The sequence below is a fragment of the Chiloscyllium punctatum genome, chromosome 11, assembly GCF_047496795.1.
Source record: "Chiloscyllium punctatum isolate Juve2018m chromosome 11, sChiPun1.3, whole genome shotgun sequence".
In the NCBI taxonomy this organism is placed as follows: domain Eukaryota; kingdom Metazoa; phylum Chordata; class Chondrichthyes; order Orectolobiformes; family Hemiscylliidae; genus Chiloscyllium; species Chiloscyllium punctatum.
The window spans coordinates 17,053,991-17,177,402 of NC_092749.1; the positions used below are offsets into that span (position 1 = coordinate 17,053,991).

At 45.4% G+C, this 123,412-nt stretch overlaps 1 protein-coding gene across 1 annotated transcript; it reads right to left on the bottom strand.

Moving 5' to 3' along the window:
- Positions 1-25,521: 25,521 nt before the first annotated feature.
- Positions 25,522-97,094, bottom strand: LOC140482771 (thrombospondin-2-like). The gene is made up of 22 exons (XM_072580372.1): positions 96,815-97,094; positions 96,202-96,370; positions 95,521-96,074; positions 95,226-95,304; positions 76,577-76,773; positions 75,376-75,516; positions 66,149-66,242; positions 61,780-61,950; positions 59,302-59,478; positions 57,920-58,093; positions 57,149-57,276; positions 56,901-57,053; positions 55,104-55,322; positions 50,917-51,024; positions 50,637-50,796; positions 48,691-48,809; positions 46,600-46,834; positions 44,320-44,547; positions 42,977-43,248; positions 36,276-36,373; positions 29,237-29,376; positions 25,522-27,725 (listed from the first exon to the last, which is right to left on the bottom strand). The coding sequence occupies exons 2-22, from the start codon at positions 96,272-96,274 to the stop codon at positions 27,718-27,720; spliced, it is 3,528 nt and encodes a 1,175-aa protein (XP_072436473.1). The 5' UTR covers positions 96,275-96,370; positions 96,815-97,094; the 3' UTR covers positions 25,522-27,717.
- Between the last annotated feature and the right edge of the window lie 26,318 nt (positions 97,095-123,412).

A 123,412-nucleotide genomic window follows, 5' to 3' on the forward strand; every position in this document is an offset into this window, starting at 1 on the left:
ACAGCACCCACTACTCGTGCCTTGTAGGTGATAGACAGGCTCTGGACAGTAATAGGGCACCAATCGATCAGCTGTCCAATGTTGTGGAATAAAACAGAACACACAAGTGGAATTGGATGATGGAGTTTAAGGGTGTTTGCTTTCTGAAACTGACCAGATTCCAGGATGTTTAGCAGAAATATTCATCCACGTTTCTTTTCCAAATCCTGGTGCTTTTCCCCAGCTCTTTGTTACATTTCTCTCCTCCAGTGTTTATCTCTCAACAGCTGAAAACTAGCAACCTTTATTTCAAACCCAATGTTAAGGTTGACCCGCTGTTAGCAACATGTCATCACCAGTGCTTTAAAAGGGGTTTGAAGTTCAGAGCAAAGAAGCCAGTATCATTCCTCAACTCCGGAAGCAGCCACAGGATTGTTAATGTTTATTGGAAGCGAGGGCTTTGAAATTAAAGACAAAACCCAACTGGCTGCACAGTCCTTCCCATCGCTCATGACGAACGGGACACGGAGCAGAAACTAAAGAATGAAGCACTCCGACTAGAGGGAACAAACATTCTCGATTCATTGATAAAAATAACAAAACTGCCTCACTTCAGGAATCTGACCCTCAGAGCGATGTTGCTGTGAGACCAGCTCCTGGAATAATAGGCCAGGTGACTTGTACAGATTGATATTCCCAATCTGGATAGTTTCTAATCCATCTGATCAGAGATGTTATTACATACTGCTGGAGCAAGTGTCACCCACAGGTCAGTCCTCCCAATCTAAAGGTAGGGATACTACCACTGTGCTACAAGATGGTTTCAATCTAACCCAAAAATGGAGAAATCAAGCCTGGCTGTGCTTTCTCAGTGGAGATAAGCACACATCCAAACACGCACATTAACACTTACACCTAGAGCAGAGGAGATTTTATCAAGATATTCAACATTCTGAGGGTTGATGGTGAGTAAATAAGAAGGGATTGTTTCCACTCATACATTGGAATGGTAACCAGCAGGCGTCAATGGAAGAGACTGCTTCCTCAGAGAAACCTTGCTCTACTCCTCAATTATCCCAAAGGCCCTACACCTGTGTGTGCAAGTCCAGGAGATGCAACGTTAACTTCTCCTTTCTCACCGTCCGTGACCTCAAACACTATTTCCAATGATTTACTGGTACCTTCCCTAATTTAGTATCTTGTATCAACTGCACATGATGTGATTTCCTGTACACTGGAAAGGCCAAATATATCTGATCACATTATAACTCACTGTAGACCAGGCATAGAGATCTCAGAGGGGTTTTTGGGGGCCAGAGGAGTTTACAGAGATGGAGTGGGGGTGAACAGGGTTTCGAAGCTTGGGTTTGATTAGGACCCCTGATTTACATTGGGTGGTATGCAGAGGTCAGTAATTAGATGGAAGAAACCAATGTTGTGAATCAGAGGGAAATCCTGTGAAAGGTTAGGAATTAAGTTTCAAGTTAGCACGACATTCAAAGCAAGTTAAAGAAAAGGTAGTGAGGATTTAGTGACTACATCACACCAAGCTTCGGATAAAAGGCTATGAAAATTGTAGACGGAAAAGGCAAATTGATCTCAGAAATTGATATCTGGACAAATACCATGGGAGAGTCGGAGATAGATCATGGATGCTTGACTTCTGAGGACGAGTCACTGGACTCGAAACGTTAACTCTGGTTTCTCTCCATAGACTTGATGAATTTCTTCAGCAGCTTCGGATTTTGTTTCAGATCTGCGGTTCTTTGTTTTGTTAAAGAAAAGGTTTGGATGACATTACCTTGGGGTAGACTTCCCAGCTGGGGCTGTTGCTGTGCAAGATGGACATGTACTCATTTCATTCCTGCCTTTTCTTAACCCACTTCCAGGTGGTTTGCAACAGCACATTAATGATTGTTATTTTTGTTTTCATTCCTAATGATTATACTGAGTAGCTTGTAGGGAATGTTCCCATGTATCTACTAAATGGTAGCAATCCTACAAGAATGGTACTGACTCACTGTGGTCCTATTAGACCATCGGGCTGCTCAACCACCAGAGAGAGGGAGGTGGTCACTATGCCTCAAGGTGAGGGGAGAGTTTGAGAGAGCCCCATATGGTAACCTCAGCTGCTATGGGAATTGAACCCACACTTCCCGGCATCACTCAAAGCCATCCCAGCTAACCGACCCTTCTACCATCTTGATTATCATCGTGATTTTACCTTGAGCCCCCTGGCGACAACAGGATAGATTTGAGGTTTGGGATCGGTGTTCAATTTATACTTTCATGCTTCGTTGAAGTCAATAGCATGTAGAACCAGGCTGAGTTTAAAATGGGCCTCCAACCCAAACTTACGAGGAGGTGGATTTGCAGGAGGGATGTGGAGGGGAGAGTACTGGGTTTTCCAACATTGTAGGGTAGACGAGCTGGTCAACAAATAAGCGTTTGATTGTTTGACTGTCCCAATTTTACATTTCTCCTTTAGTTATAGACTGTGTCTCTTTTTCAAGACACACATTTCCTCATTTATTAAGAACAGAACTGAGGCAATCGAGTCACAGCTATGTTGCTGTTACTGCCATGAATATGCTTACTAAAGCCATGATTAAGTTATTTTTCTGAAAATATTATGGAAAAACTGCACATGACCACACACTGTGAACATCTGCAATTCCCTAAAAAATGAAACAACTATATCCTCTCCCAATAAGTACAATGCTGGCTGAGAGTCTTGTAAGAAGTTTATGAGTAATAATGGAATAATGTTTCCCTTAAATATTCACCTTCTTTGATCTCTCCACGCTTATATTTAAAGTTGCAGTCCTCCAAACAGGTTCCATCGGGTATAGAGTAAAGGAAAGGAAACAAACCCAGGAATGCAACAGGTTTCTCAGGGAGAATCCCTATGAAGAATCCCTTTTGGCTGGAATGTCAGTGGAAGATAAACATGTCTCCCAGAAGGATGGCTGAAAATGCTGTTCACACCTCTAGATCATGGAGTTTTAGGGGTGCCGTGGTGGCTCAGTGGTTAGCACTGCTGCCTCACAGGGACCTACCAGGCACCCAGGTTCAATTCCACCCTCAGGCAACTGTCTGTGTGGAGTCTTAATATTCTCCCTGTGTCTACGTGGGTTTCCTCTGGGTCCTTTGGTTTCCTCCCACAATCCAAAGATGTGCGGGTTAGGTGAATTGGCCACGCTAAATTGCCCACAGTGTTCACAGATAGGTGTGTTAGCTGCGCGAGGTTACAGAGATGGGGTGCTGAGAATGTGTTGCTGGAAAAGCCTGAAGAAGGGCTCATGCCCGAAACGTCGATTCTCCTGCTCCTTGGATGCTGCCTGACCTGCTGCGCTTTTCCAGCACACATTTTTCAGCTCTAATCTCCAGCATCTGCAGTCCTCACTTTCTCCTACAGAGATGGGGTGGGTTTGGTTTGGATGCTCTGTAGAGGGTTGGTGTGGACTCGATGGGCAGAATGGCCTGCTTCCATACTGTAGAGATTCTGAGTCCTACATGATAGCATGATAGCCCATTGTAGCATGCTTCATATTGAGACAATATATCATAACACCCACTCACATTATAGCAGGGACTTAAGAGGATGCCCAACAAAAATATTCACTTCCATAGGTCCCCTTGGTGTTTAGTTGATAACAGACTACAATCTTGAGTAATCATTCTTTGATTACACAATTCTGAAATTGACAGCACTTGGGGAACAATCAGGAATGTGCTAATAGCTGCACGAGTGATAAGTTTAAGATAATCAGGAAAGCTCATGAAATGATGCATCAAACTCATGTTAGAAGTTACATCTAAAGATGTGCAGTTTAGGTGGGTTGGCCACGCTAAAATGCCCATAGGGTCCAGGGATGTGCAGGTTAGGTGGTTAGCCATTGGAAATGCAGGGTTACGGGATGGGGTAGGGAGCTGGGTTTGGGTAGGATGGCCTTTGATGGACTCGATGGGCTAAATGGCTTGCTTCCACACTGTAGGGATTGTAGGGTTTATATACAGCAACCCGTGATCTGCAAATAGAAGGAACTTATTCAGGCCTTACACCGTTTTTAAATGACCCAGGAGTTTGGGAGCCTACACCATTTTTTACATGACAGTGCCTTAGCCAATCAGCTCCCTTTTCTACTGCACTATAAGCAGTTGGGATTGTTTGAAATTTGACATTCTTATACTTGCCCTGATGAGTTTCAGCAAAATATCTCTCTTTTCAGCAATAATTCCAAGCAATGGAAGGTCATCACCGAGTTAGATGATCTGGCTGAATAATATTTGAGATCCTGAGCACCACAAACACTATCCTATGCACAGTTAAAAATCACATACCACCAGGTTATAGTCCAGCAGGTTCATTTGGAAATGCTAGCTTTCGGAGCATCACTCCATCATCAGGGGGTTGTGGAGGATAAGATCATGCTCACAGAATTTATAGCCAAAGGAGTCCAGTGTCATGGAGATGTGATACAGTAAACAATCTTAGATTAAATCTTTCATCTTTTAGAATGGGATACGCTGGTTTCTGTTCTTTGATATGTAAATCCCAGAACTTCTTTCAAATTACATTCTCAAGATAGCTCAGGTTTTTAAACAGTAGGTGTGAAGTCTGTCTGTCCCAGTGCTATGTCAGACTGACAAACTCTCTGTCCAGTTTTACATGGAGTCATGCAGTTTTTGAGCAAAATAAAATGTTATTCTGCAAAATCAAATTCACCCAATAAGCTTATGTATGTGTGTGTGTGGATGTAGGAGCGACAGATTGAATGTGCATGTGTGGGTGTGAGTGTGATGGGTATGTGTGCATGTGTTTATATGTGTATGTGTGAACTTGGTTAAGTGTGTGTGTGTGTGATGGGGTATGTGTGAGACGGTGCGTGTGTTGGTGTGAGTGCATGTATGACAGAGATCTTGTGTGTGTGTAAGCTTGGTAAAAGTGTGTGAGTGTGTGTATGACAGAGATCTTGTGTGTGTGTGTGTGTAGGCTTGGTAAAAGTGTGTGTGAGTGTGTGCGTATATATATACACATACACGTGTTCATATGTATATTATATATCGTTCAGTGGGGTCATGAATGCAAGGTCCCAGGTGAGGTCATCCCCATGGGTACTGAACTTTGCTATCAGCTTCTGCTCGGCCATTCTGCATTGTTCCTGTGCACAGTGATGCTTAGCCACCAAGGCTGCTGTTTGCTGTGTGTCAGCTTTGGCTCAGTTTGGAAGGAATGCTGCATTCAGATCTGTGAAACCTGAAAGGGTGCAGAAAAACTTCACAAGGATGTTGCCAGGGTTGGAGGATTTGAGCTATAGGGAGAGGCTGAACAGGCTGGGGCTGTTTTCCCTGGAGCGTCGGAGGCTGAGGGGTGACCTTATAGAGGTTTACAAAATTATGGATAGGGTAAATAGAAAAGGTCTTTTTCGCTGGAGTGGGCAGTCCAAAACTAGAGGGCAGAGGTTTGGGGTGAGAGGGGAAAGATACAGAAGGAACCTAAGGGGTAACATTTTCACACAGAGGGTGATATGTTTATGGAGTGAGCTGCCAGAGGATGTGGTGGAAGCTGGTACAGTTACATTTAAAAAGCATCTGGATAGGTAAATGATTAAGAAGGGTTTAGAAGGATATTGGCCTAATGCTGGGAAATGAGATTAGATTAATTTAGGAACATCTGGTCGGCGTGGATGAGTTGGACTGAGGGGTCTGTTTGTGTTGCTGTTCAGCTGTATCTCTGAGGTGTAATATTTGTGGTTCAGATCTTGCTCTCGGCAAGATTCAGGGTCTCACACTCTTTTAATAGAGCCCTATTGAAGGCATCAAATGAGATGTTCAACCTTATCCCTGTTTGCTTCCTCTGGGAGTGCAAAATGTCCCAGAGCACTGTCCTGAAGGTATGCAGAAAGCTCCTTACAAACATTGTGTATCGACATTTGCCGCGTACAAACTAGCTGCTGTGTCTCCTACTTGCAACAGTGATTGTACCTCGCAAAGTACTGCGCTGGCTATGAGGTACCTTCACACCTCCGATGGTCATGAAGAAGTCTATACAGATGCAAATCAGAGTGACTATCCCGAGATAACTGCTTATTTGGTATAGAATTGGGAAATTCTAAGATAAACCTCCCACTGTGGCAATCAATCGGAACAATTCCTTCAGCAAGGAATAAGCTACTTCTAATAGCACAGATTTCAGCTCATCATTGTGAGAGGATTCAGCCTCAGCTGACTAGTGGGACTCAGAGCAACAGTTACATGTTGAATCGAATCTTGTGGAAACATTGCGACCTTAAAACGTCTCACACAGGCAACGCTGGTGTGTTACTTTGTTGCTAAAGTTTGTGAGGGTGACATGATTCTCACTAAAGATAACATTCCTTGCACATAATTAAGTTTATAAAGTCCTTGTGCAATTTAAGGTTTTCATGAAGGCATCATTCAAAAAGTTCATTCAATGCTCAAACTCACTTTCAATGCTGTGTTAATGTTTCATTTCATTTCAGACATAAACCGGTTGAAAAAAAAGTCCCCAGAGGACTGTGGATGCTGGTGATCTGAAATTGCTGGAGAACCTCAGCAAGTCTGACCCCATAACTTTAACTCTGCTTTCTATCCACTGTTGCTGCCACATCTGCTGAGTTTCTCCAGCAATTTCCATTGTTGTTATAAAATGGCAACAATACGAAATAAAGACAAATAACGTGTTATTTTTGAAAGTCCTGCAGCCCTTAAAATTGAGACTTAGCCAGAAACCACAAAGAACCAGTAGGTATCTCTGTGCAATGTGTAGAGCTCATTAAAGGTTACCTCCCTTCATTATAGAGACAGAGGCAATTGGACTTTGAAACCTTCAGGGGCATCATTCTGCCATTGGTCAAGGTGAGTAGATAGGCCTCCATAAACACCTTTGACACACAGTGCCACCATAACAGCACTAATATGAATGAAAAATATGAATTCAAGTTTGTACATAGAGTCATAGAGTCATTCAGCATGGAAACAGACCCTTCGGTCCAACTCGTCCATGCTGACCAAGTTTCCCAAACTATCATTGACAATTTTCTGTGCATCCATAGTTATCAAACTTTTAACTCCCACAGGAACATTATGTAATATATACAAGTGCTCACGTATATGTGTATATGTTTAGATAGTAAATGTTTAGATTGATATTCTTACATGTCTGTATTTAGATATAGATTTATATGTTTGCCCTTCATAGATGATATTTTAATATCTAGGGGTACAATTACAACATTGAAAAGGCATCTGGATGGGTATATGAATAGGAAGGGTAAGGAGGGATATGGGCCAAGGGCTGGCAAATGGGACTAGATTAACTTAGGGTATTTGGTCAGCATGGACGAGTTGGACTGAAGGGTCTGTTTCTGCGTTGTATATCTCTGTGACTCTATGTGGCAGTGAGGGAGCTGATGGCATCATGGGGTTATTGCTGGTCAATCAATCCAGATACCCAGATAATGTTCCAGAAATCTGGGTTCAAATCCTGCTATGGTCGATGGTGAAGTTGAATTCAGTAAAAAATCTGGAATGAAGAGTCTGATGCTGACTATAAAACTATTGCGAGGGGAAAATTTCCCAATAAGGGAAGGAAACTACTGTCCTGACCTCTTCTCAACGACATGTGACTCCAGACTCAACAACAATGTGATGGAATTTTAACTGCCCTCTGGGTAATTAGGAATGGGCAATCGATGCTGATGAGCCAGTATTGCCTACACTCTGTGAATGAATAAAAAAAAGGGCATTGATACAAGAATTGATCCTTGTTCTGAATGTTTTTTAAGCAAATCCTTTTCAGCTTTCAATTCTGAAGAAGAATCAGAAGGGTCTCAAAACATAACTCTGTATTTACCTCCTGGATGCTTCCAGAATTGCTGGGTTGCTGCTTTTATTGTAGATTTTGAGCATCTACAGTTCTTCAAGTGTCCCATTCCGCCTTACCTTGAGTGAGCTGTATCTGTTCAGCTTGAGTCAATTTTTAAAATCTGAATTCTTTCAGCAAAAGCTGAATTCTTTCTGTAGCTTGTAACTAGTGAACGTTTGTGACCTCAGTAACTCCAGCAGCCAGGGATTGTGACGTGCAGAGTTTCGTCGAGATAGCTCTCATTCACTGACACAGTGCTGACATTGTCAGGATGGAGTGAAGGGTCAGGCCTCTGCACAGGGATTGAGGTCAAACAATACAAAAAGAGGACGTAAAGCTGAGCTCTACTTTAAAGACTCGCATTTGGAAATAGAGCAGCGCACTGTTACAGGATGAAATCGAAATCCCAAACATTTCTAACTCTGCTACTTCACTGGAGATGCTCGAGTTGCAGAGAGAGATCATTCAGCACATGGAGCTCATGCAGTGCAGAAGTCCTGTCAGCCCCATTCCCACATGGTGTCCCCAGAGCCCCTGAAAATTTGCTTCCCTCAAGAGCACTTTTGAAAGCAACCAATCACTACCCTCATTAGCTGTGTGTTGCCCCAGTAAGTTCCAGTGTTTTTAGTGTCTGTATAAATTCACCAACTAAGATTAACTAACAAACCAAGAAAGGGCAAAGAGAGTTAATGCATTCTTGTCTGTTTGAAGTGTTTGGACTGTGCTGTGTGATCAGAGCTCATTAGTATCAATGTTAACTTGTGAATCTCAGCAGCAAGGCAGACTGTAATCGATGCTGGTTTTAATGTAAGCCCTGTCACAACTCCTCATCCTGTAAGGAGGTGATATCTCAATGTGAGGTCAGTCTCCAAGCTGAGACGCTCATGTGAAGCCGTTCATCAATCATTTTAAAGAGCATTGAATCTTGTGTCATTTCATGTCACGTCCAAGAATCACTTCTTACATTTTTAATGCAGCTCAGTCCTTCCAACTCATGCAAACCCACAGGGACGGGCTGACTGTCGGCTCACATTCATTTGCATCAGGGTCACTGCAGCAAAGTTGAAAATTAGGAGAGAGGTAAATGGTTCCCCCCTCCATACAGACATACACACACACACACACATAGATACACACACATACACAGATACACACATACACAGATACACACACACACAGATACACACACATACACACACACAGACACACACACAGATACACACAGACACATACACACAGACAGACACGCACATACAGATATACACACACACACATATTTGCACACACACATATTTACACACATACATACACAACATATGCACAAATACAAACATGTATACACATGTATACACATATGCATTGTCAGACACATCCATATACAGACAAATGCATACAGGTCAATGTGCATGTCTATACATATACACTGCACGCACACATTTACACATGCATACAGGCACGTATACATCCATATTTACACATGTGTATAGTCATATGTATTTACACACATAGACACACACATGTATTTGCACATACACACAAGTGTTAATACTCATGTCGCTAAGCGGCAGCCAAGCGTTGGAGATGATTACTTGGCCTTTTCTTGCTGTTTTATTCAGAAAGAGTGGACCTGTCAGAAACAGAGACTGAGCTCACCTCGCATTACCCGGCATCTAAAACGGTGCACAGAAAAACACTTTCTGTAACGACAGGGATTTATTACCAAAACACGCAAGCACACCCTAGATTTCTGCCAGAATTTAATTAAATGCAAGTCCTTTGCCTGTTTTGTAGAATAGGCTTTCAAAGAGTGTTTGATTCACTTGTTCCCAGTGCACGCATCTTGCGCAACCAATGCCGCCTCCAATATAAACATGCTCGATGAGCTGGAACTCGTCCCCAGGGAGACAGCTCCATTCTATTAGGGCTTGTCTCGATGTGGATGACAACGCAGGTTTATAACTGGCGACAAAAACTGGGAATTCAACAGATTGGATCAAGAAATGAAAGATGAACAAAGAGGAGCTCCAGCTATTGGGAACTGGCACCTCAAACAATCCAATAAACCCCACTGTAGAAACAGCTCTGATATATCGTAAAGAATGAAATGACAGCTCAGCTTTCTTATCTCATGAACAACACCAAAACCTTCCACTGCCATTGCACTGCTTTCCTCCAGCTCACAGTCACCAGCAAACCTTTCATCCTCGTCCAGGCTCCATTTCTCCAAGGATCTATTTGATAAATCATAGAGTCATAGAGATGTACAGCATGGAAACAGACCCTTCGGTCCAACCCGTCCATGCCGACCAGATATCCCAACCCAATCTAGTCCCACCTGCCAGCACCCGGCCCATATCCCTCCAAACCTTTCCTATTCATATACCCATCCAAATGCCTCTTAAATGTTGCAATTGTACCAGCCTCCACCACTTCCTCTGGCAGCTCATTCCACACACGTACCACCCTCTGCGTGAAAAAGTTGCCCCCCCAGGTCCCTTTTAAATCTTTCCCCTCTCACCCTAAGCCTATGCCCTCTAGTTCTCGACAGGAAAAAGACTTTGTCTATTTATCCTATCCATGCCTCTCATGATTTTGTAAACCTCTATAAGGTCACCCTTCAGATTCCAATGCTCCAGGGAAAACAGCCCCAACCTGTTCAACCTCTCCCTATAGCTCAAGTCCTCCAACCTTGCCAATATCCTCGTAAATGTTTTCTGAACCATTTCAAATTTCACAACAACTTTCCGATAGGAAGGAGACCAGAATTGCATGCCATATTCCAACAGTGGCCTAACCAGTGTCCTGTGAAGCCATAACATGATCTCCCAACTCCTGTACTCAATACTCTGACCAATAAAGGAAAGCATACCAAACGCCTTCTTCACTATCCTATCTACCTGCGACTCCACTTTCAAGGAGCTATGAACCTGCACTCCCAGGTCTCTTTGTTCAGCAACACTCCTGAGGACCTTACCATTAACTGTATAAGTCCTGCTAAGATTAGCTTTCCCAAAATGCTCATCACTCATTTAAAATCTCTGCTGGCCACTTACTCTCACCAACTACCTATCTATTAAGTTTATCCATTATTTCCATCTGTGTGAATCCAGAAATGGCTCTTCTAAATTTCTCCATGGCTACACCCTCCTCAACCCTGCAGCCTTTTCCATGGGATTTGAATAGTTATGTAGTTGTGCTTGACTGGTATGGACATGATGGGCCGAAGGGTCTTTGCTGTGTTATAGGTCTCTATGACTCTACACCTGTCTCACTCTGCACCCTTATGGGCTTCTTGACCACAAATGTCTTCACTTCTTCCTAGGCCCCTATCTCTGGAATCCTCTTCTAACCTCCCACTAAAACCTACCTCCTTTTGGTCCCATGTCCTGGTATCTCCTTACGATTTTTAACGTCAGATATTGCTTGCTTATTCTCCTGTGATGAGCCGTGCAATGTTTTCCTACTTGTTGTCTTAGCTATTCTTGACTATCTCAACAATTTTCCCAAATCGATCTGACTCCTTTGTTCATTTGAATGTTCTTCCAGTCTCTTGCCCTACTCTAAGTCTGAACTACCCACCACTGTCTCGTTAACATCTGCGGGGATGAATTGTTCAGAAATCCATTAGATACGGGCCGGGTGCTGGCAGGTGGGACTAGATTGGGTTGGGATGTCTGGTCGGCATGGACGGGTTGGACCGAAGGGTCTGTTTCCATGCTATACATCTCTATGACTCTATGACTCTATGTGTCTTGAATGTTGATAGCCACTGTGGTATGTTCAATCTCCGCCTAGAATAGAACAGCAATTTATATCACATGTATTTTTACAAAAAAAAAGGAGCAAAAAGCTTTATAAGTTGTTATACTACGACGTCATAGCTATTACATGTAAACTCTGGTCATTGGAAATAAATCCATGTCATGGTCTATATTATTGTTCTAATTTGCGTTGGAAAGTTTATTGTCAAATCGTGGAATCCTGTATCTGTTAGGAAGTTCATTGGATCTCACCTTTTGTGACAGTAAAGATAAAGATTGCTTGTCCCTAAGCAAGTCGTAAGATAATTTGATGATCTTGACCAGGATTGTAATGTGAAGTTGCTAGTCTGGTCTCGGATCATAACATTCTGCAATTAGCCTTTTATTGCCAAGATGATGGAATAGAAAAGGTCGGGAATTATTGCTACAATTCCGTGAGACCGCATTCCCAATCTAAAGGGGGATGTACTCACATTGGAAGCAGTTCAGAGAGGGTTCACTTGGCTGATTCCTGGGATGCAGGCATTTGTCTTATGTGGAAAGTTTGAGCAGGTTGGGTCTGTACTCATTGGAGTCTAGGTGAATGAGAGGTGACCCATTGAAAGCCAAGATATTCTGAGGGGAGTTGATGGGGTAGATGGTGAAAGGATATTTCCACACATTGTGGTGGGGTGGGGTGTTGGGGGGGGGTTAGGTGTCAGGGGATACAGCTTCAAACTAAATGGTCTCCCATTTAAGACAAAAGTGAGAATGAACTTAATTGCCTGAAGGGACCATAGTGTTCATAATTCTCTTTCCCCCAGTGAGGCTGGGACATTGGATATATTCAAGGCTGAGTTAGACAGGGTTTGATTGATGAGAGAGCTGAGTGAATGGAGCTAATTGTGTCTGTCATGATCTCATTGAGGCAGTTCAGGCTTCAAGGTCTGAAGGACCTAATCCTGCCCCATGTTCCTATTTCTCATGACCTTATTGTTATTACCACACTCTGCAATGTCAGAACTATCTTGTCTGGTCCTGGTCACTTATGAGTTTACATAAGGGCTGCCTTTCTGATGGATCTATTTCTGGCCCTTAGCCATCTCACTGGAAATTTTTTTGTCTTGAAAAAGATGCAAAATATTAGTTTACTAACTCAGCCATGACTTCTGCCTCAATGCATAGATCCTTTTATTGGTCCCAAGTGAACAGCATCTCTGCTTTTACCATCTTTCTCATTGTTTATATACCTATAGGAGACTTTGGATTTTATGTTACACTAGTAACCAGTCTCTTCTCAGACCCCGTCTTTGTTTCTCCTTCTTCCTATTCCTCTGTCACTCTGTACAGTCCACAGTCAGCCTGGCTCCCAGTGGTATTATCAGCCTTTCAGTTGTCCCCTCTGTCTGGTCCACCTTGGTGTTGACACTTTTCTCATTTCTTCTGGTTTCGTTTACATGACCTTTCCCCTTTGTGGGAATGCATTCCAGTTTCCCACAAAACTTATGGTCCCAAAGGAAAACCGATTGCTTCCTTGTTGCTCTTGACTGTGAAGAATATTTTCTTGCATCAGAATTGCTCCCCTGAGAGTACTATTAACACCTCCCCCGATCACTGAAAGTACCATTACCCCCTACCCTGATCATTGAGAGTACCCATCCCCCCTCCCCAATCATTGAGAGTACCATTACCCACTCCCCCGATCATTGAGAGTACCATCATCACCCCTCCCCGATCATTAAGAGTACCATTACCCCCTCCCCCGATCATTGAGAGCACCACCCCCTCCCCGATCACTGAGTACCCATCCCCCCTCCCTGATCATTGTGAGTACCACCCCCTCCCCGATCACTGAGAGTACCACCCCCTCCCCGATCATTGAGAGTACCACCCCCTCCCCGATCACTGAGTACCCATCCCCCCCCCGATCATTGTGAGTACCACCCCCTCCCCGATCACTGAGAGTACCATTACCCCCTCCCCCGATCATTGAGAGTACCACCCCCTCCCTGATCACTGAGAGTACCATTACCCCCTCCCCCGATCATTGAGAGTCCCACCCCCTCCCCGATCACTGAGTACCCATCCCCCCTCCACGATCATTGTGAGTACCATCCCCCTCCCCCGATCATTGAGAGTACCACCCCCTCCCCGATCACTGAGAGTACCATTACCCCCTCCCTGATCATTGAGAGTACCACCCCCTCCCCGATCAATGAGAGTACCACCCCCTCCCCTGATCACTGAGAGTACCATTACCCCCTCCCCCGATCATTGAGAGCACCACCCCCTCCCCGATCACTGAGAGTACCACCCCCTCCCCCGATCACTGAGAGTACCATTACCCCCTCCCCCGATCACTGAGAGTACCACCCCCTCCCCGATCACTGAGAGTACCATTACCCCCTCCCCGATCATTGAGAGTACCACCCCCTCCCCGATCATTGAGAGTACCACCCCCTCCCCTGATCACTGAGAGTACCATTACCCCCTCCCCTGATCATTGAGAGCACCACCCCCTCCCCGATCACTGAGAGTACCACCCCCTCCCCCGATCACTGAGAGTACCATTACCCCCTCCCCCGATCATTGAGAGCACCACCCCCTCCCCAATCACTGAGTACCCATCCCCCCTCCCCGATCATTGTGTACCATCCCCCCTCCCCCGATCATTGAGAGTACCACCCCCTCCCCATCACTGAGAGTACCATTATCCTCTCCCCCGATCATTGAGAGCACCACCCCCTTCCCAATCACTGAGAGTACCACCCCCTCCCCCGATCACTGAGAGTACCACCCCCTCCCCGATCACTGAGAGTATCACTCCCTCCCCAATCACTGAGAGTACCATCACCCTCTACCCCGGTCATTGAGAGCACCACCCCCTCCCTGCTCGCTGAGTACCCATCCCCCCCCGATCATTGAGAGTACTATCACCCCTCCACCGATCATTGAGTACTATCCCCCCTCCCTGATTATTGAGAGTACCATCATCCCCATTCCCCGATCATTGAGAGTACAGACTCCCCCCCATTACTGAGAGGACAGTCTCCCCCTGCCCCCAATCATTGAGTACAGTCTCCCCTCCCCCGATCATTGAGAGTATCATCATCCCCTCCCTCAATCACTGGGAGGGCTGGGCTATGTCACTGGGAGAACTGGGCCCATCACTGGGAGAGCTGGGCCCGTCAATGGGAGAACTGGGCCCGTCAATGGGAGAACTGGGCAATGTCACAGGGAGAACTGGGTCCTGTCACAGGGAGAACTGGGTCCTGTCACTGGGAGAGCTGGGTCCTGTCACTGGGAGAGCTGAGCCGTGTCACTGGGAGCACTGGGCCCTGTCACTGGGAGAACTTGGCCCTGTCACTGGGAGATCTGGGTCCTGTCATTGTGAGAACTGGGTCCTGTCACTGGGAGAACTGGGTCCTGTCACTGGGAGCACTGGGCCCTGTCACTGGGAGAACTGGGCTCTGTCATTGGGAGAACTGGGCCCTGTCACTGGGAGCACTGGGCCGTGTCACTGGGAGAGCTGGGCCCTTTCACTGGGAGAACTAGGCCGTGTCACTGGGAGAGCTGGGCCCTGTCACTGGGAGAACTAGGCCGTGTCACTGGGAGAGCTGGGTACTGTTACTGGGAGAAGTGGGCCCTGTCACTGGGAGAGCTGGGCCGTGTCACTGGGAGAGCTGGGCCCTTTCACTGGGAGCACTGGGCCGTGTCACTGGGAGAGCTGGGCCCTTTCACTGGGAGAACTAGGCCGTGTCACTGGGAGAACTGGGCCCTGTCACTGGGAGCACTGGGCCGTGTCACTGGGAGAGCTGGGCCCTTTCACTGGGAGAACTAGGCCGTGTCACTGGGAGCACTGGGCCGTGTCACTGGGAGAGCTGGGCCCTGTCACTGGGAGATCTGGGCCCTGTCACTTGGAGCACTGGGCCCTGTCACTGGGAGAACTAGGCCGTGTCACTGGGAGAGCTGGGCCCTGTCACTGGGAGATCTGGGCTCTGTCACTTGGAGCACTGGGCCCTGTCACTGGGAGAGCTGGGCACTGTTACTGGGAGAACTAGGCCGTGTCACTGGGAGTGCTGGGCCCTGTCACTTGGAGCACTAGGCTGTGTCACTGTGAGTGCTGGGCCTTATTATTGGGACAGTTGGAGGTGAATGGCAGATGCGTAGGTGTAAGCTTTTCATTATGTTTCTCTTTCCAATGTTTTTAAAGTTAAGTTTGAAGGTTGATGATTATAATTATATGGGGAGGTGATGGTGGACTGTTAGTGCTGCATGAAAACAACAGAAACTGCTCCTATACGACACGTCTGAGCTTTATCTCTGCATTGCCATTTGCATGCGACTGCAGTTATGTCAATGATCGATTAGTGACCACAACCTGATCTCTTTATTCCAGCAGCAACTGCAGATCAGAACACAATTGCTCTCTCACCTCCTGCTATCAGCTTCAACTACAAGTATGACAGATCCATAATTGTAAGGACTGTGCCTTTTTGTGTTTGTACTTTTTATAATTGTTGGCTGAAATGGGAAAGAATTGTTTTAAAGCCACTGCTTTTAAAAGAATTGCTGCATGTTTTCAAAAGCAATTAACCTGACCCTCGTGGCAAGCATTGGGTAAACTGTTGTTTGCAAGTGAACTGTGTACAGATGGGGCTAGATGGCAACAAGAAGTTGGTTGGTCTATGAACTAGTGACCAGTTATTGATGACTGAAGTCTTCTGCCTGCCAACAACCATGTGATTGGTTCTCAGGTAACTGAACAGCTTGAGATGGGGAATAACACAGGGACAAGGCATCTCTGTTCTCTGCAGTGAAACCATTTTAAACCTGAAGAAAACCAATTTCTCTTTCCTTCAGCAGTTGTTGTTAAGCTGTGACTTTTAACTGAGACCCCTTATAAGTGAACCAGACACCCTGTGGCTCCTGCAAACCGGTGGAAGCATCTGGAGAAAGATGACTGAAGAACTTTATCAGCAATCAGTTGAATAGAAACCACTGAACTGCCTTCCCATTTTTTCTCCATCCATGACCAAGTTTTCCTTGTTTGTCTGACTGTATGTGCATGTAAAGGGGTGTTTATAAATGGAAGAAAGTTTTAATCTGCGGCGTGATAGTTTATAATAAGCTGGAGTAGAATTACTGGTAAAAGTGATTTTTGTTTAGCACAGAAACTTGCCTTTGCTTTGTGAGTCTGAAAATCAAATAAATTGATGAAAATTGATTACTTATTTTAAAATCTTTAAATTTGTGACAATTTGTGAATAACAACACTTGATTTACAGCTTACTAGCTAGTGGGTTATGAGATATTACTCAGTGGTGTACAGTGGGTGTTAGTTGCTGACATCTTGGCCTGAATTAGTGGTGGGATGGGTTAAGCATCCATTGGCCCTCTCCCCAACCCCACAGGCTCAATGGGAGTGGACTGAGAACCCCACCTGCCTGATTAAAAGCCACCTATCTCAAAGTGGGGTGGGGAGGGCAGGCACAAGATTCACCTCCTTATGTTAGTCACGAAACAGTGGAGTCAATTTCCCTCAGTCCCCATTCATCTGACTTCCAGCAATGCTATCAAAAACAGGCTTTAACTTTGTGGGATCTTGCTATGCACAGCATATCAGCATCGCCTGACTGCATACTGACAGTAGGTGGTTTTCAAAGTCGTTTTCCAATGTCAACAGAAGGCAAGGTGCTCAATAAAACTGTTTCCCACTGAAATGTTTTATGAGTGAAAGCAAGAGGCTACTGTTCCATTTGCTGCTTTTCTTTTGCAAAAAGGGAAAATAAAATCCATACTTTCCTTTTTTTTTTTCCACATTCGGATTTCTGGCACAGGGACCCTTGAAACAAGAATAAATCTTCCAGGGAAGTAACTGCTTCCCAGTCAGAGGCATCCTTCCACAATCCCCTCAGGTATCACCCGCAAGTTTCTGAAGTAGATTTGCTGGAAATGAGCTGCCATAGGTGGATATTCAAACTGCAGAGTCTTCAGTGAGACCCCCATCGCTCACCACAGGAAGCAAGAACCATTCACGTTTTCCATCGACTTTTGAAAACTACAGAACAGTGAAGAATCTAGCCAAACCAAAGTCAGGTTCCCCATTGAATACACTCCCTGTTAGGCTTAGAAGTTGCACACCTCTGACTGTAAGATTGCAAAGTGGAAGAGATGATTTTCATCCAAAGAGGAAGTCAACCCAGCAAGGCTCAAAGAGGGAATACCTGCAGTGTTGGGTTTTTTTTTTGTCATTATCCAGGTTTAACACATGCAGAATGGAGTTGACAGAGTAGTGCTGGAAAAGCACAGCAGCTCAGGCAGCATCCGAGGACCAGGAAAATCGATGTTTCGGGCGAAAGCCCTCCATCAGGAATGGAGCCCAAAAAGTCGATTCTCCTGCTCCTCGGATGCTGCCTGAGCTGCTGTGCTTTTCCAGCACCACTGTCTCAACCCTAATCTCCAGCATCTGCAGTCCTCACTTTCACCAACGTGCAGAATGGAGTCCAGATGGATTAGAGGGTGGGTTCTTTCACAGCAAAGATCAGGAAAGGAGTACGGGGAGAAAACTATTAGCTAAATATTCCCAGTCAGCATTGTCAGTTCAACATAGGGTCAAGGGTCAAACTTGTGCCCACACCTCCGCCACCCTTCCCCCTCCCCCCCATCCTAGGCCCTAAAGGAGCCTTCCGTATCCATCAGAGATTTTGCTGCACATCCACCCACCTCATCTACTGCATCTGCTGCTCGCGATGTGATCTCCTCCACACCGGGGAGACAGGACACCAACTCACAGAGCGTTTCATGGAACATCTCTAGGACACACTAAACCATAAGACCATAAGACATAGGAGTGGAAGTAAGGCCATTCAGCCCATCAAGTCCACTCCTGCCATTTAATCACGGCTGATGGGCATTTCAACTCCACTTACCTGCACTCTCCCTGTATCCCTTAATTCCTTGTGAGATCAAGACTTTATCAATCTCGGCCTTGAAGACATTTAGTGTCCCAGCCTCCACTGCACTCCATGGCAATGAATTCCACAGGCCCACCACTCTCTGGCTGAAGAAATGTCTCCTCATTTCTGTTCTAAATTGACCCCCTCTAATTCTAAGGCTGTGCCCACTGGTCCTACTCTTCCCGCTTAACAGAAATAACTTCCAAGCATCCACCCCTTCTAAGCCATGAATTATCTTGTGAGTTTCTATTAGATCTCCCCTGAACCTTCTAAACTCTAATGAATACAATCTCAGGATCCTCAGTCGTTCATTGTATGTTAGGCCTACTATTCCAGGGATCATCCGTGTGAATCTCCGCTGGACACGCAAAGTGCCAGTATGTCCTTCCTGAGGTGTGGGGACCAAAACTGAACACAGTATTCCAAATGGGGCCTAACCAGAGCTTTATAAAGTCTCAGTAGCATATCGCTGCTTTTACATTCCCCAACCCTCTTGAGATAAATGACAACATTACATTTACTTTCTTAACCACAGACTCAACCTGCAAGTTAAACTTTAGAGAATCCTGGACTAGCACTCCCAGATCCCTTTGTATTTTGGCTTTATGAACTTTCTCACCATTGAGAAAATAGTCCAGGCCTGTATTTTTTTCCCCAAAGTGCAAGACCTCGCATTTGCTCACGTTGAATTTCATCAGCCATTTCCTGGACCACTCTCCGAAACTGTCAAATCTTTTTGTAGCCTCCCCACCTCCTCAGAACTACCTGCCTGTCCGCCTACAAATCAGGTAGCCAGAAAGTGAAGGATAGAACCGGGACCAATCTTTACACATGTTTATGCTTTTATTTACAAAGCTACACACGATTAATACACCCTCAATGCTGAAGTCTAAAGTTTCCATCTGCATCTTTATGTAGGAGCACGAGTGAATTTCCAGTTAATACCCATCACTTGATAAACTATCTCAATTATCACACAACATAAGTGCAGGTCCTCTGTCCTGTTGAAGTAGATCATGGTTAATCTTGATGGCTTTTAGCCCAGGCCTTGTCTTCATAGCTTTTGGTACCAAAGATCACCAATCTCCATTTGAAAATTAAACTTGACTTTGATTCTTCGCTGGGTTGTGAGTCCTCATTCACACATTGGCTTTAAGTCCTTGGGCCCAAGTATCTGTGTGAACCTGGGGAGAAGCACCACCAGGTGTTAGACAGCCCCTTTTGGCCTGGAGGGTCAGCTCTCCCTCACCTCAGTCACAATTCTGCAAGCATACTGATTCCAAACCCCATCCTCTCAGTGACCAGATGAATCGTACCGTATTTTTGCAAAGCAAGAGGTGGAGGTCATGTACCCCTGTTTATGCCAATTCACCCTTCAGTTCAGTCATGACTGGTCTGTGGCCTAACCCTACATCCCCTGCCATGGTCTTTCATGATCTGAATTAAATAAAAATCACAGCAATCTCAATTTGATGAGTGCCAAGGGATCTGGTATCAACAGCTGTTGATGGAAGAGAGTTCCAATCTTCCATCACCCACTGTGTGTACAAGGGTGTTCCATGTTAACTTCTTTCAGCAGTATCTTTAAGTTTTAAACAATGCCCCTGACTCATGGATTCACTAAATGACATAAGAACTAGAAGCAAGAGGAGGCCATTCAGCCCCTTGAGTCTGCTTCGCCACTTAACATGATCATGGCTGATCTCACTCAACTCCATTTTCCACTCTTTAACCCTTTAACCTGTTACTAATTAAAAATCTATCGCATTAATTTCCCAGCATCCAACACACTCTGGGGTAGTGAATTCCACAGATTCATGACTCAAGAAGGAAGTAATTCCTCCTCTTCCCTGTTTTAATTTTGCCCTCCCACCGTAAATCTCAGACCTCTTGTTTTAGATTGCACTAGAGAGAGCTCAACAGCAGAACCCATCCATCCTGAACTTTCCAGTGAGTTCCCCTTAAAACCGTGAAAACCTCAATCAAATTGCACCACTCCCCCTAACCCCCTCTATTACAAAGAATACGATCCGAGTTTTTGTAACCCTTGCTCTTAATAATGTCTGGAATCAAAAGATTAACTGATGATAAACCTCGATTGTGCTTCTTCTGAGGTCGATATTTTCTTTCTGAAATGCAGCATTCAGAATGACTTACAGTAACTCCACATAACAACCTGACCAGAGTTTGTATGGCTGAAGAATAACTCACTGCATGCTCAGGAGCTGGTTAGCTCAGTTGGCTGGAAGGCCAGTTTATGATGTAGAGGAATGAAAACAGCATGGTGTCAATTCCCATATCAGCTGAAGTCACCCTAAAGGACTCTCCTTCTCAATCTCACTCCTTGCCTGAGGTGTGGGGACCCACTGACTGAAGCACCATCAGTCATCTCTATCGAATGAGATAAACCCCCTGGCCCAATAGGACAATTTTCAAAGGGAATTCATGTCTCATGGTAATGTCACTGGACCAGGGATTTACTGCAGTACTGCAGTGACCCCAGACCCCAGTACTGCAGTGACCCCAGACCCCAGTACTGCAGTGACCCCAGACCCCAGACCCCAGTACTGCAGTGACCCCAGACCCCAGTACTGCAGTGACCCCAGGTTCCAGTACTGCAGTGACCCCAGACCCCCAGTACTGCAGTGACCCCAGACCCCAGTACTGCAGTGACCCCAGACCCCAGTACTGCAGTGACCCCAGACCCCAGTACTGCAGTGACCCCAGACCCCCAGTACTGCAGTGACCCCAGGCCCCAGTACTGCAGTGACCCCAGACCCCAGTACTGCAGTGACCCCAGACCCCAGTACTGCAGTGACCCCAGGTCCCAGTACTGCAGTGACCCCAGACCCCAGTACTGCGGTGACCCCAGACCCCAGTACTGCAGTGACCCCAGACCCCAATACTGCAGTGACCCCAGAACCCAGTACTGCAGTGACCCCAGACCCCAGTACTGCAGTGACCCCAGACCCCTGTACTACAATAACCCCAAGTCCCAGGACTACAATAAATCCAGGCCCCAGTACTGCAATAACTCCAGGCCCCAGTGCTGCATTGCCCCCAGACCCCAGTACTACAATAACTCCATGCCCCACCACTACAATAATTCCAGGCCTCAGTACTACAATAACGCCAGACCCCAATACTAGCGTGACCCCAACCCCAGTACTACAATAACTCCAGGCCCCAGTACTACAATAACTCCAGGCCCCAGTACTCCAATAACTCCAGGCCCCAGTACTACAATAACCCCAGGCCCCAATACTGCAGTGACCCTAGGCCCCAGTACTGCCGTGACTCTAGGCCCCAGTCCTGCATTGCCCCCAGACTCCAGTGCTACAGTATCTCCAGGCCCCACTACTACAATAACCCCAGGCTCCAGTACTACAGTAACGCCAGGCCCCAGTACTACAATAACTCCATGCCCCAGTACTACAATAACCCCTGGCCCCAGTACTACAATAACTCTAGGCCCCAGTACTGCCGTGACCCCAGCCCCAGTACTACAATAACTCCCTGCTCCAGTACTACAATAACTCCAGGCCCCAGTACTGCAATAACTCCAGGCCCCAGTATTGCATTGACCCCAGGCCTCAGTACTAATATAAATCCCGGCTCCAGTACTACAATAACTCCAGGCCTCAGTACAACAATAACCGAAAGCCCCAGTATTGTGGGTGGATGGCACGGTGGCTCAGTGGTTAGCACTGCTGCCTCATAGTGCCAACGACCCAGGTTCAATTCCCGCCTTGGGTGACTGTCTGTGTGGAGTTTGCACATTCTTCCTGTGTCTGCGTGGGTGTACTCTGGGTGCTCCAGTTTCCTCCCGCAATCCAAAGATGTGAAGGTGACTTGGCCACGCTAAATTGCCCATTGCGTTAGGTGCTTTTGTCAGGGTAAATATAGGGTCAGGGAATGGTCTGGGTGGGTTACTCTTCAGAGGGTCTTGTTCGGCCAAAGGGCCTGTTTCCATACTGTAGGGAATCTAATCTACTGCAGTGACTCTTGGCCTACAGACCGTAGTACTGCAGTGACTCCTGGCAATCTCACAGGCCCCCAGCAACCCTGGGCTATTCAGTATCCAAATAATAGCCTACCAGAGTATGCCTTCACTTTGCTGATCTGACTTGCTTTTAGTATTTTTAGTGAAGCTTTAACAAGTGCCTGAGACAGCAGCTTCTCGTTGAGGTGCCTCTCACTGCAGCCGAGGCCTGTTCAGTTTCAGGATCCTGGTGGTTTCCTTACATGCCCAGGGACACTGTCTCTGTGCCAACTGGAAATAGTCCCAACTCCTGCTTCCACTTCCATCAGGACAATCTGTGGAGTGTGTGCTGACTGGGCTCACGGATGTCAAAGTGTTCAGTTGTCAGATCTGTGGCTTATTTTCCATGGTTCATGTCAGGGTAGGCTGACCACACTCTTTAATGTCAAAGGCGTATCCATTTCCTTTCCTCCTCTCCTCTCGGGGGTCGAAGTCTGTGGAATTCACTTCCCTGGAACATTTTGGAAGCCGGGTCATTGAGCATGAGTTAGAAATATTCGTGATTGATGGGGAGTCAAGGAGTACTGGGGGCTAGGTGGAAAAGTGGGGTTGAGTCTCCTGGTCAGAATAGGCCATGATCTTATTGAATAGTGGGGCAGGCAAGGTGTTTGCTCCTATGGGCCAGAGCTTTGTCATTACTAAATGCTTTTCCATCAGTTCACACTTTGGGGATTGGGTACTGCCCTGTAGCACTCTGCTGCACTGACAACCTTTGGCTTAAAACCAATTCGAAGATGCAAGCCTTAACATTGCCCTTTCGTTTTTTTATTGCCTCAAGCAGAGCAGGGGGCAAAAGTGGAATTTCAAAAGGTGGCATATGTGTCATGCCTGCAGGGTCTTCCCAATGTGAGACGAGGAAGCTACGGGCCGCCATACTTCAATTTACCCACACTGCACAGCAGGAGGCAACAGGGCTCCAACAGGAACCTTGTAACAAGTCACTCTAAACGTGTCAATGTGGAAGGAAGAGCAATGTATAAAGTTACTTATGGACCCACCAGGTTTCAATTAAATGTAGGATATTTTGAGTGAGGAGATTCATGTTCTTGCCAGAACTGGGTCTTGCCCAGCTAAGGGATTGTGAAATAGAAATTGAACAAGCAGGAGAGTTGGAAGAGCATTCATTGGTTCCTCTTCACTGGGGGAATACTTCCTCATCTCGAGCTTCAGTTAACTTTAGAACCAACAAAGAAGGTCAAGGAAAGATCAAGGTTACTCATTAAAAGCAAAACTGCTGGAAATCTGAGACAAAAACAAAAAATGCTGGAGAAATTTAGCGGGTCTGGCAGCATCTGTGTTAATGGCTTGAGTCCAATATCTCTTTGGAAGTGATCGCTCTTCAAGTATGAAGAAGAGTCGTAACAGATTCTAAACATTAACTGTTTCCTCTCACCACAGATGCTGCCAGACTTGCTGAGTTTCTCCAGCCTTCTTCATTTTTATTTCAGCTGTTCATTGGTGCTCAGACAATACCTGCCCTGTCTCCTCACTCCCTAAATCACTCACTCCAGGAACAGTTTGAGGAACCATTCCTTCCTGATAAAGGCCCCTAAAGCAGTTGCTGTGACATGTCTCGAGCTTAATTTACCTAACACAGAGATGACCTCACCCCCACCATTCCAGAATGTTCTCACTCCTGAACATCCTCCTGAATGTCATACTCACCATCTTTACCCCCGGCTCACAACATTTATAACCCATCCATCATGATTCTATCCTTTGATTCTGGAAGGTTCTCTCTTGCTTTCACCTTCACATACATTCTCTGTTTTCAAAGACTCACAGAAAAGCTCACAAATCCTTACAGTGCACAAACAGGCCATCAAGAACACAGGACAGTACAGCACAATATAGGCCCTTAGCCTCTCGACGTTGTATCAGCCTTTTATCCTAATTTGTCCCATCATATCTGCGCAAGGTCTTTGTAAGAAACGGTCCAATTAAACCTATACTTTCTGTTCTTTCTCCACAGCTTGGCAACTCTCCTGTTTATCAAGGATTTCTCCAACTGCATTCTGAAAATTTCAATTCAATTCTGGCCCCCTCTCTGGCATTGCCTTCCTGATCATAACAAGCAGATGAGTAAACAAAGAAAATTTTCTTGTAGGTTGCAATTTAGTCAACATTGACAGCAAAGCTGTGAAGGCTGTTCACATCAACACAAATGTAGAATTACATTCATCGTGCAGTGTACATGGAGTCAAGAAACAATTGAATGTATTGAAGGGTTGACAGACAGGGGGAGAAGGCAGTTTGATGGACTGGCTTCTGAAAGACAAGGTTTTTCTCATTATTCTTTCAGGCGATGTGGGCATCACAGGCAAGGCACACACCCCTGCCATTGAGTGGAGTCACCACTTCACTGTCGATCAGGGGGCATGTGTAAGCCAGACTAGGTAAGGACTTCAGATTTTCTTCCTGAAGGGGTGATACACCTGGGCTCAAAGTAGGTGTGACCCCACGGCACAATTCTAAGTGTCGAATGGCTTTCATGATGTCCTGACCAATATTTGTCCTCAACCAACGTGACAAAGACAGATCACCCCGATACTGCCCACTTGCGGCTTGTTCTGTGTGCAATATGGGTTGCTGCATTCTCTTCTATGTTAGTACAGTGGTTAGAACACCACAGAGGTTTGTGGGCTTTCTAGACACTCTCTTCCTTTCTATCCAACAATCCCTGACTTCTGTGAGCTACTACAGTTTGTTGTTGTTTTCCCCTCCCCATCTATGACACACTGTTTGAACTCATGACAGAGGCATGTTGTAAGTGTGACACTTAATACCCAAGGAAGAAACCATGCAGATTGCTTCTGCTCTGCTTTATCACCTGAGCCAAATGCATTGCTGTACAGGACAGCAATCCTTTGCAAGCGAGTGCTGCAACTCTGATAAAAGAATATTGAAACGTAAAGCTGAGTATTTTTATTAAATGCTTCATTAACAAACTGCACCCTTAGCTATGTACAGTTAATGTGCTAAACTTGTGTGCGCGTTTATGCATATATTTATATACTTCCAAAGAAAAAAAAAACACAATGAACAAGTGTCAAAATCTGATGAAAGAAAACAAATCCTGCAGTACTCAACAGCTTTACAATGTGAAGGCATGCACTGATGTGGCAAGATTTTGGATCAAACAACACACGGTTATCCCGCTGCTCTAAGAGGGGGGTGGAATATCGCCGTACACTCATTGTGCAGTGTTTGAGGTAAATACCACTAGAATGGAGCAATGGAAAATGTGGGAGTTGCCTGGTGCCAGCAATAGTTGGCGAAACCGACCCTGCGATCGCTGTAGGGCACAGTTTGCGATGCCTGGTCGGAAAGTGCCCGTTTATTACTGGCAAGCTTGCCCAGTTTGAATTTGCCAGGAAGAGGTCAGGCACGGGTTTTGGGGAAGGGCCTGTTGCTTGAGTGAACATTAAGTCAGAACTGCCAAGTTCAGTTAGTACCACTCGCTTCAGGGACAGAGCAGACTAATAGAGAGGCCAATTGTGTCATGAGAGGCCTGCACAGTATCCAAGGAAAACACCAGGCCTAAGTATAGGCCTTGGTCTCGCCTGCTTTGCAGAATACCAGAGTTTATTTTTATTTTACGATTTAAACGGTTACCCAAGGTAGAGCAAATTTGACTAACAAATACTGTGTATTAACACAAATTGGTTTAACTCACAGAACACTGTTTCAGCCTTTTCGATAGTTTATTTGCCTAATATTAATCAAAAAAATATAGATTAGGGTTTGCCGGCCAAGATTCTTTTTTTCAAATTTCGATATTGCTTCAGTGTAAACAAATAAATAAATTATTTACAATCTTTGGCAAAATTCACTGCTTCCCACAAACAATTTTTTTTAAAGAAAGGGGGGAGAGAGAGAGAGAAAATAAAATCATAAATAAATTAAATAGGAAAATATGATACAATCTAAATATTCACATCTTTTGCCCCCTCACCCTCTGCAAACTGTTTTCTCTTCCTTTGAAAGGTGGTCGTGTTTTGTGTGATGGTCTGTGGAACCACTTGACGTTCCTTGTCCAACGATTCTGAGGTGTGGTGGGGGGGGGGGTTGGTTGGTGTGTGGGGTAAAATGGGATGGGGAAGGGTTGGTGGGGAGGTTGGGAAAAAGGAGGGGAGGGGAGATGCGGAAAGGTTACAAGGAGGAAAGGGTTGCTTTTCATGTCAGAAGAAGTGTTAATAGCTGTCACTAACATTGAAAGACTGCAATGTGTGTACAATAAAACAAAAATGATATGTGATATATAGAATATACATAGATGCACATCCACATATATTCAGACTAAGCCGATATATTATTGGTTGCGGCTTGCTTTGTCTATGAAGCACCCGCCCAGAATAGCTTTCACTCAGCTGAGCATGTCAGTTAAATCAATTCAGTGTTACATAAGAGAGAGAATGTCTATAGGATTTGTATGTTATGACTGCAATAGCTGTGCCTCGTGTAATACCGAATGGCTGAAAGCTTTTACATACAGACAATGAAATGTGCTAGAAAAAGTTGTAAACAAAGTGTTTTGAAAACTTTTTTTTTTGTAATTCATTCTTGTTTCCCAGAAGATGTCATTTTTAAACATTGTTAAATCAGACTTCCTTCTTTCTCTCGTTTTTTTTTGTTAAAGAAAGTAACAGTCCGAGTCTCCTTGACAACAGCCTTATCAGAAAATAGTAACGGCATGGCTTAAATTGCAGTACGATACGTTTGTTAAATGATCAGTAATCCCTCTAACTAGGTATAGTGACAGTTGCGAGACGTGTCGGAGATACAGTCAGCTTCCTGTCGGGAACATCTAGGTTTGCCGCATTCCTGCCAGGCCGTTCAGAGGGAGCTGGTGCACACAGCGGGAGGGAACAGTCACCACAGTTGGCTGAAGGTGAATGGAGTTGTGGGTGAGGGAAGGGGGAACAGGGTTGGGGAACAGTGTGGAGGGGGCCACAGGTTGAAGGTTACACTCAGAACGACAATGGAGGGGGGTGGGAGGGAACGGAAGGAGGGGTGGGCGGAAAGTCGGGACTCCCAGTCCAGTTGAGGTGACGGGGCAGCACAGGAACATCCAGGGATTCCATCTCGTGTGCCGCCAGCGGGTGCTCAGTTATCTGTGAAAACAAGATGTCGCATTGAAACTCTTTACACTCGAGGGGGGTGGGGGGGGGGGAGCCTCCCATGATTTTGCAAAATGGTATCTCATCAGGGCTTGTGCAGGAGTAGGCCATTCAGCCCCTCCAGCCTATTCCTCCATTCAATACAATACTGGGCTGATTTCATCTTGGCCTCAACTCCACTTTCCTGTCTGCTCTCCATAACCCTTCAACCCATCATCAATTTTAAAAAATCGTTTTTATCTCCTAAACTTAGTCAGTATCCTGGCATCCCTCGCACTCTGGGGTAGTGAACTCCACAGATTTATCGCTCTTTGAGAGAAACAATTTCTCCTCATCTCAGTTTTAAATCTACCATCTTTGTCCTCTCATCCCAGATTGACCGATATGAGAAAACATCCTCTCTACATCTACTGTCACTCTCCTTTCGCATCTTAGAGACCTTGATGAGATTTCCTCTCATTCTTCAAAGCTCCAGTGGGAATAGGCCTAAACTGCTCAAACTCTCCTCATAGGTGAAGCCTTTCATTTCTGGAATTAATCTAAGCCTTCGCTGAACTACATCCAATGGAATTGCATCCTTCCTCGAATAAGGGGACCAAATCTGTAGACATTACACCAGCTTCAGTCTTGCTAATACCTTGTGCAGTTGCAACAACCCTTCAGTATTTTAATGTTCCATTCTCTTTGGGGGAAAATGCCAACATTCCATGTGCCCTCCTTGATACCCGCTGTACCCTTCCCAGCTAGAAGTCTCAAGGAAGAGAGGAATACTTCCAAGACACACTGTCAGAATGTTTCTCTTTGCACTCGTCAGGACTGATGCAAGAATGCCAAATTTCAGAGGGAGCAACAATGTGTACAGCTTGAGAAAATGGTGCAGATTGGTCTTCTATTCTGGTTAGTCATGGCTTCTCCATGAAGAATGCACCAGGGAACTACTGTTGGCCCACTTTCAGGTAACACAATAAAGACACAATGCCGAGACAATAGTTCTTGATGAAGAGTCATCTGGACTCGAAACATTAGCTTGCTCTCTCTCTCTCCATGAGTGCTGCCTGACCCACTGTGATCTCCAGGTTGGAAGGGCTAAAGGAACTACTGCTGTTCCTTTGTTGATCATTATGAAAAGAATCCTTTCGGAGTCATAACTAGAACAGGACAGCTCAATGACTGAGAGGGATTTAATTACTTTGCAGTGTGACACGTTGTATTCTCACATGTACAAGTTATATTTTATTTATATAATAAGCAAAATATGATAAAATGTAACTATAATGTGTAACTCTCTACATTTCCAATGTAAAATCTAGGTCATAAAGACTGCAAATGGCCCATTCCAACTTTGTCCAGGTTGCTTCAACCAGTGGGTGGGTCTGTAATAATGAGAGGGTCCTGTGAACATCTATTTGGAGGTGGGACCACGTGAGGAGGCAACAGGGAATCTCCTGTGGTTATTATATATTCCACTATAAAACACCCAGAGAAAAACGCCAACAGTCACTTACCTCGACACTCGTATTTGAGGTCAGAGAAGTAGAGGGCCTCTTGGGAGAAGACAAACAGCCCTAGTCGTCCGCCAGCTAATGTCTTGTCATAGATTGGGCCAGAGTCAGCCATGATTTGTTTTCCTTCATACACCACCACTCTGCAGAAAACAGAAGCAGAACTGAAGATGCTTCCTAACGCACCAAGCCGTACTCGCAGGGAAAACCAAAATGCAGGAGATCGGAATCGAAAGAGGAAATGCTGGAGGAACTCAGCTGGTCTGGCAGCTTCTGTGTCCATCAGCAACAGCAGCAGGACCCTGAGTTCAACAGCAGACTCGAAAAGCTAACTCTGTTTCTCTTTCCCTCTCAACAGACGCTGCCAGACCTGCTGAGTCTCTCCAGCAATCAGTGTTTGCTGCACTTCCAGATGTTGGGTATTTGAAATCCACTTCACACACAGTGTCTGCAACCACAGAATGAAACCTGAATGCACCCACATCAGAACACATCCTATAAACAACTACTACAGCATTCACATTCAAAGTAGATGTCCCTCACTAACTTCTCTATCTCAGAGCACATCATAGGTATGGACATTCACTCTATGAAATCTGACGTACAGATCGAAGGCAGTACTTTGAGTGAAGTGCGGTCACTATTAATTTTGCATTTTGTTTAAGAGAATGGCCTGTCTTGAACACTTCTAAAGTTCACCAACAGCGTTTCCTGGAATTCTTTTGTCTGTTCCAGGAACTCCAGACTCAGGAGTCAATCGTTGGGCTGATGGCTGATGGGCATGGAGTTCCCACTGCCTATGGGGTCATGCAGCTACCTGGGGTTTGGTGTTCACTATCACTGTCAGAGACAATTTGTCTCTTCTTCACTCTTTAGAGTGAGGCGGCACGGTGGCTCAGTGGTTAGCACAGCTGCCTCACAGAGCTGGGGACATGGGAACCATTCCACCCTCGGGTTTGGAGTTTGCACATTCTCCACGTGTCTGTGAGAGTTTCCACCCACAGTCCAAAGGCGTGCAGGTTAGGTGGGTTGGCCATAGGCCATGCAGGGTTACATTGGGTGGGCCTGCATGGAGGGCTAGATGGGCTGAATGGCCTGCTTCCATGTCAGGATCTGAGACGGGCCTGCAGACTCACTTTGCTGTCAGATATTCCAGAATTTACAGTTTGAGACTGAGGATTAGACTGGGTTATCTGTGGGTGAGACTAGGCCCCTAAGTGATTACTGTCAACTTCCAAAGCATCATTTGAAAACTCACCCTCAATGTATTTGAATAACATCCCCTTTGTCACCATCAATGACTAGGTTAAAGGAAATGGCATTTAAGTCCAATAAAAGTTTACCTTTTCCTTCGGTGAGGGGATATGGGTATCGCTGTCTGCGCCATCGTTTATTCCCCATCCCTCACTGCCCATGAGAAGGTGACTGTGAGCAATGGTGCTCCTAAATCTAACTGAGTGGTCAACTGGGCTGTCTCAGAGGGCAGACAAATAAAGTACCGATGCTTTAAAGGTTAATTTCTAAATGTTGGAAGTTTGTAATTTTGCTGCAAGTCGTCAAGAAATGATCAACGAGCAGGGGCTGAACAGGCTGGGACTGTTTAACTGGAGCGTCAGAGGCTGAGGGGTGACCTTATACAGGTTTACAAAATCATGAGGGGCATGGATAAGATAAATAGGCAAAGTCTTTTCCCTGGGGTCAGTAAATCCCGAACTAGAGAGCATAGGTTTAGGGTGAGAGGGGAAAGATATAAAAGAGACCTAAGGGGCAACTTTTTCACACAGAGGGTAGTATGTGTATGGAATGAGCTGCCAGAGGAAGTGGTGGAGGTTGGTACAATTACAGTATTTAAAAGGCATCTGGATGGGTATATGAATAGGAAGGGTTTGGAGGGATATGGGCCGGGTGCTGGCAGGTGGGACTAGATTGGGTTGGGATATCTGGTCGGAATGGACGGGTTGGACCGAAGGGTCTGTTTCCGTGCTGTACATCTCTATGACTCTATGAACGCCTCTGTCTCAGCAAACCATGTTCCGTAGTGACAGATTCAGTATGTGAAGCCAACTGGGATTTAGAGAACACTTAAAATAATAAACTGTCCCCAGGGAGGTTCAGAGGAGTATTGGAAAGGAACATTTGACACCAAGCCACATCGTGAGACATTAGGGCAGTTTGCCATCAGGTTGGCGCAAGAAGCAGATTTTGAGGACAGTCGTAAAGGGAGACAGAAGAATTTCAATCAGATTTTCACTTTGTGCTTCATGTGATTCCTTCTTTATTGAATGGCTTCAGATTTCAAAACGCTTTCAAATCAGTTAGTAATAACTCAACACGCTTATTTTGTGGCCTCTGACTGAAATCTTCACCGTTCACCGTGGAAATGTTGGTGTTGAAAGGGAGCTGTGGTGTGAGGAGATTTATTGCATTCCTCAGAGATTCCTCTGTCTTCAGTTTCAATCGAGGCGTCAACTGAGTGAAGTTCAATCAGCGAACATCTCCAGGAAAATAGCAACTGAAAACCTTTGTACGACTGTCAGGGGAGGGCCGGGGTGGGGGGGGGAGGGGGGGGGGGGGGGGGGGGTAGCGTTGAGTAAAGAAGAAAGGCATATTTGTGCATGAAACACAGAATGCTATCACACAGGTACAGCAGGTAATCAGGAAGGCTAATGGAATGTCAGCCCTTACTTCAAGCGAGTTGGATTACGAGAAGTGGGAAGTCTTACTGCAACTGCACAAGGGGCTGGCGAGATCGCACCTGGGGTACTGTGAGCAGTTTTGGTCCCCTTACTGAAAGAAAGATATTATTTAATTGGAGGCAGTTTGGAGAAGGCTCATTCTGAGGATCCCTGATACAAAGAGATTGTCTTATGAGCAAAGGCTAAACAGGTTCAGACTCTACTCACTGGAGTTCAGAAGAATGAGAGATGATCCCACTAAATGATATCAGATTCTTTAAGGGGCCTGACAGGGTCAATGCTGAGACGGATGTTTCTCTTCATTGTAGTGTCTAGGATCAGACAGTGTAATCACAGAATAAAGGGGAACCAGGTTAAGACGGAGATGAGGAGGGACTTCTTGTCTCAGAGGGTTGAGAGTCCTTGGAACCCCTTGCCCCAGAGACCTGAGGGGGCTGGGTCCTTGTGTATATTTAAGGCTGAGACAGAGAGATTGCTGATCAGTCGGGGAATCGAGGGTTATGGGGAAAAGGGTGGGAAAGTGGACACTAGGAATGTTGAATCAGCCATGATCCTATTGAATGAAGGATGTTCAGTTGGAAAAATAAGTACCCACAGAGGTATACCCTGGGACCCCCATTAAAGGGGGTCACTCTATCCTCCACCAAAGGGATAGGCATGTTTCTGAAGCTTAGAACAGAGAATTGTAGTGATACAAGACAGCCTTGTACATGGAGTCACAGGTCGGTCAGATTGGGTAAGGGCTGCAGATTTCCTTCCCTCAAGGACATTGGTGAATCCAATTGATGGTAGCTGTATGGTTGCCTTTGGATTTTTTTCTGAGAAATGGAGTTCAAATGTCAGCATCTGGGATTTGAAGCAATGTCCCTGAAACATTCCCTGGATATCTTCTGTCTTGCAGACAGCCAGATAGACACAATGGCTGCAATGTCACATTCTCTGTTGTAAGCAATTTATGAGTCTGTCATAGAATCATTTTGGGTGGCACGGTGGCTCAGTGGTTAGCACTGCTGCCTCACAGTGACGGGGACTCAGGTTCGATTCCCGCCTTGGGCAACTGCCTGTGTGGAGTTTGTACATTGTCTGCATGGGTTTCCTCCGGGTGCTCTGGTTTCCTCCCACAATCCAAAAGTGTGCGGGTCAGGTGAATTGACCATGTTAGATGTGTTAGTCAGGGGTGAAAGTAGGGGAATAGGTCTGGGTGGGTTACTCTTCAGAGCATCAGTGTGGACTTGTTCAGCTGAATGGCCTGTTTCCATACTGAAGGTCATCTAATCTGTGTCTCATCTACCTTCTAACGACTCTGTCAAATTTTATCTTGTGATCTCCAAGGACAACAGACCCATCTTCTGCAGTCTCACCATGTATTGGAAGATCTTTGTCTCTGATAGCACTTTAGCACATTGTATAAATACTGTGGCTCCAAGAGGGGATCAGAGTCTAGGTGTTGCGTAGTAACTAACTCAGGCCCTGACTCCCCAAAGCCTACAAGGCACAGGTTAGGAGTGTGATGGAATACTCCCTACTTGCGCTGGATGGATTCAGCTCCAACAACACTCAAGAGGCTTGACACCATCCAGAGCAAGGTAGTCCACTTGATCAGCACCACATCCACTACCTTCAACATTCGCTCCCTTTATCACTGGCTACAGTAGCAGCAGTATGTATCGTTTTCACAATTTACTACAGAAACAGTCTTAGTCTCCTCCAACAGAACCTTCCAAATCTGCAAGCTCTACCTCCACCACCTTATAGGATGAGAGTAGCAGCTCCATGGGAACACCTGCAAGTTCCCCTCCATCCTGACATGGAAATAGATCACCATTCCTTCACTACCACTGGGTCAAAATCGCAGAGCTCTCTCCCTAATAGCTTGGTGCCCCTACACCCAACAGATTGCAACACTAAGACAGCAGCTCATCACCACTTTCTCCAGAGCAATTATAGAGTCACAGAGATGTACAGCATGAAACAGAACCTTCGGTCCAACCCGTCCATGCTGACCAGATATCCCAACCCAATCTAGTCCCACCTGCCAGCACCCGGCCCATATCCCTCCAAACCCTTCCTATTCATAGACCCATCCAAATGCCTCTTAAATGTTACAATTGTACCAACCTCCACCACTTCCTCTGGCAGCTCATTCCATACACGTACCACCCTCTGTGTGAAAAAGCTGCCCCTTAGGTCTCTTTTATATCTTTCCCCTCTCACCCTAAACTTATGCCCTCTAGTTCTGGACTCCCCGACCCCAGGGAAAAGACTTTGTCTATTTATCCTATCCATGCCCCTCATAATTTTGTAAACCTCTATAAGGTCACCCCTCAGCTTCCGATGCTCCAGGGAAAATAGCCCCAGTCTGTTCAGTCTCTCCCTGTACCTCAGATCCTCCAACCCTGCCAACATCCTTGTAAATATTTTCTGAACCCTTTCAAGTTTCACAACATCCTTCTGATAGGAAGGAGACCAGAATTGCACGCAATATTCCAACAGTGGCCTAACCAATGTCCTGTACAGCCGCAACATGACCTCACAACTCCTGTACTCAATACTCTGACCAATAAAGGAAAGCATACCAAACACCTTCTTCACTATCCTATCTACCTGCGATTCCACTTGCAAGGAGCTATGAACCTGCAATCCAAGGTCTCTTTGTTCAGGAACACTCCCTAGGACCTTACCATTAAGTGTATAAGTCCTGCTAAGATTTGCTTTCCCAAAATGCAGCACCTCGCATTTATCTGAATTAAACTCCATTTGCCACTTCTCAGCCCATTGGCCCATCTGGTCCAGATCCTGTTGTAATCTGAGGTAACCCTCTTCGCTGTCCACTACACCTGCAATTTTGGTGTCATCTGCAAACTTCCTAACTGTACCTCTTATGCTTGCATCCAAATCATTTATGTAAATGACAAAAACTAGAGGACCCAGCACCGATCCTTGTGCCACTCCACTGGTCACAGGCCTCCAGTCTGAAAAACAACCCTCCACCACCACTCTCTGGCTTCTACCTTTGAGCCAGTTCTGTATCCAAATGGCTAGTTCTCCCTGTATTCCATGAGATCTAACCTTGCTGATTAGTCTCCCATTAAGGCCATGAATTAATAATTTACATATTGAAAAAACCTCTGCATCCTCTGTGTTGCTGCCTGGCACAACTGATCAAACCAAAATGATAGGACAGACCAGGCAAAACCTCCCCCATCCCAGGGCAATGGAATTTCCACCTCGAGGCAGCCTCTGTGCTATTTATCCATGAGGAGGTTTTCTAGGTGAATGTAGGATTTGCCATGCATTAGAGAAATTTAGGAATATAGGCCATTCAGCCCCTCAAGCCTGTCCTACCATTCAATGGCTGATCTGTGGCCTAACTCCATAGACCTGTCTTTGACCCGTCTCCCTTCATATCTTTTCTTTTACAAAAAATTATCCTTCTCAGGTTTAAAACTAACAACTGATCCAGCACCCACTGCTGTTTGTGGAAGAGAGGTCTAAACCTCTCCCACCGTGTGTGTGTGGAAGTGCTTCCTAACATCTCTCCTGAATGGTCTGGCCCTAATTCTCAGACTATGTCTCTAGTTCTAGAATTCCAAACCAGTGGAAATAGTTTATCTTTATCTTCCCTGTCTTCTCCTGTTAACATAGAATCATACAGTCAGACTTAGACAGCACGGAAATAGACCTTTTGGTCCAACCTGTCCATGCCGACTAGATACCCTAACCTAAACTAGTTTCATTTGCCAGCACTTGGCTCATATCCCTCTAAACCCTTCCTATGCATGTACCCGTCCAGATGCCTTTTAAGTATTCTAATTGTACCAGCTTCCACCCCTTCCTCTCGCAGGTCATTCCATACACGTACCACCCTCTGCGTGAAAAAGTTACCCCTCAATTCCATTTTAAGTATTTCCCCTCTCACGTTAAATCTATGCTCCACAATTTTGGAGTCCCCTATACCTTGAAGACTTCAAACAGATCACCCCTTGACCTTCTAAATTCTAGGCAAAACAGACCTAACTTTTACCATCACTCCTTATAACTAAACCCCTGAAGTCATTCACATAAACGTGCACCGTGCTCCCTCCAAGGCCAGTACATCCTTCCTAAGGTGTGGTGTTCAGATCTGCTCACAGTACACCATGTGGGGTCTAACCAGGGTTTTGTATAACTCCAGCACAAGCTTTGTATCCTTACTCTCCAATCCTCTCGATATAAAGGGCAGCATTCCATGAGCTGACTTGATTATTTTCTGTGCCTGTCTGTGTGCCATGTTACAGATCTACGCAGCTGAACCCCAGTCTGTTTGGACACCTACTGTAGTGGAGTGGGGACACTGTGTGACGTACCTGATGAAGCCTGTTTTGGGTCGGTGAATCAAATGCCACCTGTAGGCAGTATAATCCTTCCAGCCGATGTTCTTGGGATCATGCCATAATGTTCGAACCTGAAACACAAAGAGATTCACATGCTAAAGGCAGAACTCCATAGATTTCTGGATACCAGTGACATCAGGGAACAAATAACATGAGTGCCGAGAATCAGCCATGATCCTGTTTGAATAGTTACACAAGCTCAATGGGATGAATGGCCTGCTCTTGCTCTGATTTCCTTTCTTCCTTTGACTCACAAAGTGTTTTCTGTTGGTTCAAGCTTCCCAAGAGACTGACTGTCAAAGGATCTCCACTTTGGTCCATCCTTACACACTCCCATAAATCAGTGCAGCCAGTACATTCGATCCTCATCCACTGCTTTCCTGTCTGGGGATTTCAGAACCGAGGCTCACAGTCTAAAGGTATGGGGTCAGCCATTTGGGACTGAAACGAGGAGAAACCGCTGCACCCAGCGAGCGGTGAGCCTGTGGAATTCTCTGGCACAAGAAGCAACTGAGGCCAAAACACTGAATGTTTTCAAAAAGGAGTTAGATATAGCTCTTGGAGCTAAAGGGATTGAAGTAATTGCACAAAGGCCAGAATCCTGTCACCAAGTCACCCTTCTTCAATTGTGCACAATTACTGGTTGTGGCCAGCTAGCTCAGAGCCAGCTCCCTGCTCTCAGGTGATGTTATATTCTTTTGTCCCCCTCCTCCTCAAGCCTACTGATAGTTTAAAATTACATCTCTATAGTTCTAAGACTTCAGTTGCTTTTACCTTCTGTCTTAAAAAACTGATTTCAAGCAAATGACTCTTTACAGTAGTCTAATTGTATTATACCAGACTCACATCTTGATTTTCATGAAAACATATTCAACTGCTGTGCAGTTCCAATCCTGTATGCTATGTGTTTGTTGTGGTATTTCATAATGGGTATTATAGCTCTAAACTGCATTCCAAAATTTATTCAAACTTCTGCTTGAACATCTGTATCTCCGACACCAACTCTGGTTTCGGTTACAGTTAAGTTGGTTACTCCTATGATATTACTTCCCGTGATGCTTCTCTCCCATGATGCTTATCTCCTGGCTATATTCGGTCATCCAGAGCTTTCCTGATTGGCCCACGTTAACAACCCCAATCAAGGATCTCATAATAAACAAGATCCAGCTGGTTCCAATCACCAGAGATCAAAGGCTATGGAAAGAAAGTGGGGTCAGTGGTTGAAATGGACAGTCTGCCATGGTCATATTGGCTTGAAGGACTGAATGGCCTCCTCTTGTTCCTGGTTTCTTTGGTTCCCTTTCCCCCAATATTTGTTGATATTTCAGTAAGTGATTCTATTGTCTGCTCTAATGGTGTGCCCTAACTGTCTTCGATGTTATGCACTAATTTGCCCTTTTCTCCCCAATGGGCTGCGGTGGATATATGGAATGCCCTCCTGTACTTCCCACATTTTGAATAAGCCTTTAGCTTATCGATGGTTCCATGGAAAGAATGCAGATAACACAGTCTATCACCTCAGCGTTCTTTTCCGAAGATTCAAGTTGGGTTTCTTCGATGTTAACCATTTATTAGCCAGTCTGTAGATCATGGCTCAAATGCACCTTTATTCTAGTTGCCTGCCTTGGCTCTGTATCCCTTTATAAACATCCCCAACAAAGACAGATTGCAGCCAATCCTATCCTACCCACAGCTGACACTGAATCATTGTCACAAGCTTTCTAGGGAAGCTGGTAGGAACTCTTGCCGATATGGGGTGAGGGAGGGGGGACATGACTCCAATGGAATCTAATTCAGCTCAGAGTTTGTGCTGAAGCAAAGGCTCTGGGAGTCCAATGATTACATGAACCCAGATGTCATGGCTTCAAATTTCACCTCAATGCCAATGTCTAGCACTAAGTTTAGCACATGTCGCAATTTGTGGGTTGGCACCAGATGAATGACCGAGACATCTGCTGCCTTGTCATAAAAGTCCAATTTGTTGATGGATTTGGCCCCTCCTTAGCCAGTCTGGCCTCAGTCCCACACCATCTGGTCGTCTCCCATGGCAACTCAAAATGAACACAAGAACTGGGAGCTAGGGTAGGCCATTCTGGGAGCTAGGGTAGGCCATTCTGTCCCTTCAGCATCCTTCACAATTCACTTAGACTGCAGCTGATCTGATAGTGGCCTCAACTTTCACCTCTCTGCCTGCCCCCATAAACCTTGACAGCCTCGGCTGATCAGAAATCTAACTCAGCCTTGAATAGATTTAGTGACTATCCTCCACCGTGCTCTGCCAAACAGAATTCCAAAGGAATACGACCCCCTGAGAGAACAAGTTCCTCCTCATCTGTTAAGTGGAAGACCTCTAATATTTAATTTTAGTCCCTTTCACATCTCTTTAGCGCAAACCCTGTCAAATCCCCTCACGATCTTATATACCTCAATAAAGTGACCCCTCATGGTCTTTACTCCTGTGGCTACAGACCCTACCAGTTCAACCTCTCCTCATAAGACAACCCTTTCATCCCAAGAATCAGTTCTGTGAGCCTTCTTTGAACCGTGACACCTTTAATTAATACCAAAATTCTCCAAGGTAATCCAGGTGTCCGATATTACTACAGTAACATTTCCACAACTTTTATATTCTATTCCCCTTGCAATAAATGCCACATCCCATCTGCCTTCCTAAGCAGTAGCTGTTCCTGCACACTAACGTTGTGTGATTCATGTACCAGGTAATGGTGGTAATGTCACTGGAATAGCTAAAGACACAGACTAATATTCTGGGGACATGGGTTCAAATCCCATCACAATGTGTGAATTTAATAAAAATTTGGAATTAAGAGCTAATCTATTAGCAATTGTTATAAAATCCCACCTGGCTCACTAGCGCCCTTAAGAGAAGGAAATCTGCCATCCTTATCCAGTCTGACTGATATATGACCCTTTACTGCCCAATGGGCAATAAATGCTGACCTAGCCAGTGATGGCCATGTCCAATTCTCAAATGAAACCAAAAGGTTACAGATCCCATTGTACGGCACAGGCTGCCTTGCTGGTTTCTGACACACAGTCTTGAAATAAATTGTAACAGTGGACCTCTGTCCTTGCAGTCAGACTGGCTTTACATTATAATACAGGTTAAGTCTACTCAGTGACTGGCCATGTGTTTACTCAAATAGTTACACCAACTAGCTCTGTACACAGTAAAGCCCTCCTGTCATTGGATGAACTTTCTCCATTGAAACCCTGACAGTGAAAGGCTGTTTTCCTTTCTGATAAGTTTATTTTTTAAATAGAGTCACCTTTTGAGTGTATCTACATGTGCTGAAATAACAAATAGAATAGAATTAGATTTAGAATATCCTCTATTGTCACATTTACTCAAGTACGGAAATACAGGAGTACAGTGAAAAGTTTACAATGTCACCCACCTTAGGTACAAAGTACCTAGCTACAAATCTTAGAAACAAAATACAGATATAAAGGGAAAAAGAAAGGGAAAAAAAAATTACTTTACTCAGTTGTACTTATATCTATGGAGCAACTTTAACATAGAAACTTCCTAAGGAGTGAGGCAGAATGAGTGAGAGACAGAGGGAGTGAGAGAGCAATAGAAAGAGCAAACAAGAGTAGAGAGAGTGAATAAGAGACAGCGTGAGTGTGAGAGAGAGCACGTGAGAGATAGATAAGCATGCACGCACCAAATCAAAGCCACATGAGCAATAGCATGAGTGATACAGAGAGTGTGAGAAAAAGAGAGGGATGTCAGGGAAGGGATTCCAAAGCTTGGACCTTTGGCAGGCAAAGCTAACCGAGATGATTAAAATCAGGGGAGCTAAGCTGGGCAGATCTAAGCTGCAGTGATCTCAAAGGTTTGTACAACTGGAAGAGGAGACAGAGTTAGGGAAGAGGGGAGGCCAGAGGCAAAATCAAAAACAAGGTTTAGAATGCGAAGTTTGAGGCACTACCAGACCATGGAGGAACCAAGTTAAACCAGCACCAATCAGGGGTCCGCGAGAGTGATGAGGGATTGGGGCAGGTTTCACACTCAGACAGGCTGGACCCATTCCACTCACTGCCCCCAAATCCCCTCCAGCCTTGGATTGGGTGAAGACATAATCTACTGGTGATGGTGGCACACGGGCTGGAAGACACTCACCGGGCAATATCAGCTAAAGCCCTCAGTAATCAGGGTGAATGTAAGAGGCTTCAAGATGCATCTATCGTCTGGGCAGTATCTCTTCAATCAAATAAAGAGTACCAGTCCATGGAAATTAGCCTGAGGAAAGCTACATCTGCTCCTGAAACGTACATGAACCGAGAGGAACCACTGGCCCTTGGTCTCTCTCATGTCAAGAAAGCCAGACTATAGTTGCTGCTTTTTGCCATTGAGCTCACAAGCAACTCTCCCCCAAGTCTCTATAATTGACCCGCCCTTTGATGGTGTTGCCCCCCCCCCCCATTCAGATGCTCAGCAGACCTTGTCCTTCCTTCTGCTTTTAGCTGGTGACATGGAAGGGCCTGAGGCAGCACAGATACAAGTGACAGGATGCGCAGCGTCACAGTGAAAGGTGGTTTCTCAGACTGACTACACAATGGGGTTGAAAGGAGTGGATACTGGGACCACTGCCTGTCTTAAACAAAAACTGACCAATCCAGGCTTGGCTGGACGGGGTACAATGTCAAACCTTGTAAATGATTCAGAACTTGGGCAGAGTATGAAGTTTGTGGAGGGCAGTGACAAACTCTTGAGAACATGTGGATGGGGTGGTGGATACATAGCTGGTATCATTCAACGCAGAGATGGGTAAGATGATTCAGTTTGGTAGATATCATGCAGAAAGACAAGAGTACAATTCTATTAAGGTTTCAGAAACAAAAGGACCCCGAGGTATCTGTGAACAAAGCAACGAGGTGGTAGTGCAGGTGAGGTGGTAATTAAAAAGACAGACAGCATTGGGGAGGAGGGGGGCATGTAAAAAAGTTTACAGAAAGAACTTGAGGCAAGGGGTTTCAGTTCTGTGGATAGGGCAGATGGGGTTGTTCTTGGAGAACGTCGAGAGAACTTCTGAATCACGAAGGATCAGCACAAAGCAGAGAGAAATTACTCCCCCTGGAGGAAGGATTAAGAACCAGAGGATACTGAAGGTGATAGGAAAAAGGAGCAACAGTGGTTGGAGGATGAACCTGATCACAGAGTGAGTGGTTCGAGTGTGGGAAACCACTCTTACAGCGATCGAGAGAGAAACACGTCTTTGATAAAGGGAACGGGACCAGAAACCAAAATATTAAAATGGCAGGGAGACGGGAACAGGAAGGGGAAATGGACTATCTCCTGTGGACAGCCAGCACAGACATGATGGGCAAATGACCTCCTTCTGACTTAAACAACAAATGAGTCAAGGTTCCTAGTCCATGATTGTACAAACGTGCACTGGACTTCACCCCCAAGTGTGCACACACACACACACCAACACAGACACACACATACACACACATAAACACAGATACATGCTGACAGACAGACACAAACACAGATACACATGCACACACACATACCGACACACACAGGCATAAACAGACACACAGATACATACTGACAGACAGACAGACACAGACACATATCAACAGACTGACACACATACTGACAGACACAAACACAGATACACATACACACACACATCACATACTGACAGACACACACCGACAGAAACATACACACACCAACACAAACAGACACACACATAAATACTGACAGACAGACACACACACACACACACACACACACTTAGACAAGCACACATCACATACTGACAGACACACACACCGACAGAAACACACACACACACAAACACAGACACACAGATGCACAAACACACACTGACAGACACTCATACCAGCAGACACACAGACAGACAGACACACACACGAATGAAGTACTGTAGGCTCTAAACAGGAGTTTGTACAAAGTGTAACATTGCTTCCTCTCCTTTGTATTCCTTCACTGACCCTGGCTGCCATTCACATTCCCTGAGAGTTGGATTTATGGACAAAGACCAAAACAAATAGGTGGACGATGCAAACCCTGCTCCCACATTTCCCCAGAGCTGGTGCTCACCAAAGGGAAGGCTACAGGGTGACCTGTCGGTGGGTTGCTCGGGGTAAAATGTTAGATATTTTCATTTGACTTGTGGAGAAATTTGAAATCAAGAGCCTCAAAAAATAATAAATCGAAGGAGGAATTCAGGAGAAATATTGTTGCAGATTGTAATTAAAAGGTGGAACCCACAACCACCAGGGAGAGACAGTGAGGCCAATGGTGTCTAAGTTAGTGAAGGAATGGAATAGAATGGAATGGATATGTAGACTGGATTAAATGCAGCCAGGTGAAAAGGTGCTCATGCAGTGTATAAGGACCAATGGGGACCTGTTTTTGTATTTACTCTTTCACAGGATGTTGGCATCACCAGGCCAGTATTTATTGTGCATTCCTGTGTGCCCTGTAGACAGCGATAGTGAGTCCCCTTTTTGCTGCAGTCCATATGGTGGAGGGACAGCCCCAGAGCTAGACCCAAGCGGCCTACTGACCTCCTTCTGTATATTCGATGCAAAGTAACTGCCTGCTGAGACAGAACTGGAGTGTAAAGGGAGGCCGGGGTCATCCAATGTCACTCGGTGGGTCTTACCTGTCCAGGGGTATTGCCGGTATGCCACAGGGCATTCCGCAGATGCTCTCCACGGCCAGTGGTGGAGTTCACCACCTTCAGGGAGACTCCAGCGTAACCGTGAGCTCGGGACGGCTTCTCCTCCCAGTAGGTCTGGGTGACCTGCTTCCACATCACCACGTAGAAGCGGCTGCTGGACTGGTAACCGAACACAAACCCAGCATAGTCATCATCACGGTCCGTGTTGACGTAGAAGGTGCCACTGAAGTCGATAGCGTTGAACTCATCGAAACCTGTGGATTAGCAAGAGACAGGTTTCCCCTCAGTGCATTCACAATTCAGGAGGCCACACAGATCATCTCACCTCAGCTCACTCACTCTGCTCACTCACTCTCACACTATGGTCAGTGTTTATTACCCATTCCTTGTTACCTCATGAACTGCAACATCACAGTATTGGTACTCCACAGCGTGGGCCAAAATTTAGGTTGTGGGGTGGAGTGGGGGAATTTCTACTTGGCATTATGTCAGCAACACACACACCACAGAAAAACACACACACCACAGACAAACACACACACACACACACACACACACACACACACACACACACACAACAGACAAACACACACACACAGACACAGACAAAATCACACACACACACTGACTCAAAAACACACACCACACACACAACCATAAACACCACACACCCACATGAAAACACACCCACACAAACCCTCAGGCTGGGCTGCAGTGGGAAGATAATTGATCAGAAACTATCAATCACATCTCACAACACAAGTGTAGTTCAGTGTAATGTGTTTACAGCAAAAGACAGTACCCAGGTGAATCACTGAGTTTAGGTGTCTGGGCGTTAGAGCTTCCGATAGCATGCTTACTACTCAACAGCAGGGAGTGGAGAGGGTGGGGGGGACTGGTGGTCAGTACAGTGTGAAGGTGGTGTTAGTAAATGGAACACAGCCCCAGGTCATGAAGAACGTTTCAATGGTGCTTCCTGCATAATGGGGAGAGTCTGGTAAGGGTGAAGGTGGGAGGGAGGGAAGGGTCAGGATAAAGACAGATAATGCCTCGGAAAATGCCCAGTGGGCCTTTCCTTTGGCGCTCATTGCTAATACAAACTTGGCAATTAGTGCTCAGCTCCATCAACTGCCTCATTAGAAGCATCGTTAAAAAGTGTTGCGCTCCACAGCCTTCATGTGCCTCATGTGACTGATACTACACAGAACTCCACCCACCATGTGCTCCCCAGTCACCTTGGCACATACAAAGTGAATGAGACAGGCCTCAGGCCTCACCACCATGACGGGGTGGGCACCTCAGACTGGCTCCTCAGTGCTGCTTACCAACGGCTAGGCCAGGATCAGAGTTGGCTGTCTGCAGCAGCTCCTTGCCCTGGTTACGCACCACCCAGTTCGGATCGATCTGTGTTGTCCCCTTTGGGTCAAGGTGAACCATCTGGAACTTCCTCAGGTCGGTCTGGCTAATGGCATTGTTCTCAGGACACACGTCAAAAATGTCTGGGATGTTGTCGTTGTCAAAGTCATCCTTACACGCGTCTCCTCTGCCATCACCTGCCAGGAACATTCAAAAGCGGTTAACTCCTGTAGCTCCCCCTCCAGAGCACTGTGTTCGAGAAGAGACGGAGGTACTGTTTTCACTCACAGGACACTCAGCCAAGGGGACAGATTTTGGGGAATCAGCAAAGGAGCCAGTGGTTAGCTGAAAAAACTGGGCCAGATTTTCCAAGGAGTGACGACGGTGCTCCTGACACATTACATTCAGAAGGCACTCTGAGTTTCTGACAGGAGATTCAGGTCAGGGCTCCTTCAGAGGGGTGGAGCTCGACTCTAAATCTGACAGATCGCTCACTGTGCAGAACAGTCAGGGGAAGGTAAACCATGGCCCACTGTGTCACATCACAGTACTCAGTCACCACCTTCTGTTACTGAACTCACTGAGATACGTGATTTGGGTGTGAATATAGGATGTATGGTTAGTCAGTTTGCAGATGACACCAAAATTGGAGGGGCAGTGGACAGCGAAGGTTACCTCAGAGTACAACGGGATCTTGATCAGATGGGCCAATGGGCCAAGGGAGTGGCAGATAGAGGCAATTCAGGGCAGGACTTATACACTTGATGGTAGGGTCCTGGGAAGTATTGATGAACAAAAAGACCTTGGCGTGCAGGTTCATAGCTCCTTGAAAGTGGAGTTGCAAGTAGATAGGATAGTGAAGGTGGTGTTTGGTATGCTTTCCTTTATTGGTCCGAGTAGTGAGTACAGGAGTTGGGAGGTCATGTTGCAGCTGTATAGGACACTGGTAAGACCATCTTTGAAATATTGCGTGTAATTCTGATCTCTCTGCTATAGGAAGGATGTTGTGAAACTTGAAAGGGCTCAGAAAAGATTTACAAGGATATTTGCCAGGGTTGGAGATTTTGAGCTATAGGAAGAGGCTGGATAGGCTGGGGTTGTTTTCCCTGGAGCGTCGGAGGCTGAGGGGTGACCTTATAGAGGTTTATAAAGTCATGAAGGGCATTGTAGGGTAAATAGCCAAGGTCTTTTCGCTGGGTTGAGGGAGTCCAAAAGTAGAGGGCATAGGTTAAAAGTGAAAGGGGAAAGATTTAAAAGGGACGTAAGGGGCAACTTTTTCACACAGAGGGTGGTGCGTGTATGGAACGAGCTGCCAGAGGAAGTGGTGGAGGCTGGTACAATTGCAGCATTTAAAAGGCATCTGGATGGGTATATGAATAGGAAGGGTTTGGAGGGATATGGGCCGGGTGCTGGCAGATGGGACTAGATTGGGTTGGGATATCTGGTCGGCATGGACGGGTTGGACCGAAGGGTCTGTTTCAGTGCTGGACATCTCTATGACTCTAAGTATCTAGCACCACAAACTGCCAACTTGACAGCCTCTGTGAAAGATTAAGTAAGTCAGGTAAGGGTGATGTTAGGGCACAAAGTGGGTAGGGGGCCCAAGGCACATGCCAGTGGATAAAAGGGCCAGGTGAGTGACAGACTGTTTAGCGTAGGTAGGAGTAGGCGGGAATATTATTGAAATGGTGATATACATCAACAAGTGTCGATGTATGAAGGGGTCTGGGTGTTCTTGTATGCCAGTCATTGCAAGTGGGTAGGCAGGTACAGCAAACAAGTGGTATATTGGCCTTTATTGCAAGAAACTTTGAGTTCAGAAAGTCGGGAGGTCTCACTACAGTTATACAGGACTTTGGGAAGTCTAGGACCAGGGAACATAGTCTGAGATTGCAGAGTACACCACTTAGATATGAACTGAGGAAACATCTCTTCACTCAGTGTGTAATCAGCCTGTGGAATTTGGTGCCACAAGTGGCTGTAGAGGCTGGCTCACTGTGCATGTTCAAAAAAGGAATTGTTTAATTTTTACATATTAAAGACATTAAAGGATATGGGGAGAAAGTGGGAATATGGCGTTGAGATAGAAGATCAGCCATGACCATACTGATTGGCAGAGCAGACCTAGAGGGCCAAATGGCCTATTCCTGCTCCTAGTTTCCCTGTTTCTACAGTATCAGTCTTCCACCACCACCATTCCTGAGACCATCACTGGGTTCATTAGCGGATCGATAAAGAGGAACGCTCACCATCAGCATCGAGTTGGTCAGGGTTGGGGACAAGGCGGCAGTTGTCCCTCCCATCAGGGATGCCATCGTTGTCATCGTCAGGGTCACAGGCGTCTCCTTGACCATCCTTGTCGTGGTCGGCCTGGTTGGAATTGGCGACGTATGGGCAGTTGTCCAGGTTGTTCTGGTGCCCATCTTCATCGATATCCTGATTGTCATCACACTGGTCACCCACCAGGTCAGAATCAGAGTCTTCCTGCAGGGCAAAAGCACATGGAAGATCTTTATGACGCAAACAAGAAAGACTTGCATTTGTATAGTGCCCTTGACAACTTCAGAGTTGTCCCAGAGCACATTGCTGAGGTGTGGCCCCTGTTGCAATGTGTCAAATGTTTCACAGCAAATTCCATAAACAGATTTAGGGACAAACACAGAAATTGCTGGAGAAACTCAGCAGGTCTGGCAGCATCTGCATAGAGAGAAAGCAGAGCTAACTTTTCGGGTCCGGTGACCCTTCTTCAGAACTGGTTTTAGGGATATTGGTTGAGGAATATATATTGGCCAGAGCTCCCCTGCTCTTCTCCCGTCAGATCTTTTACTCCTGCCTGAGAAGGTGGGTCAGCTTAACAACTCGTCCATCATGACAGCATCCCTGTTCTTGCAGCACCCCCTCAGATCAGCACAGGAGGCTCAGCCTATGGAGAGAGCCAGGGCCCGGGGACAGGAGAATACAGACCCCGTGACTTTCTGACTTAGACAACAGTGTGCTGTCAGCTGAATGCAAGCGAGGAAGGAATCGGAGGGAGTGAAGGACACTGGGATAGCAGTAAAGTGGATTCACTGTCTTCGAGATGGGAGCATTGTTCATACCCCCAGCATCACACCCCACCCCCAAACATACACTGTGAGCCCATCTTGAAATAGAAGACTGGAGCCAAGCGCTACATGTTAGGTGGTGGCATAGTGGTAATGTCACTGGACAAGTAATCCAGACCTGTGGGCAGGGCTCTGGTGACAGGAGTAGAACTCCCAGCATGGTAGATGGTGAAATCTGAATTAAACTCTTTTTAAAATGACAGGCTCCTGTCAATTTTACTGTCGTAAAAATCCATCTGGTTCCTCCTTTAGGGAAGGAAATCTTCCATTCTTAGCTGGTCTGGCCTACATGTGACTCCAGACCCACACCGATGTAGTTGCCACTTAACAACCCTCTGAGACAGGTAATAAATGGTGGGATTCACATGCCATGAACGACTAAGTACCCAACAGAGCACAGCCCAGCCAATCAAGTGCTTTCTCAGTGGTACCATCACTTGTGTAATGTCCGAAAAGCAGCAGCAAAATCCCGCAGACAGCAAGGACCAAGCCTCGAGACATGCTGAGGGAAAGCAGAGCGGGCACAACTCGGAATTACAGGTCAACCCTGTTAAGCACTGAAGAGAACTTAACTTGATTCCAGCCAAGTCATAGCTGATACCCATTACACTGTCCATAACCATCAGACTGCCAACAGACAACACCCTGCCAATGGACACTCCCCTGCCATCACCACCTCCCTACCAACGGACACCCATTGTCATCAGACACCCCTGCCAATGGATACCCTCCTGCCAATGGACACCCCACTGCCAACGGACACCCCCCACCAACGGACATCCCCCTGCCAATGGACACACCCCTGCTTACGGACACCACCCGCCAACTGACATCCCACTGCCAACGGACATTCCCCTACCAATGGACATCCCACTGCCAATGGACATCCCACTGCCAATGGACACCCACCTACCAACGGGCATCCACTGCCAATGGACACCCCACTGCTAGTGGACACGCCCCTGTCAATGGACACCCCACTGCCAATGGACATCCCACTGCCAATGGACATCCCACTGCCAATGGACACCCACCTACCAACGGGCATCCACTGCCAATGGACACCCCACTGCTAGTGGACACCCCACTGCTAGTGGACACCTCATTGACAATGGACACCCCACTGCCAATGGACACGCTCCTGCCAACGGTCATCCCACTGACAATGGACACCCCACTACCAACGGACAGCCCCCTGCTAAGCTAGGCACAACAGCGGCATCTGTTACTTCTTACCTGGTCGGGGTTATGCATAAGCGGACAATTATCACACATATCTCCAACCCCATCCTGATCAGTGTCCCTCTGATCAGTGTTGTAAACAGAAGGGCAGTTGTCATTATCATTCAGGATATCTGTTGATATTGGAACAAAATAATTATAAGATAGCAATGATGGAACACGTCAACGTAATGATTAAATCAGCTTTAGGTTTTAATGTAACTTGATGCTCCAAATTTCTCGAATCTTCCCTTTGGTCTAAAATCCCTCATTCCTGGAGCCATTCCTGTAAATCTCCTTTGAATTCTCTCCTGGACTTTTACATAAACAGTTGCCCTGAAGCGAACACACTACCCCAAGTGATGTCTGACCACTGATTTGTAGCAATATAGCATTATTTCCTAAGAAACCAAGAAAGTTCTAACTGGGTTAGATTGAGTGGTGATTTTTTTTTAGATTAGATTCCCTACAGTGTGGAAACAGGCCCTTTGGCCCAACAAGTCCACACCGACCCTCCGAAGAGTAACCCTCCCAGTCCCATTTCCCTCTGACTAATGCACCTAACACTATGGGCAACTTAGCATGGCGAATTCACCCTGACCTGCACATCTTTGGACTGTGGGAGGAAACTGGAGCACTGACAGGGAGAATGTGCAAACTCCACACTGACAGTCGCCCAAGGCTGGAATCGAACCTGAGACCCTGGTGCTGTGAGGCAACAGTGTTACCAACTGAGCCACCATGCTGCCCCATTGTATTGAGGTATTCAAAATTATGAACTATTTTGACAGGGTAAAGAAGGATGTTATGTCCTCACTAGTTGGTATGTCAGTAACTAAGGGTCATAATTTCAAAACTGTCAGCAATAGAGCTGGAGTGAGATGGGGAGTAACTACTTTACTCAGAGAATTGTTAGGATTTGACCACGTTGCACGGGAGAGTGGTGGAGGTTGAGGTTTCAAAAGAGAGCTGGCTATACATTTGAAAGGTGATGGGGGTTACGGAGACAGGGCTGGAGAATGGGAGGAGCTGGGGCTGCTCTTTCAGGAGCTGTTACAGACACAATGAGCCAATTGGCTCTTACTATGAAAACTCTACGATTCTATGTGATCCCCTCTCACAGCAGATCCCACACCAAACTTCCCATGCTCCCGGTGCTCAGCATTCAACAGAATCACACAGCACAGGCACAGGCTATTCAGCCCAGTTCATCCTGACCCTGTGAGTATGCTGCACACAAGCTGTCTGCCAACCTACTTCAAGCACCTCTCCAAGTATTCCCTTCCAATCCTCTCTCCCTCACGCACGTATTCCCACTTCCCCTTAAATGCATCGCTGTAATTTGCCTCAGCTACTCCTCAGCTCAAATCACCCTCGTCTCTGGGTAAAGGAGGAGCTTCTGAATTCTCCCTTTTTGAACACTTTATTGGAAGGCAAAATAACATAAAATTATACATAGCAAGCACAGTCTACAGCAGTGATCAGTGGAGGCTGGGATGTTAAATGTCTTCAAGGCAGAGATTGATAAATTGTTATTCTCACAAGGAATTAAGGGCTACGGTGAGAGTGCGGGTAAATGGTGTTGAAATGCCCATCAGCCAGGATTGAATGGCGAGTGGACTCGATGGGCCGAATGGCCTTACTTCCACTCCGATGTCTTATGTTTCTTAATACTAGAGACTGATATGCATTGACTCCAGCTTTAATCTCCTACAAACATGGGAAAATGTACTTTCTGTTCACCTGATCAACTTCGGAGGCCAGTTCAAACAGGCTGGCGTTTTCCTTTCTCTAACAGACATTGTGGATGGTAATAATCCCTCAATTACTTGGACCCATTCTCACCACAATCCCCCCCCCACCTCCCCCGCCAAGGGCTGAATTACAAAGTGGAATTGAGAACCCTCTGACGGTCACTCCTGCTGGGCAGGTGAACTGGCCCATCTCTTAGCACAACTCACCGTCTCCGTCAATGTCAACTGAACAGGCATCACCTTCCCCATCCCCGTCAGTGTCGATCTGCGCTGGGTTGTGGTCGTAAGGACAATTGTCGCAACGATCACCCACATCGTCCTTATCATAATCAAACTGCTGTGGGTTATAGAGGAGAGGGCAATTGTCCTACAAAAAAAATAAGGAAAACCATCAAAGGATTACCTGTGCGGATTCAAGTCACGCAGGTGGATAGGTTATGACAGACTTTATTGGTGGGTGAAGCAAAAAGCAGCTTCCGGAACTCACCCTCTCGTCATTTCTGCCATCGTTATCGTCATCTTTGTCGCAAGCATCGCCCACTCCATCCCTGTCAAAGTCCTCTTGTCCAGAGTTGGGCAGGTGAGGGCAGTTATCCTGTTTGGGAGATTAAAACAAAGCGGAAGTTACAGGAGTGTCAGGGGCGGAGGTTGTATTCACAGACAGAACCCTTATCGCGAAGGGTGTGATTCCTTTTCAAACGCAGTTGGGGAATTGCCCACACCATGTCTTGTTTTGAGTTATCCAAGTCCTGAAGTTCTGCAGGGCTGATTTCCAATTTGCCCAAACTGTTCCAGAAAGTTCTGCGAGAAATACTGCTTTTAAAAAAAAACAGTGCCTTAGCAACTATTTATTGCAAGAGTTTTCTTTATCTGTCTGGCCTACTCTGATAAGTTTTCCAGCACTGACGACATCTGAATGGATGACTATTACTGCTATTATCTGCAATGATTTGACTGGAGGGGGCTCTGGTACAAGACACAGCTACAGTTCATCTGTCAGAAAGCATGACAGAGATCCCTCCTTCCTCAGACAAAAGATCCAATGGCAAAGCCATTTCTCATTCTCAAGGAAATGGGTCAACTGTGTTAATTTTCTATGGATTACCACAACAGTGAATCCTTTCCTTCCAACTCCTTCTTCCACAGCTGATGTCTGTCTGACTGCAGTAACCTTAAAGTTCAGAGATTAATGCTGTTTCGTAACAACAAATTAGCATCAGGCAGTCAGCGATGGCACCAGCAAACTCGTTTTACTTTTAAATTCTCTGTCGGCAACATTACCTTCGCTGGCAAAATTAGCATTTCTTACCCATCCCTAGTAGCCCTGGATACCACTGAGTTGCAGGTCAATCACCTCCTGGAGCCACAGATAAATCTAGAGAGGGTGAGCCTGGGCAGATTCACTTCACTGATGGGTGTCAAAGAAACCCGGTTCAATTTTTAACAGCAGTCTAACATCTCCATGATCCCAGCTTTTCGTTTCCAGTTTTTAATACTTAAGCTGGAAGAAACTATGCTCAGGGCAGAGTTCATAGAAATCGAACACTCGGGGGAGGTCAGTGCTCTGAGGCTGGAATTGGAGTTGGAACTGGAAAAAGTCTGCTCTAATCTCCCTCATACTCACTCGCATCATCACAGACAGAATTCATATGTGAGAACATCAAAGTCTAAGGTCACCGCAGTGCACCATGTGCATTAAAATGGAAAGAATTAAGAGACACAGGAATTCATTATCACAGACTCTCTATAATGCAGAAAGAGGCCATTCAGCCAATCAAGTCTGTACTGACCCTGCAAAAACTATCCCACTCCATCCCTATAATCTTAGACTGTGGGAGGAAGCCCGAGCAGACAATGTGCAGACCCCATGCAGACAGTTGCCCAAGGCCATGGGTCCCGAGCACTGTGAGGTAGCAGTGCTAACCATTATGCCACACTGCCATTCTCTCATTTTGCTGGTAACACTGTCAGCATTAACTTCACATTCTACTACTAAACTAGAGACGTTAAACATGCTTGAATAAATCCCATGCTTGCAAGAGAAAAGGTGAGAGGTGGATAGAGAAGGAGTCAGTGGGAGGCATGCAGTGACTCAGAGCACAAGAGAGACAGCTACAGTGACAATAACGGATCAGTGAGAGACAGACAGAGGGGGCAAAGGAGACAGAAACAAAAACAGAGGTATTGACAAACACAGCTGACAGAGAGAGACAGTGCTAAAAAAGGAGGGAGAGTAAGAGTGATAAAGTAGGGGAGAGGGCAGATGAGAGATAAACGAACAGAGTGAGAGACACAGAGGAAGAAAGAAAGAGAGACAGTCATAATCACTAACAGGTGAAAGATCGAGTGGGGAATATTTTCCTTCCAAACATGCTTGTGTATCAGTTTTGCTTTTCCTGACGTAATTGTTGGGTGGAAGATTTCTGCCTGGAGGAAGCTGGCTGGAAGATTCTCCAGCGACATGACTGGCGTCAAACCTCTCCATTCAAAATGTGGAACATATCTGGAGCCTATTCTCACCCACATGATAGCTCCAGGATGGTGGATTCTCTTTCTAGTTTTCCAGCTCTGGACTCATTTCTTTTTCCCTCTGGAAACAAGATTGTCGGACGATTTGTTTAAAATAAAAAAGATAAATGATCTTTTTTGGAATTGTCCCACGTGAAGCTGGATCAGGGTCACAGGCTGTGTGCACGTCATGGGTCAGTAAAAAATGTTCACTGTCAAATCAGCGTGTCTCAATGTCTGACCCCGAGATTAACCTGCGATTCCAAAATACACACCAAGTGTCTCACTGATTCAAACACTGACCACGTGATGTATCACTGGCCACTTGAGCCTTGGTGTCACTTTGTTTGAATAGTTGTACCATATCAGATTGCTGTGTGTGTAATTCTGCCATTCTGATGGATTGGTGCAAAACTGTACAGTACAAGAGGAGGACATTCTGCCCAACAGGTCTTTCCTGGTGTTTCTGCTCCAAACAAGCTTCTCCCAGACCCGTCTTCATCGAAACCCATCAATACATCCTTCTATTCCTTTCTCCTTCAATCCTTTATTTAACTTTACCTTGCATGCATCTATCCTACATGAGCAGGTCAGGGGCTGGACCCCTGTAGTGAGTAACTTCCTGGCTTCCGAAAAGCTGTCTATCATCTACAAGGCCCAAGTCAGGAGTGTGATGGAATACTCCCCACTTGCCTGGATGGGTGCAGCTCCAACAACACTCAAGAGGCTTCACACCACCCAGGACAAAGCAGCCCGCCTGATTGGCACCACATCCACAAACATCCACACCCTCCACCTGTTACTGATGCTCAGTAGAGTAATGTGTACCATCTACAAGACGCACCACAGAATCTTCTAAGCTCACGACCACTTCCATCTAGAAGGACAAGGGCAACAGATACATAGGAATACCAACCCTTGCAAGTTCACCTCTCAGCCACTCACCGTCCTGACCTCAGAATATATCGCCATTCTGGGTGAAAATCCTGGAATTCCCTCCCTGACGGCATTGTGGCTTCCGTACCGCAGTAGTTCATGAAGACAGCTCACATTCTCATTAGCAGTTAGGAATGGACAATAAGTGGTGGGCCAGCCAGTGATGTCCATATCCCATCATTAAATAATCAAAAAAATACCAATCCACTCAACTGCTCCTTGTAATGGCTTGCCTCACATTCTAACCACTCTGAGTATTCTCCAGAATTCCTTATAGGATTTACAAATTCGTAATGGGATTTATGAGTGACTATTGTGTCTATAATCACAAACTCTGATTCCCCCACCACATGGAGACATCTTCTCTATTCTTACCCTATCAAGCTCCTTCAGAATTTAAACACCTCCCTGAGATCAACTTCCTTGCAGGGAAATTAGCTGTAGCCTGTTCACTTTCTCCTGACTTTTATAACCATTCAGTTCTGCGATCAAAATTGGAAACCAGCTTTGCACTTTCTCCAGGTGCTCTATGCCCTTCTTGTCCAATGGAGGTTCAGCATTCCACATGCAGTCGAACCAGAATTAGATACAACTCCAAAGTAACTTCACTTTTCAATTCTATCTCTCTCTAGAAATGAACTCAAGAGTTTTGTTTGCACTTTTTTTAATGGTCCTTCCTACCATGTCTTTGGAAACAATCATTTGTATATCTATATCCCCAGATCTTTTCTTCCTCTATCAGTTGCTTCCCATTGGCCAATAACCAGGGGGCATTGATTTAAAGGAAGGTTAACAGGAGAGTTGAAGAGAATTTTCTTTCACCCTGAAGGTGGAGGTAGAGTCAGAGTCACTGCCTGAAAAAGACGGTTGAGTCACAAACCCTCATAGTTAGTCAGCAGTGTTTAGTCGTTCACTCATGTTGTCAGAACCTCAGGGCTATGGGCTAAGAGCTGGGGAAAAGAAGCTGAAAAATGGGATTAGTACAGTCAGACCTTTGTTAATTGGCATGGATATGATGGGCCAAATGACCTACTTCTGTGCTGTAAACATTGATGTGTCTACACTATTAGATTCTTATCATCCTTCAGAGGTGACGACCTCAATCTTCCTTTCAAAGGAAGTAAACCACTGCACACTGAAGGATATCAAAATTCACAGGAGCTCCACTCTGCATGTTTATTGACACCTACCTCTCGTATTCTGAATGCCCTGTGTTACCCATGTCCTTACCTTCTTACAGTGGTACGTAGCATTGGCTGTGCAAGCCAGCTCCTCATTGGGCCAGCCATCCAAGTCAGAATCTTCTCCACAAACAATGCCATCTCCAGCATACCCGATCCGACAACTGCACTTGTACAGGGGGTCACTGAAGAGACCCAGGTAGATACACCTGGCATATTTGTGGCAGTTATGGGACTTATCCTTGCATGGGTTATGGGGCTCACAGACCTGCGGGAACAAACACACCAGGGTCACAGTAACAGCCACAACCTGAACCGAGATATTGAGCGAGTACAATGTCCCTCAGTGAGAAAGTGAGGACTGCAGATGCTGGAGATCAGAGTCAAAAAGTGTGGTGCTGGAAAAGCACAGCTGGTCAGGAATGATGAAGGAATCATGCTCAAAACGTCGACTCTCCTGCTCCTCAGATGCTGCCTGGCCGGCTGTGCTTTTCCAGCACCACAATTTTTGACAATGTCCCTCAGGCACTTCACAGGAGCAATAACAGACAAAATCCAACACTGATCCACACAAGGAACATATTAGGTCAAGGGTATCAGCCAATTGATGAAAGGTAAGATTTGTGGAGCTTCTAAGACTCAGAATGAGGGTGTGAAGTGGATAGGTTCATAGAGAGGACTCCAGTGCTCACTGCCTGAAGTTACCATTTTCACCCAATAGGTAGATCTAGCAAACCTACACCATCCTGCAGCCATACTATTCCTAACGCTTATGTACAATGCTAGAGGCAGATGGAGGGAACACACTATCCTCAGAAATTAATTTCTTTTTGGCATGAAATACATCAGTTGAGTAAAGACTGAAAGAAAGAAGTTGCGTTTGTGTAGCACCTCCCCTCAGTTCAGCACTACCTGAGGATTTCACAGTCAGTGAGGTACTTTTTGAAGATGTTGTAATGTGATGCATGTGGTAGCCGTCTTTCACCCAGCAAACTCCCACAAACAGCAATGTGAATATGAGCAGCTAATCTGCTTTTGAAATACTGGTTGAGAGATAAATACTCATCCCTGTTCTTCTTGGAAGTGGAGACGAAAAGGTCTTTTAAGTTCACCTCAGAAGCCTCAATTTTAATATCCCATCTGAAAGACAGCCATTCCGATTGTACAGCAGTCACACGCATCGGACATAACTATAGAGTGTCGGTATGGGTCACATGTTCACATCTCCATGGTGAGACTTGAGACTATAACCTTCAGCCCGAGAACTGCAACCATCGAACCAAGGCTAACACATTGAGGGAGAGTTCCTGTTTGTGCTGCCAATAGTGCATTGGTCAATTAACCATGAATCTGTCTGTCTGCTTTTCATTCTCATTTTAAGTTGTTCGTACTTATTTTATCCATATCGTGATCAAGGCTCAGTAAATTCGGGCTTGAGTTTTGAATCCAAAAGCATTTGATCTGACATTCAGTCTGAGCTCCAAACATTGTGACCACCTCAGGGAACTAACTGATGATGTCAGAAATATGGAGCCAGGGATACACGTGTGCTTCGGCGCTGGGGGAGGGTAGGCCTTATCACTCAGATGAAGCACCCTAGGGGAGGTGGCCTTGGGGGTTAAGCCCAGTGGTTTGCCCAGCGTGTTTGTACATGCTGTAAAAGGTGGGAGACCCACAACCTGCTGGAAACACAAACGCACATCCTGCCCTCCATTTTGTGGACTTACTCGGCCACCTGCAGCCTGAAAATCCAATCCAATCCAATTTCTAGGGCATATTAATCTACACGGCTGTAATACTGAAGGCTTATTTCATCCCTAACGATCCCACTTTGTGCCCTCCTTACTTGCTTGTTGGTCTTGGCCACTTCGATTCCCAAGCCGAAGGGTTGGTTCCCTCGGTAACGCGGTGGGCAGGGCAGACAGTGAAACCCGGGCTCCGTATTGACACATCGCTGAACTCCATTCACTTGGTGGCAAACATCAGAGACTTCTTCACACTGCAACAGAGAGGCAAATAAAGATCAGCAGGGTTCCGAGGGATCTCTGGCCCGCCATGTTTTGAATCCCAACTGCCTCCCTGATGTCCCCGTACCTCATTGATGTCCTCGCAGAATGTCCCGTTGCCCCGGTAACCAGGAGGACATGGCCCACAATCCCAAGAGCCATCTGGGGAACTGCTGCACTCCACCCCAGCAAAGCACGGATTGGAGAGGCATCCGTCTGTCAATAGATAGTGTTGGAGAATTGAGTGGACTCAACCCGACAACAAATGGCTTATGGACTTCAGAGAAACTGGAGAGTGAGACAGACCTCCCAGTTCCTCCACCATAATCAGAGGAGAACTGCATTGTGTAATTACTTTTATATTGAAACCTTCACAACATTTTAACATTTCGCACATGATCTCTAACTTAATGATCATCTCATGACAACGTTATAAATTACGATTGCTGGCTTTCTATGAGCTTTCAATAAACAATGTGTAAAGGAAGAGAAAGTGAGAAGCTCTCGTGACCGTAGAGAGCCACAGTATCAAAACCATCTCAGTGATTTCGTCCACTGGATCGGATTGTTAGAAAACCTGAACAGGTTTACCAACCTAGTCTGGGGAGAAAGAAAGGCCCAATCATGACTCCAGGCCCAATCATGACTCCAGGCCCAATCATGACTCCAGGCCCAATCATGACTCCAGGCCCAATCATGACTCCAGGCCAGTGTGATTGACTCATCTCAAAAGTGACTGAGCAAGTGAATCAAAGGCAATAAGCATTCGGAGAATGAACATCTTTCAATAAATACAGTTAAAGGAAACAGCCATGCGCCTTCCAAAAACAAAAATCACTTCCCACGTGCTTCCACCTACCGATTGGGCAGACGTTGTTGTTACATATTTTACTGTCCTTGGCATCTCCCAGGCACTTCTTGCCTCCGTACTTGGGCACTGGATTATTGCAGGTGCGTTTGCGCTCGTGCAATCCCCCGCCACATGTGGCTGTGCAGACAGACCATGGGGACCAGGGGCTCCAGTGACCGTCAACTGTGAAGGAATAAGGCAGGCAGTCAGTCAGTGAGCCGGTGATCTGAGGAGGAAGCTGGTGAAGTCTTTCACAAGGCAGCCTGATGCGTGGGGACAGCAAGTGCGACACAGACAGACAAACCAAGAAAACTGACCCCCCAATGATTTTTCTAGTGCCCGTCAATAGCAGAGGAACAAAGTAGGGGGAAGGAACCTGCTGTTCTTCTCAGTTGACACAATCGGCTCAAATAGACCCATTCCTGATCTCCGAACTCTAAATGAATGAAAATGTAAACCCAAAATCTGAAGTCAAAAGGGGGACAAACAACTGAAACAATCTTTCTGGCAGCACAGAAGACTTTGGAAGCTTCAGACCATACATATTCTGGATGCAATGTGAGAAGAGATGAGGGATATGGTCTTGGCCCTGTCTGGGATTGTGCCCTCATTCTGTCCTTTCGTATCAACATAGAAACCTGCACAACATTTTAATCTGGTCTTTCCTCAGATGTTGACAGAACTGCCATCACGCTTTCCCACCATTTTCTGACACAGAAATATAGAACCTTCCAGAAGAGGAACAGGCCATTCAGCCTCATCGTGCTAGTACAGGGCTGGCTCTCAGAGGGGTTTTCCATTCAGTTTCACTCCCCTGCTTGTTCCCCCACAGCGCTACAACGTTTCCCCTTTAATTATGAATCCAATTCCCTACTGAATGTCATCCATTAGCCTTTCAGAAAATCTATTCCAGATCACAATAACTTGCTGCATGAAAACAAAACTCAAATCCCACCTGCATCTTTCACTGTTTACCTTAAACTGTGCCTTGATTCTGACCCTCTGGGTTGGACTGATTTTCCCTATTGTAGGAAAAGCTTCCAGGATTTTGAATGAGTCTGTCAAATCTCCACTTAACCTTCCCTGTTTGAAGGACACCACTTTTTCATTTTCTTGCCTCTCTACAGAACTTGGCTCCCTCAGTGTGGATACCAGGTTGATACATCTCTTCTGCACTCTCTGCCCACTTGCCTACAGTGTGCCACCAGGAACTTGCCAGTGTCTGCTTTTTCAGACCCTGTTGATTGTAGCTAAGAGCAACTTAATAATACAGTCGTGACACATCGAGGATTAACTGCTAGGCCATAGCTGAAACCATAAGCCAAAACCGAACATTAGCTCAAAGCAGACACAGAGAAGTAGCAGCCAAACAGCGACAGGAGCGGACTTACTGGGGCATGGAGCTTTTATGCATTGTTTTGTCTCCCGTCCGTTCCCCTGGCAATCCTGGCCATCCAGCTGTGGCACCGGTGAGTTACAGAGTCGGATGCGGGTGGTAATGCCTTCATCACAGGTGACCGAACACGGTGACCAGGGAGACCAGTGGCTCCAACCACCATCCTGACGAACTAAAGACACAAACCTTCACATCAGCAACAGGGAACGAGACGGTGACATATACACCGCTGCCCAAATTAACAACAGATCAACTGATGCATTGAATTGAAGATAATCAAACTCCCCCAAACATTTATTTTATACATATAGTGGCACGGTATCTCATGTGGTTAGCACTGCTACCTCACAGCACCAGGGTTCGATTCCAGCCTCAGGTGACTGTCTGTGTGGAGTTTGCACATTCTCCCCGTGTCTGCGTGGGTTTCCTCCCACAGTCCAAACATGTGCAAGTTAGATGAATTGGCCAAGCCTAAATTGCCCATAGTGTTCAGAGATGTATAGGTTAGACGCATTAGTCGGGGAAAAGGAGAGGGCTGGGTTACTCTTCAGAGGGTCAGTGTGGACTTGTTGGGCCAAAGGGCCTTTTCCCACACTGTTGGGATTCTGTAGGCATTCTATGGCATGGCAGTAAGAAGCAGACTGAGACAGCCACATGACCTATCAAAGGCAGGGATACTGAATATAACCATAGCTTAATGGGGACAAGGCAGGAAGGTGGAGTTGAGTCAGCCATGATCACACTGAATGGCAGAACAGACTCAACATGCCAATGGCCTACTTCTGGTCACATGGTCTTCTCAACAACATTGACATGGCCTGTACCACTGATCCTTCATCATCACTGAGTAAGGATCCTGGAACTTCTCCCACAGCACAACTGTCTCATTTTCACCAGGCTGTAGAAACTGTCACCTTCTCAACGGCTGTTAGGGATGGCGTTAAACTCTTCACCAATTTACTCAAGTTCTTTGATGGAGTAAAATGTGCTGTGGCTGTAGGGAGAGGGCCCTGTAGATGTACTGTGTTGAGATTTCCAGAAGGAATTTGAGAAGGTGCCGCATCATAGCTTCTCTGTTCCCATGGAAATGGGAGCCAATGAGGCATCAGGTGCAGTTTCTGTGGGAGCAGAACTTTCTAATCACTGCTCCCAATGGAATTGACTTGTTGGGCGGATTGTACTTGGGTGAAGGGTGACTACATTCCAACCCATCTCCTTCTTCCTCACCACACCCACCGTCACATATCCCAAAACAAAAACTGCAATCGGATATTTACAGGTGAAATCTGACATTAGGATTGGGATGGGGACTCTAGTCTGAGCCTGGTGCTGCTGTAGGCCTGAGTCCCTGCCATTTACATGAACACAGGGAGCTCAGAGGACCCTGGTTATTGGACCCTGATGTACTACCCACCCCATCCCTCTGCTGTTCTGGCCTCAGTTTTTGCTGGGTCTGTCCTAGAGGGGAACTGGGTGTTCAACCTCCACCTGCTGGTTACATTGGAGACATCACACTGATGTACCACAAGGCTTTGACTTTCCCAGTCAAAGCCCTCACCTGGGCTTCTCAGTTGTAACTGGTGTCTGATATATTTCAGGAAAGGGCCAGGGGAGAATCTAGGGTAGTAGTAATGTCACTAGGCCAACATTCCAGAGCCCTAGGCTAATGTCCTGAGGACCTGGGTTCAAATCCCAGCCATGGAAGATGGTGGAATCTGAAATTAATAACAATCTGAAATCTAAATTTACAGTAAACACTGTTGATTGGTGTCAATGTCCTTTAAAGAAGGATATCTAACTAATCTGGCCTATGTGTGACTGCTGGCTCTGCAGCTACAGCAATATGACTCTTGGGGATATAAGTGCTGGCCTAGCCAGCGAAGGTATTTAACAACGGCTGAGAAAGAGTGACCCAGCAGAATGGTGTGTGCCAGCTCATTGGCCACCACAGCCAGACTGATTGTGTGGTTCCCAAGTAATCCCCAACTACTCCCCGAACACACACACACGCACACACAGCCACACACAGCCACATACACACACACACACACACGGCCACATACAGCCACACACACGCACACGCATGCGCACGCACACACACATGCATGCAGCCACATGCGCGCACACACACACACAGCCACACACGCACACACGCAGCTACATGCGCACGCACACACGCAGACACACACACAGCCATACACGCACACGCATGCGCACACACACACACAGCCACATGCGCACGCACACACACATGCATGCAGCCACATGTGCGCACACACGCAGCTACATGCGCACGCACACACGCAGACACACACACACAGCCATACACGCACACGCACACACACACAGCCATACACGCACACGCATGCGCACACACACACAGCCACACATGCACACACGCACACGCACAGCCACACACACAGTCACACATGCACACGCACACACACACACACACACAGCGAGTGAGACTTACTCCGATTGTCACATTCCACTGACTGGCAGGATTTTGTCTGGATGGAGGGGCCCTCACAGCGGCTGCTGGTGGGATCACATGACCGTCCCCGTTGCTGAGTCCCAGTGCCACAAGAGACAGAACATTCCGTCCACTCTGACCAAGGTGACCATCCGTCTTCACTGTCCTTAACTGGGGAGAGAACACAGGAGGAAAAAGAACACCCCGTTGCTGTTTGTTTGAAGAAGAAACGAATTGAGAAGCTCAGTTGAAAGGTCAGAGGTCACAGTGCAAGAGCTCTTCTGAGCTGATCAAAGCAAAAGTGGGAAATTGGGGGGGGGAGGGGCAGGCAATGATCAGGTTGAAGATCGTCCCGGGTTGGGGGGGAATGGGTGTGCAGGTTGTGGAAGACAGAGGTTGGTTGGCTGCCTCCAGTGGGAGTCCATGCACTGAAACTTCTGGGTAACATCTCAAAAATCAGTCATTGAGGCAACACAGTACAAGAGGTGAAACAGAAAGCAAAAAAAAGATTTATACAGGCAGAGAATGTGCCAGATCATTCACAACGATTAGTACATGGGTTATGCATGTTATAGTGGATCTACTACACAAATAGGCCATTTGGCCCAAAAATCCATGTTAGCATCGATGAGCCTCCTCCCACCTTTCCTCAACTGAATCCACCAACTTAAACCTCGATTCCCTTTGCCCTCAAATATTTGTCTCGGTCTCCGGTAAACGTACTGATGCGGTTTTCTCCAGTCACTCCATGTAGTAGGGAGTTCTACATCCTCATCACTCTCAGAATAAAGAAAGTCTGTTCTGATATCCTGACTGGATTCCTGGGTGACGGTCCCATCCTGATGGCTCCTCATTCTGCTCTTCCCCGCAATCGGAGACACTCTCGGTGGCCACTCAACCAAAACCGCTCAGAATCTCTAAGATGTTTACTCGGTCCCCCTCTCAGCCTTTTCAGTTTACCAGCTCGCAGACCTGGCCTGTTCGGATTGACCTGAAACTATCAGCGAGTTTGCCTCTCGCATGAAGGCAACACTTGCAATCCTTCCTTCTCTGAAGAAACTCTGCAATTTGGCATGGGCCTCTAACAATACTCGCTCTTTCAAGTCAGCAGCTTCTAAGGTTCAAAACTGCTTTCTAATCTGAGACAATAATTAATAATCGCCAGTCTGTCCAATCAGGACTTGAGATAGGCATCAAACTATGCGCTAATGGCCTCAATCTTACAATCACAGATTTATTTCCAAAATGTTGCAGCTGAAACAGCCATGCACCCGTCACGCAAAAAGTGATTAATTCCATGTTTTGACAGGACTTAGGCTCTCTATGTGTTACAAGCGTCAATATATTTGTTATTAACAATCTGCGGGTTTCATTAATAACAGGCGTTGTTCACACCGCCAAGTCCTTTGGAAGGTTTTGATATCCCTTACTCTGAATCCAATTATGGTCATAATCATGACCCAAAACTGAGCCTGCAGTGACTGAGATCGATGTACATTCATCAGCGCAGTACTGAAGGAGAGCTGCTCTGTCACGGCCGCCTCCTTTTGTGTGAGACATTAAACGCTGACCTCTTTTGCCCCTCTCCAGTTGAATGCCAATGACCTCAGGGTTCCCAAGAATGGTACAAAACATTCTCCCTGGCTCTGGTCAGAATTTCTCTCTCAGCTGACATGATCAAAGCAGCTTGCCAGTCATGATCTCATTACTCTTGGTGGGAGGCTTGCTGCTGTCTTTCTGACATTTGAAGACTTTAAAAGCACCCCATTGACTGCAAAAGGTCAGCCCGAGTTGGAGATTGGTGCTGTGTAAATTCCAATGTGGTGAAGACATTGTGGAGGCTGCCTATCTTTTTGTTTGCTTGTAACCTTCTAACTTCCAAACAAGATTAATTCTTCCACCTCCCCTCCTGACAGACCCCAGACCAAACAACAAATGTATTCTTTGATTCTTCCTCTGGACTTATTGCCCTGGACAAGAAGGTGAAGAGCTGATGCAGTAGGAAGACCTGGAAAGCTGTAAGGGAGGGAGTTCTGGGATTTGGACCCAGTGGTACCGAAGGGATGTATTTCCAAGTCAGGACGGTGAATGTGTTGGAGGGGAACTTGCAGGGTGCCCTTGCCCTTCTAGATGGAAGTGGTCATGGGTTTGGAAGGTGTTGTTGGAAGAGTCCTGGTGAGTTGCTGCACTGCATCTTGTATAAACTGTGCATCAGTGACGGAGGAAGGGAATTTTTGAAGGTGCTGGATGTGGTGCCAGTCAAGTGGGCTGCTTTGTCCTGGAAGGTGTTGAGCGTCTTGAGTGTTTTTGGGGCTGCACCCATCCAGGTAAGTGGGGAGTATTTGTGCCTTGCAGGTGATGGACAGGCTTTGGGGAGTCAGGAGAAGTGTTACTCACCACAGTTATCAGGGCCTCTGGCCTGCTCTTGACATCACTATTTGTGATGAATCCACTTGAGTTTCTGGTCAATGGTAACCCCCAGGGTGTTGATAGTGAGAGATTCAGTGATGGTAACACCATTGACTGTCAAGGGATGGTGGTTAGATTGTCTCTGATTGGTGATAGCAAGGCAACCACTCCAACAAGCAACCACTCCCTCCATGCTCAATAACAGCAATGTGTACTATCTACAAGATGTAGTGCAGAAATTCATGAAAAGTACTTAGACGGCCCCTTCCGAAACCATGACCAACTCCGTCTAGAAGGACAAGGCTTTGGAGTTTAGAGGCTGGATTTGGTCCTTAGAGACTCCCTGCTTTGCAAATTACTGAACAGACTGTCCACTCCAGTCCAGTATTCTAACCTCTGAATGCCAATGCCCAGCCTTCCAGAATCTCAGAGGTGTTTCTGAGGCCGCTCAGTCCATCGTGTCTGCACTAGCTCTTTGCATGAGCATCATTACCTCGTGCCAGTTCCTTGCTTTCTCCCCATACCCTTGCAGATTAGTTCTACTCAAAACAATCAGCTATTTCTCTCAGTAGTGCTTTCCATCCTCTAACTACTTGCTGAGTGAATAGGTATTTCTCCCTGCACTCCACACTTGATCCTTTTGCAAATCAATTGACACCTGGGCTTTCTGCTTCTTGATCTTTTTGCAAGTAGGAACAATGTCTCCTGATTCACTCTGTCCAGCCCCTTCCAGATTTTGAAAGATTTTTCAGCCTTGTTCTCTCCAAGGAGAACAGTCCCAACCTCTTCAATATATCCTCATCGCTGAAATTCCTTATCTCCGGAACGATTCTTGCAAACATGAGGCTCAGTGATTGGCTGTCAGTGTGGAGTCCCAATTGCAGGCTGAAAAGGTAACCAGGAGGACCAGGTTGGCCAATGGGGGGTGTCATCGACTGCTTTGCAGCTTGTTCTCAACTTGCTGTTGAGCAGAAGTTACAGCTTTGGTCATTCATCCAGATCATTCCTCGTTCGAATGCTTCTCTTGTTTTCCTCTCAGTTGTTTCCTGTCTGAAGCTCTGTGGTTATCAGGTTGACAAAACACACAGAATTCTCGCAGCGTATCCAGCTTTCTGTGGCTTCCCCAGGCTAGCTTCACCCGTGGCTCAGAAACAAAATCCTTTCAAAATTTACAACCTTCAAATACTGCCTGCACAGCAATACCATCCCCCGCCCCCCAAGACCCATCGCGATGACCCACTCTGACCTCCTTCCTTATTGTCACCGTGAAAATGAATCCTTATAAATAAAAACTCCACATTAAAAACGACAGCATTCTCAAAGAAGAAAGCCTTTCCCAAAATGTAAGAGTTAATTGCTACAGGATATGGAATCTCTATTGAAAATCATAAATGCTGGAGCCCACTGTGGGTCAGACAGCATCCATGGAGAGACAGTAACATTGTCTGACCCACTGTGAGCTCCAGCACTTGTTGTTTTAAGCACAGCCTTTCTCATGTCACCCTTGTGGAAGGTTTGTTCCTTATGGAGTAAGTGAAACCTCCAGCAGCCTCACTGAGAACGGGCAGGAGAGATGTCCAATGAGAGGATCTTTTGCATTGTTGCTGACTGAGGGATAAACACTGGTTGGGACACTAGGAGATAATCACTGTGACATCCACCTGAGGGTGCAGGGGATTCACAACCTGATCTTGCTGGGTAGCTCAGTTGGTTGCATGGGTGGTTTGCAATGCACAGTACCACCAACAACACAGGTTTGATTCCCACACCAGCTGAGATCACTGTGGTAAGTCTTACCTTCAGGTTAAACTCACCACTAGTCATCTCTCTATCTGAGAGAGCAGGAACTTTACCGTGAACTGGCATGTCACCCCATACCAGGAGGTGGGGGGGTTAAATCCCAATTCTGGAATGGCAACACAACTAAAAAAACTCTCCGTATTTCAAGAAATATACTTACGGAGACAGGAAGGGCAACACTCTCCTTCAATGAAAGACGGATTGGCACAGGACACTGGCGGGCACGTGATCCTCCGGCAGATGATGCTGAAGTCCTGCAGTGATGGAAAGAAAGGTCAGCCTTTTGAATTCCTGAGAAACCCTTCTCTACTCTGTGTTCATTTGAAAGTAGCACCCCCGTTCTCAGTCTGGGTAACTGTCGCACAGCCCTGCATTCTGGGTCAGGTGACCAGAACAGAATGACACCAACGCCGTGGGGTCACTGCCCATGTTGGGCAAGGTCGCTCCTTCCGATTCCATCACCCTCCTCACCTGAGCCACGGTGACCCTCAGGTTAAACCACCCCCAGTACCACGCCCCCACCCCCCCCCCCCCCCCACCCCACTCTCTCTCTCTTATGAGAGGATGGGGCTATGGTGAGATTATTTTATTCTGAGATGTCACCTCACCCATCATTCTCACTTTCTGGGGTCCTGCATCCTAACTCCTCGCACTATTTCTCCACCTCCCCTTCCCTGCACTCTCTGCGTGTGCCAACCTAATGCTGGCCTCAATGTTAGCTGCCTTGAGTAGTTTTTAAAAATTATTTCCAGACCTCCCCACAGTCTCACATCTCCCATCCACCAGCCTCCCTCCTCCATCCCGATAACAATCGCCCCTCATCCTACCCCAGAAATAACTGCATTTCTCAGACTCCTGTCTCTTTTACATCCCCAATTACATTCTCCCAAGACTTCAGACCCTTCCCTCTGGTATTTCATCCTCATGCTCTGTACCTTTTCTTTGATCTCTGCTCTTATACAGTTTACAAAGTGCGTCCTGTGGCCTAACACCCCTGAGGGCCTTACAACTGCTCCTTCCAAACCCACACCTCGCCCACTCAGAAGGAGGTAACCTGCAGGCCTATAGCAACTCCAACCCTCCAACCCTCACACCCTCCTGATGTGACTTGCTCCTTCAGTGTCACACTGGCCGAAGGGCCCTAGCTCTCCCTGTCTAACAGCACTGTTGGTGCCCCTCCACCCCAGTGACGGTAGTGGTTCAAGAAGGCAGCTGAGTACCACCTTCTACAGTGGGATTAATAAATGCTACTCTATATCCATGGGCGGGACAGTGGCTCAGTGGTTAGTATTGCTGACTCACAGCACTAGGGACCAGGGTTTGATTCCAGCTTCGGGCAACTGTCCTTGTGGAGTTTGCATGTTCTCCCTGTGTCTGTGTGAGTTCCCTTTGGGTGCTCCGTTTCCCTCCCATGATCCAAAGATGTGCAAATTAGGTGAACTGTCTGTACTAAATTGCTTGTAGTGTTCAGGGATGTGGAGGTCAGGGTAATTGAATAGTAACGAGGTGGGGTACTCTTCGGAGGATCAGTGTGGAATTGTTGGGCCGAATGGCCTGTTTCAACACTGTAGAGGATTCTATGATCCAGTGACACCCAAGTTCCAAGATCAACTCAAAGTAAGCACCGGTTTCAAACTTTCTTTGGGATGTTATACTGTATTAAATGTGCCATCTAAATGCAATTTGCCATTATTGTCAACAGACCACACGATGGCTAATTCTTCACTCCTGTGCTACAGGGCAAGTGCGGGAAAATGGAATTGGAATAGCTAGATGCACAGAGACAATGAGCCTTTTCAATGCTGTGAAATCTCTATGACTCTAACATCCAGGAGAGTGCTTGTGAGGCTGGTACAATGACCTACAACAAAAGCAAAACTGGAAATCCAAAATAAAAAGAGAGAGTGCTGGAGAAACTCAGCAGGTCTGGCAGATTCAATGGAGAGAGAAATAGAATGAATGACTCCTTTTCAAAACTGAAGAAATGTGATAGCTTTATGCTGTAATATAATAAGGGCAGTGGGGACAAATGGACCAAAACAATGGGACAAGGAAAGGGAAGAGGGCAAGGGAGATTAAAGATCCAAAGTGCTATGGAGCAGGAATAGTCCTGCAAAGGCTTGGTGTTGGGGCAAGATGGTGTGAGCTACAGCCTGTGTCCATGCTGGTGAGACCACACCTGGAGTAGTGTGTGCAGTTTTAGTCTCCTTATTTGAGGAAGGATGTTCTGGCGATGGAGGGAGGGTGATGAAGGTTTATCAGAATGATTCCTGGGATGGTAGGGGTGACGCAGGAGGAGAGACTTGATTGGTTAGGATCACCAAAGAATGAGGGAGGTTCGTATAGAAACCTGTATAAGGCTGTAACAGACTGGACAGGGTAAACACGGGAAAGATATTCGTAATGGCCAGGGAGTCCAGAACCAGGGCTCACAGTTTAATGATATGGGGATGGCCATTTAGGATTGAGACAAGGAGAAATGTCTCCATCCAGAGAGTGGGGAGCCTGTAGAATTCTCTGCCACAGGAAGCAGTTGAAGCCAAAATACTGATTGTTTTCAAGGAGCTAGATATAGTTCTCAGAGTTAAAGGGATAAAAGGGTATGGGGGTGAAAGTGGGAACAGGGGACAGAGGTGGATGAACAGCCAATATCCTTCTGAACAACAGAATGTCGGTATTTTCTGTACTTCTACTCCTCAGGTGGCAATGCTGAAATGGGATGAACTTCATGTCTGAGTATGTTGTTTCAAAAAAAAATGGTCTTTTTAAAAAAAAATTGTATTTTTCAATTACCAGCAGGATCTGAATTCCTTGCATAGCTCAGTATGGGGTAGCCTCAGACTACAAATCAAACATGCAGCTTAAAAAATATCGTGGGATCTGAGAGTGGTTTATGCAGGTATGATGCTTCCAAAACTAAACCGCCTGTCAGGGCAGTCCCAGTAACTCCACCTCCCCCCCCCCCCTCCCCGTGTGTAATTCCTTTGACCATATAACTGCCCCCATCCTGAAGGTCAGAACCTCATGAGCTGGCTTCTTGCAGATGCACACGCTCAGAGTCTCTCCTCAGATGACCACCAGATTTCCGAGCACAATAGGAAACAAGATCAGTTTCCCGATGTTTCATCGCAATTACTTGAGGGCTTCACTCCTCTCAGACGCAGGGATCTGCTCTGTATTATCTCTTTCATTGAAAGAGATTTTAAAGTGCCAATATGAGTCGCATTAAAAATGGAATTGCTTCCCTGAATTTTAAACACATGGTGCCAAATATGCATGACTGACAATTGAAGGAATTGAACCTTTTAACTTGTGCACCCAAATAAGAAAGAGAGCCTCCAGGTTCAGCACTTCCCTTGGATTCCAAGTATTTAAATTGATTTATTCCCATCTTTATGTTCCAGCTAATGAGATTTGCAATGCAGGCTGGGAATGGTCCATCCTGCAGGGTGCAGCCATTGCATTTGGCCTGAAGGTTGGGACCTGCACTAACTGCCATTAAGACAGAGGTATCTCGGAGAATAAAAGAGCTGAACCCAAATGACTGAAAGTCTGCTGCAAAAGGGCAATCTGCTGTTGAAGGTTTCTATCTTGCAATTGTCTGGATATGAGCAAGAATGCCAAATTTGTGACCATGTGTTTGATATTCTTGCCTTATGTCCTGCTGAGAGCGAGTCAAAAAGCTTTGATGGTGTCTCTCTCTCTCCCACAATAATCAAGTTCTGGGTTATGACTCTTTGTCTCATAAAGAGTTTCTGGTTTTTATACTGGCTCATCCAGATGCAACGACACTGTGCGTTCAGCGGTGAAGAAGTGTGTGTAGGAGCGAGTGTGCGAGAGAGAGAGAGGGGGAGAGGGAGTTAGAGTATGTAAGTGCATGCATGAGACAGTGAGTGCGAGAATGTGTGCTCTTTTAAGACACTTATACTGAAATCAGTATAAAAAAGGCAATTTTGTTTTTAATTAGGAAATTTGCTCTGAGTGTTCAAAGAAAGTAGTGGTTAACGAAGAGGCGTTTTTTGTTAATGCAGTGGGCTGTGATCTGGAACCCGTGGTCTGATGAACAGGTTGGTGGAAATAGAGTCAACAGTAGCTACGAACAGAAATTAGGGAATTACTTTAGCAGGAAACCTATGGAGGGCTGTGGAGAAGTGCACAAGGAAATGGGATCCATTGGATTGCTCTTTCAAAAGAGCCAGACCACCTTGATGGGCCAAAAGGCTTCCTTTTGTGCTGCATCAATTTATGATCCATCGCGAGGTGTTTCACATGAACTTCCTTCCAGCTCTGGATCACATGCACAGCTGAGAAAGTATCAGCACTCCCTCAGGTTGGTGCTGAAGAACATCGCAGCAGAATAGGGGTTTTGCTGTGACCTCTAGCACAGTTTTTAATCTGGGAGGCACTGAGCAAGGAGAGTTGGTGCCTAACAATCATAAAGGGATAGGCAACCTCGTCCACACTGCAGACCAGGGCTTAATGCACAGGGAGACAGAGAGAGAGAGAGAGAGAGAGAGAGGGAGAGAGAGGGGAGAGAGAGGGGGAGAGAGAGGGGAGAGAGAGGGGGAGAGAGAGGGGGAGAGAGAGGGGGAGAGAGAGGGGGAGAGAGAGGGGAGAGAGGAGGGGAGGAGAGAGGGGGAGAGAGAGGGGAGAGAGAGGGGGAGAGAGAGGGGGAGAGAGAGGGGGAGAGAGAGGGGGAGAGAGAGGGGGAGAGAGAGGGAGAGAGAGAGGAGAGAGAGAGGAGAGAGAGAGGGAGAGAGAGAGGGAGAGAGAGAGGGAGAGAGAGAGGGAGAGAGAGAGGGAGAGAGAGAGGGAGAGAGAGAGGGAGAGAGAGAGGGAGAGAGAGAGGGAGAGAGAGAGGGAGGGGAAGAGAGAGAGAGAGAGGGAGAGAGAGAGAGAAGAAAGGGGAAGAGAGAGGGAGAGGAGAGGAAGAGAGAGAGAGGAAGGGGAAGAGAGAGGGAGAGGGAGAGAGAGAGAGAGAGAGAGAGAGAAAGGGGAAGAGAGAGGGAGAGAGAGAGGAAGGGGACAGAGAGAGGGAGAAGAGAGAGAGAGAGAGAGAGAGAGAAAGGGGAAAAGAGAGGGAGAGAGGAAGAGAGGGGAAGAGAGAGAGAGGGAAGAGAGAGAGAAAGGGGAAGAGAGAGGGAGAGAGAGAGAGGAAGAGAGAGAGAGAAAGGGAAAGAGAGGGAGAGAGAAGAGAGAGGGAAGAGAGAGAGAGAGGAAGAGAGAGAGAAGGGGAAAGAGAGGGAGAGAGGAAGAGAGAGAGAGGAAGAGAGAGGGAAAGAGAGAAGGAGAGAGGGGGAGAGACAGAGAGGGGGAGAGACAGAGAGAGAGAGGGGGGAGAGAAAGAGGGAGAGAGAGGGGGAGAATAAAACGCACTGAATTTATAACCCACCTTTCAGAACCTCAAACTGCCCCCACACCACTTTAGGTCAGGAAACATACCTTTGTAAAAGAGCAGTCATGACAATCGATCAATCAGTCTGTGCCCAGCAAGTTTCAACAAGATAAATGACCAGATTGACTGTTCCTTTGTGCTGTTGGTTGAGGGGTAAATATTGGCCAGGAGTCCAGGGAACATATGCATTGAGATCTGTGGCCCGATAATGATTAAACACACAGCCGTTGAAGGGCTGCCTCCGACATAAGAAGACTGATTGGAAACATCATGATCGAAACCTTTCGCAGACTTCAGTTACATCTGTTACAAATCTGATTTTAAAAGTCATTATTCACTCTTTGGTGTGGTTTGTGTTTCCAGGCCAGGAGCTGGCGGTGTGGTTATTACACCGACTCTCCACTGCGCCTCCCAGCCCCAGCTTTTACAGTGGATCCCAAAAACTCCAAGGAATCCGGCCGATGGTTCAGATGAAACTAATTATTGCCTATTTATTGAATTTACAGCTGAGCATTAAACATGTAGGAAATCTGGCTGAGGTATCAATAGGAGGCAAAGTCATTCGAAGAGAGAGAGAGGATCCACATGTCACCAAAGTCTACGGCACAAACAATTGGGTCACTCAACACAACGGATCCATACCAAGTTCCTGTTCTAGATCAGCCCTCTTCTAACTTCCATCTAACTCTGACAGCATGAACGAGCAATCAAATCATCATTTGGTAATACTGAACTTGAGCACTGCTGAAAAAGACACACTTTGTTAAAGCTTTTCATGTTGCATTCATCAGGACAATCCACAAAATTCTGAGGAAGGGTCACTCAACCCGAAACATTAACTCTGGTTTCTCTCCACAGATGTTGCCAGACCTGCTGAGCTTTTCCAGCAATTTCTGCTTTCGTTTCTGATTTGCAGCATCAGCCACTTGTTCAGTTTTTATTTCACAAGATCACCAATTTAATAGCAACACCAAATGATACTGTATGAGAGGAGAATGGCAATTGATTGGCAAGAGCATGCTGGAAGAGGCGATGTCATGGAGAGTGTACACAGAGTCCTCTTGCCAACCAATCAGATTCTTCTCTTTAAAATTGTTGGTTTCCCATTAAATTGGTTTTCTTGTGAAATGTCCTGATGAGTGTAAGATGACAAGCTTTGACAGAATGTGCAATTTTCCAGCAATAAACTTGTATTCCCTTCTCCCTTGAGTGCTTATCCATCTTTGCCTCGAATGCTATTCACCTCAATTCCTTACATACCGCGTTCCATATCACAACAGCATCCCTTCTTCTACTTGAGCTAACCCCCTCATTATCTGGAGGACCTGGATTAGATTACCCTTTTATTCCCTCAGAGGAAACACTCCAAAGTTTTCCTCCGCCCTCTGAAGAAAGCTCAGGGAGTCTCTCTCCCACTGCGATCCCAGGTTCACCATCACACCAACACATCCCCTAGCGCTGCACGCCTTCCTCCCTCCCTCCACATATTTCTAGGCACCTTCCCCCTCCCCAGTCCTTTCGAAGGGTTGTGGCCCGAAATGGTGACTTTCCTGCTCAGAGTCATAGAGATGTACAGCACGGAAACAGACCCTTTGGTCCAACCTGTCCATGCCGACCAGATATCCCAACCCAATCTAGTCCCACCTGCCAGCACCCAGCCCATACCCCTCCAAACCCTTTCCTATTCATATACCCATCCAAATGCCTCTTAAATGTTGCAATTGTACCAGCCTCCACCACATCCTCTGGCAGCTCATTCCATACACGTACCACCCTCTGCGTGTAAAAGTTGCCCGTAGGTCTCTTTTATATCTTTCCCCTCTCACCCTAAACCTTTGCCTATTTACCCTATCCATGTCCCTCATGATTTTGTAAACCTCTATAAGGTCACCCCTCAAGCCTCCGACGCTCCAGGGAAAACAGCCCCAGCCTGTTCAGCCTCTCCCTGTAGCTCTTCTCGGATACTGTCTGGCCCGCTCTGTGTCTCCATTTCCACATCTATTGACTCTGGCTTCAAGCTTCAGCAGTCCTCACTGCCTGCAGCCTGTTTAGTTTTTGTTTTAATGAGCGTGTCCTCACGGCTCTTCTAAATCTTTTTTTTTGTGCTTTGTCCAAAGCCTCAAAATCCTTCAGATAATACGAACAGAACTAGCCACAGTCACAAAGAAAGCTCGCTGCAAAGTTAAGTCATGCTGAAAGCAAATAGGATAAAGGGCCAGTGGGTGCTGGAACAGGACGATAGAGAGCATCAGAAAGTAGAAGAATCTGAGAGCTCGTAAGACACTGATTAATAGAAATTACAGCCCATAAGGTGCTCCCTTCTCCTCTTGAGGATGTTTTGGTGTTAGATCACAGCCAGATCTGTCTGAACTAATCCCATATCCTTCACCTTTCTGAACATCTTCACCTTCTTCCTTCACAAAGGTCTGTGCTATTCTTTGTCTCTGTTTCATTGGCCATTTGTTGGACTTGATGTTGCGACAGTTTTGCGTGGGAGAAAACACGTTATTCTGGGTTGACTCCCCTGGGGTTAAGTGGAAGCTCGGACAGGAGAAGAGGTGCACTATGGGACCGAGGAAAACACAGGAATCACACAGAGGGGAAGCCTGAATTGTGCAGAGTGGAGAGGGGACAGGTGATCACAGAGTAGGTACCGATACAGATTAATAAAGCCATTAAAACTCTGGAGCTAGTTTGTGTTGTGATGGGAGTGAAAAGCAACATAGTTATTTAAATTTGTGTAGAACCTCAGTTAGACCACATACAGATTGCCATGAATTGTTAACTGACGAAGAGGATAATGGGGAAGGTGCAGAGGAGATTGATTGGAACAATTCCAGAACTGAGATATTGTATTGATCAGGAAAGATTGAAACAATATTCTGATCATTTCTCTAAATAGGAGAAAACGGGGAAGGGGAGTGGGTGGGGTCCCAGTAGAGGTTATGCAAGGGTTTGATGGGGAAAGCAAAGATTATAGGCGTTCCCCTGAATGGTAAAACCCAGAAAATAAATATGAATTTGTCACAGCACAGAGTTCAGCACAGCACAGATTTCACACAAACAGCGGTGAAGATGGAGTTCACTACTACAAGGACTGGCTAATGCAAGAACACTTTGCAGGTACCATTGTTGGTGGAATTTGCCCTCTTTCACAGATACCTCCACTCCCTCGCACTCCCCAATGTTGAGAAACTATGGTTGACGAGAGTTTGCAGTAAACATCAGTTAACACAGACCAGAAGCTGAACAATCTCAAGCAAAGGAGCAGGACTAAATGTTTGCCTTCCCTCGAGAAACACTTTTTGAAATTAGTTACAATACCTTTGAGGTAACTTTATAACAATGCCATCAAATATCTAGTGCAACTGAACAAAATCCAAAAGAGTTGTGTTTCCTGATTACAGTATGAATTACATTTGTGATTATACTTCATAAATTTGGAAAACATTTCCACCTCACCAATTTAGGAAATTACATTTCTGAGAGATTAACTGTCTCTCGGTCATGCAGAACTTTAGCTTCTCACTGAAAAAAAAAGACGTTGCTGAAAGATTTTTATGTTTTGCACTCATTAGAACAAAAGCAAAGAATGTCAAATTTCAAACAATCCCAACAATTTATAATGGAGGGGGAACTGGTTGTCAGGTCAACTCTGATTGGTCAATGTGTTGCCAAGGTGATATTACAGGCTCCCCAGGCTCCTAGTTAATTCAATCAAAAAGGTGCAAGGTTTGAACATATTCTCCATGGCAATACGTCAGCCAATCAGAGTCAATCAGCACAGTCTTCCTGTGGAGTATACATTGACGTGCTCACTTGTGATTTGGCATTCTTGCACTTGTCCTGATGACTGCAGGATGAACACCTTCAGCCATCTCCTTTCAGCAAGAACATAAACAACTGCTGAAACAAAATAATATCTCATCGATCCGTGTGTTTGTGAGGAGGGTGTTGGAAAGCCAGGGGAAACCTGGGAAGACTGGCCTCACCTGACAGGTACATTTGGTACAGCTGTCCACTGTCCACTCTTCCTCGTTGTCAAAGAGACGCCCACTGTGCCAGCACTGTCCTGGTCGCACGTTCTTCAAAGTGTCATCGAGAATATCACGAATGATTACATTTTCCTCGGTCTGCGAAAAGAAAGGATTTCCAGGTGAAGTAAAGTTTCTGTGTCATCTAATTAAATCCTTGTTTGTCACTCCTTTTTCACTACATTGTGCCTAATTTCCTGATGCTACTCATTACATTACAGCTATGGTTAATGGTGATCATGCCCATTATAAGTTGAATGTACAGGTGCACAGTTATAATCATAGAGACATAGAGATGTACAGCACGGAAACAGACCCTTCGGTCCAACTTGTCCATGCCGACCAGATATCCCAACCCAATCTAGTCTCACCTGTGAGCACCTGGCCCATATCCCTCCAAACCCTTCCTGTTCATATACCTTTTAAATGTTGCAATTGTACCAGCCTCCACCACTTCCTCTGGCAGTTCATTCCATACCCGTACCACCCTCTGTGTGAAAACGTTGCCCCTTAGGTCTCTTTACTATCTTTCCCCTCTCACCCTAAATCTATGCCCTCTAGTTCTGGACTCACCCAGCCCAGGGAAAAGACTTTGTCTATTTATCCTATCCATGCCCCTCATAATTTTGTAAACCTCTATAAAGGTCATCCCTCAGCCTCCGACCCTCCAGGGAAAACAGCCCCAGCCTATTCAACCTCTCCCTATAGCTCCATAGCTTTCAGCCTCCTCTGGGTTTACTTCACTGAATTCACTAAAGCTCCTCAGATAGCACCTTCCAAACCCAAAAACACACGACCATCAAAATAAGAAGGGCAGCAGTTACATGGAAACATCACCACCTGCAAATTCTCCATCAAACCACTCATCGCCCTGTCTTGGAAATATATCACTGTTGCTGGGTCAAAATCCTGGAATTCCCTCCCTAAGGGCATTGGGGGTCAACCCACAGCACGTGGTGCGAGTCAGGGTTCACCCCCACCTTCTCAAGGGCAACTAGGGATGGGCAATAAATTCTTGCCCAACCAGTGACGCCCACGGCCCACGAGTGGCTGAAGGGATTTCGACAATAGCCCCATCCCTCTGCACTTTTCTGGCAGTGCCCCCAGCCTTAGAATGTGCCCTCACAGTTGGCGCTACAACAGGTGCACCGGCACATACCACTTTGACCAGTCCGTCCGCCAGGTTGCTGACAAGAACCCTCAGACCGTTCAGCTCCTTGAACATGTTTCCGATGTCACTGCAGGAGTGGTCACAGAAATCCACAACTTTGTTGGTTTTGTGCCCGATGAAATCGCTCTTGATGGCGGGGCTGACTCCAGCAAATTCTTGGTTTTCTTTGCTGTTCGCTGCCTCGGCTGTTCCAGGAAAGTAAGAACAACAGGATCAACACTTATCACGCTCGAGTGCTTTTATAAAACCCGAGTAGTCTGGTAGGAAACACAGAGGAGAATCAAGGCAGGCAATACATGGTGGCTAGCCACTGACACTCATGTGCCACGAGTGAACTAAAAAAAAACATGATAACTGGCACTCGTCGAATTAATGCTCTGGACACATGGGTTTGAATCCAGTAGCTGGGGGAATTTAAATTCAATTAAATAAACATCTGGAATAAAATGCCACTCTCATTAAGAATGATCATAAAACTGCTGGATACTTGTTAAAAACCAGTCTGGTTCACTAAGTCCTTCAGCAAAGGAAATCTGCTGTCCATATCAGGTACCAACGGACCCTGGGGATCAGTTAGCTCAGCTGGTGTGCGATGTAGAATAACAGCTGACAGCATGGGTTCCATTCCTGTTACTGACTGAGTGCACTGTGAAGGACTCTATCTCATCTATGTCTTACGGTGATCCTCAATGGTCTCTCTTTAACAAAGATTGAGCGAGAGCAGGATCCTTTGAGCCTGCTCTACCACTCAATAAGATCATGGCTGATCTTTTCAGGGACTCAGCTCCCTTAATTCCAGATTAGATTCCTTACTGTGTGAAAACAGGCCCTTCAGCCCAACAAGTCCACACCGACCCTCTGAAGAGTAACCCACCCAGACCCATTTCCCTCTGACTAATGCATCTAACACTACGGGCAACTTAGCATGGCCAATTCACCTGACCTGCACATCTTTGGACAGTGGGAGGAAGCCGGAGGAAACCCACACAGACACGGGGAGAACGTGCAAACTCCACACAGTCACCTGAGGCTGGAAACGAACCTGGGACCCTGATGCTATGAAGCAGCAGCGCTAACCACTGAGCCACCGTGCCGCTCAAAGGAATCTATCTTAGCTTTAAACACGTTTACCGAAGTAGCGTCAACGACTTCACTGGGCAAGGAATTCCAAGATAACTTTACCTTTTGTGTTATAGGCCTATCTGTGCCTCTCAAGCAGCGGTTAACCCTGACAACCACACAGCCATACCCGACTGTGACAAGGCGCAGTATGGGTGTGTGTGTCTATGCCACATGGACTGCAGGATTTGTGAAGGCACCTTACCACGACATTTTCTAGCGAAAGCTTTTTCTTTGTTCTTGTGTGGGACTTGGGCATCACTGGCAAGAGCAGCACCTTGTTGTCCTGTTCCCAGTTGCCCTTGTGCCAGTTCAGATGGCAGTCCGGAGTCATGTGTCAGCCAGACCAGGGAACTACAGCAGATTTCTGAACCAGATGGGTTTTTGACAGCACTCAATAATGCTGTGGTCATTATTAGTGGGATTAACTTTAATAATTCCAGAATTATTCATTAAATTCCAGCAGCAGACATGATGGGATTTGAACCTGCGACCCAGAGAGTTAGACTGGGTTAATGGATTACTAGTTCAGTCATCAGTCACATTAGGGCACCACCACCCCATTACCATGTTCCAAGGATGAAATTAAAAAAAAAACTCAAGATGGCCACCCAGCAACAGTTGCTAATGTTTCCCCGTGTAGTTGCCAAAGTGATTGGTTTTTATGGAACATGTTCAGGGGATGCATCAGCAGAATTGTAATGGACTCAGCACGGCGAATCTATTTCTGCAGCCCTCACTGGCAACCAAAACTGCCAACTTTACAGACAATTCTCGCATTAGGAGAAGAATCATTAGGGACCAGATTCCAGAGCCAGCGTGCATCCAAAATAAATCACTGTGGGGGAAGTGGAAAGTGTAATAATCCGGGAAAAACGATGGCAGATGCCTTTATGGAAGCTCAGCCCAGATGTGAAGACTATTGCGCTGCCAACGGTTGGAAACTCAACACACACCATCCTTTCGTCACTTCAATCTCCTTGCTAAGTCTGAAATATCGCCGCTGACGAAATATTACATTATTACTGCTAAACTCCCTCCGACAGAAGTACGACCACCAAACCGTGACGTCAACGTCCTTACAGATGCAGATTGCTCTGCTGCCGAGAATGTTATTTTTGAGTCACTTCCATTCAAGAATGAAAATGAAATCACGAGATAGAAGAAGGATCAGTGCACCCCGTCGAGAAAGGTTTCAGATCTTCCCCAGCAAGGCACTCAACTCTCTCTTACACCAATTCCAATTTCTGCTCTGCATTATCCTGACTGTGGAGTTCATTCACTCCTGCCTCGCTCCTGATGGAGTGCTACTTTACCCAAACAGCTGTTTCATGGTTGAGGTGGGTTACAGCAAGACCCTATCTGCTGTCTCAGGATTTCAGTGAAGTTTTTGGTTAAGAATAGAAGGGTTCTCCTTGCTGTCTTAGTCTAACATTTGAACCTTATCCTACAATCGCTGAGGAACAGCTAATCTAGTCATTAATGCTTTGCTGCTTCTGGGAGCTTGCTCTGTGCCCAATGGGGCTGCTGTGCTTTACGTTATAGTGACAGCACTAAACATTTTACCAGCTGTCAAGTGCTTTTGGGATGGTCAGAGTTGGAGAGAGGTGGAATATAAACACAGGTCTTGTGCTGTTACTTCCTCATGATCCTTTGAAGGTTGGTACAGAATGTTACAATACTAATGAACTCCACCACATCCTTGCTTTTCCATACAGGCTTATAGACCAAATTCCAACCAGCTAATTGGAAAAACATGTGGCGTAGTGCACATCCTGATGGTTAATGAGCCATGTATGCCAAGGTCTAAGTCAAAGGCTAAATAAAAACCGAAAGAACTGCAGATGCTGTAAATCAGAGACAAAAACAGAAATTTCTGTAAAAGCTCAGCAGATTTGGCAGCATCTGTGGAGAGAAATCAGAGTTAAGGTTTCAGGTTGAGTGACCTTTCCTCAGAACGTAGTGACCCTTTCTCAGGGTCCTGAGGATCACTTGGACTGAAACATTAACTGATTTCTCTCCACAGATGCTGCCACATCCACTGAGCATTTAGAGCAACTTCTCTTTTTGTCTGTAAATAAAAGGTTGACTTATTATTGAAGACCTGTGCTCCATCCTGGATTTGTTTGTAGACAGTGGGATTGGGTAAGAAGCCACTTTCTTATCAGTATCGAGATATCACATGCAGAACCAGGAAATTCCAGCACCAAGCTCTCGATAGAGTGTAAAAAGTCACAGACTCAAAATGCCCACTAACAATGCAGTTGCAGGTCCATGTGAGGGTCCTTGTAGATTTACATTTACCTTACAACCAGCTAAATAATTCCCAGGATTGGTGATGCAAACAGTGTACAGACACACAGCCTAAACCTGGGCTAATACTATGCGAAAGTGAGGACTGCAGATGCTGGAGATCAGAGTCAAGATTAGACTGGTGCTGGAAAAGCACAGCAGGTCAGGCAGCATCCGAGGAGCAGGAAAATCGACATTTTGGGCAAAAGCCCTTCATCATTTCTGATGAAGGGCTTTTGCCCGAAACGTCGATTTTCCTGCTCTTTGGATACTGCCTGAACTGCTTTAACTCTTGACTCTGGGCTAATACTATGTCTTGTCAGTCAGCTATGGCTCAATTGGTAGCACTCTTGCCTGGAGTCAGAACGTTGTGGGGTCAAGTCCCATTCCAGGGTTCCCAACTCTGAGCCTAGTCCACCATCCAACAAGATGGTGGGTGATCTCCTTTTGCTCTCAATTCCACTTTCTGTCTGCCCCATAACCATCAACTCCAGATTTAGAGTAGAGACTGGACCAAATATGAAAAACTGGTCATGATTTTCCTCCTCGAGAGAATCTGAATCAAATTATTCCATTACCGAATAGTTATTACTCCTCAGTAATTAGGCAGCGTCAACACTACAGGCAAGCACCGAGCCACAATTTGGCATTAATTCGTTCAACGCACACCCCACGGCACATCTGCTTTCAAAGGTCTCCTTTATCATAGGGCTTCAACTCAGAATTGATTCAGCTTCCCTACTCTTGGTCTGGTTGGTTAGCTCAGTAGGTTTGACAGCTGGTTTATAACATAGTGCGATACCAACAGCGTGGGTTCAATTCCCACACTATAGCTCCGGTTACAATGAAGGACTCTCCTTCTCAACCTCTCCCCTTAACTGAGGTGTGCTGACCCTCAGGTCAAACCACCACCAGTCATCTCTCTCTCTCAAATGAGTGAGGAGCCTTCTGGTCCGATGAGACTATGGTGACATTTGTCACTTCAGCTGATATTTCTGCCTGAGTGGGCAATAGAAACCCAGGCTACCCAATAATTTGCTAACTCCTCTCAAATTTTCCAAGGTTCGCCGAATTAGTTCTTACAGTTACGACTAGTTAAGACACGGCCTTTGAATGTGTTATCAATGAACGTTTATTTATACGGATACCCTGACATGGAACATGTATAGTTGTCATATCATCCTGAACATTCAGCAGGTACCATTTCATATTTGTTTAGCTCATGCAAAACCCAAACGATAGCTTCCACCTTTGCTCAATTTAAAGAGATTAGTCTACACTGGGGGATACTAAGGGAGGCAATGGCCTAGCATTTATATCATTGGTCTGTTAATTCAGAGATCAGTTAATGTACTCAGGACCTGGGTTCAAATTCCATCATAGGAGATGGAGGAATTTGAATTCAATTACAAAATCCTGAATTAGGAGTCTAATGATGACAAAATTATGAACAACATTATCAAAATGATATAGAGTCACAGAGATATACAGCATGGAAACAGATCCTTCAGTCCAACTCATCCATGCCAACCAGATAGTCTAGATAAATCCAGTCCCATTTGCAAGCATTTGGCCCATATCTCTCCAATCCCTTCCTACTCACATGCCCATCCAGATGCCTTTTAAATGTTGTCATTGTACCAGCCTCCATCACTTCCTCTGAAAGCTCATTCGATACACGCACCACTCTCTGTGAGAAAATGTTGCCCCTTAGGTCCCTTTTAAATCTTTCCCCTCTCACCTTAAACCTATGCCCTCTCATTTTGGACTCCACTGCTGCAGGGAAAAGACCTCGTTGATTTACCCTATCTATGCCCCTCATGATTTTATAAATCTCTATAAGGTCACACCTCAGGCTCCGATGCTCCAGGGAAAACAGCCCCAGCCTATTCAGTCTCTCCCTATAGGTCAAACCCTCCAACCCTGATAAAGTCATAGAGTCATAGAGATGTACAGCATGGAAACAGACCCTTCGGTCCAACCCGTCCATGCTGACCAGATGTCCCAACCCAATCTAGTCCCACCTGCCAGCACCCGGCCCATATCCCTCCAAACCCTTCCTATTCATATACCCATCCAAATGCCTCTTAAATGTTGTAATTGTACCAGCCTCCACTACTTTCTCTGGCAGCTCATTCCATACACGTACCACCCTCTGCATGAAAAAGTTGCCCCTTAGGTCTCTTTTATATCTTTCCCCTTTCCCCCTAAGCCTATGCCCTCTAGTTCTGGACTCCCCGATCACAGGGAAAAGACTTTGTCTATTTATCCTAGCCATGCCCCTCATAATTTTGTAAACCTCTATAAGGTCACCCCTCAGCCTCCGACGCTCCAGGGAAATAAGTCCCAGGCTGTTCAGCCTCTCCCTATAGTTCAAATCCTCCAATCCTGGCAACACCCTTGTAAATCTTTTCTGAACCCTTTCAAGTTTCACGACATCTTTCCAATAGGAAGGAGACCAGAATTGCACACAATATTCCAACAGTGGCCTAACCAATGTCCTGTACAGCCGTAACATGACCTCCCAACTCCTGTGCTCAATACTCTGACCAATAAAGGAAAGCATACCAAACGCCTTCTTCACTATCCTATCTACCTGCGACTCCACTTTCAAGGAGCTATGAACCTGCACTCCAAGTTATCTTTGTTCAGCAACACTCCCTAGGACCTTACCATTAAGTGTATAAGTCCTGCTAAGATTTGCTTTCCCAAAATGCAGCACCTTGCATTTATCTGAATTAAACTCTATCTGCCACTTCTCAACTCATTGGCCATCTGATCCAGATCCTGTTGTAATCTGAGGTAACCCTCTTCGCTGTCCACTACACCTCCAATTTTGGTGTCATCTGCAAACTTACTAACTGTACCTCTGATGCTCGCATCCAAATCATTTATGTAAATGACAAAAAGTAGAGGACCCAGCACTGATCCTTGTGGCACTCCACTGGTCACAGGCCTCCAGTCTGAAAAACAACCCTCCACCACCACTCTCTGTCTTCTACCTTTGAGACAATTCTGTATCCAAATGGCTAGTTCTCCCTGTATTCCATGAGACCTAACCATGCTAATCACTCTCCCATGGGGAACCTTGTCGAATGCCTTACTGAAGTCCATATAGATCACATCTACTGCTCTGCCCTCATCAATCTTCTTTGTTACTTCTTCAAAAAACTCAATCAAGTTTGTGAGACATGATTTCCCATGCACAAAGCCATGTTAACTATCCCTAATCAGTCCTGGTCTTTCCAAATACATGTACATCCTGTCCCTCAGGATTCCCTCCAACAACTTACCCACCACTGAGGTCAGGCTCACTGGTCTATAGTTCCCTGGCTTGTCTTTCCCGCCCTTCTTAAACAGTGGCACCATGTTTGCCACCTCCAGTCTTCCGGCACCTCATCTGTGACTATCGATGATACAAATATCTCAGCAAGACGCCCAGCAATCACTTCTCTAGCTTCCCACAGAGTTCTCGGGTACACCTGATCAGGTCCTGGGGATTTATCCACCTTTAACCGTTTCAAGACATCCAGCACTTCCTCCTCTGTAATCTGGATATTTTGCAAGATGTCACCATCTATTTCCCTACAGTCTATATCTTTCATATCCTTTTCCACAGTAAATACTGATGCAAAATACTCATTTAGTAGCTCCCCCATTTTCTGTGGCTCCACACAAAGGCTGCCTTGCTATTCTTTGAGGGGCCCTATTCTCTCCCTAGTTACCCTTTTGTCCTTAATATATTTGTAAAAACCCTTTGGATTCTCCTTAATTCTATTTGCCAAAGCTATCTCATGTCCCCTTTTTGCCCTCCTGATTTCCCTCTTAAGTATACTCCTACTTCCTTTATACTGATATCCTTGTCAATCTTTTCTAAACCCTTTGAAGCCATGTTGACTATCCCGAATCAGTCCTTGCCTTTCCTGTAGCAGGGAGACCAGAATCGCACACAGTATTCCAACGTGGCTTCACCAATCTCATAACATGTTGTTAGAATCCCATTTACAGGCAGTACCCAATCTATGCACATTCAACTTTGTCGGCCTAACGAATAACAATTGTAAGGATCCAATGTGTGAAGAATTCTTACAAACTGCCATTTTATACCATATGGTGTTCTGATGTGCGTTCAAATCGAAACTACGAACATACTCAGGAACCTGGACATAGCCTGGGGAAATGACAACAATGCTAAATCATTCCAGAGATCTGTCCATTTCCCTATGATTCTTGAGAACGTTACAATTTTAACTGTGGCAAGTGATAACAGGACAGTTAGATGGTAGTTTCTACCGGTGTGGACATGATGGGCCGAAGGGCCTTATACTGTGCTGCAGGTCTTCACAACTCCATGACAATGACAATTCTCAGAATATTAGTGCGAATTGTTAATATCAGAATGATACAGAATAGACAGACAAAATAGACACATCTCCACATAATATCTCAATGATAGCCTAGGAGATCATATTGCAATATTACTGAGGAAATTAATACATACCAGGATGATAATCTGGTGTATTATTAATGTCAGAATGATATTCACAGCATGCCAATATTGCAATGATACTTGAGGGAATGATAATGTTGCAACTGTACCTAGAATCAGCTATTTCGGACTGAGATGAAGAGAAATATCTTCCGACAAAGAATTAAGAATCGTTGGTTTTCTTCACTCAGAAGGTGGTGGGTGCCCTCTCACCCTGCCTTGTAGCTACCCTGACCAGGTCCACAGCAGTGATGTGTCTCACTGGTCGGTCTGTGCCACCTTCACATGTCCATGCGTGTACAACTGTAATACCTGTCATCCAAATACACCTCGGTCACCCCCTCATTTAACCTGTCCTTCTGTCACCCACCAGAAAAGATCTCTGTTGCTTTCCAGCTCTGGTCAAAAGGCTGAAATGCTGACATTTTCTTTTCTGGATGTTGCTTTTGAGACTCTCCAACTCTTGGAAATTCAAATAGCTCTTCAGTTTAAACCTGCCTCGGGGCATCCACATTTCTGTTTTCTCCCCATGATCTTTACTATTGTAGTCAAGGTTGCTGAGGCACACGGGACAGTGAACAGAAGGTGGCATCTTAGGAGTCTTTTACTTGTTACAAGATTGAGTTTTCTTGTCCTTAACACATCATTCACCTTCACAATCTAGCTTCTGACCCTTCCTGTGTTTTCCACTTTGTTATCTTTCTTTGGAGGATGCTCGCTCACTGAGTGTATGTTAGTCAGGGGTCAATAGAGTTTTGAACACCAAGGGAATAAAGAGATAATGGGGGTACAGTATGAAGGAGATTTAGAGGTAGCTCAGCTTGATTGATAGAGCAGACTTGAGGACTATATGGCATTCACTATTTCCTATGTTAGTTAAGAATATCACAGAAATCTTTCAGGGAATTGGTGCGATTGCAATAATACAGCCTCCATAGCTTATAGAGTCCAGGCAACCACTTATAATGACCAGAAGGGCACCAGTTTATGATCTGTGAGTATTAGTTACCACAGTTGTTACTTACAGTTTAACAGCTCCATTTATGGGCAGAAGGAGCTGTACTCCCTCATCCTCATGTCCCTCACTAATGTATGCCTTTCATCTCAATACCATGCCCATTCTTCCTATTGACCTCCTCTGCAGTGATCTGTGTGCTACCCTCAATCCTCTTGCCTGATTCACATTGCCACGGATTTTACAATGCCGTCTCATCAGGTACCACAAAGGCCACAGCTTCTTCCCCCAACAATCTTCACCGTTTCTGTTCCTTTGGCCTTTGTCAGCTTTGCTGAGATATTGAAGGAATTCTCCAATATCAGGTCTGAAAGAGTGTTTATTCGGTCTCTCGTGCTCTCCCTCACTATAACACACCAAATGCAAATTCAGATATCTTCACCATCGTCAACCAGCTGGCAGAGAAAAGCATCAGCAATGGGGCTGTACACTGTGGATTGCAAATGCCTTTAATAACAAAAAAAGGAAATATAACTTAAAGTGATAGCCTAATGGATTATAATTATTGTGCCAGAATTGTACTTGACCCCAAGTTAATGTAAAACTATTAAAGCTGGTAAATTAGTTCATAACAATACTCTAGGGCAATGTAAATACTCTAATACTTTGCTAAAGAAATACATTTATCAATATGTGTAGGTAGTAAATATTGTGTTAATGGCTGCATTGTTTCAGAAGGAGGCCAGTCTGTCCATTGCACCTGCACCAGTTTGTTAACTGAGCATCATTACCCAGTGGCAATCTCCAGTGTCTTACAATAACAGGGTGTTAATAGAACCTGTTATACTAATGCGCAACAGTTCAGAAACGTGCTTGTATTAAATTCATTTGTTCACAGGGTGTAGCTGTCGACGGTGCCCATCCAAATTTCCAGAAAATGGTGACTAACCACCTTCTTGAACGACAGATGGCCGTATAATGTAGGTCGCTCAGAAAGGAGCTCTGGGGCTTTGACCTAACAGCCATGACTAAAACCAGCTTTTAATTCCAGATTTACAAACTGAATTCAAATTCCAGCAGAGAGCATGGTGGGATTTGAACCTGTCTCACCACAGCAACAGCTTGCTCCTCTCCGTTATTAGTTCAATGGCATTCCCAGTACACCACCTCCCTCTTGTTCCAACAAGCTCCCATAGTGCTGAGCTTTCTCAATTAAGACACGGCACATCAATAATGTGTGAGTTCAGGTAAGAGTTGGTTTCGAATGACATGACGGTATCAGATTGACAGAACGGGAGGTTCCAATCCAACTGGCAGCCTTTGGAAAACCCAGCAGAGTTGTGCATTAGCAGCCTGGGTGTGATTAGCTGGGAGAAGCACCCCCCCCCCCCCCACCACATGGTTCAATCAGTTGGACTGAAACTTGATGGTATGTGAAGGGGAAAATCAGCACATGTGCATGGACTGAAACAGAAGTATCATACCTGGTCAATATTGGTCGACATACAGAACCATAGTGTTACTGTGGGTAAGTGTACTGCTGCGATGATTACCTCAATATCAAGGATTGATAAAATTTACAAGGAGGCCAAGTTTTTTTTTAAATACAACAAAAAATTTTCCTTTTGGCAGATAAAGTATTGGATTAATCAACTTAAATTCAACAAATGAGGATATCACTTGGCTTTGCGTTTACAAAATAAAGAAAATGGAGAATGCAAAGTCCAGGGCTATATGATGGAAGTCTTTACAATTTCCGAAGATTTGGACAGGGTGGTTCAAAACGCACGGTTTCCGGTTGCTGGAGGATGTAGAATGAGTGACCATAGATACGAGACTCAGAATCGAGAACTGAGAATGGGGAAGTCACTTTGAGGGTCAATGATTACACAGGCTCCACGGCAGCGCTTTCCCCTCAGAAAATCTCCTTCTACTTTTAAAAGGTTTACACAAAGGAAATTGCTCTCCCTGTTATAGAAGCATCCCATTTTTCTATTGACCATACCCTTCCCAAAAAGGGTGCGACATAGGCCAGATGATGGACAGCCTTTGAGGTTATTACCTTTGGAACAGTCTGTGCTACACCCAACCACAGCAATCAGATATCGCCATTCGCAAGGTTACTGTTCATTGAAACCAAGTGTTTTGTTAACGTTCGGTGAACAAGACGTTTCCGAGGAGTAATATTCAATACAAAGAGGATGACACTGAACAACTAGCTCAGAGGCACTGTCCTCTAGAATTGAAGTCTCACTAGGCAGGAGCAATGTTCAGAGAATCAGGCCTGCTATGATTATAATCCAATCTCACATTTTACTTCAGTCTCCAAGAGCACAGCTTTGCTGACTGGTTGCTCAGGAAGTCTCACGTCTGCACACGGCTCTATTCTCTTGGGCATCAAGACACCTAATTTGGGAATGTACTGTGTACACAAGAGTATGAGTTGCAATTCCAACATCACTGCATTGAAAACTTGGGTGTTCACAAAGCAGGTTCTGTCCACTTCATAAGATGATGAGACAAGTGCAAGTCCAAGGTATCCATCAAAAAGGTCAAAGTCCCACACAATGCCATCACCTCATCCAACTGGATTCTGACTGAATCTTTGCTGCTACAAAATTAGCTGAAGGACCTTTGTGAAGTTGTCCAGTCTCTGATGTTACAAGTTATTCCTGATGTCCAGAGTTACATTTGCCTCCATCTTTCTCAAATCCCAGATGTACTGTTTTTCTGTTGCATCCTGCAGGGGTCTGTATAACTGCCCACCTACCCTGGTACGTCAGTATATGTGAACGCAGAAGCCCTGATAAGTCGGAACTCAAACTCGGCTTTTGGAACACTGAACTCCCTCCTGAGCTTTTCCCAATATTGCCCGGATGCTTACAGAAATTACGATGATGTAAATGGTAATTGTGCTTTGGAAAACGTATTAAGATTTGAAAAGCTTTGCATCTTGAATGTGCCACATATAAACTAACTCTACCACTGTGTTGTAACAGCTCTAAATTGCCTGATCAGAATTGACCTGAATGCCTAATTCACTGCTTCCAAATCCATTTCTGACAGATTTCTTATGAAATCCCTTCAGCAGTCATGTTGCCTTCCCCAGCCCATGCGCCAACCCATCCACTGGACAGTGTTGTCGTGCACTCCTCCAGAATTCCCACACTGATCTGAAATCCAAAGGTGACTAAATGACTATGGATGGTGCTTCCATTGTCCTCAACCTTTACTTCCCTGGTATACGTTGGACATATCCCACTGAGATAACATGATCTTGCCTGCTTTGATACTGCCAGCTTAATAAAGTACAGCCTCCTTCCATTATTAGACTTCCCGATTTTCTCTGCATGACAACCTCTGCATTAATACCATTCTTGGGGGTCTGTATGGCTTCAATCAGAGAGAGCTGGAAACCAGCTAAGAAACATTTATTAGTTGGATAGGTATGGAGGGATATGGACCAAACGCAAGCAAATGTGGCTAGTTTAGTTGTGAAAACTGGGTGGCATGGTCAAGTTGACCCAAAGGGCCTGTTTCCATGCTGTAGTTCTTGTTAACTCCTTGCAAGGTGGACTGCTGCAAGGATTTTATTGCAATCTCTCTCTCTTAGGTTCCAGCTGCACGTGTATTGATATCATCAATGACGCACCTTAACAAGTAGCAGAATAGTGACCAAGCCCTTCTCTTCCAGTATTTTTTTTTAATGAGGACATGGGGATGATTCCTCAGGGAACCCTCTTCTTTACTTTCTTTTTCTTTCATGGAATGTGGGAGTCACTGGCAAGGGCCAGTATTCGTTCCCTGCCCCTAACTGCCCTTGAACAGAGCGAGTTTCTCCATCATTTCAGAGGGTAGTTAAGTGTTGACTCACACCACCCTTTGCTATGGGTTTGGAGTTGTGTGTAGGCCAGACCGGGTGTGGATGGCAGATTTCCTTCCTCAGAGAAAATCAGCGAAGCAGACAGGTCTTTATAACAAATCGATAGTTTAATGGTCCCCATTACAGAGACCAGCTTTATAATTCCAGACATAATTAATTGAATTTAAATTCCACCAGCTGTAATGGTGGGACTTTAACACACGTCCTCAGAGCATTTGCCTCTGGATTTCTGGTCCGGTGACATTTCCATTTGACTGGCAGATCCAGCACAGGATCATACTGGCCTGTTCCTGAGAGTCTTTACCCTTCCTCTGCAGCTGACCTTCCCACTGTTCACATCCTTGGGAAAGGGAGCGCAGAAATCTTAAGTTTCTGACTAATTTATTTCTTAACCGTGTTCTCTTCTGTACATTTTCTGTTCAGCTTGGTTCCCCACTGTGTGATGGATCTGAGTCAGGGAGATCACGTCAAACCAAGCTGGCTATTTTTGAGGATGTTGCTAACAGCGTGGACGGGGTGGCCTGCAGAGGCTGTCAAACTGGGTTTGCCAAAGGTCCTCTGCACAGGAGATGGCTGGGAAAAACACAAGGTTTTGAAATAATGCGATGGCATGGGTCGTTATCTGGCTGGGGGAAGGGATGCCATTGCGATAGCCACCTCCAGTTGGGGCTTTCCCTCCATGTCATGAAGGCAATTTTCCGTTTATTAACCTTTTGAACTCAGCCGGCTCACGCAGGCAGCTCCCACGTAATGACGCGGCGTGGGAGACTAACAACCCGAGCAGGCTTTTTTCTCGACCAGGCCTCAGCTCCAACAGAAGGCAGCCACTGTCTCACACTGCCACAACAAAACAGCTCCCATTTCACAGTGTGGTGAGGACACATTCCAAGCGGGAATGTAAGCAACCTCCCTCAACCGCCCCCCACCCTCCCCTCCGGGCACCAATGAGCCGAAAACCAAATTGCTGCCGATGCCCGCAGAGAATGACAGTGAGTAATCGTTGTCAGCAAGTGGTGCCTTTTTCACTGGCACGTGTGCCTGCTGGGATCCTGCCAGCCACACTCAAGACAAACTGTGTAATGACTGCCAGCAGTGGTGGTTTCAAAGCTCTGCTTCACAGTGGGTTCCAACGTCGCCACCAAGCTCAGTTGCTCAGCACATTGCTCAGCACGAACGGGAACCGTGCGACACCGAGTATGTCCTGGCGTGGAGCCGACCTCATGACCTTAGGTAAGACGTGGCCGACCGGGAGAAAGTAGAAAACGCAAGGCTGCAGGCCGGGTTAAAGCTAAGGGGCCGGACAGACCATTTCACCCGCAACATCAATCTGGTCCCCCTTAGCTAAAGGGTATAATCTTACCCAGGGGCAGTACTTTTGAGTGAAAGAAATGAGGTTTGAGTAAATCCTTTGTGGGTGGCAGGGGGAGCTGAGGCAGATAGTCCTCCAACCTTTAAACAGTGCGTAGAATGAGCACGTGGGGTGTTTGAACTGTCAAGGTTATGGGTCTCGTGTGGGGAAGTGGGACCAGTGTAGTCAGCAGTAAACCTTTGGCAGTACAGACATGATGGGCCGAAGGGCCTCTGCTATGTTGTTATGGTGCTATGTACTACCATTAACTTGCTGCCAACGCTGCTCATTCTTCAGCTTTTCTTCAGAGCCGCCTTCCAGTTGCCGATCACCTTCTGACCTTTATCTTCTCTAAGCTAGCTGAATTATTTATGTTCAATTGAAACAACAAAGGGGAGGGGTGGAGGCAGGCTCTGGCAGTGCACAGGACTCCCTCAGTATTGGATGAAAGACCTAGACATCAAGTTCCTACAGTGGTGACTGAGGCAGGGCCATTTCAATTCGTAAGACCACAAGACATGGGAGACCATTCAGTCCATCGGATCAGCTCCACTTCTCAACAAGATCATGACTGATCTGATAATCCTCAATTTCCCTTGATTCCCTTTCTGATTTAAGAACCTCTCCGTCTTGTATGCTTAATGACCTGGCCTCAACCGCTCTCTGCAAGAGAGAATCGCTCTGACTCACCCCTCCCAACATTCCTCCCCAGGTCTCTCTTCAGTAGGTCACCCCGTATTCTCAGATGATGCCCTATGGTTGTGGACATTTCCACTCAGGGTAACAACCTTTCCTGCGACGACCCTGTCAAACCTCCTAAGAATCTTGTACATTTCAATGGAGGACATGGGAAAAGGGGAAGTCACTCAAAATACAGCCACTAAGGAAAGAGCAGAGTCTGAAAATAAAAGGAAGGTAATGCCAGCAAATAAACGGGAAATCAATCTGTCAGCACCAGCTGCAGACTGATCAGACTCAGGAGGTTACTCTATCAGCAGTGAGCACACTTATTTCACTCCTTGTTACATTCAGGGATTTTCACTTAGATCGTTAAAATAGCAGAATGCTACAACATGTCTGCAATCTAGTCATTAAACTCTAGCCCTCACATTGTTTTGTTTTTATAAAGATGTGCAAATGAAGTAAAGATGATGTAAGAAAAAACTCAGTGAGCAGTTACAGTACTGCCTGGAAATATGCCAGAGGCATGTACAACTGAGGCATCGAGAGAGCACTGGATGGTTATTTGGTTGTAGTAGCATGCAGTAAGATGGGGAAAAGGCAGGAGATAAGCACTGGGTGATAAATCTATTGCAGGCATGATGGGCTGAATCGACACGATAATCATTCTGTTCTTCTGGTGAATCTACTTTGCACCTCCCCTCTGGTCACTACATCCCTCCTGAGGTACAATGCCCTGTGTACGGTATAAAGGTGCAGTAATCCCGCAGCAGCCTAACCAGAGATCTACACAACTGGAGCATAACCTCCAATCCCTTCAGACCCCAGCCACCTTGAGAAGAAGTTCTGGTAACCATGATTTGGAGATGCCGGTGTTGGACTGGGGTGTACAAAGTTACAAATCACACGACACCAGGTTATAGTCCAACTCGCTTTCAGAGTGCCACTCCTTCATGAAGAGGCAGTCCTCCGAAAGCTAGCGCTTCCAAATAAACCTGTTGGACTATAACCTGGTGTGGTGTGATTTGTAACTTCCAGTAACCATTGCATTTTTTTTTCACACTGTCGTTAGTTTTAAATCGTGTCTGCATTGGGACGGCTGTCCCTTCACAGTTCCTTACTCCCTCCCTTTAGAAAACACCTGACCTGTCTTTCTAAATACTGCAGATGCTGGAAGTCCGAAACAAAGACAAAACATTCCAGAAATGTTCAGCAGCTCATGCAGCAACTGCGGAGACAGAAGCAGAGTTCACACTTCAGCGTTCACACTTCAGCGTTCACACTTCAGCGTTCACACTTCAGCGTTCACACTTCAGAGTTCACACTTCAGAGTTCACACTTCAGAGTTCACACTTCAGTGCCATGATCCAGTGTTCTGGCAACGGGTCATCGATCTGAAACATTAATTCAGATTCTATGTTTCCCTCTCTCTTTCTCTGTGTTGCCTGCTCAAATCTTTTTTTGGACTTAGAAATGATTCATAGAATCTCTACACAGTGTAGAAAGAGGCTATCAGTCTGCATCAACCCTGCAAACAGCCTTCCCCCCCACAGTTAATCCAATTTGCCTGTACATCCCTGAACACTACAGGGCAACTTAGCCTGGCCAACCCACCTAACCCAGACATCTTTGTGCTCAGTGGGAGGAAACCCACACAGACACAGTGACAACATGCAAACTCCACAAAGACCAAAGTCACCCAATGCTGGGAATGAACCCTGGTGCACTGAGCCACTTGCTCAACCACTTGTAATGTGTTTCAAATGAAGATGGAGGCTAGTGTCTACCGGTAAGGAATTCAAAACGTTTCTCGGCGATGCACATTTCCTGCTGTCATAATGGTTTCGCAAGAAAAATAAACAAATATTTAAAAGGCTTAGGGATATCTGGAGACAGTTGGTGCTTCTAGTGACTGATCTCCCTATTTTACTGTCTGGTACCTTACTTGTAGTAATTTGGTAGAAGCATAACAAATATCAACGCAGATACAGCAACTGTTGTCATTGCTCCAAAAAGCAACAGTGGAACTATCTTTTCAACAAAGTGACTCCAATGATGTCCAGTCTTTTAATGATCAGTGTGAGAGTCTCTGAATAAAGGGAGCTATGTTTGTCCACACTGGGAAAAGCAAAAGATATTCCTGAGGAGGAAAACGGTTCAAAGTTTTGAAATGATATCCACCTAAAAAGAGTGATTGGACCCGGGAACTAATAAAGGCTTAAGCTTTTGATAAAGGTTAACTCTTGGCATTAGGACTGCTGGAAACACTCAGCAGGTCAGGCAGCACCAGTGGAGTAAGCAACGTATGGTCAAGGATTCCAGTCGGCAGAAATGGAGCTGAAATGCTAACACCAGCTGCCCTCGCTAACAGATTCCGACTTCAAACTTCCAGCATCTGCAGCCTATTGCTTTGCCTTTATGGAGTTGTCTGCCACCTAGCGCAAGGAATGGTTAAACCAATTTGGAAACCAAATAATACATGGTGTAAGTCCTGAGCCAGTTCGAGGAATGATGATGGAGCTCCTCATTGTAAGGGGAGGTAGCTGATTGAAGTTTAAGCTAGTTCCTTCACAAAGCTCTGAATAAGGCCAGCAAAACGGAAAACAACATTTCCCCTACCATCACGTCATTTTTTGTCTTTCATTATTGGTCTTTGCTATTTCTGTCTGAAAATATTTTACTGATCTTGAACTAAAGCTATCCTGACAATATAAACTGTTCAGAGCTGTCCTCTACAATAGGTACATAGGACCGCAATACACTTCTATATTCTGCTATTATCAATTAATATTTTGGTATAACTACAGGACTAACATTTTAGGGATAAACAATCCACATACTTTTTTATTAAATCGTATTCCAATCCAACCACCAGGTCATCAAACGAAGCAAATCAGCCTATGAGAGACTTTAAAACAATCCACTTGTTTGATAATACACATACATTCTAAGCCGGAGACAGCAGTTCCCTCTCTTTAGTTCTCCGACAATTCCCATAAATAATCCCCAACTTCGAAAGCATTTTCCAAATCCACTTGTTTGTGAAATGGAATTAAATGGGAAACTGTTGCTGTGATCTGTGATCAGCTCTCTGACTGGGGCCAAGGCAAACAGCTCCACTCAATCAGATGGCAGCCAATGCTTCCAATTACACCCTTGGATCGATCACCATAAGCGCGGCAGGGCACCACCCCATTGATTAATCTACTTTGCACCTCCCCTCTGGTCACTACATCCCTCTGAGGTACAATGTCTGGTGTATAGATTGCAGTAATCCAGCAGCAGCCTAACCAGAGATCTACACAACTGGAACATAACTTGCAATCCCTTTAGACCCAGCCACCTTGAGAAGAAGTTTCAGTAACCACTGCATTTTTTTATCACATTGCCTTTAGCTTTAAATCATGTCTGCATGATTTAATAGAGAATGCTTAACAGAGACCAATTTCATTTTGAGAACATAACAAATAGCAATGGTGTAGACTACTTGGCCCGCTAAGCCTGTTCCCCCATTCATCACAGTTCATCTTGTCCTTGCCTTTCCCACTCACTCCATCAATTACTTGAAAGGACAAAGATCTGCCTCTTGCCTTCCTAAGTGCATTCTGGCCCTGGAACATCCACAGCCTTTTGGGAGAGAGGATTCCAAAGCCACACAACCCTCTGAGTGTCAGTGATCATCCCCTTACCCTGAGGCTATGCCCCGTGCTGTACATTCTCCAGCTGGAGCTGGGGAACCTCGCAGTGCCCACCCTGTCAAGCCCCTTCGGAGTCCCAGTGTGTTCCCACTGCTGCATTTCAACTCAAAAGCTGAGGAACAATTCGAAGCCACCTCTAGCACCCAGCAGCAGCCGAGAAATCAGACCTTACCTATCTGCAGACAGCCATTACTCTGGAGAATATCCACTATCGATGAGCCAAATATTAGGTGCATGTTCTGCAAGTAGCCCTGAGGACAGAATGGAAACACCTTTAATTTATAGGAGTTAGGACTGAGGTATTGAAAAAAGCAAATCATTAAGGAATATCATTTTGGAAACCATTAGATAAAACATTGGAAATGACTGAATACTGTTAATTATATGAGTAGACAGTTGGGCTGAAGAGTCTAATTTCTCCAGCTTTGTCAGTGTTACGTTGTCAGAAAAGGAGGTAGGATACATACCCTGAAGTTGCTGCCTGGTGTTAGTCCTTTAGCCACGTAGAGTTTGCCGTTGGTGGCACTAAGTTGCTCATAAATGGGGTCATCTAGGATGAAGCTGTCCGCTAGCTCACAGTCCACATACAGGTTCGCATTCTCTCCATTCACATGGATAGTGATGTTCTTCCACTGGGAGTCAGCAATGTCCACATGGTGGAAGGAGGCCAGGTTCTGGATGTTCTCCACCGAGTACTGCAAGTCCAGGGTGTTGTCCACGCCGTTAGAGACGATCTGCAGCTGGCGTTTGTAGCCCGGGCCCTGGATAAGCAGCAAGGTGCCCCGGCTCTTCCTGTCCTGCCTCAGAGTGGCCGTCAGGATGAAGCCCTCATGGTAGTTCATGAGGCGGAGCAGGGCCTGAAGCTGGTCCCCAGAGGCAGCCGGGATCTTGTCGAACCGGGAGAAGCGGAAAGCCGGTTTGCGGGGGTCGGGGCCTCGGAACAGCTTCACTCCCGGAGTCTGTCTGTTCACATTGCTGATGGCGAACAGGTCAAAGACAGCTTTCTCATCCCGGGGAACAGCTGGAGGGACACAGGAGGAGCAGGAAGGAAAAGAAGGGCAAATTAGTGAGAGACCCAACAATAATGTAACCATGAGGGAGGGGGAATGAGCTCAGGGGAGAGGGTGGGGAGCTGGGGGGACACTTACCCAGGGGCTGACTCCTGACCCCCAATGCCAACAGGACAGGCAGCAAGGCCAGCACCCCATTGCTCAGTAACATCAGGCTGGCCAGCAGGAGGACAGGGCACCTTCACAAAGTAGTCTCAATCCGAGTCCCCCCCTTTCACAACGTCCCACACCACTCCGGATTGCCCGCCTGTTTAAAGTGAACAGCAACATTTAATGGCAGGAAAACAATCCGCATCACTAACCCGCGAGTCCGACTCAATTCCACACTGGGAGAGAGTTGCAACACACACACCGACACACTCTCTCTCACACACACTCTCTCTCTCACACACACACTCTCACACACTCTCTCTCTCACACAGACACATTCTCTCACACACACTCACACAGACACTCTCTCTCTCACACACACACTCTCACACACACACTCTCACACACACACACACAGACATTCTCTCACACACACTCTCTCACTCACACACTCTCTCACTCACACTCTCTCTCACTCTCTCTCTCACACAGACACAAAGCTCTCGTATACCTTTGTTTTCGAAGCAAAGTTTGTATTTAAAAGAAAGTTGCAGTTTTATTTTTTTTAAAAAGTATGTCATGAGAATAAATATTGTCTCACCTGGCGTCGGAGCTCAGCAGCAACTTTGTCCTGTCTCTCTCTCTCCAGTTGTAGCCCAGTCACTGGTTTGGGGGAGAGGGAAGGGAAGGTGGGGAGAAGGGGATGGGGGGATGCCTTGCTATCCGGACAATACTGGGACAGCCTGAGCTGCTGCTGTTGCTGCTGCTGTGTTCAACAGCGTGTACTGGTGGAATCGTCCCTCCGGCCTGCTCTTTATATAGACTGAGGGGAGGCTGCTGTCAATCAGGCTGGTTGGGGAGCTGGGGAGGGGGTGGTGGAGGAAGTGCAGCTCATTCATTCTTTCAGGACAAGTTACATAATCCGTCTGCCCTCCAGAAACCCCAGGCGTTTCGCTCCTGCAGCCTCCCCTCCCCCGTGGGGGTGGGGAAATCCAGGCTCCTGTTAACCCTCACCTTCTCCTCTTAACCCCCCCTCCCCTAAAACACCTCATATAAAAAAAATCCACCCAGTTTTCACTTGGAGTGGAGTGGAGGAGGGACTGAGCTACCCCCAATCCCCCACGCCACACTTACCTCGTCTGTGAAATGCAGACAGTCTGATGGATGAGTGGAGCTGTTGTCATATTTTAATATCACACAAAAAAAAACATAGCAAACCGCTCCGGATCGAGCAGAGCTCACGGTTTCACCACATGGAGAGGAAAAAACAAGTTTAATGTGAGCTCTCCCTTTTGCCTGGGGGATTTTGACGGTGGGTTCAGAGCTATGAACACACACACACCGCTTCTTGGGTGCCCAGTGGTCACAAATCACCTTGTCCCCCACGAAAGTGCATTGATTTTGTTTTCTGCTGGCTCGAATAAAAACAAAAATCAGGAAAAAAAAACGTACACAGTATGACATCCCAGCAATTTTCCGTCCTCAAAATCACAGCGCTGTCAATGTGAGGGCTGGACCCTCTCCCAGTCTCAGTCCATTTATAAAGCGCTTTACCAGTCAATGTGTTGCAATGTTTATGTAAGTTAATGTCGTATTAATATAATAGGTTGAAACCCCAAATTTGTGCTCCCCATTCAATAATCGCCGAGCAGACGCCATGTAGGTTGTTTGAACAATAAATGTTGAAACTGTGCTCCCCCTCCGCTCTCACGCTGTGGTGTGTTTTACCCACACTGGGTTCCTGGAGATCAGACACTGGGTTATCTGCATTCCCAGCGATTGTCTCTATTAACGCAGTTACCAATACACCCTCACAGGTCTCCCCCTGATAGTAACAATTCCAAGCCACTGGGAAATGGGTTCAGTTTCTTCATTCGTTCGGACAGCTCCTCCTCTGCCTCACGCGCTGACCCTCACCTTAATTAGGATAACATCCCGACTGGATTAATCTATCCACTGGATTAGCACCTACAGTGGATTAACTCTTCCACTGGATCAGCATCCCCACTGGGTCCATGTGTTCACTGGATTAATTCTACAACTGGAAACTCATCTCCACTGGATTCATCTCTACTGGATTAAGTCATCCACTAGATTACCAGATCCACTGGATTAACTACATAACTGGATAAGCATCTCCACTGGAATATTTTACTAACTGGATTAGCATTTCCACCAGATCAGATTATCCACTGAGAATAACATCTGTAATGAATTAACACTCCACCTGGATTTCACCTGTTTTGGATTAATTTGCCTGGATTAACCCCTCTACTGGATTAACATCTTCACTGGATTAGTTTCTCCACGGAATTACCACTGGATTAACCCGTTCACTGGAGTGGCACAGTGGTTAGCACTGCTGCCTCACAGCGCCAGAGACCTGGGTTCAATTCCCGCCTCAGGCGACTGACTGTGTGGAGTTTGCACATTCTCCCCGTGTCTGCGTGGGTTTCCTCTGGGTGCTCCGATTTCCTCCCACAGTCCAAAGATGTGCAGGTCAGGTGAATTGGCCATGCTAAATTGCCCGTAGTGTTAGGTAAGGGGTAGATGTAGGGGTATGGGTGGGTTGCGCTTTGGCGGGGCAGTGTGGACTTGTTGGTCCAAAGGGCCTGTTTCCACACCGTGAGTAATCTAATCTAATGGATTATCACACTCACTGGTTTCAACACCCTCATTGGATTAACTCATCTACTGGATTAGCACCCTCACTGGATTAATTTCTGTACTGGATTGTCATCTTCACTGGATGATCACCTCTGTTGATCATTGCACAAAGTACAGTTGTTTCAAATTGATAATATAGTTCAATAAGCAGTCAATAATATTTCTCAGTGTAAATCCAGTATCCATCCTGCCCCATTGTATGTATAGGAATTCCTTCCACTCTGCAGTCTACTCTGACAACTCAAAGTTGTTTATGTAGGTGCTTAAACATTTTGAATCACCCAAACTTTAGAATAAACCAATTAAAACAACATGCTAATCTGTAAATGTTGCTTTAATGTATTATTAAATATTTTGCTTGAAGCAACTTTGATGAGACGGGTGTCTGTATAATTCCATTCACTTGTGTTATAACCTTCAACGTTTGCAGTTTATAAATGAGGAATGACATCGTATCAGGAAATGATCCCTCACAGTGAGCTAAACCTAACTCAGGCATACAGAAAATACACAGATGAGGAATTAAAACCCAATCAGTCCTTTCCAAATGTTATGCTTCACTCGATTCAGATGGCTACTGAGGGCAATTGTTTAATCACAAAGAGATCAACAGTCAAGAGAGCATTGCTTGGTTCAAGGAGTTAACTCTTGTTGAGTGGGAAACAAAACAACTCCTGTTTCTGACTCGAGTGACAGAACAGGTTTGGAATGTATTATTTTCTACGCAATCAGCACGTCATATTTGCTGCATCAGGACAATGTTCTGCAAACAGCTGAAACCTCCCACTTTCATATTTCTGTAATGTCTGGTGTGGGGGGGATAGTGGAAGGCAACAAGTTCTGTCTGTCAAGGTATGAGGCTGAGGAATTCAACACCTTTCTACGCTTGGCACCCAGCTCCCAGCATCAAAGCGTCCCATCATCAGGTACCGCACAGGTCAGGCACCAAACCATTTTCCCTCATTGCATTCCTAACAACACACCCCAGCAGCACACCACATGCAGTGCCATTGTGAATGTTACAGTTCCCACAGGAGCATTCTTTATGAGGTGCTTTGCTAGCTCGGTGCCAATTTGTTCTGAATTATGGGATAGTTTTACACTGTGGAACGTTGCCCGCGAGGAGGACTGGATGAAGTGTTATGCAGGCTTGTCTTCCTTAAATTAGCAGGGAAAGAAAATGCTTCAATCCCTCAATAAAAGAGGGGTGTGAGAGCGGACTCAAACGTCTTTGAAATTCTTACACGGTTTGCACAGGTAGATGCAGAGAGGGTATTTTCCCGTGTGTGTGTGTAGGCGGGGGGCGGAAACCAGAATGACTCTTCACAGATACAAGACGCTAATACATCCTGAACGGAATTCAGGAGAAATGTAGGGCGGAGGCGAGGAGACATTTCTCCAAAGGGTTGTGAAATTTTGAAATTTGCTGCAACAGAAGGCTATGAATTCTCACTGGTTGAATATAGTCAAGGAAGAAATCAATTGAGTTTGAGATGCAAAGGGAATTAAGGATTTGGGAATAAAGGGAGGAGGTACAGATGAGGTAGAAAGATCAGCCGTGACCTTGTTGAATTATGAGATAGGCTTGAAGGACCAAATGGCCTCATCTAGCTCTGGTATGTGTGCAGTTGTGGCCTCCTTATCATCAGAAAGATATACCCACCACAGAGAGAATACAGCAGATGTTCACCAGTTCAATTCCTGAGAGGAAGAGATCATCCTTTGAGGATGGATTAAATAGATGGTTGCCTTTATTTTCTACGTTGAAAAGAATGAGAGATGATCTCACAGAAGCAAACAAATTTCTAACAGGGCTTGCCTAAGGTGGATTTAGAATGGTGTGTTTCCCCTGTCTGGGAGCAGAGTCAGTCTAGAATCAGACAACAGAGTCTCAGAATAGACGTAGACTATTTGGCATTGTGGTTAGCACTGCTGCCTCACAGCACCAGGGTCCCAGGTTTGATTCCAGCCTCGGGTGACTGTCTGTGTGGAGTTTGCACATCCTCCCCGTGTCTACGTGGGTTTGCTCCGGTTTCCTCCCATAATCACAAAGATGTGCAGGTCAGGTGAATTGGCCATGCTAAATTGTCCATAGTTGTTAGTTGCATTAGTCCAAGTGGGGTGGGTTACTCTTCGGAGGGTTGGGTTGGGCCGAAGGGCCTGTTTCCACACTAATCTAGGGAATCTAATCTGAAACAAAACTGAGATGAGGTAGAATATTGTCTCAGATGGTGGTGAGTCTGTAGCATTCTGTACAACAGAGGACACTGGAGGCTAAGTCATTGAGTGTATTAAAGACAACCATTGATAGATTTATACATATCAAAAAGGGATATCAGATTGTATAGGAAAATGGCATTAAGATGGAAGACGAGATTTTATTGAATAGTGGAGCATACCTTCTCCAACTCTAAGTTCCTTTGTCCTTACTTCTTCCGTTCTCTTGCCTCTTTTTTATCCCTGAGAAAGTTTAGAATGTGGAACTTGGTACCACATGGAGCATTGAAGACAAACAGCATAAATGTGCTTCAGGGAAACTAGACAACATCTACAGGAGAAACGGACTAGGTAGATGGAGTGAGACAGGAGGAGGTCCAAGTGGGGGAATAATGTTGGTAGAAATCAGTTTGACTAAATTCAAAATATTAACAGGAAAATAAAGGATAAATGAAGAGACACTATTGCCACTGGTTGTCAATTCTAGAACTAGGGGCATAGTCTGAGATTCAGGATCAGACCGTTCAGGAGAGATGTTAGGAAGCACTTCTACATACAAAAGATTGGAGAGGTTTGGAATTCTCTTCCACAACTGGCGTGAATGTTGGATCAGTTGTTAATTTTAAGTCTGAGATTGATACATCATAGTTAAGCAGCAATAGTAAATGATATGGGCCAAAGACAGGTATATGGAGTTAGGTCACAGATCAGCCATGATCTGATTGAAAGTCGGAACAGGCTCAAGGGGCTGAATGGCCTGCTCCTGTCCCTATGAATGGCCCAATTCTGTACTTAAATTCGAAGTAATCCATCAGACTGGGCTAGACTTCAACCTGTGCCCCAGAAGTTAAAAAGAAGGAAGCCAGCAAATAGTCTGTGACTCAGTTTCCATCTCCACTCATCTATGAAGTCAACCCAGGTTACCCGCTCGACAGAATAACACATTCTAGAGCTGACTGGGACATTCTGGCTTAGACCTGCGTGTCATAACCACATGGACCAAGATCAGAATTATGTTCGACTGTGTGAAAAATTAATCACAGCTCCGTGTTACACTTCAGCTGTTTCTACATGGAGGTAACTTTGAGTTAGTCAGCTTCATAAATAATGATAAGAGATCTTGATGAGAACATTCTGATTACAACTCTCTGTCAGATGAGTTATCTATAAAATGGCAAAGTGGGAAAAAATTCCATTCGTAAATCCTGTTCTCCTCCCGCTTCTCTCTTTTTAGATCAAGCCAACAATGATTTATCCTGGGTGTCTGAAATATGAAGCAATAAAATATTTTATCAGCTCCAGCCAATTGTGGCTCCATTAAAGAACATTCTACAGGAAGCCATTTGAGTAAACAGATTCATAATTCTTAGAGCTCTCGTTCAAAATTTCTCAATCACTATCAGATACGCATATTAAGTTCAGCTAGCCTTAATGGTACTTTGTTTTCTTTAGCTTTTATGGAGATTGGGCCATTAACTTTTAATATGATATTAATAAACTACAGTTACTGAGGGTAAACAATAGTGAAAGAAAATAAAGGGGAAAAGCTTCAAAACTTAGCAAAGAAGTTTGTCTGGGCTTCAAGCGTGACATTGCAAATAGGCCAAGAGCAGAACGTTACTGAATATCAATAGCAGGGTTTAAAATTTGGAAACAGAGAGCACACAGAGTGGGTGAGTTGCAATAGCAGGGTTATCTTTAGGGGACAGCTAGATAAATCCATGAAGGAGAAAGAAGCAAGATACAGCGGCGTCCCAATTGTCCGGCATTCGATTATCCGAATTTTGGATGATCCGAACAAGATCGTAAGGTCCCGATGCTTGGCAAAACTCTGTTATCCAGCATTTGATTATCTGAACATTCGATTATCCGAACAAAATACTTCCTGCACGTGCTATTCAGATAATCGAGGTTCTTCTGTACATTGATAGGGCGAGGTTAGTGAGTGCAGGAGGGAACTTCTGTTAGCATAAACAATAGCCTGTTGGGCTGAATGTACTGTAAAATGATTTGTAATTCTGCATAATATTAACGAAACAATCAACATTGCGAGTTCTTTGACAGAGCTATCCAATTAGTCTACCCCCCTGCACATTCCTTCTATTTCTCCTTTACACTTTTCTTTATTTGTTCGTGGAATGAGGGCATCACTGGCAAGGCTAGCACTTATTGCCAATCCTAATTGTCTTTGAACCAAATGGCTTGCTAAGCATTTCAGAGGGCAGGTAAGAGTCAACCACACTACTGTGGGTCTGGAATTATATACCAGCCAGATGAGGTAAGGACAGCAGATTACCTCCTCAAAAAGACTTGAGCGAACCAGATGTTCTTTTTTAAGCACCAATCACAACCATGACTGATTTTGCATTTAAGATTTAGTAATTGGATTGATGTTCCATCAATCCCCCTATCGGATTTGAACCCACATCTCTGGAGAGGACAATTTTGCTCTCAATATGCAATTCCCTTTTGAATGTTATTACTGAAGGTCCTTCTGTTACCCTTTCAGGAAGTGCACCCCTGATCATCATCATTCACTCGGCAAAGAATCTATTCGTTATACTATTGCTCCTTCCCATTACTCACCCTGATTTTTATTGTCAATTACTCATGACCTTGGGTTACCAACTCACAGTCAATGGAAACAGTTTCTCCATTTCTTCTTCATGAAAGTCCAATGTAATTTTGAATGTTTCTATGACCACTCTATCTAGCTTCTCTCCTTCAAGGAGAACAAACCTAGCTTCTTCTGTCAAGAAAGAGTGGATGCTGCACTATGTTCTGGTCCTGTCCGCTGTCACAATGCCAGACAGTGTTAACTCAAATGTCTTGGATCAATTCACTGCCAACAACCTTCTTATTGACATCAGTCTATGTTACTGATATCAAATGAGGAGTGATACCTGAACAGAGTCTTTGGCAGAAGAGAGGCTCAATTGTCATGAACAGAATAGGCTTGTTACAGCTCTCTTAATATTGCTGATAAAGGGCACATTCTGTCAAATTTTGTTTTTGTCTTGTATTCCTCAGGACAATTCACAAAAAAGAGGAAAAACAGCAGTTATATTGAGAGAGAGGAAGTTGGCAAGTGAACTCTATACAGGTAGACGTGTTACCATGGAGTGTGCACCAGTTAATGATGATTGACTGTTAATTGCCAGGTTTTGTTTAGATTTCAAACCAGGCACATTGACACTGATTGGTCTGAAAAATGATCCTATTTTATTGAATTGATGCACATGTGAAGATGGGGATTGTTGGCATTTAGTGACAGTGTAATAATACTGCAACCTGCTTTATTTCAGTTGGATACAAAGTCAAAATAAAAGCAGAATGCTAGAAATCTTAAATATTGAATAAAAACATGAAACATTGGGAGCACTCAACAAGCCCTGCAGCATTTAAAAGAGACAAGTTTCTATTTCAGGCAGGAAATTCCTTTGGATATAATTATACTTGGGATACCCAAAGGATGTGCTTCTTTCACAATAGTTTCTGTTTCAATGTCCTTTTATTACACATTAGGAATAACAATGAGTCTCTGGAGAGATAAATAATGTTCATTCTCTTTTAGGAACAATGATAGGCTGTCTCAGTTGCAAATTGACGCCTTTCTGTCACGTTGAACTGAGAAGGATAGAATGAATACGCAATCCCACATTTAATTGCCAAGAGGTTAAATCATTTTATAGACGCTGCACTTAAGTGATAATGACACTAGTCGTGAGACTGCACTTGCGACCTGAACTGTTGACCTCCTGCTGAACAGCACTGGCTAACCAGTGCTCGGGAAACATTGCATAGAAATTTCCTGGATGTTCAGCTGCTTACAGACCCTTTGCACCAATACTTGTGTCACCAGCTATATAAATGAGGATACCCAGGAATATTGGGTGATGGATGAAGCACTTTTGTCTCAAAGATGTCACAGTCAAATTGAGGAAGCTCTGGGCCACAGTTTATTGCTTTGTTTCGGTGACATTCGTGATAATCTGCAGTTGACAGCAAGCTGTCTTTAGTGTAACTTGGAGGTAAACATGTATGAGATGCTCTTTTTTCACAAAGGTGCTAATCTGACATTTCCAGCGGTACATTTCACATAAGGAACATGTTATTAATATTATCTGAGTGTTAGACAGCGTGCGCTTCCATCGAAGGAGAAGGCTAGGGACTAACCACAGAGCTGTCTGGCAGCAATAAAATGAGGACCATATTTATTTCCCCACCATAGCGATGATTTATTGTTAAGAGGATAGTGAACATTCTTTAGCTTTACCACATTCCCCACACTTCTTAAAATTTCCTGGTATTCTGGTGAATCAAATATTTCTCAAACATGGACTGTGTTTAATTGTCTAATGGCTAGATTCCCAATCCAGTGGGACAACATGTAAAAATTGGTAATGACTCCAATGTCTTGTACATTTGAAAGTAGAGATCTGGTATGAGCGGTACATCATTTCCATGTATTATTGTGTTTTTTTAAACTGTCTTCTCCATCTCAGTATGAGGTTACTGTAACACTGAGAACACGATTATGTTCTCCTGGTCCAAAGACCAGGTTTGCCTGGAAATAGCCAAAAAGTTAAAGCTACCATATGTATTTATCAATTTTTCACAAAGCGTTGTGTATCCTATTTTGCGTGAAATTTCGGAATTGTTTGATTGTCGGACTCATCGTATAACCTATGTCTGGTTGTTTGTATCAAATATCTTGTCTCTCCAGCTGTTCACCACAAGCAACTGTACCCAACCAATCTGAGCTCACACAACTCACAAAAGTGTGTCTAATTTTGATTGTGATTCTGCAAGCATGCAACATTTTCTGATTAGTGCTGAAAGTGTAAGGTATTACACTGGCAACCAGTTTAAGATTGTCAGTTCGGCTCATGTATATACTTGTGCACTGGACGCTTACTACATTAATGCACAGTGCCTCACTCTTTACAGGCAGAAAGAATATGTGTAAGCATTACCTTGTTACAACTCAACAAAATAGGGATGGTTGTTTGCTGTTCTTGTCTCAGAGACAAGGTGCCTGGTTTAAAATTTAAACAAAACTTGGCACTTAGTTGTCAATTAGCGTTAATGGTATATGCTCCATGGTAACAGCTCAACCAGAGTCCACTAGTTTACCAACCAACATGTTTCTCTCATGCTGTGTAAGTGTTGGTTTCCCCCTCAGATTGGTTTTCTTGTGAATTGTCCTGATGAGTGCAACCAATAAGCTTCACCGAAATGTGTCTTTTTTCAGCAATACCCAAGTTCAGTATTGCCAAATAAGTGTAAATAATAAGGGGTTTAGCATCTATGAAAATGGATATAGTATTCGGCCCAGGTAGCAATGTCTCTGCTTGAAGAAGGGGCTGAGGTAGCACAGACTTTGACCATCACTTTCTAACCCTCTCTAGAAAAAGGTGTGATATAGGAAACCACTAACCTGCGCTATTGTTTAAAGAGGGAATCAAGAATAGATCGAAAAATCACAGGCCTGTCAATCTAACCCTGTTTTCTTTTAGAGTGACACTGATTAATCTAGGAAAATCCCAGAGAAGTGTTCAGGCAATGGCGGGGTCTGACCAGTTTTAATTACTTTTTCTTTGATGAGATTACAATGGGATCCATGAGGATAGCAGGTTTGATTTCAGGAAATCTCTTAACAAGGTCATGATGTAGTCTGGTCAAAACCCATCCCATCCAAAAGTAAGTAAGAAACTGGATCTAAAATTAGGGAGCAATGGATAATAGTTAACAAGCGTTCTTATTTGCTGTTTACTGAGTGGATGTACAGAATACCGGGTCCTAAAAGTTTTACGTGTTTGTGTAATGATTTTACTTCAACGTACCAGTAAGATGCTCTCAGGTAATACAGAACTTGGACACGTAGTTGATAGAGAAGAAGAAAGTTGCGTGATTGCAGAAAGATATCAGTGACCTAGTCAGATAGACAGAAAGATGACAAATAGATTCAACTTGAACAAGTGTGAAGTAACCCACATGGGGAAGGTTATCAATACCTAGTGAATGGCAATATACTAAGGGGCATAAAGAAATGGAGGAAGCTTGGAATGTGTGGGCATAGATTCGTAAAGATTGGAGGACAGATATGGTGGTCAAGGAAGAACACAGTATATTTGCCTTTATAAGTCCAAATATAGAACATAAGATGGATTGGAAGGCCCTTGTGACACAGGGGCAATGTCCATATCTCTGAGCCAGGAGGCCTGGGTTCAAATCCCACCTGCTCCAGAGATACAGAAAAACATCTCTGAGCAGGTCAATTAGCAATATTTATGAGGTAGTTTAAGGGAGGGGGGGGGGGGGGGGGGCGGTGTCGGGGTTGGTGAGCTTGGATTCCTAGACGTAGTTCTGAATAATGCCAACACAAGTGGGTCAATTCTCCTTCCATTTAAGGTGAACCTGGGACCTACCAGCTCACTGTGGCCATGAGAGCGGAAGGTAATGGGGAAAATAAGCCCCACTGACTAAAGCTGCTAAGAAAACAGCTCGGGATGAAGCATCAGCAAACAATGAACCAAGGGCCTGTCTGTGGGAATGACATGAGTAAATAAACAAGAAAACAGGAGCAGGGAGGTTACAAGAATGTAGGAACACGGAGGTCGTTGTAGAACAATATCATAATTAGACAATACTAGGGACAATGCGTGCAGTTTAGCTCACCACATTACACGAAGGATGTGATCACACTAAGGGAAAATTGACAGGAATGCAGAGTTGTGGTAATGAGAAAAGATTGGGTAGGTTAGAAATGTTTTCTTTGGAACAGAGGAAGCTGAAGGAACATTTAATTGAAGTGTATATGGGGCATGGTTGGAGGGATAAAGGACCAATTTGCTTCAGCAGGGAGCTCAGTAACTGAGGGCATGATATAAAGTTTACAGAAAGCATAGAGGGAAGTTGAGGGACTCTTTTTCACCCAGAAGGTGGTGGAGATCCAAAACTCATTGTTTAAAAGGATGGATGTGGACATGTTGTTTCCCCTTGTGGGAGAGTCTAAGACCAGAGAGCACAATCTCAGAATAAGGGGCTGTATATTTCAGACACAGATGAGGAAGAATTCTTTTTCTCTGAGGGTAGTGAATCTGTAGAATTCTTTATCACAGACGGCTGTCAAGGCTGGATCATTAAATATATTCAAGGCTGAGTTAAATCAGTAAAAGCGATTCAAGGGATATACAGTCATAGGGCCATATGGAATGGAAACAGACCTTTTGGTCCAACTGGTCCACACTGACCATGTCCCCAAACTAAACTAGTCCTGCTATTGGTGTACTAACATAGGAAACCTGACTGCAAAGGAACATTTCATTAGCTTTTATTAATAGAGGCATCACGTTCCGGAACCATGAGGATATGCTACAGCTGTACAAAACTCTGGTATGCTGCACTTGGATCATTGTGTACAGTTCTGGTCACTGCATTATAAGAAGGATGTGGGAATTTTGGAAAGACTGCAGAGGAGATTTACTAGGATGTTGTCTGGTATGGAGGGAAGGTCTTATGAGGAAAGGCTGAGGGACTTGAGGTTATTTTCATTGGAAAGAAGAAGGTTGAGAGGTGACTTAATAGAGACATATAAGGTAATCAGAGGGTTAGATAGGGTGGACAGGGAGAACCTTTTTACCAAGTATGGTGATGGCGAGCACGAGGGGCATAGCTTTAAATTGAGGGGTGATAGATACAGGACAGATGTCAGAGGTAGTTTCTTTACTCAGAGAGTAGTAAGGGTATGGAATGCTTTGCCTGCAACGGTAGTAGATTTGCCAATTTTAAGTACATTTAAGTCATCATTGGACAAGCATATGGACGTACATGGAATAGTGTAGGTTAGATGGGCTTCAGATTGGTATGACAGGGCAGCACAACATTGAGGGCCGAAGGGCCTAGACTGCACTGCAATGTTCTATGTTCTACGTTCTATCGATTATTGTTGAACATCAAAATAGAGCCACTACTCATGGCACCCATAAGCTAGCTCTAGCCCAGGACAGATAGTTCCACAGACCCAGCCCTGAGTCTGCTTTACAAAGGGCTTAAGTGATGAGTTCAAGCCAGACAGACAGGTTACCAAGGGAACTCATACACATGAGCTTCATGAGGAGATTAATTAGTGATTCCCCATGGGCCTTGTAGGGGTTACCACATGGGAAAACACAGGAAAGTGGAGTTGTGGATTTTCAGAGCAGCCGTGATCTTATTGAATGGTGGAGCAGACTAGATGGGCTGAATGGCCTTCCTCTGCTACTGCATCTTATAATTTTATTCTGGATCATAAACGTTTATTGCATTTTTTAAAACAAATCTTCTTCGATGCTCCCCACCCCTTGGATTTTTTTGACAAATTATTTTAACTCTATGTTCCATTGATATCAACCTGTCCGACAGTGAAAAATAATCTCTTTATCTATTTTATTAAAGTCCCACAGAATCTGGAACACCTCTATCATATTTCCTTTAAAGCCCCTGTACTTTAAGGAGAACAATACCAACATCTCTTTTCGAAGTCAAAGAAACAACTATGCAGAAAATCCTTCCTCTATTCTCAAGTCACAAGGCTTGCTTTCCAAGTGAAGATATATGTGGCAAAATGAACTGACAGTGTTTGATCAAACGTTCATCACTTTATGGCAATAAATCTCTTATAGACCCAACTTCGATCTCACAGTACAAAGGAATTTTTATTTTCTTGATTATTTTTGCAAGATGCAGCTCATTGTTAAATTTTCTTGAACAGAACAAAGTGATTTGCTAGAGCAGAGATTGCAGGAGAAAGCAGGCTCTTCTGAAGAAGGGTCAATGGACCTGAAACATTAACTCTGTTTTCTCTCCACAGATGCTGCCTGAGCTCCAGCAATCTGTTTTTGTTTCAGATTTCCAGCATCTGCAGTTCTTTCGTTTATTTAAGTGATTTGCTAGGGTCATCTCAAAGAGCAATAAAGAGTCTGCTAAGCATCAGTTGTTATGGGCCTGGAGGTTTGGTGAGAACAACAGATTTCCTCCCCTAAAGAGGATTGATGACCTAGATGGGTTTTTTACAATAATCGATTAGAGTTATCAGGGTCACCATGACTTACTTATTCCAGATTTATTAAGTGAATTTAAATTTCACCAGTGAGTGACTCACCTCCTGCCTCCCCAAGTACCTGTCCACCATCCCCAAGGCACATGTCAGCAGTGGGATGGAGTACTTTATATTCGTCTAGATGAGTGGAGCTCCAAAAATACTTCAGAAGCTTAACACCACACGCTGATTGGCACCACATCCACTCCCCTTCACCACCATTGCTCAGGAGCATTAATGTGTCTCCAAGATGCACTGCAGGAATTCACCAAAGAGCCTAAAACCGCACCTTCCAAACCTATAGCCAGTGCCATCTAGAAGGACAATGATAGCACATACATTGGAACACCACCATCTACAAGTTCCCCTCCAAACTATTCGCTATCCTGACATAGAAACGTAGAAAATAGGACAGGCCATTTGGCCCTTTGAGACTACTCTGCCATTCAATATGATAATGGCTGATCATCCAGCTCAGTACCCTGTTCCCTGCTTTCTTCCCACACCCTTTTATCCCTTTGGCTCTAAGAATTACATTTAACTCCTTGAAAACGTCCAACGTTTTGACCTCACCCGCTTTCTGTGGCAGAGAATTCCACAGGTTTGCCACTTGGAAATATATCCTTCAATGTCACTGTGTCAAAATTCTGGAATTCCTTCCTTAATGTCATTGTGGGTCGATCGAAACCAGATGGACTGCGGTGATTCAAAAGGCAGCTCATAACCACCTCCTCAAGGGCACGTAGGAATGGGAATAAGTACTGGCCCAGCCAGTGATGCCCACATCCCGTGAGTGCATAAGAAAACTAAGTGGTGGGAGTTCAGCTTCAGTGTATTAGGTTGGCCTCTGGATGAATAACCCAGTAACATTACCATTGTACTTCCACCTCCCCTATAAATCTCAATGTAATATTCAAACATAGAACCTATATACCACATATCATCTAATATGATAACAGCAAATAAATAGAATATACAAACGTACAAATCTACCGATATTTTAGCTGAACATCAAGTGGTCAGCTTTGTTTCGTTTTGATTCAGAGACATTGCTGTGTTTCCAACTCATCTCAGTTTCTACTCCTCATTCAACGAAAGAAAATTCAACAGACGAGTGACTTCACACCCACCACCCACATTGGCCCCAGTAATCTGAAGCTGATTACTTTATTTTAACATTGAGGGCCAGTCAAGCCTCGAGGGGTCACAGGCCAATCTCTTCACTTCAGGTCAGTGAGCTGTTGCTACCTTCCCAGAGGTCACTGCACTGTGCAACGTTCCAATCAATTTGGAGTATATTCACTGGAGTTCGATAAATGCAGGAGAATCTCAGAGGGACCCACCTGGATTAGACAAGGAGAATTCAGGAAGGATGTTCCCAATGGTGGGGGAGCCCAAAACCAGGCATCATGGTCTAAGGATACAAGGTAAACCATTTAGGACAGAGATGAGGAGAAATGTCTTCACCCAGAGAGTGGTGAGACGGTGGAACTCTGCCACAGAAAGCAGGTGAGACCAAAACATTGAATGATTGCTAAAAGGGGTTAGATGTAGCATTTGGAACAGAGGGAACGGGGATATTGAGTTGGATGTCAAACCACGATCATAATGAATGGTGGAGCAGACTAGGCTGGGTTCCAGCTCCTATTTTCTATGTTTAATGTTTGTGTGGTACATCACCCGCAGTCAGAGTGCTGCATTGGCCACCAACAGACTGACCCCGATTAGATGTTAGACAATCACGAGGGTTCCTGTTGCCAGATTGAACCAAAGGGATTGCTGCACTGTGGAGCTGGTGCCACCAGAAACCACGTCGGGGCACAGGACTGGCTGCAATGCCCCTCATTATGACCTACCTCCTCTGGAGGTGGGTGTAAAGCTGGTGGAGGCAAACCCACATGACTCTCCTTCTCTAAGTATGGGTGGAAAGGATCAAAGATGATCCTCCCATTCTGGGCCTGAAAACTGAACCCTTTAACGGGGGCAATCAATTCCCATTCAGGGCCATTACCAGAGTCACTGGCATTTGAGCTGAGGGCAACTGGAGGGACAGGTAAGCAAATCCCATGTGGTTCTCTTGCAGCCTGGTGGGAGATTGTCTTGACTGAGGGATCCAGCATAAGGACAAATGGGGGCCAAGGAGAGTCAATTTAGGCCCTTTCCTCTAATAGCCCTCCCTTCTTTCATCAACAAACCCCTGACTCCCAGCCCATCCTTATTTTCCATTGGTGAATGAGCTATACCGTCGGCCGCAGCCCCTGCTCCTGGTGGAGCTAGCTCTCGTGGACAGATCCAGATGGAGTTGGGGGTCAAGGTTTCCCCTTTACAGGGGCTGTCCCAGAATTAAATGCCCCTGTGTAGCCAGGAGCCAGTGGGCAAGGGTCCTGTAGCCAATTAGGGGCTTCACTTCCTCGGGACTCCAGGAGAATGGGCAGTATCACAGATGGTGGTAGGCACTGTGTCCCCTCGCACCCTCAGTGAATTCCACCCAGAGGCTTACAAACAATGCACAGCACAGGAACAGGCCACTTGCTCCAACAGGCTCGAGCCCGGTTTATGCTCCATGTGTTTTGGCGAAGGTCATGGTTCTGACAAGGTCAGCGTGGAGGTTCCATGAAGCAACCTGATGAAGTCACGCTGGCTTGCGCAGGGGGAAATCAGGAATACAGCTTTGGATCTCAAAGGGGACGGATGTGTCATCTCTGTCTACTAACACTCTTCATGACGCCGTCTAACAAGCCCATGTAATTTATATTGCTATTGCGGAGTAAACTAGATTTGCTAAATACAAATCCTCCCTTGTTAGGACTCACTAGTGGCTGTTCCTTGGCTACTCTTAATAAAAAGGCCTTAGACCTTGTCAAAGAGATGATTGGTGGTATCATCTTTCGACCCATAAATATCACAATATTCACCTCCACTCACTGCTCTTCACCTCATCTCCTCTTGCCCAAAACTACCCATAATTCTGTGCTTTTTTCCCTCACATGCCTACCTACCTTCACTGTGGATGCTTCTATGATATCCACTTCACCCACTCCTGGTAGTGACTTCTCACATTCGAACCCGGTTTCTCCTGAGCTCGCTGTTGGATTAATTAAAGTGAATAATAGAACATAGAACATAGAAGAATACAGCGCAGTACAGGCCCTTTGGCCCCTCGATGTTGCGCCGATCCAAGCCCACCTAACCTACACTAGCCCAATATCCTCCATCTGCCTATCCAATGCCCATTTAAATGCCCATAAAGAGGGAGAGTCCACCACTGCTACTGGCAGGGCATTCCATGAACTCACAACTCGCTGAGTAAAGAATCTACCCCTAACATCTGTCCTATACCCACCACCCCTTAATTTAAAGCTATGCCCCCTCGTAATAGCTGACTCCATACGTGGAAAAAGGTTCTCATGGTCAACCCTATCTAAACCCCTAATCATCTTGTACACCTCTATCAAGTCACCCCTAAACCTTCTTTTCTCCAATGAAAACAGCCCCACGTGCCTCAGCCTTTCCTCATACGATCTTCCTACCATACCAGGCAACATCCTGGTAAACCTCTTCTGCACCCGTTCCAGTGCCTCCACATCCTTCCTATAGTATGGCAACCAAAACTGCACACAATACTCCAGATGCGGCCGCACCAGAGTCTTATACAACTGCAACATGACCTCAGGACTCCGGAACTCAATTCCTCTACCAATAAAAGCCAGTGCGCCATATGCCTTCTTCACCGCACTATTTACCTGGGTTGCAACTTTCAGAGATCTGTGTATATGGACACCAAGATCCTTCTGCTCATCCACATACCAAGTATTGGACGATTAGCCCAGTACTCCATCTTTTTGTTACTCATACCAAAGTGAATCACCTCACACTTACCCACATTGAACTCCATTTGCCATCTTTCTGCCCAGCTCTGCAGCTTATCTATATCCCGCTGTAACCTGACACATCCTTCCTCACTGTCAACAACTCCACCGACTTTCGTATCATCCGCAAACTTGCTCACCCAACCTTCTAGCCCCTCCTCCAGGTCATTTATAAAAATGACAAACAGCAATGGTCCCAAAACAGATCCTGACGGAACACCGCTAGTAACTGCGCTCCAAGATGAACCTTTACCATCAACTACTACCCTCTGTCTTCTTCCAGCCAGCCAATTCCTAATCCAAACCTCCAACTCACCCTCAATGCCATACCTCTGTATTTTTTGCAGTAGCCTACCATGGGGAACCTTATCAAACGCCTTACTAAAATCCATATACACCACATCTACCGCTTTACCCTCATCCACCTCCTTAGTCACCTTCTCAAAGATTTCAATAAGGTTTGTGAGGCATGACCTGCCCTTCACAAAACCATGCTGACTATCCTTGATCACATTATTCCTATCCAGATGTTCATAAATCCTATCCCTTACAATTCTCTCTAAGACTTTGCCCACAACAGAAGTGAGGCTCACCGGCCTATAGTTACTAGGGTTATCCCTACTCCCCTTCTTGAACAAGGGAACCACATTTGCTAGCCTCCAGTCTTCTGGCACTATTCCTGTAGACAACGAGGACATAAAAATCAAGGCCAATGGCTCTGCAATCTCTTCCCTTGCTTCCCAGAGAATCCTAGGTTAAATGCCATCAGGCCCAGGGGACTTATCTATTTTCACCCTTTCCAGAATTCCCACACCTCTTCCCTACATACCTCAAAGCCGTCCATTCTAATTAATTGTGACTCAGTATTCACATTGGCAACAATGTCCTGTTCCTGAGTGAATACTGACGAAAAGTATTCATTCAGTGTCTCCCCAATCTCTTCAGCCTCCACACGCGACTTCCCACTAATATCCTTGACTGGACCTATTCCTACCCTAGTCATTCTTTTATTCCTGACATACCTATAGAAAGCCTTTGGGTTTTCCCTAATCCTACCAATTAAGGACTTTTCATATCCCCTCCTTGCTGCTCTTAGCTCTCTCTTTAGATCCTTCCTGGCTACCTTGTAACTCTCAATCGTCCCTATTGAACCTTCATGCCTCATCTTTACATAGGCCGCCCTCTTCCCTTTAACAGAGGATTCCAATTCCTTATTAAACCATGGCTCCCTCACACGACCCTTTCCTCCCTGCCTGACAGGTACATACTTATCAAGGACACTCAATAGTTGCTCCTTGAACAAGCTCCACATATCAATTGCGCCCTTGCCTTGAAGCCTACTTTTCCAAGCTTTGCATCCTAAGTCGTGCCTCACCGCATCATAATTTCCCTGCCCCCAGATATAACTCTTGCCCTGCAGTGCACACTTATCCCTCTCCATCACTAGAGTAAAAGTCACCAAATTGTGGTCACTGTCCCCAAAGTGCTCACCTACCTCCAATTCTAAAACCTGGCCTGGTTCGTTACCCAGAACCAAATCCAGTATGGCCTCACCTCTTGTTGGCCTGTCTACATATTGTGTCAGGAAACCCTCCTGCACACATTGGACAAACACTGACCCATCTAACGAACTCGAGCTATAGCTTTCCCAGTCAATATCTGGAAAGTTAAAGTTCCCCATAACAACCACCCTATTACTTTCACTCTTCTCCTGAATCATCCTCGCAATCCTTTCTTCTATATCTCTAGGACTATTAGGAGGCCTGTAGAAAACTCCTAACAGGGTGACCTCACCTTTCCTATTCCTAACCTCAGCCCAAACTACCTCAGATGGCGAGTCTTCATCCATCGTCCTTTCCACCGCTGTAATACTATCTTTGACAAGCAATGCCACACCTCCCCCTCTTTTACCCCCACCTCTGACCCTACTAAAACATTTAAACCTTGGAACCTGCAACAGCCAATCCTGTCCCTGTTCTACCCATGTCTCTGTAATAGCCACAACATCGAAATCCCAGGCACCTAATTTTAGATTTGTACTGTTAAATGTTTTCTTTGTAACATAACCAAGGGACGGGCAATAAATGCTGGCCTAGCCAGCAACGCCCACGTCCCATGTGTGAATCATAAAATAAAACACACTTGGAAAGCAAAAATGTACTAAACCATTTCTGGGTCATCACAATCTAGTCAAGTATCCAAGAAAGCGACTTTCTTTAAGTCTTCCCTGCTTGCAATAAATTGATTCAGAACAGTCAAACTGTTTGGAAAGAAAAATACAAGATGAAAAGGATCACAAGGGTATTGTGATTATATTTCATTGACCGCTACTTTCCCACTCCAGTGCTGACCTGTCTGACCAGATAAACACAGGAAGCAAAATGGTGAGCAGGCTGTATGAGTACACCTCATGGGAATCTCCAAAATCACAGTCTGAAATTATCTAGAGGCTGGGGGTGGAAGGTGGTGTGAATGCATGCAACCCTTGATGATTTTTATTTTATTTGGTTAGCTAGCCTGCACCTTGACTTCATCTACCCTCCTTTAGTACCCTTCACCCAACCAAAAATACAACCCATCGCTCTCCATTATGACCTCCTGAAGATTAGAGGAGAATGGTAATGTGTCAGCCACAGGCCAGACCCCACGTTCAGAGTGTGCCCACCTGGCTTTCCCGTGGATGTTGACGATGAAGTAATGGCCACCCTGTTCCCTCTCGCTAACGTGTCTTAAACAGGAACATTAACTTGGACAGTGCAAAACAAATGAGGAAAAATAAACCATCCAGGCTGTAAGCTGAGGTTAGTAGAAAGGAATTGCACCCGTCATCCAACTATTTGAGTGATCTCGGAAAACGGGACTCTCTCACTTTTCTGCTCAAAATGAGATGGAAGCTATCAAAAGAGATCACTAGATAAACAGTCTTTCCATTCTCACTTTTCAGCAAACATTTTCCAGATTGCTAGTATCAAATCCTTAAACTGAAGCGTGTTGACTTGTTCTTACTGGATTCCAGCTCAGCTGCCTCAGACGCTTGTGTGAAATATGTTGGGCTACATTCCTTCTGACAGGATAGAATTCTTAAAGAGGACTGCTCCTTCTGAGACAGGGTTTGTCTGGTTTTAATGTACAGAGCCGCAGTGGCCCTTTGTTTATTTCTGATACAGTGTTTTCATTTCCTTCACGCTTAAAGGACTAACAACACAGTTAAAATAAATCAAACAGGAATTCAGCATCAACAGGCTGTGCTAGAAATAGCAAGCAGGGGAAATTAAAAAGCCAGCCATTGTTTTGCGACTCCCCCCTGACGTGTCCCCCGTCTCTGCTGAGCCACTAGTTCAACTTGTGTGGAGTTATGATTCCATATGTCCTGGTTGATCACAGTCCCTTCCATAGGACGGCACAGGAACAGGCTCTTTGGCCCACCATGTCTGTGCCGTCCATGATGCTATTCAAAATTAAGCCCATCTGCCTGCTCATGTTCCCATATCCCTCTATTCCCTGCCTTTTCACGTGGCTGTCTAAATGCTTCTTCAACCTTGCTATCATTTCTGATCCCAACACCCACCCTGGCAGCACATTCCAGGCACCTGCCAGCCTCTGCACAATAAACTAACCTCGGACCTCTCCTTTAAACTTTTCTCCTCTCACCTTAAACTTAAGCCCCCTAATAGTTTACATTTCCACCCTGAGTAAAAGACTCTGACTATCCAGGAGAAAGTGAGGACTGCACATGCTGCAGATCAGAGTTGAGAACGGGGTGCTGGAAAAGCACAGCAGGTCAGGCAGCATCCGAGGAGCAGTTGAATCAGCCAAAGGGTTTATGTCCAAAACGTTGATTCTGAATCCTGAGGGGACAGGATGTACATGTATTTGGAAAGGCAAGGACCAATTAGGGATAGTCAACATGGCTTTGTGAGAGAGAAATCATGTCTCACAAACTTGATTGAGTTTTTTGAAGAAGTAACAAAGAAGATTGATGAGGGCAGAGCAGTAAATATGATCTATATGGACTTCAGTAAGGCGTTCGACAAGGTTCTCAATGGGAGACTAGTTAGGAAGGTTAGATCTTGTGGAATACAGGAAGAATTAGCCATTTGAATACAGAACTGGCTCAAAGATAGAAGACAGAGGGAGGTGGAGCATTGTATTTCAGACCGGAGGCCTGTGACCAGTGGAGTGGCACAAGGATCGGTGCTGGGTCCTCTACTTTTTATCATTTACATAAATGATTTGGATGCGAGCATAAGAGGTATAGTTAGCAAGCTTGCAGATGACACCAAAATTGGAGGTGTAGTGGACAGCGAAGAGGGTTACCTCAGATTACAACAGGATCTGGACCAGATGGGCAAATGGGCTGAGAAGTGGCAGATGGAGTTTAATTCAGATAAATGCGAGGTGCTGCATTTTGGGAAAGCAAATCCTAGCAGGACTTATACACTTAATGGTAAGGTCCTAGGGAGTGTTGCTGAACAGAGACCTTGGAGTGCAGGTTCATAACTCCTTGAAAGTGGAGTCACAGGTAGGTAGGATAGTGAAGAAGGCGTTTGGTATGCTTTCATTTATTGGTCAGAGTATTGAGTACAGGAGTTGGGAGGTCATGTTACGGCTGTACAGGACATTGGTTAGGCCACTGTTGGAATATTGCAATTCTGGTCTCCTTCCTATCAGAAAGATGTTGTGAAACTTGAAAGGGTTCAGAAAAGATTTACAAGAATGTTGCCAGTGTTGGAGGATTTGAGTGATAGGGAGAGGCTGAACAGGCTGGGGCTGTTTTCCCTGGAGCGTCGGAGGCTGAGGGGTGACTTTATAGAGATTTATAAAATTATGAGGGGCATGGATAGAATAAGTAGAAAAAGTCTTTTCCCTGGGTTGGGGGAGTCCAGATCTAGAGGGCATAGGTTTGGGGTGAGAGGGAAAAGATATAAAAGAGACTTAAGGGGCAACCTTTTCACACAGAGGGTGGTACGTGTATGGAATGAGCTGCCAGAGGAAGTGGTGGAGGCTGGTACAATTGCAACATTTAAGAGGCATTTGGATGGGTATATGAATAGGAAGGGTTTGGAGGGATATGGGCCGGGTGCGGGCAGGTGGGACTAGATTGGGTTGGGATATCTGGTCGGCATGGACGGGTTGGACCGAAGGGTCTGTTTTTATGCTGTACATCTCTATGACTGTATGACTCTATGACTCCTGCTCCTCAGATGCTGTGCTTTTCCAGCACCACACTCTTGACTCTGACTATTCACCCTTCCCAGGCCTCTCATAATTTTAGACACTTGTATCAGGTAACCTCTCAGGTTCCGACGCTCTCGTGAAAACAATCCAAGATTGTCCGACCTTTCCTTTTAGCTAGTACACTCCAATCCAGGCAACATCCTGCTAAAGCTATTTTGCACCATTCCCCAGGGATTCCATTCCTTCCAATTGTTGCGACCAGAACTGGACTAAATCCTCAAAATGTGGCCAAACTAAAGTCTTGTACAGCCGCAACATGACTTTCCAACTTTAATAATCAGCGGGTGAAGGCAAATATTCAATATGCTTCTTTACCCAAAATGCTATCCTCAAATGTTGCTGAATCAACAACAACCCAATGCATTTATTTAGCACCTTTGATATAGTGAATCATTGCAATGCGCTTCAATGAAAACAATATAACACTGAGTGACATATGGAGATATTAGGACAGATGCATGACTTTTATTTATTTAATCATTCGGAGAATGTGGGCTTTGCGGATGGATTTGGAATCTACTGCCCATTCCTAATTACCCCTTGAGAAGATAATGGTGAGCTGCCTTCTTCAACCACAGCAATCCATTTGATTAGCTCGCTAGGTGTGGCAGAGTGTCTTACAGGAGGAAAGGGAGATGGAGAGCTTTAGGCATGGCATTGCAGAACTTGAAGCATAATGGGTTTAACCATAATGGTGAACAAAAAAAAAAATCAGATGTACATGAGACCTTAACTGGATGAACGCAGAGATCTCAGAAGGATTAGGGGGAGACTGCAGAGATATAGAGATACGAGAGCACGAGAAATTTGAATATGTGGCCAAGAGATTAATAACTCAATGTTGTTGGACCCAGAGCAACTGTAGGTGAGTGAACAGAGAGCAGGCAAGTGCTGGGATCTTGCTGTGTATCAGGATATGGGTGACAGAGATTTGAAGGAGTGGACAATGAGACAGAGAGTGGACAATGAGAGGCCAACCAGAACAACATGAGAGTAGCTCCCAGTAATTCCTTACTGGTGAGCCCTGACAACATGCAGCTTCCAATAGAGTAAACTAGATCATTATTAGTGGTGGGTACCTTGGCTGTTTCCACTGTGATGATAAAGCGTCTGAATCGTGATTGAAAAAGAGGCAAGTACATCACTCAATCAATAAAAATCTGCTAATCAGACCACCTCCATGTCACTCATCACTCTGGCTCAGTCTTAGTGTGGAGAAACAGTCCCAGAGCCTGTCTCAGAATTGGCCATCACCACAATGACATTATTTTGAACTGCTGTATTTTATTTTGCAACTGCATTATGAATTCCTCCTATTTTATGTTCAGGTTTAACCAAAGCAACTCCAGGCCCAGATGTTTTCTGGGAACCTATCCATTGAAAACTTCAAGAGACAGATGGGAACGCAGCATGTTTGCAAAACCAAACTTTGGGTTAGGAATTTTCTATCAGAAATAAAGAGAAAATGAAAGGACCACGACAGGACAGACATTACCCACTGCTGCTCATGGTCATGGGTCATAGGTTTTCTTAAGAAAGGTGGGAGAAAATATTCCCATGCGTAAAAGGAACAAGTACATTACAGTGTGGAAACAGGCCCTTCAGCCCAACAAGTCCACACTGACCCACCCATACCCCTAACCTAACACTACGGGCAATTTAGTACGGCCAATTCACCTGACCTGCATATCTTTGGACTGTGGGAGGAAACCGGAGCACCCGGAGGAAACCCACGCAGACACGGGGAGAATGTGCAAACTCCACACAGTCAGTCGCCTGAGGCGGGAATTGAACCCGGGTCTCTGGCGCTGTGAGGCAGCAGTGCTAACCACTGTGCCACCATGCCACCCAGAAGAAGGGTACAACAGGGTACAGATTTAAAGTGACTTGATAAAGAAACAAGGGTGATATAGGAAGAAGGCTAGGGATGGAATGCACCACCTGGGAATTGAGTTATAGAGTCATTGAGTCAAACAGCAAACAGACCATTCAGCCCAGTTGGTCCATTCTATACAATCATAGAGTCATACAGTAGGGAAATAGACCTTTCTGTCCAACCAGTCAATGATGACCATAATCCCAAACTAAACTGATCTTACCTGCCTGCGCTTGGCCCATATCCCTCCACCACCTTCTCTGAAAGTGCATTCCACACACAAATCACTCTCTGTGTAAACAACAATTTCCCCCATGTCTTTTTAAAATCTTTCTCCTCATGTTAAAAATATGCCCCCTACTCTTGAAAGCCCCCACCCTAGGGTAAAGACACCCGCCATTTAACTAGTCTGTACTCCTCATGCTTTTATAAACTTCTGTAAGTTCACCCCTCAACCTCCTACACTCCGGTGAAAAAAGTGCCAGCCTATCCAACTTCTCCTTATAACTCAAACCCTCCATCACTGGCAGCACCCTGGCAAATCTCTTCTGAACCCTCTTCAGCTTAATAGTATCCTTCCTGTATCAGGGTGACCAGAACTGGACACAGTACTCCAGAAGAGGCCTCACCAATGTCCTGTACAACCTCAACATAATGTCCAAGCTCCGATACTCAAAGTTCTGAGCAATGAAGGCAAGTGTGCTGAATGCCTTCTGAATCATCCTTTCTATATGTGACACAAATTTCAAATTATTTTTTACCCGAACCCCTAGATCTCTCTGTTCTACAACACAATGCAAAGTCCTGCCATTAATTGTATAAGTCCTGCTCTTGTTTGTTTTACCAAAATGCAATACCTCACATTTATCCAAATTAAGCTCCATCTGTCTCTCTTTGGCCCATTGACCCAATTGATCAAGATCAGTTTGTAACCTTAGATAACCTTCTTCATTGTCTATTATGCCCCCATTTTCGGTGTCGTCAACAAACGTACTAACTGTGCCTTCTATATTTTCATCGAAATCATTTCTATAAACACAAACAAAAGTGGACTCAGTACTGAGATTCTGAAACTCTGCTGCTCACATGCTTCCAGATGCCGACCTGGTTCCCAAAACTGAACTAGTGCCACTTGCCTCCATTCGCCCAACCCACTCCATTTCCCATCCACATACCAGTCCAAATGTCTTTTAAATGCGATAATTGTGCTTGCCTCTACCACTTCCTCTGGCAGTTCATTCCATATATGCATCACCCTCTGTGTGAAAAACATACCCCTCAGATCCCTTTTACATTTCTCCCCATCACCTTAAATCTCTAATTTTGAACTCCTGTACCCTGGGGAAAAGACCTTATCTATGTACCTCGGGATTTTGTAAACCTCTGTAAGATCACCCCTTAGACTCGTATGCTCCAGTGCACATAGCCCCAGTCTGTCCAGCCTTTCCTTATAACTCACACCCTCCAGTCTCTGTAACGTCCTTGTCAATCCTTATTGGCACCCTTACACCCCAGTTTGGTAACATCCTTCCTAAAGCAGGGCAACCAGAATTGTACGCAGTACTCCAAATATGGCCTTACCAATATCTTATACAGTCACAACAAGATGACCCAACTCCTGTACTGAGTGCTCTGACTGATGAAGGCAAGCATGTCAAACACTTTCTTCATCCCCCCCATCTACCTGTGAGGCCACTTTCTAGGGAATATGTACCCGAACCCCTAGCTCACTCGGGAGGCAGGTTCAATTTTGGCATTCTAGAGAGCATTGCATAAATATTTGGATAGAAATAGTGTGCAAGGGTATGGGGAAGAAAACATAAGATTGGCATGAGGTAATGGTGCTCGTTTGAATAGCCAGTGCAGACAGAATGGGCTGAATGGCCTCCATCTGTAATTTTGAGTCAGTCAAAGGTACAGTGTAACCAGATGTAATAAGACCATAAGAGCATAGGAAATTGGAACAGAAGCAGGCCATTCAGCCCCTCAAGCCTGCTCCACCATTCAATAGGATCGTGGCTTATCTAACTCTCCTCAAACCCACTCTACTGCCCTTTTCTCCATATCCCCGATTCCCTGACTGGTCAAGAATCTATCTATCTCAATGAGAGACAGTCAGAACCTTATTGATTAAAAATTCTCCAATAAATGGAGCACTTTCTTCTTAAATCTCTTAGTGTGCGCTGTGAAGAAGCGAGAAAGAATGCAATATGTACGGCATAACAAAAACTCTCAACTCAGACAATGAGT

Coding starts and splice junctions, on each gene's coding strand:
- LOC140482771 (XM_072580372.1), bottom strand. CDS start 96,274: ATGTTACTGAGCAATGGGGTGCTGGCCTTGCTGCCTGTCCTGTTGGCA. Junction 61,951..66,148: donor GTGTTGCCCTTCCTGTCTCC/GTAAGTATATTT, acceptor TTCTCTCCCCAG/TTAAGGACAGTGAAGACGGA. Junction 57,277..57,919: donor CAACAACGTCTGCCCAATCG/GTAGGTGGAAGC, acceptor ATCTATTGACAG/ACGGATGCCTCTCCAATCCG.